General features: G+C 47.0%; 2 protein-coding genes across 2 annotated transcripts; both read left to right on the plus strand.

Moving 5' to 3' along the window:
- Positions 1–7,950: 7,950 nt before the first annotated feature.
- LOC148477700 (alpha/beta hydrolase domain-containing protein 17C-like) lies at positions 7,951–83,879 on the plus strand. Its single transcript, XM_088456354.1, has 4 exons — positions 7,951–8,077; positions 8,132–8,471; positions 10,148–10,327; positions 83,633–83,879. Exons 1-4 carry the CDS (start codon positions 7,951–7,953, stop codon positions 83,850–83,852), a joined length of 867 nt encoding a protein of 288 aa, XP_088312480.1. The 3' UTR covers positions 83,853–83,879.
- Positions 83,880–86,003: 2,124 nt separating this feature from the next.
- On the plus strand, positions 86,004–90,323 carry LOC148477701 (alpha/beta hydrolase domain-containing protein 17C-like). Its single transcript, XM_088456348.1, has 3 exons — positions 86,004–86,494; positions 88,600–88,779; positions 90,077–90,323. The coding sequence occupies exons 1-3, from the start codon at positions 86,004–86,006 to the stop codon at positions 90,294–90,296; spliced, it is 891 nt and encodes a 296-aa protein (XP_088312474.1). The 3' UTR covers positions 90,297–90,323.
- Positions 90,324–133,429: the final 43,106 nt, after the last annotated feature.

A 133,429-nucleotide genomic window follows, 5' to 3' on the forward strand; every position in this document is an offset into this window, starting at 1 on the left:
GCAGGAGTGACCTGAACTGTGGTATTGCAGGATATCAGGACAAGACAAGGACAGGCAAAGCATAGACTATGACAAGACAGACAAGAAGCGGACAAAGACTAGACGGACAAGATAAGAAACATAGACCAGACAGAAACAACAAAGGAGGACAGGACAGCGATTAACCACCAGGACGCTGGAGCATTTCCACAAAACTCCAGCCCGCTGTCCCAGGCAGTTTTGTGGAAGCGCAGGACTCAGTGCCTGGATCCACACGCTGTCAACCCCAGGGAGTCCCCAGCCCTGGAGGAAAAAGACTGTGAATCGGCACACACTACCGCTGTGCATGTCACTTACCTGCTGCCCCATAGTGTCCGGCTGCAGTCTAGGGATCCTCCGGGGTGTCTGTGAGCCATGAGAATCCACTGCTGGGGGAACTTCCCATTTAGTACAATCAGGAGCTGGAAGAGGGTAAAAGGAACTGAACCGTTTTGGAATTTGAAACCTTTTGCTGGGCATATTCCAAGCTTCACTCATGTGATCAGATAGCTGGTCAGAGTGAGGAAACTATGGTAAAACAACCTCTTGTCGCTTAAAAAAATTGGTGTTTTTTTCTTAGGGGCGAGTTCATCCTCTTCTGATTGTAGAATAGTTTTAATAGCTCTCACAAGAGCTATTTAGTTTAGAGGGTGGCTCATCTTCTCCTGAGACAGAGGGAGAGAGATCTGCGTCTTCTGCCTCCCCAGATGATATCTCAGAATCAGATAACTGTGTGGATTGGGAAGATATCATAGTACGTTTTGTAGGTAAAGGCTGTCGCGTTTGGCTTAGAGGAATCCCCTACTAAGGAGATGGAAGCTGAGGTCCCTGGATGAGAGAGGAGCCGTAGGCGTGGGGCCTGGATCTGTGATCTCCTCATCCACAAGTATCAAACGTTGACAAGGCCTGTCCAAAGGCGCAGAGTCTAACCAACTGGGAGCATAGTCCAGTGACCCCTCCAAGCGGAATATGGGTTTAAGCTGCACACAGCTGGCAGGTCGCGGCCCTTTGGATAGGTGTCTGATACTGTGGGAATAGAGATATATAACCGGTGGCCCTGGAGATATACTTCTACAAGTACTGAGAACTGGAACTCGTATGGGTAAGGAAGCAAGTGCTTGAGGCACAGGTGTGGCACTAGTAGCTTACACTGGAGAAATGGTATATGACGCACAGTTGTATGAGCAGGTGATAGTATAACGCTCACAGGCAAGGTGTTCAGACGCACTGTTGCAGAAGGAGTTGGCACTTGTATCGCACACAGGCAAGATGTTACGACGCACTGTTGCACAAGGAGTCGGCACTTGATCCTTGAGGAGATCGCGTAGGGAACCTGGAACGGGGTATCAGCAAATACACATGGTAGCGACAACGTTGCACAGGCAACTTCCTTCCATCTGGAGACTGGCTTTATACCCTAAGGTAGCAGGTTATTGGTGGACAGTATCAGCTGACCAACATCATGCTACCATTGGGTCAAGGGTAGTCAGGTGATGTGAACTGTCATGGCTGCGTCCATGACGGCAACTGTAGCAACCAAGGCACAGCGCAGCACATGGCTATCCACATGGCTCTAAGTATAATACTCAGCGCGTCACGCGCCTCCGCTCCTGGCGTCTGACCACCCGATGGATCAGGGGAAGCCAGCGCTGCGGTGAGTAACGGCCAATCCTAGGCCGCAACCTGACAAAGGCTTTTCTTTTTGCATCATTTGCTGAAAAACCATAGAGGTATTAGCAAAACTCCTTACTACCCATTTGGGAGGCAAAGGATTTATAGGGAGTACCTGCTTTGGCCATCCCATAGAGGGAGCTACCACGGAGACTGCTACTTGGTCTGCCAGTAATGCCAGCATTTGTGAAAAGGCAGCCCAGGGTGGGTCCTGAGGGAGAGACACAGCGGCTGATGGGCCTGGGGCTGTGTAACAAGTAATACAGAGACCATCCTGAATTAGGTCATCTGTGGCTAAGCCCGCAGAGCAGGGCTAACGACACCAGAGTAGGAGCAGCAGCATCAGGATGCTTGTTATTCTTTCCTTTCGTGAGTTTAATTTACTGATAAACGTTATATTTTAATGTTGTATACCGCTGCAGAGGTTCCCCTATAGAATACATTTCCTTTTTCTGTATGGTGCTGACATTCCCCATTATCTGGTCAGTTTAGCGCTGTATTATAGTATCTTTAAGATTGAAACATATAAGAGAGAATAAATATACTTAATAAATGCAGTTTAGGGTGACTGGCTATGGGGTTACTTAGTTACTGTACACATCATCTGATAATCACATACCGTATGTACTCGAGTATAAGCCGAGTTTTTCAGCACAAAAAATGTGCTGAAAAAGTACCCCCTCGGCTTATACTCGAGTCAAGTGTAGCGCTGACCGGACGGAGTTCGGTCAGCGCTACACACTGCCAAACACACAGCCGCCGGACCCGGCAGCTGCGTGTTTGGTGTAATCAGCAGCCACTGAGAGTCTGTCAGACTCTCAGCGGCTGCTGCTGCTCCCACTGCGGGAGCCATCCTCCGGCTCCCGCAGTGGGTGATGGGAGACACGTCGTCATGACGACGTCTCTCCCATGCAAAGCGGCCGGAGAAGCGGACAGCGGCCGGACCAGGAGCGGGAGTTACAGGTAAGTGATTTTTTTTTTTTAATCTTGTCACGTCTCTCTCTACTGGGGGGTGGGGACTACAGGGGGCACTATCAAGGGGCGATTACTGCAGGGGGCACTAAAAGGGGTATTACCACTGGGGGAACTACCAGGGGGGGATTACTACAGGGGGCACTACCAGGGGGGAATTACTACAGGGGGCACTAAAAGGGGGATTACCACTGGGGGAACTACCAGGGGGGATTACTACAGGGGGCACTACCAGGGGGGAATTACTACAGGGGGGGATTACTACAGGGGGCACTAAAAGGGGGATTACCACTGGGGGAACTACCAGGGGGGATTACTACAGGGGGCACTAAAAGGGGGGATTACCACTGGGGGAACTACCAGGGGGGATTACTACAGGGGGCACTACCAGTGGGGGATTACTACAGGGGGCACTGAAAGGGGGGATTACCACTGGGGGCACTTCCAGGAGGGATTACTACTGGGGGCACAACCAGGGGGAATTACTACTGGGGTCACTACCAGCTCCTGCCATTTCCCACACTAGGCTTATACTCGAGTCAACAAGTTTTCCCAGTTTTTTGGGGTAAAAGTAGGTACCTCGGCTTATATTCGGTTCGTCTTATACTCAAGTATATACGGTATATACAATCTAATCAGTCACTGTGTGACTCCTACAGATGGGCCCAGTAACAGAGATACCCCAGAGAGATGTCCATGTCCTCTGTATACACAGGATTGTACAAAGGAGAATCACAGAACCCCACATGAGGATCAGGTAGGTGGGATTTAGGGTCCCTGTATGATCTGTACAGGAGCTGTGTGTGTCTTATACACTGATATTCTACAGTTTAAAAATTTCTTATTTTATTACCTGAGCTCAAAGTGTTTTTGTGTTATTGGTTAGGGTTAGGCTAGGGGAAGGGCCTAACCCCCACTCTCCTGCAGCCTAAACCTAACCCCTCCCCCGGGAAGGTTAGGTTTAGGCTGCAGGGGAGTGGGGGTTAGGTTTAGATGAGACGCAATCTGAATAGGATTAAGACTATATAAGAGTCCTTAGTTTTTTGTAATTGTGTAGAATTTTGGTCAACTGTTGCTAGGTAGATTAGTTTGGGGTTTTTTATTTGGTTGGTTGGTTCTGACCATGTGTGATTTATTGGGAGTGGCTATATGTGGGCTTTATAAGGCTGGTGTACGCCCAGCAACTTCCTTTCTGGACGGTGTTTGTCCCTCCCTCCCTCCCCTATCTATTTCTTCTGCTCTTTATATGTTGTGTACTTACTAACACTATGTTATATTATAATGTTGGGCGGGAAGGTGCTACAAACCAGCGGCCACGTAAGGTGTAAGAAAACGCTGTGGAGCACATTTCCTTTGAAGGGTCATAGTATGGCCTACCTCTGCGGGAGGACTTTGGGCGTTCGTCTCTGCGGACACGCTCATATTGTGCACTATTATAGGGGTTGTGAGTCTTCACAGCTCAGCTTACAATGACCACAGGGGGGGCGTTTCAGTCGCTCCCTAATATTGGTTAATTAACGCTCAGCTTACAATGACCACAGGGGGGGCGTTTCAGTCGCTCCCTAATATTGGTTAAGTAACGCTTGGATTACAATGACCACAGGGGGGCGTTTCAGTCGCTCCCTAATATTGGTTATGTAACATATGGCTGGAGCTGAGTGTTTGTAGCATCCTTCTTTGCCTCCCAAAAGTAAATTAAAAGCTCAGGGTCATACCTTCAATAAAAGCAAGTTATGACCATTTAACCAAAGCAGTCTGTGTCCGTGTCTTTATTTTAGTATAAGTTAGTTGTAAGTTGTTATATTGTTTTTAATTGCAATAAATTTATGGACGCCTTAGGCAGTTACTGGGGTTTAGGGCTAGACACAAAGGGGGGGAGGTTAGGGTTAGGCACCCCTAATGGAGGGTTAGGGGGGGGAAAGAGTTGGTATTACTTACCTTAATTCCCTTTCAGAATCTTCACTGCTGCCGGTGTTCCGGCGTCGGGATTTCAACCACGGGACATACATAGGTCCGGCGGTCATTCATACCAATCACTAGTAATAGTCACTTATTACAGAACTGAGTCACATATTCTCCTTGTTTTGTCACTAGAGCAGTCTCTCATTCTACACCCTCCTCTGTCGGTACAAACTGAGGGAAATGTATCTGCCCAGTGGTGAAGTCAGGAACTATCAGCGACAGCCCGACAGCGCTGGAAATCCCGATCGTCCCCAGGTAAGTACTAACTAACCTAACCTACCCCCCTAACCCTAACCCTCCCTTAGGGGTGCCTAACCCTAACCACCTCCCCAAGTGCCTAGACCTAACCCCCCCCTTCCCCGCTGCCTAAACCTAAGTCCCCCGGGGGGGGTGCCTACCCTAACCCCCCCTTCCCCTAGCCTAGCCCTAACCCTCCCCGGGGGGTGCCTAACCCTAAGTCCCCCCCGGAGTCCTAAACATAACCCTCCCCCCCGCGGCTGTCCGCTCGCGGCGCCCGGCATCCCTTTGATCGGGTTGCCGGGTGCCTGTCTCCCGGCGTAGGGGTAATGATAGGCGTCTATATGTTAGACGCCTGTCATTTAACCCCAGCCGGGATTGAGGAGTCGGGAAGGCGGCAGTCGGTATTGCGGCCGCCGGCATCCTAAACGTATACCCTATGAGCCTCAATTAGACTGCTAGGGGTATATTTACTAAAGAGCGGGTTTTTAGAAGTGGCCATAGCAGCCAATCAGATTCTACTTAACATTTATCTAGCACCTTCTAAACGATAATAGCTAGAATCTGACTGGTTGTTATGGGCAACATGTACACTTCTAAAAACCTGCACTTCAATAAATATACCCCCTGCTCTCCTCCTCACATCATGACATTGTGTGTTACCAGCCCAGAGATCTGCTCAGTCTCCTCCCCACACTCTCTGGTGTATCTCAGCCCCTGTTAGACTCCTGTTCTCTCCCTCACATTGGGCTCTATTTACTACAATCTGCATATTGAATGCAGATTGTAGTGTGATATTCAGGCAATATCATAGGGATTTACTACAAATCCCTTGCAGGGACAGAGCATGCGAGAAAGCTTTGTCCCTGCGAATCTTCTCCGCACACTAGTAACGGTATGTTCGCAAAAAATACAGTGACAAAGTGCCCGCGCATGCGCCGACCGGCCGCTGCTACTACCCCCCCGGCGCTAAGCCCCGCCCCCATCATTAAGCCCCACTCTGCACGATCGCAGACCCCCCCCGTGACCCCCCCTCCCTTAATAGCACTTACCTGCAGTCATCGGTGCTCCGGTGATGTCTACCATGCCTTCGGTCAGCTGATATCCCATACTGCACTGGGACCTGATCACCTGATGACCGGCCCGCAGTGCACCATGGGAGACCAGCTGACCGGAGGGAGAACATCACCGGAGCCCTGACCACCGGTCTATGGAGTCAGGTAAGTACATTTTTTTTTTTAGTTTCAAGCAGAGATCAGCTTGTGGTCTATTTAGACCACACAGCTGATCACTGGGACTGCCTTTTAGAGCAGAGTAGGAGTCCGGTAACTGGGGGAGACCCTGGATAACGCCACCTACAGGTGGCGTTATTATCACAAGGCTTTCCCTGGTATTTTTTTACAATTTATTTTTTGTAACTTTGGTCGGATCGCATTTCCCATTACAATTATGGGAAATGTGATCTGCTTACTAAAAATTAGGGGTGAGCGGGTTCGGTTTTACTCGGTTTTACTCGGATCTTTTTATTGGCTATCGCCGAACACGTGTTTTGGATAGCGAATGAAATCGAGCTGAAATTGCGGTAAAGTGGCGATAAGAACCGAGTAAAACTGAGTAAAACCGAACCCGCTCACCCCTACTTAAAAATAAGTGATACTTAGGGGTTGGAGTAGAATTTCATGAATTCTACTCCAATTGCCCTGTAATAACTATAGGTAATACTAAAATAATGTGAAAAGGGTGTGAAAACACCCCCTTTCACTTTATTTTAGTAAAAATTATGTTAATAAATAGAGCCCATTATATCAAAGCCAAAGACCTGATCAGTTTTTTCTCCACACTCTGATGATTCTTATACATCAGTATGAGGGGCAAATCAAATGACAATTGACCATTTGCTCCCAAATGCTGGAATACGGGCAAAAAGGTAATTCAAACAAATTGGTTAAATTAAACGGATTTAACCAATTTGTCAAAAAGACCATTTTGTCTGTTTTCCAGTGTTCGGTAGCAAACAGTCCATTGTCATCTGCTCACATTACCATATTTTCATTCCAACCAGCCAGATTGGAGAGATAATCCTACAGTGTGTACCTAGATTAAGGCAGTGTTTCCCAGCCTCAGGGAATGATTCAGACCCGCTCGCAAGTGTTTGAGCGCTCGCGAGCGGGTTGATGGTGTGCTCTGCGCACGCGCAGCAGCCGCACTGCGCGTGCGCAAGCCCCAGAGCAAGAGAGAAATTCTCTCGCTCCGTGGCTCACTACAAAAGGGGCGGCCACCACTGACATCACCAGTGATGTCGGTGGGAGAGCTTCCGGCTCTATTAAAGCCAGAAGCTCTCTGGGGCTTAAGGGTCTCATCGCAAGTCGCGATGGTCTTGATCATTGATGGATGTGCGCCTTTAGGTGCAGTATGTGGCCGTGTACAACTCAGTGACACTATAAGGAAACCTGCAGACTTTGCACACCCGCCATTTAGGAAATCAGTAAAGTGCAGCAAAACGGATCTGGGAACCTATGTAAGTGTTGTCTGACTACTGTGCCAGGGACGCAGGGAAGCAGTCGTCTTTACATGTATGACCATAGTTACAGGGGTGACACTTATTACATAGTGTTACATTTATTCTACATATAAGCATTATGTACAGCAGTTATATATATGCCCAATACATATGTAATCTAGTAATATAACAATGATAGCTGGGTGCATGGGTTGAGGCAGCAGTCCTGGTCAGGGACACGTAGTGTCTGTGATGTCACCTCTACTGTGTCACAGGCTCATATCCACTTGGATGTTACTCAGAGAGAGTAGTGTCTTTGTGGTTGCAGTGTGATAGGCGTATTATTCCGTGGTGGTATTATTAGTTTTAGGATAGTTTTTGTTTTAAGTTAGTTTTTAGTATTAGTGTAGTTGTTACTTTTATCCTATTTAGTATTATTAGTATAGGTTTTGTTTTAAAGTTATTTATTATTATTAGTATTAGCATAGTTGTTCCTTTTATCGGATTTAGTATAGTATTTAGAAGTATTAGTATAGTTGTAAGTTTATTATTTAGGATTATTAGGCCCACTATCGTTGCCCTGTCTGAGAATGAGCGGATTCTCTCTCAGGGAGCTTTGCTCGCTCTTTTGTTGCCCACCGTGGCCGAGCAGCATTGTCTCCAAACTGGCCTTTCAGCCCCCGGAGCCTACATACACACTGCAGGACATTGAGGCCCATCCAACCAAGGACCTGGCTCAGGATGAGCAGGTGGATCCCACAGTCCACCTACCTCCCATATGCAGCCTGCACCTATCAGAGAGCACTAACTGGCTGTACTTCCAGCAGGAGCTGGATGCGGTGGAGATGTTCCGCTGCACTACCAAGCGGGGAAACAGCCTGGCCTGTATGTATGTCCGCTGCGCTCCTGGGAGCCGCTACACCCTGCTGTTCTCTCACGGCAGCGATGCTGATTTAGGCCAGATGTGCAGCTACTACACTATTCTGGGCTCCAAGATTCGATGCAACATCTTCTCCTACGATTACTCTGGCTTTGGGGTGAGCAGCGGCAAGCCAAGCGAGAAAAACCTGTATGCGGACATCGAGGCGGCCTGGCACTCCCTGAGGACCCGGTATGTATGGATGGGGTGTATGGGTCTCCTCTAGCCCTCACACAGTTGTATGTAATGGTGTGGGCATCCTGTACGTATGTGGGGGTATGCTACACTAGGCACATGTAGTAACTATACCATATGTGTTGTGCTTTGTGCTCTTATTAGTCTGTGTACCCCACTCAGCACATACACAGGTGATATAAATGTAATGGGTGTATTGGGGTCTGCTTAGAAGGAGACTGTGGGTATAGTATTGCTGGCATTATAGGGCCCGGTTCTGAGGTGGGAATAAAGCAAAAAACAGCAAGTAACTGTGTACCCAGACAGATGTGCACATTGTACATCTGCCCCACCTGCAGTGCAGCACGGTTGTACCCCGGGTGCACATTGTACATCTGCCCCACCTGCAGTGCAGCATGGTTGTACCCCGGGTGCAAATTTTACATCTGCCCCACCTGCAGTGCAGCATGGTTTTACCCCGGGTGCACATTGTACATCTGCCCCACCTGCAGTGCAGCATGGTTGTACCCCGGGTGCACATTGTACAGCTGCCCCACCTGCAGTGCAGCACGGTTGTACCCCGGGTGCACATTGTACATCTGCCCCACCTGCAGTGCAGCACGGTTGTACCCCGGGTGCACATTGTACATCTGCCCCACCTGCAGTGCAGCACGGTTGTACCCCGGGTGCACATTGTACATCTGCCCCACCTGCAGTGCAGCACGGTTGTACCCCGGGTGCACATTGTACATCTGCCCCACCTGCAGTGCAGCACGGTTGTACCCCGGGTGCAAATTTTACATCTGCCCCACCTGCAGTGCAGCACGGTTGTACCCCGGGTGCAAATTTTACATCTGCCCCACCTGCAGTGCAGCACGGTTGTACCCCGGGTGCAAATTTTACATCTGCCCCACCTGCAGTGCGCATGGTTGTACCCCGGGTGCACATTGTACATCTGCCCCACCTGCAGTGCAGCATGGTTGTACCCCGGGTGCACATTGTACATCTGCCCCACCTGCAGTGCAGCATGGTTGTACCCCGGGTGCACATTGTACATCTGCCCCACCTGCAGTGCAGCATGGTTGTACCCCGGGTGCACATTGTACATCTGCCCCACCTGCAGTGCAGCACGGTTGTACCCCGGGTGCACATTGTACATCTGCCCCACCTGCAGTGCAGCACGGTTGTACCCCGGGTGCACATTGTACATCTGCCCCACCTGCAGTGCAGCACGGTTGTACCCCGGGTGCACATTGTACATCTGCCCCACCTGCAGTGCAGCACGGTTGTACCCCGGGTGCACATTGTACATCTGCCCCACCTGCAGTGCAGCACGGTTGTACCCCGGGTGCAAATTTTACATCTGCCCCACCTGCAGTGCAGCATGGTTGTACCCCGGGTGCAAATTTTACATCTGCCCCACCTGCAGTGCAGCATGGTTGTACCCCGGGTGCACATTGTACATCTGCCCCACCTGCAGTGCAGCATGGTTGTACCCCGGGTGCACATTGTACATCTGCCCCACCTGCAGTGCAGCACGGTTGTACCCCGAGTGCAAATTATATATCTGCCCCACCTGCAGTGCAGCACGGTTGTCCCTTGGGTGCACATTGTACATCTGCCCCACCTGCAGTGAATTTTACATTAGAGGTAATTAGTTAGATTATCTTACTTTGCCTGCTTTATCCCTACAGATATGGAGTCCCTGCTGAGAACATCATCCTGTACGGTTACAGCATCGGCAGTGTCCCTACAATTCACCTTGCAGCCCACAACACCTGTGCTGGGGTCATCCTGCACTCCCCACTATCATCTGGGCTGCAGGTACCCTTTCCCCACATACGGAAAACCTTCTGCTGCAATCCCTTCCCCAAGTAAGACCATGCTATTATTTTATACTACGGTGTTGGTTTATCTGTGGAGCTTAGTATGTGCAGGAAACAAGCTCTGCTTTCTGTGACTGGTGAGAATTTAAGGGCCAATCTAATAATCAGGTTTCCAGCTGCTCCATGAGATATGTCTCTCAGAGCTCATTTCTGCTCACAGCCTATGGAAGTGCCAGCAACTACCAAAATGGCCTGATATAGGCACAGCCCCTAGGTATACAGTGTCAGGCAAACATCACCTGTGGTTGGCCTAATCTGTATGTATTCAAATGGGCCCCACACACTCTTAGAGGACAAGTAGTCGTCACGTAGTATAACAATGGGCTTTCCATTTTAGCCGAGTGGAGAATTTGTTTCATAATCATCTCATATTTTATAGTCACATAAATTATATTTATAGAAGACATCACTTTTTAGATAAATATTTATATGAAAATGCAACAAAAGTAATGAGAGTATTTGAAGGGTACTTCTACCTGTGTAATGTAATGGGGGAGACACCCTGGAATTAGTATAAGGCTATATGCAGGATGACTCCCCATCATATAGTGTGTGCTGTGTCCCTATAGTCCCTCTACCTGTGTAATGTAATGGGGGAGACACCCTGGAATTAGTATAAGGCTATGTGCAGGATGACTCCCCATCATATAGTGTGTGCTGTGTCCCTATAGTCCCTCTACCTGTGTAATGTAATGGGGGAGACACCCAGGAATTAGTATAAGGCTATGTGCAGGATGACTCCCCATCATATAGTGTGTGCTGTGTCCCTATAGTCCTTCTACCTGTGTAATGTAATGGGGGAGACACCCAGGAATTAGTATAAGGCTATGTGCAGGATGACTCCCCATCATATAGTGTGTGCTGTGTCCCTATAGTCCTTCTACCTGTGTAATGTAATGGGGGAGACACCCAGGAATTAGTATAAGGCTATGTGCAGGATGACTCCCCATCATATAGTGTGTGCTGTGTCCCTATAGTCCCTCTACCTGTGTAATGTAATGGGGGAGACACCCAGGAATTAGTATAAGGCTATGTGCAGGATGACTCCCCATCATATAGTGTGTGCTGTGTCCCTATAGTCCCTCTACCTGTGTAATGTAATGGGGGAGACACCCAGGAATTAGTATAAGGCTATGTGCAGGATGACTCCCCATCATATAGTGTGTGCTGTGTCCCTATAGTCCCTCTACCTGTGTAATGTAATGGGGGAGACACCTAGGAATTAGTATAAGGCTATGTGCAGGATGACTCCCCATCATATAGTGTGTGCTGTGTCCCTATAGTCCCTCTACCTGTGTAATGTAATGGGGGAGACACCTAGGAATTAGTATAAGGCTATGTGCAGGATGACTCCCCATCATATAGTGTGTGCTGTGTCCCTATAGTCCCTCTACCTGTGTAATGTATAGGGGGAGACACCCAGGAATTAGTATAAGGCTATGTGCAGGATGACTCCCCATCATATAGTGTGTGCTGTGTCCCTATAGTCCCTCTACCTGTGTAATGTAATGGGGGAGACACCCAGGAATTAGTATAAGGCTGTGCAGGATGACTCCCCATCATATAGTGTGTGCTGTGTCCCTATAGTCCCTCTACCTGTGTAATGTAATGGGGGAGACACCCAGGAATTAGTATAAGGCTATGTGCAGGATGACTCCCCATCATATAGTGTGTGCTGTGTCCCTATAGTCCCTCTACCTGTGTAATGTAATGGGGGAGACACCCAGGAATTAGTATAAGGCTATGTGCAGGATGACTCCCCATCATATAGTGTGTGCTGTGTCCCTATAGTCCCTCTACCTGTGTAATGTAATGGGGGAGACACCCAGGAATTAGTATAAGGCTATGTGCAGGATGACTCCCCATCATATAGTGTGTGCTGTGTCCCTATAGTCCCTCTACCTGTGTAATGTAATGGGGGAGACACCCAGGAATTAGTATAAGGCTATGTGCAGGATGACTCCCCATCATATAGTGTGTGCTGTGTCCCTATAGTCCCTCTACCTGTGTAATGTAATGTGGGAGACACCCAGGAATTAGTATAAGGCTATGTGCAGGATGACTCCCCATCATATAGTGTGTGCTGTGTCCCTATAGTCCCTCTACCTGTGTAATGTAATGTGGGAGACACCCAGGAATTAGTATAAGGCTATGTGCAGGATGACTCCCCATCATATAGTGTGTGCTGTGTCCCTATAGTCCCTCTACCTGTGTAATGTAATGGGGGAGACACAAAGGAATTAGTATAAGGCTATGTGCAGGATGACTTCCCATCATATAGTGTGTGCTGTGTCCCTATAGTCCCTCTACCTGTGTAATGTAATGGGGGAGACACCCAGGAATTAGTATAAGGCTATGTGCAGGATGACTCCCCATCATATAGTGTGTGCTGTGTCCCTATAGTCCCTCTACCTGTGTAATGTAATGGGGGAGATACCCAGGAATTAGTATAAGGCTATGTGCAGGATGACTCCCCATCATATAGTGTGTGCTGTGTCCCTATAGTCCCTCTACCTGTGTAATGTAATGGGGGAGATACCCAGGAATTAGTATAAGGCTATGTGCAGGATGACTCCCCATCATATAGTGTGTGCTGTGTCCCTATAGTCCCTCTACCTGTGTAATGTAATGGGGGAGACACCCAGGAATTAGTATAAGGCTATGTGCAGGATGACTCCCCATCATATAGTGTGTGCTGTGTCCCTATAGTCCCTCTACCTGTGTAATGTAATGTGGGAGACACCCAGGAATTAGTATAAGGCTATGTGCAGGATGACTCCCCATCATATAGTGTGTGCTGTGTCCCTATAGTCCCTCTACCTGTGTAATGTAATGGGGGAGACACAAAGGAATTAGCATAAGGCTATGTGCAGGATAACTTCCCAGGTGCTCTCATAAGGGGCTCTATTTACTACAGTCCGCATTTTGAATGCAGATTGTAGTGTGATATTACTGACTGAATTTGCATTGCGAATTCAGCCAATACGAAAAATCCCTTGCAGGGACAGAGCTTCCGATAAAGCTCTGTCCCTTCGAACCCTCTCCGCACGCTTATCATGGTATTTTCGCAAAAAATACCGTGACAAGTGCCGACCGCCCGCCGCTGCTATCCCCCCGCTGTTAAGCCCCGCGATCGCGACACCTTTCCCCCCCCGCAACCCCCCCTCCCTTAATTACACTTACCTCCAGTGATTGGTGCTCCGGTGATGTCCTCCGTGGCTCTGGTCAGCTGACATTCCATCCTGCACTGGGACCCGGTCAGGTGACGACCGGGCCCCAGTGCAGGATGGGAGACCAGCTGACTGGAAGGATGACATCATCGGAACACCAATCACTGGCCCTGGACTCTGGTAATTTTTTTTTTTTTTTTACTAGTGTTTTTTTTTTTTTTTACAGTATCAGCGTGTGGTCTGTTTAGACCACACAGCTGATCACTGGTTCTGGCTCCACGCTATGCTCTGCCCGTTAGAGCAGAGCAGGAGTCCGGTAACCGGTGGAAGACCCTCCAGGTGGCGTTATTAAGACACGGCTTTCCCCGGTATTTTTTCACAATTTATTTTTAGTAACTTTGGCCAGATCGCATTCCTTATTACAATTATGAGAAAAGCGATCTGCTTACTAAAAATAAGTGATAATTAGGGATTGGAGTAGAATTTTAAGAATTCTACTCCAATTGCCCTTTAGTAACTTTAGGTGATACTATGTGAAAAGGGTGTGAAAACACCCTTTTTCACTTTATTTTAGTAAAAATAATGTTAATAAATAGACCCCAAAGTGTCTGCTGTGTCTCTATAGTCCCTCTACCTGTGTAATGTAATGAGAGGAGACACCCAGGAATTAGCTTTTGATTTGTGATGACTCCATGTTGTTTCTATTGTAAAATGTCCTTTGTACCTTGTCCTTTGCAGCATCAAGAAAATCTGCCGCCCCTCTCACTCCCTCTCCGCCCCCCTCCTCCTCCCTGACCGCTTACCTTTCCTTCTGAGGGGAGGAGGCAGGGCAGGATCCTGCACCGACATTCACTGTGCGGCGCGCACCACTGCCAGAGGTCTCTTCCTGCAGACCTCCGGCGCAGAGAAGTGTGTGGCCGGTGCCGCTGGAGGATTCCGCCCTGTGCAGAGGCACTGGCCGCACCACCCTCCTTACGGCCCTGCCTAGGTCTGTACCAAACTACACACATCTCTAACTAAACAATGTGGGACAGTAATAATTTAGGTCAGGCCATATAGGCCTTATATATGTTACATACTAGCCAGTAACACCATGCTGTGGTAAAAGTAGAAAGGCGATCTGCTGCGGGCAGAGCCATCCCCTCCATGGTCATATACATGCCTGATTGGAGTAACCATTCTCTGACGGACGGAGGGGACGGTGATCTCCATGTGATTGGTAGAACCGCCTTGGCTGCACTGTTCATATGACTCAAGAGGGACTTTTTGTATTTAGAAACAGTTGCGAAATATTCCTCTGACTACACCTTATGGTGTGATATGCTGATTACTTATTATTTTTTGTTTAAATGTGAGTGTGTTTTTTTTTTTTTATAAAACTGAATTTCCTTGTGTTTTACAATATTACGCTATGTCTCTCTGGTCTCTTTATATTTTTTAGAGAAAAATCTTGGAAAAGAAGTTTTGAAAACACGCTTTCTTTGGAGGATTTTGATGTTTCCATTGGAATAATGAGAAGTCATCTTTAAAAAAAAACTGACAAAGTGTAAGAACTTTCTTGCCTTTTTGAAAATTCCCTACCTCTGACTGTGATTAGCACCATTGTGAATTATCACTGTCTTTTTGACTATTGACCTATTTAGAGGTCCTCATTGATGATTTACAGGCAGCAATCCAGGGTGTTTGCACAGTTTTTGAATCAAATCTTATTGTAATATTTAGAAATAGGCCAAGAAACAACATTCAGGATTCAAAATTCTGGGCCCTCAGGGGCCCCGTCTTCCATAATGTCATTTACAATTAGAATAATTTAGTTCCAGAAGGAAGTCAGAGAAGGGCAAAGCCACCAAATATGTGCAGCAGAGCCTGGGGGCCCATTGTATCTCCAGCAAATATTAGGTAGACTTGGATACATTTCACTAAAAAAACTGGGACACCTGTACCACCGTGTAACAACCTTATAGGGCATCTCAGTAACCAAAACACTTCCAGAGGAAACATGTAAGAAGTTAGAGGCCTAAGGCCATTGATGGTCAGTTAGTGACACACTCAGATCAGTACTCCAAGCGCTGGTACACTTGGGAAATGTAGTAAAGGTCCTATCTACCAATCGTCTATAAGGCACAGAAATGGAATGGCAATCTGTAATCACATTGTCTCAAAAAAGTTAGACCCCTAGGTAATATACCTTGTTTATTTGCCTTCCTCACGGAGGACACGAGCTGAAGGTACAACCAGTATTCTGACTGGGGAAGGCCCAACTCCATTCTCACATCTGAGAATGGAGTTTGGCCTTCCTCAGTCCCTCTGGGACAACCTAACTTGTTTAGCCTTAAAATCACAGGGAAGTTCCATAGTTGAAATGTATGTGTATCTAGGCCCGGGAGAGAATCAGGGTTACGTAAAGGAGGGGTCTATGGGAAGGAACAGAGGATATACCTCCAAATATTGATGGACTTTAAAAGAATCCAGAACGGGGGGCGTGGCCTAACTGAGCACCGGAGCAGACGTGCCTTTCTCTGGCTCCGTCTGACCGGCAATAAAAGCAGTATATTTTGGAGCCCCTGCTTACTGCTGACTCTCCCCAGAGGGCTCCTACACCTTACCGGCTCCCAGAGACCCTGCTGTGCCTGTCGCAGATCCGCAGACGCCCGACCGCCGCTTCGGCCTACTCTGAGGGTGAAGCCGCGGCCTCAATTTTGGCTCTGTCCCCGACGCGACTCTGCCAGCGGCATCGCGCCTGTTGGATACCGCTGCCGCTCCCCTCGGGTGATTGCTGCGACATCCCTACCCTCCTCTGGATCCTCACTGGCTGTGGCTGAAGAGGTATATACCCCCAGAGACCCCTAGAAATACCCGCGGCCGGAACCGCGAATCGCGGGAGGCCGCCATTTTGTGAGCCCCGGCTGCACTCCAGAAGTGCAGGGCCTCTGCTACCACCTCTGGCTGCCCCTCTTCTTCCGGACCTGGTCCTCTGCCACTGGCTGCCCCCTTCCTGTTGGACCTGATCTACTACTGCTGGCCTGTTCTATTATATACAGGCATCTGGAGACCTCTCTTCTCTTGCTGGGCCCTCCTTTCTCCTGCTACCCTCTCCCCTTGTGTGCTGGTCACCTTGGACTGTTGCAAAACACCGCCGGCTGGGGCCCCCTCCTGCAGTCTAAGGAACATCCACTGCTTCAATCCACAGCTCTCTCCCTCCTGCTGGATTGGGTCTCTCCATCTGCTGTGACTGGGACCTTGTTGCTGCCTACATAGAGATCTCCATAAATTACTAGCAATTGGGCCCCTTGACGCCCTTACGACTCTTACTACAGTGGCCGAGATTGATATACAGTTTACCCTCCCGACCTGCCAGCTACAGCTACAACATGTACTAACTGATTTCATCCCCTCCCACCCCTAATTAGTACACGTGGAGTTTCTTTTACATTTTTTTTTTTTATTTTTTTTTTGCTCCCTTTTATACATCGATATTCATAATGCCTAGAACGGCGAAGAAATCCCTCGCAGGAGACCTTACACCATATCTTTCAAAACCTAAATCCTTGCCTGATGCTAAAGATATTGCACCAGAATCAGCTCCTGACCACTCCAACTCCGAATCGGAAGAAGATGACCTCTCTCCCATTACTCGCAGGGACTTCCTTTTACTGTTCAAAGAACTCAAAGATGTGAAAAAATCTGTTCAGACTCTTCATGCCATGCAAGCGGAAATTTCTGCTATTGGTTCCAGAACAGACCAACTAGAACGTAGAGTTGAGGAGGTGGTTACATCCCAACAATCTTACGACGCCGACCTTACACAGTTACGCCAAGATGTTGCTCAGCTTCAAGACGGTCAAGAAGATCAAGATAACAGGGCCCGACGTAACAACATCCACATCAAAGGTATTCCCGAAGACGTCGAGCTCCCCCACCTTGAGCTCTATCTCAAAGACCTGTTCATGCAACTCTCTCCCTCTACTCAGGAAGATCACCTGCTCCTAGACCGAGCCCACCGTGCGCTAAAACCGCGCTCCCAATCTTCTCAACCCCGAGACGTCATCCTACGTATGCACTACTTTACAGCCAAAGAGACTATAATGAGAGAAGTTCGCAAGCTCTCTTCAGTCACTTTTAGAGATGCTACTCTCCAGATTTTTCAAGATGTTTCCCCTCTGACTCTTGCTAAACGTAGGGACTTTAAGCCTCCACCACCCTGCTACGTCGTCATAATATTAGATACCGTTGGGGTTACCCCTTTCGCATTCTAATATGGCACCAGAACCAATTACATATGGCTCGGTCTCTCCTCGAAGCTCAACCTCTTCTTTCAACACTGGGCATATATCCGAAGAACTTGGTCCTACACCTTCCGCCTCCCTCCCTCAAAGGTCTCGACAACCGACTCGACGCCCCCCTCCATCTGAATGGTCTACTGTTCCTAAGTCTTCCAAGTCCTCCACTCAGATCTCTGAATCCTAAGATCTTCTAATAGGTTCATTGTTGCATTATTTTTGTGATTTCGTGATGGGGTCCCTCCACTTGTGAGGATGTCCCCCATTGCGAATATTTTACATTACCGTCTCATTATATGTATCTGGAACTCATCTAGCCTATTTTTGATATTTTATAGAAGTTTATGTAATTAAGTTTTGATGAGGTTCCATCATAATGAATATAAGATACATCTATATATGTTCTTATCTTAGCTGTTCATTTATTATAATCTTACTGAGATTTTGTTGATTTATCTGTATATATATATATATATATATATATATATATATATATATAATCTATGAACATATATATACTCTGTATATTGGTTGGTATTTCAGTGTTTTTTGGGATGATTTATCCCTCGATTTACTCCTCGATTTATTCCCATCTCTTGTTTATTAATTTTTATATTTCTGTTTTTATTGTATTTTCTTTTCCCATTTATTTGTTCCCCCCCCCTTTTTTTTTTTTTTTTTTTTCATTCCAATCATATTGTTTTTTGATTTCTATTTTTAGGTTTATCTATGTTTTTTTTTTTCTCCTATACTCCATTTGTACGATGTTGTATTTTTCTTTCCATATATTTATTATATTTGGGGCTTGTGGGAGGGCTCTATATGTATATATTTTTTCCTCTCTATGATCTCTTTATGGATAAACGATCTACCTCTGCCGCGCCCCCCCCAGGGTCTTGTACCCATCTGCTGACCTATGTGCTTCATTAGTGCATAGTTCCCCTCCCCTTTGTCGGCACCCGTGGCCTTGGACCTCTGTACCATTTGGCCGACCTACCTTCCTTTTCCCTTACCGGTTTTCCTTCCTTCTCAAACAGGACGACTTCTTCCTTTTTACTTGTCTGATGATGTGTCACTTTTGCTTACCTCTCCACTTTCAATTGTTTTTTGTGTTTTTTTTTAGCTGTTTTCTCAACCATAGTGCATGGGTCTTAAGGTACTCTCCTTCAACGTGAAGGGCCTCAATAGCCCACAAAAGCGTAGCAAACTTTTTACCACTCTTAATTTATATAAAGGAGATTTAGTATTTCTCCAAGAAACTCATTTCCTGCGAAATCTCCATCCAGAACTTTGCTCTAAATCCTATCCCACCACATATCATGCCTGCGACTCTAAGCAGAAGAAACGAGGAGTTGCTATCCTATTTGCCCGCCACCTCACTTTTGATATGATCGATTCTTATGAAGATAAAGAGGGTCGCTTTTTTATTCTTGTGGGTACTCTTAATAATATTCTTTGCACCATTGTTAACATATATGCCCCTAACCAAGCCCAACTAGCTTTTTTCACTAGACTAGACACCCTCCTCTCTCGTAAACGGCAGGGCTCCCTTATTGTATCTGGTGACTTTAATGCAGTGAACCCTTCATTGGATAGATCTACCTCGGGAGCCACTAACTCCGGCAGGGCAGACCTCCGTAATTCCAAGGCGCTGCTTGATCTCATGAAATCCCAGCTTCTCTATGATTCCTGGCGGGTTCGAGAGCCCCTCACCCGAGACTATACTTTCTTCTCCTCTGTCCACAACTCCTATTCCCGTATAGACATGATCCTGCTCAGCCACGACCTAGCCCTGCAACTTGTGGATGTTCATGTCCATCCTTTGATATGGTCTGATCACGCTCCTGTTTCAGCCGACCTATCTTGTATTACTGAACGTCCTCGTCCAATGACATGGCGCTTAAATGACACCATTCTTCATTCTCGCGCTACGATCACCCGTCTCAAAACCCTACTTAGGGATTATTTTCAATTAAACGCTCTCCCAGACACCTCTCCCTCCACTCTCTGGTTGGCTCATAAAGCTGTTCTACGGGGACATTTGATTAGTATAGCTTCCAAAGCTAAAAAAGATTTTCAAACCCGTACTAACTCCCTTTCAATTCGTCTTCAACAACTAGAGTCACAACATAAACAGTTCCCTAGCCCTTCCCTCCAACAAGAGCTCCTTACTGTTCGACACTCCCTCGCTCTCCTTTTTTCCCAACACACAGCTAAACGTCTAAAATGGCTGCGTCAAACCTTTTACGAAAAAGGAGATAAAGCTGATAAGATTTTGGCATCTAGGCTTCGTACGGCACGAACCCATAGAAATATCCTTATGATTAAAAATTCCAATAATCATCTTCTTCACAACCCGGCAGCTATTCGATCTGAATTTCAAAATTTTTACAATAAATTGTATAACTTACATTCTTCTTCATACCCTACTTCTATCCCACCAACTGAGACGGCAATCCAAGAATTTCTTTCCACCGCCAATCTTCCTCAGCTATCTCAGGAGGCACTCCGGGGTTTGAGTGAGGAGATCTCAGAAGAGGAAATTATAACTTCTATTAAACAACAGAAGTCTGGCAAGTCCCCCGCACCTGACGGCTTTACAGCTGCATACTATAAAAAATTAATGGAGCATCTGGTTCCCCACCTGCACTCCCTCTTTAATACTGTTTTACAAGGGGGCTCCTTCCCTGCGGATATGTTAGAAGCCAGAATTGTCGTGATACCTAAGGAGGGTAAGGACCCGCACAATTGTGCTAGTTATAGGCCTATCTCCCTTCTCAATCTAGATATTAAAATATATGCTAAAATTTTAGCCAATAGACTCAACTAGGTCCTTCCCTCCTTGGTCCATTATGATCAGGTTGGCTTTGTGCCGGGTCGTCAAGCTCGGGATAATACCCGTAGAACCATAGATTTAATTCATACCATAAACTCCAGGAGATCTCCAGCTATTGTTCTTTCTCTCGATGCTGAAAAAGCATTCGATAGGATCTCTTGGACATTTATGTCTCAGACCCTACGATCATTTGGGATGTCGGGAGACTTCCTGAATGGTGTCATGGCCCTCTATTCCACTCCCTCTGCCACTGTTTCCATCAATGGAATCCCCTCCAACCGTTTCTTTATCTCAAATGGCACCAGGCAGGGATGCCCTTTGTCCCCTTTGATCTTCGCCCTAGTGATAGAGCCCCTGGCCGCCCTCGTCCGACTAAACCCTAGCATTCACGGAGTGCAGGTCGGGAATTCACCTTCCAAAATCGCCCTCTTCGCTGACGACATCCTACTTACCCTCACTCAGCCCCGGATATCTTTACCCAACCTTTACAAATTATTAGACCATTATGGTGTCCTCTCTGGATATAAAATTAATTTTTCAAAATCTGAAGCCATGCCCCTCCACATCCCCCACCAGGATGTTGAGACCCTTAAATCCTCCTACAGTTTTAAGTGGCAATATAAAAAAATTAAATACCTTGGGGTCTTCCTGACATCCCGTTATGATCTTTTATTTCAGGAAAATTTTCCCCTACTTTTTGCTAAATTACAAGCGGATCTGACTTCCTGGAAACGGCTTATACTCTCGTGGCTGGGCAGGATCATCGCAGTAAAAATGAATATCCTCCCCAAATGGCTCTACCTTTTCCAAACCCTCCCAGTGTCGGTACCCCTTACCTTCCTTCAAAACCTTCAGAAATCAGTCAACCGTTTCATCTGGAATGGTAAGCCACCTAGGTTATCTTCGTCCATCCTTAAAAAACCTATTTCCAAAGGGGGTAGAGGTCTGCCGGATTTTAAGCTCTACTATTTTGCCTCACATTTTTCCCAAATAGTGTCCTCCTACTCCCCCCATGGAACGTCCTCCTGGCTTGATATTGAATCTAGCTATATCAATTCCCCAGACCTTTCTTCCCTATGGGGCCTCCAAAAGAAACACCGTCCTCCTCCCTCTAACCTTCCTCCAACACTCAAATTCCTCCTCCACATATGGGTCTTATATTCACTTAAATTTAATATTACCACCCTTATATCTCCTCTTACCCCTATATGGTGTAACCCCAATTTCCCCCCAGGTTTACATGCGACTCACATGACGTCGTGGAAAACAGCATCCCTCAAATTTCCTGCTGATTTTTGTTCACAAGGGCTCTGGCTCTCTCTTTCAGACCTGCAACTGCAATGTCCAACTCAATCTTTAAATCCCTATGAATACCTACAAATACGACATTTTTTAGGCTCCCTACCACAGACCCCGCTTCTCCGTGACCTCACTCCCTTCGAACGGCTCTGTAAATATTACCCTATGTCCAAAGGGATGATCTCTCAAATATACGGTATCCTCATTGTTGCTGCTCTGCCTACTAATAATCCCCATGAATCCTCATGGGAGATAGATCTTGGCCCTCCACCTGATGAAGAGGCTTGGGACGACATGAGACTGGCAATTGCTAAAACCTCTATCTCTACTCGCCTTAAAGAAACTTCTAATAAATTGTATTACCGTTGGTACTATACTCCAGTACGGCTCTCCCATATGTTCCCTTCTGCTTCACCTCTCTGCTGGAGAAACTGTGGCCTCCGAGGTACTTTAATTCATATCTGGTGGACCTCCCCGGCTCTTGAACCTTTCTGGACCTCTGTTCATACTCTCCTAAATACGGTCCGATCCCAAAAGACCCATGGACTTTCCTTTTAAATTACCCCTCTCCTAATCTCAGCAACCGCTCTGTTAAGCTGTTGTCCCATATTCTAGTTGCTGCTAGAAGTCTGATTGCCCGTAATTGGAAAAACCCTCTTCCACCGACTCTCTCTGCCCTAAAATCACAAATACGGCATATAGCGGAAATGGAAAATATTACCTATTATCTTCATGATAGAGGCCATATATTTTCTCAAGTTTGGGCTCCATGGCTCTCATATGACAACACTTCACTACCTCTGCTCCCTGCGCTCACTACCCATATGTGACTCATGCGCGATGGTTGAGTTTGATTTCCCTACCCCGACTTCCCTATGCAAGCCTCCCTAACTGACTATTCTTTTCTCCTGTTTTCCAACTGGCATGTTTTTCTTTCTATCTTTATAACACTTTTTGTCTAGTATTTATTTATTATAAAGGAGAGAGGGAAGGGGGAAAAAAAAAAAAAAAGTAAAGACATATTTTGTTTCTCTTGATAGTCCTGTTCCCAATCCCCCCCCATTACCCTCCCACCCCTTCTGCTCACCCCCTCCCCCCATATGTTTATTGCTATTTACTTTATTGAAAAATGGCTCATGTATACTGTTTATTATATTTGTGGGTTTTTTTTATGTTATCTTTTTTATGAGCTTTCAAAATAAAGAATTTTAAAAAAATAAATAAAAGAATCCAGAACATAAGAACAAAATATATACACATATTTATGCAAATAGGACGCCACAGGAAACAAATAAAAAGGAAAATAAAAATTCAGGTGACATAGCCAGCAGCATCACTGGAGTGAGAAGGAGAATCACATTTCCTTCCCCGCATGGCTTGCCATTGTTTTTTTTGAATGCAATAAATTTTTATTGATTTTGAAAATAAATAAAACATAATACAATAATATAAAATGGCAAATATAGCACAGCAGATGTGAATAAACAGACACAATACACAGTATATATTAGCATAAGACATGTTACACAAGCGACTAACATTATATCAAAAACAGGATATACATCATAGTCTTCACCATATATGTAAATATGAAGAGCCCGCAGGCGCCTTTCGGGCTCATATATCTGAATATATACAGACAAAGAAATTAGCCACTTTTAGATATATTGATTGCATATGTAACATTATAGAGTGTCAAATATAAGAGAAAAAAAGGGGGGGAAAACTCCCAGACAGGGGCGGATTGGCCATTACCTTTAGAGGGGAAAATTCCGGTGGGCCGATTGGTCTGTGGGGCCGCTTCTCAAACTTGGCCCCGCCCCCCAATCGCGTCACCCGGCTAACATGCTTTTTGTTTTTTTAGGATCGCAGGCAGCCCTGAGCTGTCAGCTGCTGCGGCCCCAGGCCCGCCGACAGGGGGGCACAAGGGGTACACCCTCGCCTCCCACCCCCCAAGGTAACCCCGCGGGCCGTGGCCACGTCATCCCTACTTACTGAGTGTTGCCACGGCGCTAGTGTGTATCGCATCATAATGACGCTGCGCCAGCCCTCCTTACTGTATCCCTGGCCTGCCATGCCACTGCGACGCCTGGTCCATCTACCGAGGAGCAGGGAGGCCAGTAGGAAGTGGAGTCGTCTGCAGCCGAGCACTCAGACAGGCCAGCACACTACTTCAAGCCACTGTCTGTCCCAGCAGATGCTTGCGGAGGTAAATGACACCCATGACCAGGGCCGCAACTAGGGGGGGGGCTAGAGGTGCACGTGCACCGGGTGGGTATTGCGGGGGGGTGAAAAATCTGACTGGCCATCTGAAAATGGCCGCCGCCAAAGAGGAGACAAATGCTAGAGGTCCTTACTGGACCTCTAGTGTCTGTCTCCTCCTTGGTGGCGGCCATTTTTGAATAGCCGTTTTCAGCAGATTCCATGCGGACTAGCCGTCCGCATGGACTCTGCTGAAAACGGCCATCCAAAAATGGCCGCCGCCAAAGAAGAGACAGATGTTAGAGGTCCTACTGGACCTCTAGTGTCTGCTAGCAGAGCGCAATGCACACAGCGTTCCCGGAAGTGCCGGGAACGCTGGCGCTGCAGGGAGAGGATGCCGAGAGCTGCATCTTCTCCCTTCAAACCCCCCTGGAAACGAGCATAAACCCCATGGCAACGAGCATGTAACTCCTGGCAACGAGCATGAAACCCCTGGCAACGAGCATGGAACCCCTGGTAACAAGCATGAAATCCCCTGACAACAAGCATGAAACCCCATGGCAACGAGCATGTAACTCCTGGCAACGAGCATGAAACCCCATGGCAACGAGCATGTAACCCCTGGTAACAAGCATAAATACCCTGACAATAAGCATGTAACCCCTGGCAACGGGCATGAAACCCCATGGCAACGAGCATGTAACCCCTGGCAACGAGCATAAACCCCCTGGCAATGAGCAGGTAATTTTAAAGTAATTAGAAGCATTACTGTGGGGCATAAAATGGTGTCGGGCAAATATGTAAGTGGCACTTTGGTAATAGGCATTGCAGTGTGTGGCATAATGTGTAATGGGCATTATGATGTGTGGAATAATGTAAGTCACTATACCAGGGATGTCTGAGTAGTGCACTGCCTTATCGAGGAGCAAGGACAAAATCCAGGTACGGGAAGGGAGGGGGCGCAAAATTGCTGCCTTGCACTGGGTGACAGATATCCTAGTTTCGGCCCTGCCATGACAGACAGTGTTCTTTCTATTATTTTTGATTGATATTGACAAAGTGCCCTTTTCTTACTTTTACATATACCTGTAGCTCCGGTTTTCTTTTAATATATATATATATATATATATATATATATATATATATATATATATATATATTAAATTAGGGGTGTGCACCGGCCACTTTTCGTGTTTTGGATCTGGATCTTTCTAAGTGTTTTGGATCTGGATTGGTTTTGCCAAAACCACCCTTCCGTGTTTTGGGTTCTGGGTTTTGTGTTTTGGATCTGTATTTTTTTGAAAAAAAGCATAAAAACAGCTAAAATCACAGAATTTGTAGGTTTTTCTGCTCCTATGCTATTATTAACCTCAATAACCTTAATTTCCACTCATTTCCAGTCTATTCTGAACACCTCACACCTCACAATAGTGTTTTTATGTCCAAAAGGTTGCACCGAGGTAGCTGGATGACTATGCTAAGAGATACGAGTGGGCGGCACAAACACGTGGTCCATCTAGGAGTGGCACTGCAGTGGCAGACAGGATGGCAGTTTGAAAAACTAGGCCCCAAACTATAAATAATGCAAAGAAAAAAAAGAGGTGCAACATGGAATTGTCCTTGGGCCCTCCCACCCACCCTTATGTTGTATAAACAGGACATGCACACTTTAACAAACCAAACATTTCAGCGCCAGGGTCTGCCACACGACTGTGGCTGAAATAATTGGTTCATTTGGGCCCCCACAAAACAAGCTGGCAATTAATCTGTCCCTGCACAAGCTGGCTCTACGGAGGCAAGATGTCGTCCTCATCCTCATCATCCACCGATTCCTCACCCTCTTCAGTGTTGTGTACATCCTCATCCTCACAGAGTATTAATTCGTCCCCGCTGGAATCCACAACCACAGGTCCCTCTGTACGTTCTGGAGGCTGGTCTCCCTGGAAGAGTTGATAATTCATTTTATGAACATCATCTTCTCCACATTTTGTGGAAGCAACCTCCTACGCCTTTCGCTGACAAGGTTCCCGGCTGCACTAAACACTCTTTCGGAGTACACACTGGAGGGGGGGCAACTCAGGTAAAATAGAGCCAGTTTGTACAGGGACCTCCAAATTGCTTCTTTTTCCTGCCAGTACAGGTACGGACTGTCTGACATGCCTACTTGGATGCTGTCACCGATGTAATCCTTTAACAGACAGACGCACGCTTGTCGCTGCTGCTTTGAGGATGCAAGTGCGGCTACAGCCCACACAATTCACAAAGACAGAAAAAAAAGAACAATATTTTTATTGTTTGTGTAGCACACTTTGATGGTTTCACCACCCTTTAACAGACAGACGCACGCTTGTCGCTGCTGCTTTAAGGATGCAGGTGCGGCTACAGCCCACACATTTCACAAAGACAGAAAAAAAAGAACAATATTTTTATTGTTTGTGTAGCACACTTTGAGGGTGTCACCACCCTTTAACAGACAGACGCACGCTTGTCGCTGCTGCTTTAAGGATGCAGGTGCGGCTACAGCCCACACATTTCACAAAGACCGAAAAAAAAAGAACAATTTTTTTATTGTTTGTGTAGCACACTTTGAGGGTGTCACCACCCTTTAACAGACAGACGCACGCTTGTTGCTACTGCTTTGAGGATGCAGGTGGAATCTAGACGGGATTTGGAACTGGGGACACACTACCTCCATCAATTGTCTAAATCCCACTGCACTAATGGCGGATACCGGACACACGTCTAACACCAACATAGCAGTCAAGGCCTCAGTTATACGTTTTGCTTCAGGATGACTGCTGTCGTACTTCATCCTCATCGCTAGGGACTGTTGGAGGGTCAATTGTTTAGTAAAAGTAGTGATGTTCCTACTTCCTCTCTGGGATGATGAACAACTCCCAGCAGCAGCAACAGCACTAGGAGGAAGTGGTTCTTGATCTTTCCCTATTTTATTTTTATCGGATAAAGTTTGGTCCTCCATTTATGTTATATTGATATATACGTGCGGCTAAAGCGCACACAAACACAGAAAATATTTTTTTATTTTTGCTGGAGAGTAGTGCACTTTGTGGGTTACACCACCCTTTAAGAAATGAGCCAGCCGGCTCTTTACTTATGGGACACAGGCGCACGCTTGGCGCTGCTCCTTTGTTGATGCACGTGCAGCCACAGTGCACACAATTCACAAACACAGAAAAAATATATTTTTTTGGTTTGGAGTGTACTTTGGGGGTTACAGCACCCTTTAACGGTCAAGCCAGCCGGCCCTTTACTTATGACACAGGCGCACGCTTGGCACTACTGTGTTGATGCACATGCGGCTACTGCGCACACAATTCACAAACACAGAAAATATATATTTTTTTGGTTTGGACTGGAGTGTACTTTGGGGGTTACAGCACCCTTTAACGGTCAAGCCAGCCGGCCCTTTACTTATGACACAGGCGCACGCTTGGCACTACTTTGTTGATGCACGTGCGGCTACTGCGCACACAATTCACAAACACAGAAAATATATTATTTTTTTAGCACTTGGGGGGAGCACCCCTGATGGACAGAGCACCCCCTGGACAACACTACAGCACCCCTTTAGGACTGGGACACTGCACAGGACTTTGGATTGGACACAGCCCCTATGGAGAACTAACTGCACAACACAGTCCAGCCAGCCCCTATGGACTTTGAAGTAGTGGACACAGCCCCTATTAACAACAGCAGCACAGCACAACACAGCCAGCCCCTATGGACTTTGAAGTAGTGGACAACAGCAGCACAGCGCAGCACAGCACAGCACAACACTACTCTGCACTACACTACACTACACTACACAGCCCAGCCAGCCCTAACTCCCACCCTCCCTCTTCACTGTCCACAGCCGAGTGAGAAAATGGCGCCGACGCGGGTACCTTATATAGGTTCCAGAACCCGCGAGACTCGGAAGGCGGGATGATGACGTTTTGCCTCGATTTCAGATCCGAGTCAGGCGGGAAAAGTCGAGCCTGACTCGGATCTGCCTTGGATCAGGGTGCTCGGGGGGGGTTCGGATTTCAGAAATCCGAACCCGCTCACGCCTAATATATATGTGTGTTTGTGTATATATATATATATATATATATATATATATGTGTGTGTGTGTGTGTGTGTTTATATATATATATGTATAAATGTCTGTATATGTGTGTGTATATATATATGTGTGTGTGTGTGTATATGTATATATGTATAAATGTCTGTATATATGTGTGTGTGTATAATATATATATATTTTTTCTTATATATATATATATATATATATATATACACACATAAAAAATATATAAGAAAAAAAACAAAACATATATATATATATATATATATAATATATATATATATATATATATATATATATATATAAAGTAGTAAAAGTCCGGCACTCCAAATGATCTGAGAAAACAGCTGGCCCAGGTGCCCGTCCTGAGGAACACTCATAGATAGCAGGAAAAAGTTTGAACGGCACTCCAGGACTGGTTATAAATCACAGTACAGCTTTAAAGTAGTTGTCAACGTTTCAGAGCCTATGTGCTCTTTTATCAAGACAATATTGTCTTGATAAAGGGAGCACATAGTCTCTGAAACGTTGACTACTTTAAAGGTGTACTGTGATTTATAACCAGTCCCGGAGTGCCGTTCAAACTTTTTCCTGCTATATATATATATATATATATATATATATATATATATGTTGCAAATGTGTTAGGTGACCAGCGACTGACGTATAGTGAAAAGTGTGTGAACATAAACCAGTGAATATACAATACACAGTGAAAACTATATAATCACAATTTATTGTTATAAATTTTAAAAGAATATATATCTCTCTCTCTAAATCCTGTGCATACAAGCACGGATGATTCAAAATAACAGGTTACCACAATGTGCAAAAGAGTGCTAATAAATATTTAAGATGACGTTATAAAATACATTTCATACTCAAAAATACATCTTAAAAACAATAGGAGTATATAAATTTAAATATTTAAAAAGCCAAACAGCACAAAGAGATCAGTGGATAAAACCAAGTAAAGACAATATTTCTAAAAATTCTTTAAAAAGTATAAAAACTTTATGCTTATCTGTATAGTTCATTCAGTCATGAAGGCAGCTCCCCCAACGCGTTTCATCCATGGGACTTCATCAAGGGGATGATGAAGTCCCATGGATGAAACGCGTCCACTGATCTGATAACCTGTTATTTTGAATCATCCGTGCTTGTATGCACAGGATTTAGAGAGAGAGATATATATTCTTTTAAAATTTATAACAATAAATTGTGATTATATAGTTTTCACTGTGTATTGTATATTCACTGGTTTATGTTCACACACTTTTCACTATACGTCAGTCGCTGGTCACCTAACACATTTGCAAAATTTTTGAATAGGGCTCATCCAAAAGTCCTTTTATGTTTGGTTTTAGCTGGCACCTTTTACACTAAGGGAGTACGTATTTTATATGGTTCTTGTGTATTTGATCTTCTGAAAAACCTTAAGGTGGCGCCGACACATTTTTGGTATATTTATATATATATATATATATATATAAACACACACAAATATACAGTATATATACACACACACACACACATATATATATATATATATATATATATATATATATATATATATATACATACACACATAAAAAAAAAATATATCTATACCTCGATCTCTGAGTAGGTTGTGTGGAGCATGGGCTGAGAGGGGGAACCCAAAGGCATCTGTGTAACGGGCCCCAAGATTTCTGTTGCTGGCCCTGCGCGGCCCACTTCTATCGCGAGAAGAGGCTTTCTGAGAACAGCTACGTCAGTCAGACGCCGCAGTCGGCAGCAGCAAGTGGGGTAAGTTACAGGGCTGCCCAAGCAGCCAGCCCGATTGTCTCCTCCCCACTCTGTCCCCTCCCCAGGCTGTGAAATGCGATGTTAAGGTTAAACTTTACAGCCTGGGGATGGGGCAGAGTGGAGAGGAGACAATCAGGGCTGGCTGCCTGGGAGAATCAGGCAGACCTGGGTTTGGTTTAAAATCATGAGAGCCCCGGGGGAGCAGCAGTGCAATGGAGACAGATGGGGATGGGCTGGCTAGCTGGCTGCTTGGGAGACTTCCATCGGCACCTGCAGCATGCAGGAGTTGGGTGACATTTTTTTCTTTTAAAGTGGCTAATAGGGAGATGGAATCATGAAAAGATTTGTCTCAGGGGGGGATGTGTGTGTGTGAGGGGAGGGGGTTAATGATGATCTGAGAGGGGGGGGTTATTCTGTAATAATGGGAGATGATCTATCTGTGGGGGGAGAGAGCTATATTTTGCCAAAGGGAGATGATCTGTCTGTGGGGAGGGGTTATACTGTGCTAAGGGGAGATGATCTGTCTGAGGGGGGCTATTCTGTGCTAGGGGGAGATGATGATCTGTTTGTGGGGAGGGGGCTATTCTATGCTAAGGGAATATGATCTGTGTGTGGAGGAGGTGGGCTATTATGTGCTAGGGCAGGAGGAGATGCAGGATCTGGCGCTAGGGAGACGCAGGATGATGCCACTGAGGAGACGCAGGATGATGGCATTGGGGACACCCAAGGCGATGGTGCTGGAGACACACATAGAGGACGGTAGCATCACTGGTACTATTAGAAGGAAAGACTGGGAGACAATAATCTTCAGTAAGACAACAATTCTAATGAAACCATATCACTGATGCAAATGGGACCAAATGAGCAAATATATTTTATTAATATAAAATTGCTTGACATGGGAAACTCACATTTGTTCTGCTTCAAAACATCTGTTACTATGTGGTTGAACCTCTCTTGAATGATAATGACATTGGCTTTATTACAACACAGATGGCTTCCAGACCATGTAATCTCCTGCATGAATAGTACTGAAGACACTGCCTGTCCAGCAAGGATCGATTTCTTCAGAGGTTCCCTTGTTGCAGAGAAATCATAGGTAAGAAAATACTCATTCACATGCTTTATGTGCTTATTCACTGGAGAGAGGGACTGTGGGCATGGCTATCAGCTCTTGGAACGGTGGACATGCCCCCAGCATGATGAAAATGGGGGGAGTGGCTTGCGGGCATAACTTTTCATATTACGCCACACCCCTGCCACAAGGCCACACCCACTTTCCAGGTGTGCGCACATGGGGCCACTTTCTAAGTCAGTGTTGGCTAACCTTGACACTCCAGCTGTTGTGGAACTATATATCCCAGCATGCCCTGCCACAGTTTTAGCATGCCCTAATGGCAAAACTGTAGCAGTGCATGCTGGGTTATGTAGTTCCATAACAGCTGGAGTGTCAAGGTTAGCCAACACTGTTCTAAGTATTTTCCAGGGCCACTTTAAATTCCCAATCCGCCCCTGCTCCCAGATCTGCCCGGATATCAAAACTACACACATAAATAAAAGAAATTAAAAGAAGACGACCAAAACAACTCACCTCATAAGACCCCACCCTGTATAACCTAAACCCAACCTAGGTATACCTGGATCTCTAATTCCCTTCCACGTTCTACACTACCTACCTAAATACCTCTCCCTCTATCCACACAAATACAGGATAACAGTAACCCATGTATCTGATGAGAGCAATAGACTAATGACCCTAAGCTAGGTTCTGCCCAGCTCTCCCACATTTTAAAGGAATTGTGTTTCTTCCATATAAATATGTAACATTATATTTATATATATGAAAACCAAATAAGCAAAGTAATTAAGTAATTCAAACAACTGGATAAATTATAATAATAAACAAAAAGAAAATATCCAAAGACCTTGGAACAAAATAAAATATTAGGTTTCAAAATATATCTGACCAGGCCTCAGCCTCTTGTAAAATGATAGAAATAGTCCCGTCTCCATTTCCCAAAGGACACACTATGGAGAATGTAAGCAATACATTCTGTAAACTTTCTGCCATCGAAGTGTAAATAAGAAGGGTCATGAAGTCCTTTAAGGATAAGTCCCAGAACTTTAACTTGTATGTTGGAAGTGAGGAACAGATCTCTGGGCCTGATTCAGACCCGCTCGCGAGCACTATGCGCTCGCAAGCGGGTCGATGGTGGCCCAGTGCGCATACGCAATCCGTCGCTCCAGGTCTCTTATCAAAGGGGGTGTGCTGTCGATGTTGAGTGACAGCACCTCCCCTTTGGTGGGCGGGCCGGGGGAGTGGCTGCCCAAATGGAGGCGTTCTCATGTGAACGCCTCCGTTTGGGGGCGGCCCCACTGACATCACGAGTGATGTCAGTGGGAGAGATTTCTGCTCTGTGAGAGCCGAAATCTCTCTGGGGCTTGCGGCAACGAGACCCTACCACAAGGGTCTCATCGCAAGCCCGATGGTTGCGATGGTCTTGACCATCGCGACCATCTTCCTGGCCGCTCGCTATAGCTGTGGGTGGTCCCCCACAGCTATGCGAGCGGCCAGCAGGCCGCTCTAAAAAACAAGAAGGCCGGCCCTGATTCAGAGCGAGCGCTCTATCAGGGCGTCCAGCTCTGAATCAGGGCCTCTGTACGAACCTCATCAAATTTGAGACATCCATAAGCTGAGAGGGCATCAGAATCATGACCTCGGACAGGATACATCCAAATATTGCACTATTACAGGAGACATGTGAACAGCAGCTGCAGAACTCACAGACACGATCATCACATCCTCAAGCTTGGTAAGCAGCCCCAGAGTAAGGGCATTAATAGCCTGGATAATTTGCTGCATACAGCCAGCCATCTTTGAGGTGTGTAGCCACCGGTATAATAGTCACAGCAAGGCAGAATAACCTGAGCAGCAGCCAGGAGGGAAATCAGTGGCACAATGATGGCAGCTAGCACACCACCAGAGCTTACCAGCACACATCCACAAGGAGATCAACAGCTGGGAGGTAGCAGGAAGCAAGTATAAAGGAGAAATCCCAGGAGAAATCCTCAGATGACCGCTGAAGCCAGGAACAGGGCAGATCCGCCGCAGCAGCAGAGATGTTGGTGCGCAGGGAGACTCGCAGCCACCGCCCAGGGAGACAAGATGGCTGACGTCCGCTTCCAATACTCAACTGATACAAATAAGAACCGGCAGGAGACACACACCGGATCCCGCAGGACGCAGTCAGGCACCAGGATAGAGTCCACAGGTAAGTATAATAACAGGAGACAGCCCTGGGAGCCGAAGACAGGAAAAACAGTCCCCAGTGAGAGAGGACCTGGCCACTGCATACTCCTGGAAATAAACTGGGAGAGACTGCGTGTAAACTTCCACCTCAGAGCCCAGTTAGTCTGGAAAAGATAACGCACTGGAATATCCAATTTGGGGGAGAAACAACCAGGAAAAACAGAATAATTGAAGGATATATGCAGGAGAGCTGGAAAAATGCTTCCTTCTCCTAGCTACTCAAGGACACGCCCACAGCTTGCCATTGTTGATCTTTGGGTATACTAGGCATGGTTGGGGTATCCAATTGGGACATACCATTAGAAAAAGGAGGGGGGTTTAACCCCGTATTGTCCCCCCTCCTTTTTCTGCTTAGTATGACCCCTCCCTTTCATGCACCTGATTAGTGCTGCTAGATTGATTGAGCAGCTGCCATTTTTTGTTAATTTGGGTAGATTTAAGAAATTATTAGACCATCACACAAGGAGTGCAAGTCCTCTGGAGCTTTGAGGGAATGATGAGTACTATTATGATGAACTAAAATGCTCAATGGGAAGCCCCAACAGTATTTTAATTGGTGTTTCTTTAGTTTATCAGTTAATGTACCCAGCAAGCTCCTATGTTGCAGCGTGTTCCAGGAGAGGTCATGAAAGATTTGTACGGGAGAGCCATTGAAGTTGATGCCTTGTAAAGAATGAGTTTTCCATAGAGCCAGTTCCTTATCTGTAAAATAATGCAGATGATAAATTATGTTGCGTTGTTTCTCCCGCTGCACATTTCTAGGTTTAATTGCTCTATGGGCTCTAACAAAAACTATTGGAGTGTCTAGGGCTCGCTCAAGAACTTTGTGGAATAATTTGGTGAAAACGCCAATAATGTCCTGAGTTTGTATATCGTCAGGTATTCTGCGTATCCATAAGTTGTTTCGCCTAGTGCGGTTATCCATATCATCGAGCCTGCTCTGTATAAGCTGCAACTCAGAAGCATCAGTCATGGCTGTAGAGTAAAAAGAGCAGTGATATTCCCCCAGCTTTCCTTCCAAATCTTTTAACTCCAATAAGCGATCAGCGACTTAGGCAATGTCTGCCTGCAAGGCAGAGACATCTTTTTTGAAGGCGTCATGGAGCCGCTGTTCTTAGGCTAGTAATTATTGCTGGAGAGAGAATCAAAACATTGAAGAATGGTAGCCAGACCACCTCTGGTATCTGAGGGCTCATACATACTAGACGATGTGCTGAGCAATATTGGTGAAGGATATTGGGTGTACACACTGAAGGATATCGTTCAGTGACGTCATCCTACCACATCCCTGAGCAGGCACTTTCTGACGATCTCGTCAGATTGACCTGCATGTTTGCACGACAGCAAACGTCGGTGGTTTGGTGCATACACACTGGACGATATGAACGATATATCACTGAACAATATCGTTATCGTTCACTTTTATCGTCTAGTGTGCATGCCCCATGAGAAAGGAGAGTGGGGCGATGACGCCATGGAGTAGTCCGTATCAGACAAAGGAGCAGAGTTTCGGGCTGGGGAGATAGAAGCACCAAATGTTCCAATTTGGACTGGAGTAACAGGGGATCTTGAGTTTTGCTTTGACTTTGACGACATTCCATAAATTCCAGTGCAGGAGCAATAACATCATTACGGAGTATGTGACATAATCATTATTGTAGCAGGAGTGCGGCTTCGGCAGCCATACCACTCCCAAAAAAATGCTTATACGACTTTTACAGACATTGGCTTGTGGGGATGAGGGACATGGCAGCCCAAAGTGGATACATATTTATTTATGCTGCTTTGGTAGGAAAAGCAAAAATAGAAATTATAGTTGGTACATAAATACCATAGCACCCACAAGGTGGCGCTCAAAAAAAAATAATTCGGCTCTTATTGTCCCAAAAAAACAGATCAATGAAAATGATCAAGAAATATGTTTTATTGGAACATTTTTTTTTTTTTTTTTTTTTTTAAATATCTTTTTATTGAACAGCAATAAAACAGTTATACATTGCACAATCCAAGAATTAGAGAAAATAAAATTGTCTGATAAACGACTAGTCTGTTTCTTGGAACAAACAATATACAAACTACTGTTAATCTTTTCAAACTTTTTTTGGAAAATAGTACAAATATAGATTGAAATTATGTCAAAGTACAAAGAAACAAAGTACTTGAATATAATATAATGTAGAAAATTACAAAATTACAAATACTGTATAAAAAAATCAATATAGTACACCGTATAGAAATGCAAGTAAATATACAATCAATGTCACTCAAACTATGCAACTTATAGAGCCAGTGTAAGCAGCAATTGAATTTTGAGTTAACCAATTATCACATCAACTTCGGTATATCAGTCAATCGTTGCGTCAATATAATCTACATCAATGCAGAATTATATTAGAAAAAAGGGGGGGAGAGTTAGAATAAAATGATAAAAGAAACAGAAGAAGAAAGAAAGGTGAAATAGAAATAGAGGGGGGATCACTGACAGAAGGTGAGAGATACCTTGTCTGGGGGGATTCACAGAGAGCTACATATAAATAGCACAAATAGGGGCATTTTAAGTGATATTTCTTAGCATAAACCATTCCGTGTGATCAAAGACTTTCCATATGTTATTCTGAATCTGGACCGGTAAGCATTGTATGTATGGTTCCCATTTTTTGGAAAAAATCCGTACCCCTCTTTCGATGTTAAAGATAGCCATACGTCTCTCCGCATAAATTACCTCCAGCAGCGCAGTTTTCCATTCCATTAGTGTAGGTGCTGATTTTGAGATCCAGTAATTAAGGATAAGTTGTTTAGCTACTGTAACCATGACTCTCAGAGCAGGTTTCCATGGGCCCAAGGAGGACTCAGACTCCCATATTGAAAATTCTGCGAAAATAAGAGCTGACGCATTTTTGGACAATTTAAGATGTATCGTATTATTTAGATAACACAAAATTTTATTCCAAAATCTATGGATCTTTCTGCAGTACCAGAGGTTATGCGAGAGAGAGGCATTAGAGCAGTCACATTTCACACAATTTCCCTCCTCCAGTGGCACAAAATGTCTCCGTTGGGCCGGGGACATATATGTACGATTTAAAATTCTAAGATGAATTTCTTGAAGTCTCGCTGACTTAAGGCAGGGTAAAACACAATCCAGATTCGCAACAAATGGCTCCAAGTCACATAATTCGGGTATCTCTGTGTGCCAAGCTTCCGCAACTGGTGCCCAAGCATGTATAGGAATTTCAATCAGGTATTTATATAAATGAGCTATTCTGAATTTGGTTGAGCGACATAAGAGTAGAATGCGACCCATTGTATCTGTGTTAATTGAGATCCATAAAGGATTATCTAAGGATTGAATGAAATTACGTACTTGTAGAAACATAAAAAATTGTGTACGAGGGATGTCATATTTATCCTGTAATTGTACAAAGGAGAGCAAATTGCCACCCGGATCAAATACATCTTTGATGGACATGATTCCCTTTTGATTCCACATTTTAAAAAGAGGAATGTCAAGTGAAGGGGGAAAACAGGGATTACCCCATAAGGGGATGTACGGGGATGAAAAAGGATTTTTCCCCAAATGTGTATTAACCTTCAACCACGTAGTGTAAGTGTCCCAGAATAAAATATTAGAACGAAATATCTTAGGAATGTGTATTTTAGGGGTGTGTAACAAGGCTGCTGGGGCATATGGGTGAAATAATGCTTCCTCCAAGTCAGGATTAGTATAGTGATTGGTATGTAATAACCAATCAGTTATATATCGGAATATGGCAGCTTTTGCAAATGCAGAGATGCTTGGGATGCTCAGCCCTCCATTTTTTTTCAATAGGTAAGCTCGGGAACGCGGCATTCTGGGTTTCTTGTACTGCCAAATGAATTTAAAAAAGATCTGCGTAAACTTCAGTACATCCACTCTTGTTAAAGTAATGGGTAAAGTTTGTAAAAGATAGGCTAGTTTCGGGAACACCACACTCTTTATTACAGTTACTCGTCCGAGTAGAGAGAGTTTAAGATCTTTCCAATTCTGGAGTTGGGAGTTTAATCTATTTAGCAATGGAGAGAAATTAAAAGCATATAGAGAGGATAATTGAGCTGGTATAAATATACCTAAGTATTTTAATTTATGTGTTGCAATTGTGAAAAGAGAGGCTATGTGGGGATGTGTAGCTAAAAAAGTAGTTGCATCAATAGGGAGCAACTCAGATTTACTCACATTGATGCGATAACCTGCAAATGATCCAAATGTGGTAATTAGATCCAGAAGTGTAGGGATGGATCGTAGGGGGTCAGATATAAAAAGCATCATATCGTCTGCAAATAAAGACAATTTACATGTTTGGTTTCTGATAGTAATACCCTTTACCTCCGTTTCCTGTCTTATTGCTATTGCCAATGGTTCTAGCGCAATTGCAAACAAAAGTGGAGAAAGCGGGCAACCCTGTCTCGTCCCTCTCTGTGTACAGAATACAGGTGATAAATATCTATTAGTGAGAATCTGAGTAAGGGGAGAAGTATATAAGGATCGTATGATCTCAACAAAAAGGGCGGGCATACCAAACCGACGCAGAGATTCAAACAGGTGATCCCAGGTTACCAGATCAAACGCTTTTTCTGCGTCTAAAGACAACAAGAACCTGGGATCACCCGTCTCGCCCATATGCAGAGACTGCAGCACCGTAAGGACTTTCCTAATGTTTGTGACAGAATTTCTGCCACAAATAAACCCGGTTTGGTCCGGGTGTATGATAGACGGGAGAATCAACTTCAACCGCTCTGCTAAAATTTTTGTCAATAATTTATAGTCTACGTTAAGTAGAGAAATGGGTCTATATGATGAAGGCAAAAGGGGGTCTCTGCCTGACTTCGGCAGAACTTTTATAATGGCCGAATTAAAATAGTGAGGGATTATTTTACTATCCATTATGGAGTTAAATACATTAGTTAAAGTCTCTGTGATTTGGGGACGTAATATTTTGAAAAACTCCCCACTCAGACCATCTGGGCCTGGGGCCTTGAACGTCTTGAGAGATTTAACAGCCTGATCTACCTCTTCATGTGTAATTTTGCCAATCAATATATCAGCCTGTGCAGATGAAATCTGTGGCAGGGTGTGTGATTCCCAAAAAGCCTCCTTTTTAGTGATATCTATTGGGTCTTGGGAATAGAGGTTTTGGTAGTAACGGAAAAAGATATTCGCGATATCTTTGCCATTGAATTGTATGGCAGAGCTTTCATCTTTGAGAGCTGCAATATTATTATGTGGCTTGGTACCTCTCAGCATGTTTGATAGGAGTCGGCTAGGTTTGTTGCCGTATCGAAAGAAATGTAATTTACCTGAGTATACATATTTATCATCCATTTGAGTGAGGATTTGATCAAAGTGTAACCTGCACTCACCATATGCGGCTCTAGTCACCGGTGAGGATGAAGCTCTTAGAGCTTGAAATGCGGATGTTAAGGCCGTCTGTGCAGATCTATAAGTGGCGTCCTGTTCAGCCTTATATTTTGTCATAAAGGAGATAATTTCCCCCCTAATCACCGCCTTAGCAGTTTGCCAATATAAACCTGGGTTATCTTTATGTATTTGGTTGTTCATTTCGTAATTGGCCCAAGCAGACTCTAGCATTGACTTAAATTTAAGGGATGAGGCTAATTTTGCCGGAAATCGCCATTGGGAGTATGAACCCAAAAGGAATTTCCCCTGTACATCCACCCACACCGGCGCATGATCCGAAATAGCTATAGTTTCAATCGATGTATCGATAATCATTGGGGATATTGAGTTAGATAAGTAAAAATAATCAAGCCTAGAAAAGGCGTTATGAGTGGCTGAGTAGTACGTGTATTCCAGATCAGTGGGGTGTCTCATTCTCCACACATCTAATAAATTCAATTCTTTGGCTATATAATTTAAACCTATTTTTGGTTGTTTGGGGGAGGAATGAGAGAAAGTTTTCCTATCTAAGGTTGGGGAAGCGACCAGATTGAAATCACCCCTTAATATAATCTTAGAATCTGCAAAAGAATATAATTTGTTAATCAATCCTAAGAAAAAAGATTTATCATATATATTGGGACCATAGACATTACACAAACAATATCTAGTGCCGTCTAGCGTGACATCCATAAGAATGTATCGGCCCTCTTGGTCCACATCAGAGGAGTGAATATCGAATTGAATACCCTTGCGTATTAGGATTACCACTCCACGTGACTTAGAACCAAATGATGATGACGCCAGTACCTGGTGGTGCAGTGTGTTTAGCTTGGCGTGTTCTGTGGGAGTTAAATGAGTCTCCTGTAAATAAGTGATATCGGATTTAAGCTTATTAAGATATGTCAATATGCGCTTTCTTTTCACTGGTGAGTGAATCCCCCTGACATTCCAGGTGCAAAACCTAAGGTGGGAATGCATCACAAGGTGTGGAAATTAGGTAATGCAAATAGTAAAAAAGTGTAGTATAAATGTTAATATACTCCCCATAATACCGGTTGGTGTTAGGTAGGTTCATAATAATATGAATGTCGGCTCTAGTGTAAGTCATAAATAAGCTATGAAGGGCATGAGCTTCGTGATTCATACAGTATAAAGAAACAAATAAACAAATGGACATAGACATAAAAAGAAAATAAAGAAAGACGCTGATATGCATAGATTGCGAATCAAATGCAAACATATAACCAAAACTATAGTCATTGATCTCAGCCTATTGAAAAGGAAAAAAAAAAAGACAATAGTCTTAAATCAGACTATAAACATATTTTTGAAGAAAAGGGTAAAACCTGGTAAAGGCATCAAAATAGGTATGGGACATCTTCCCGTAATCAATCATTATGGTCCATCGTGGAGAGGTCCGAGGACTCTTTTACTTCGTTAAGGAAAGCCTGGGCGTCAGCAACTTCTGTGAAATCTTTAGGGCCTTGAGATGAGAAAATGCGAAGTCTAGCTGGGAATAAGAGCGCGAAGCGAGTCCCTGATTGGATGAGCTGAGAGCAGACAGGGGACATATTTCTGCGTGCTCTGGCAACCTCCGCGGAGTAGTCCTGGAACAAGAGGATACGTTGGCCATCCCACTGAAGAGGGCCCTTCTGTCGAGCAGTTGACCATATCAGATCCTTGTGACGAAAATTTAAGCACTTGAAGATAACAGCTCTAGGGCGTGAGATGTTAGAATCGCGAAAAGGACCTAATCTATGTGCTCGTTCTATCTCAAAATTATTCAGTTCAGCCGAGATGCCGAGTAGCTCAGGGAGATCGGTTTGAAGAAATTTAGTGAGATCGTTGCCTTTAATCGTTTCCTTAAGACCCAGAAGTCGCAGGTTGTTGCGTCTGGACCTATTTTCCAGATCGTCTACCTTGGATAGTAATTGTTGTTGTGTGGTCGACATGGTAGCAACTTGTTGTTTTAGTTCCGAAAGTTCATGAAAGTTGACTCCGATCCTGTTTTCATTTTCACGCACTTGTTGTGAGACAGAGGACATTTGCGTCTTAATATCCGCCAGTGCCCCCATGAATTTATCCGCTTGGTTTTGCAGTAGTGGTTCCACTGTTTCTTTAATGGCTCTAACTATCTCTGCATATGAGAGAGGAGCAGGAACCGGGCCCATTGTGTTATGGGTAGTAGAGGGTTCAGAACTATGTGTGTGTGGCATGTTTTCCACAGGGTCTGTAGGTTTATCTGTACGTTTGCTACTACTCCTGGCTCGATTTGCCTTGGGGGTGGGCTGTGGAGCCATGAACTTATCCATGTAGAGATTGGTCTTAATTTTCACCAGGTTATGATAATACTGAGGAGTGTGTTGCTTAGAAATGGCTGTGATCACAGACAGGAGATCCTTTACATTTCAAATAATTGTGAAGTAACTTGAAAAATAGGGCTGGAGCACCATCTGGTGGTAGAAGCTGGCACTGTAACTATTCCCCAGAGTAAAGGATATGTACATAAATATTGCCAAATTTATCATCAGCTATAGCTGGGGATTCAAAAGAAGTATAGAGTTGCAAGACTTCTGTTTATAAGCAGCTGTACGTTCTCCAGTATAGGGCTTTAACTGGTAACACACAGTACCTTGTCTCCTGTATATGCAGTGTCTGCAAAATGGCGCCGTCTGTAAAAGGACCTTGAAAGGAGCCAGCGTCTGCTTTCTGCAATTATGATATGCGGTCGCGGGGACCCGTCCAGCGGCGTCCCCGTGTGTTCCCCTTGCTGCTCGCACCCACCGGCTGACTGTCTGTGAGCCAGCGTCGCGGGGTTTGGCAGTGGACCAGGCGCGATGCAGGAGCCGGGAGGCGAGGGCCGGAGTCCAGCACCACGCACCGCGTCTGCAGTAGGCCGCGAGGTCCGGCAGCCCGAGTCCGGGAACCAGGATCCCGCTAGGCAATGGGAACACCCGCCTTGGGGGCAGAGATGGCTTGTGGCGGTAGGAGAGCCAAGAAGCACCGCGCACGGCCGGAGGGACTGGATCAGCAGGCTCAGTCGTAACGGAGCCCCGACTCCATGCAGCTTTCCTCCTCGGCTCTTATTGGAACATTTTGTAACCAGTGGGAGAACTTTAATAAAGTATTACAAAAATATTGCCACATTATGACTTCTGATAAAGATCTACAGAAAGGAATTGGTAACTGGATTGCCATCAGCTGGAGAAAATCTCCAAATATGTGTGATAAATTAGTACACAGTCACTATATAAATAGAAGGAAAACGTGGACTGTTTGTGGCTGCTACAAATGCGGGAGATACAGAGCGTGTAACTACATTCATCTCACAAATCAATATATTAATAAATTCAATCAAAGTATAACCATCAGAGATTTTATCAACTGTACCACACAAGGAGTCATCTTGATATATGGGAATGACTAAACCACCCTTTAAAAAACGCATACAAGAACATGCAGGTAATATTACAAATGCCCCAAATTACCAAATTAATATGAGACAAGTGTGGCTAGACATTTTCTTCATCAACATGGAGGTGACCACACTAAAATGAAGATTTTTGGTCTTGAAAAAGTGGAAATGTTTGTGGCATTAGATGAGGTAATATGAAATAAGACTTCTGTCTCACCTGGTTAAGTCTTTTCTTCTAACTCCATAGGGGACACAGGGAAACCAGAAAACAAGGAGAACCACACCAGCCAGGTGCGTCAGGGTGGGCGGCCTGTTTCCCCTATGGATTTAACCAGGTTAGACATGTCTCCTTTTCTTCCTCACATTCCATAGGGGACACAGGGACTATGCTGGGATGTCCCAAAGCAATCCCCCCCTAAGGGAGGGGATGCTCCCGAGCTGCACTGAGTATCTGCGCCCAAAGGCCGCATCTGCGGAGGCGAAGGTATCAAATGCATAAAAGTGGACACGTATGCATGGCGGATGGTTAAACGGAGCCATCTGGCCAAAATCTGCTTCGTTGATGGCCAGCCCCGCTTATGGAAACCGTAGATGACAAAAAAAGAATCTGACATACGGATATCCCTGGTACATTCCACATAGATGCGGAGGGCACATACTACATCTAAAGAGGCCTCCTCCGGTGATTCCTCTGGAGACTGAAAAGCCGGGACCACAATTTCTTGATTGAGGTGGTATCTGGAAACTAGGTAGTCTAGCTGAGTCTAAAGAACGGCCTAGTCAGAGTGAAAGACCAGAAAATGAGAGAGACACAACAGCGCGCTCAAGTCTGATACTTTCCGAGCCAAAGCAATAGCCAGAAGGAAGGAATAGTCTTGCACATGAGCCAGAGGCGTATTTAGGTGTCATAGGGCCTTAAGCAAGATACCAATTTGGGCCCCCCTTCTTCAAACAATTCCCCTCCCAGTCAGTCTGCATATGCCAAATCCCCCCACCCCACCAGTCAGTCAGTGTATACCTAATCCCCACCCCCCTTCCCAGGACTGGAACATTTTCAGATATGTGGATATTACTGATAGGAACTTATGTCTACAGTAACTTATGTGCCAGGTTTAACCCCCCCCCCCCATATCCCCTGACTGCACCCACACAAACCCAACTACCCAATTGTAGGTGAAAGCTGGAATCAGTGTTGCCGGCCCAAAGCACCCTGCCTTCCCCCCACACTGGCAGGCGCCACAAACCCCACACCTGCGCCACCTCCCCCTTCTCCCAGTAGAATCAAAGGCAGCAGGCGCGCCTCACTTTGTACTCTACTATCCATTTGGGCAGCAGCGCGCCTCACTTTGTACTATACTATCCACTTTGGGCGGCAGCGCACCTCACTTTGTACTATACTATCCACTTTGGGCGGCAGCGCGCCTCACTTTGTACTCTACTATCCACTTTGAGCGGCAGCGCACCTCACTTTGTACTCTACTATCCACTTTGGGCGGCAGCGCACCTCAACTTCTATCTTCTCGGCTTACTCCTCTCGCTGTCACATCACATGCAGGCAGACAACACAGTGGAGAGCAGTAGAGGAGGCAGAGCAGTACCCGGCACCTGACTAGAATGAATGAGCTGACAGTCTGCCGGGGCCCGGAAGTATAAAATGCACACGGACACTCCAATAAACAGCCCTGTCACCGTAGTGGCAGAACGGAATCAGTATGATTCTGTTCTGCGGCCGGCGGTTCAAATCCCGACAGCGGAAGCCCGGCCTGGGGGGGGAGATCCCGACTGCTAATTAAGGAAAGTACCGCTAACCTAATTCCCTACCTTGACCCTAACCCTCCTTTAGGGATGCCTAGCCATAACCTCCCCCCCAAGTGCCGAACCCTAACCCCCCTCTAAGTGCCTAAATCTACCCCCCCCTTCCCCGCAGCCTCAACCTAAGTATCCTGGGAGGTGCCTAACCTTAACCTTCCCCCGGGGGTGCCTAACCCTAACCCTCCCGAGGAGCGTCGGGCTCCCGGCATAGGTAAAATGACAGGCGTCGGGATTTCAACGCCTGTCATTAGACCCTTGCCGCTATTAGACGGTCGGCATTTAGACCATCGGCATCCCGACTGCATACCGGCAGATCTAGTGAGTGGTGGGACAATATGTGAGTGGGTGCAACAATATGCTTTGGGGAACCCACCCCTCTGCAAGCAAGGGACTATGTGCGCCAAACCAAAAAAGGTGTGGTCTTGTAGTGAAGTCTCATATAATGTAGAAAGCTTCACAGTGACAACCATGTAAATGCAGAGAACATCAAAAAGACTGCCTAGTACTACAGAGAGCGTTGCAGTAAGCGCCATATAATGCAGAAAGAATCGCAGTAAGCGGAATACAATGCAGAGAGCATTGCAGGGAGTGCAATATAATGCAGAGAGCATCAGTGAGCACCATATAATGCAGAGAGCGTCAGTGAGCACCATATACTGCAGAGAGCGTCAGTCAGCGCCATATAATGCAGACAGCGTCACAATCATCGCCATATAATGCGGAGAGCGTCACAGTCAGCGCTATATATTGCAGAGAGCGTCACAGTCATCATCATATAATGCAGAGCGCGTCACAGTGAGGGCCATATAATGCAGAGAGCATCACAGTCAGCACCATATAATGCAGAGAGCGTCACAGTGAGCACAATATAATGCAGAGAGCATCACAGTGAGCGCCATATAATGCAGAGAGCATCACAGTGAGCGCCATATAATGCAGAGAGCGTCACAGTGAGCGCCATATAATGCAGAGAGCGTCAGTCATCGCCATATAATGCAGAGCGTTAGTCATCATGTAATGCAGAGAGCGTCACAGTGAGCACCATGTAATGCAAAGAGTGCCACAGTCAGCACCATATAATGCAGAGAGCGTCAGTCAGCGCCATATAATGCAGAGTGCGTCACAGTCAGCGCCATAAAATGCAGAGAGCGTCACAGTCAGCGCCATATAATGCAGAGTGTGTCACATTCAGCGCCATATAATGCAGAGAGCGTCACGGTGAGCGCCATATAATGCAGAGAGCGTCACAGTGAGTGCCATATAATGCAGAGAGCATCACAGTCATCGCTATATAATGCAGAGAGCATCACAGTGAGCGTCATATAATGCAGAAAGCGTCACAGTCATCGCCATATAATGCAGAGGGCGTCACAGTGAGGGCCATATAATGCAGAGAGCATCACAATCATCGCCATATAATGCAGAGAGCGTCACAGTCTGCGCCATATAATGCAGAGAGCATAACTGTCATCGCCATATAATGCAGAGGGCGTCACAGTGAGGGCCATATAATGCAGAGAGCGTCACAGTCATCGCCATATAATGCAGAGAGCGTCACAGTCATCGCCATATAATGCAGAGAGCGTCACAGTGAGTACAATATAATGCAGAGAGCATCACAGTGAGCGCTATATAATGCAGAGAGCGTCACAGTCAGCGCCATATAATGCAGAGAGCATCATGGTCATCACCATATAATGCAGAGCGCGTCACAGTGAGGGCCATATAATGCAGAGAGCGTCACAGTTAGCACCATATAATGCAGAGAGCATCACAGTGAGCACAATATAATGCAGAGAGCATCACAGTCATCACTATATAATGCAGAGAGTGTCACAGTGAGCGTCATATAATGCAGAGCGTCACAGCGCCACATAATGCAGAGCGTCAGTCATCGCCATATAATGCAGAGAGCATCACAGTCATCACCATATAATGCAGAGCGCGTCACAGTGAGGGCCATATAATGCAGAGAGCGTCAGTCAGCACCATATAATGCAGAGAGCGTCACAGTTAGCACCATATAATGCAGAGAGCGTCACAGTGAGCACAATATAATGCAGAGAGCATCACAGTGAGCGCTATATAATGCAGAGAGCGTCAGTCAGCGCCATATAATGCAGAGAGCGTCACAGTCAGCGCCATATAATGCAGTGTGTGTCACATTCAGCGCCATATAATGCAGAGAGCGTCACGGTGAGCGCCATATAATGCAGAGAGCGTCACAGTCAGCAACATATAATGCAGAGAGCATCACAGTGAGTGCCATATAATGCAGAGAGCGTCAGTCATCGCTATATAATGCAGAGAGCATCACAGTGAGCGTCATATAATGCAGAGCGTCACAGCGCCATATAATGCAGAGAGCGTCAGTCATCGCCATATAATGCGGAGAGCATCACAATCATCGCCATATAATGCAGAGAGCATCACAGTCATCGCCATATAATGCAGAGGGTGTCACAGTGAGGGCCATATAATGCAGAGAGCATCACAGTCAGCACCATATAATGCAGAGAGCGTCACAGTGAGCACAATATAATGCAGAGAGCATCACAGTGAGCACTATATAATGCAGAGAGCATCAGTCAGCGCCATATAATGCAGGGAGCGTCACAGTGAGCGCCATATAATGCATAGCGTCACAGCGCCATATAATGCAGAGAGTGTCACAGTGAGCGCCATGTAATGCAGAGAGTGCCACAGTCAGCGCCATATAATGCAGAGAGCGTCAGTCAGCGCCATATAATGCAGAGAGCATCACAGCACCATATAATGCAGAGAGCGTCACAGTCAGCGCCATATAATGCAGAGAGCGTCACAGTCAGCGACATATAATGCAGAGTGTGTCACATTCAGCGCCATATAATGCAGAGAGCGTCACAGTCATCGCCATATAATGCGGAGAGCATCACAATCATCGCCATATAATGCGGAGAGCATCACAGTCATCGCCATATAATGCAGAGGGCGTCACAGTGAGGGCCATATAATGCAGAGAGCGTCACAGTCAGCGCCATATAATGCAGAGAGCGTTACAGTGAGCACAATATAATGCAGAGAGCATCATGGTCATCGCCATATAATGCAGAGCGCGTCACAGTGAGGGCCATATAATGCAGAGAGCGTCACAGTGAGCACAATATAATGCAGAGAGCGTGACAGTGAGCGATATATAATGCAGAGAGCGTCACAGTGAGCGCCATATAATGCAGAGAGCGTCACAGTGAGCGCCATATAATGCAGAGAGCATCACAGCGCCATTTAATGCAGAGTGTCAGTCATCGCCATATAATGCAGAGCATCAGTCATCGCCATATAATGCAGAGTGTCACAGTCATCGCCATATAATGCAGAGAGCATCACAGTGAGTGCCATGTAATGCAGAGAGTGCCACAGTCAGCACCATATAATGCAGAGAGCATCACAGTCAGCGCCATATAATGCAGAAAGCGTCACTCTCAGCGCCATTTAATGCAGAGAGCGTCACAGTGAGCGCCATATAATGCAGAGAGCATCTCAGTCAGCGCCATACAATGCAGAGAGCGTCACAGTGATGAATGCCATATAATGCAGAGAGCATCACAGTCATCGCCATATATAATGGAGAACGTCACAGTGAGCGCCATATAATGCAGAGCGTCACAGCGCCATATAATGCAGGGAGCGTCACAGTCATCACCATACAATGCGGAGAGCATCACAATTAGCGCCATATAATGCGGAGAGCGTCACAGTCAGCGCCATATAATGCGGAGAGCGTCACAGTCAGCGCCATATAATGCGGAGAGCATCACAGTCATCGCCATATAATGCAGACAGCATCACAGTCATCGCCATATAATGCAGAGAGCGTCACAGTGAGTGCAATATAATGCAGAGAGCGTCAGTGAGTGCAATATAATGCAGAAAGCATCACAGTCAGCGCCATATAATGCAGAGAGCGTCACAATCAGCGCCATATAATGCATAGCGTCACAGCGCCATATAATGCATAGCGTCACAGCGCCATTTAATGCAGAGAGCGTCACAGTGCCATATAATGCAGAGAGCGTCACAGTGCCATATAATGCAGAGAGCGTCACAGTAAGTGCCATATAATGCAGAGAGCATCACAGTCATCACCGTATAATGCAGAGGGTGTCACAGTCATCGCCATATAATGCAGAGTGCGTCACAGTGAGCACAATATAATGCAGAGAGCATCACAGTGAGCGCTATATAATGCAGAGAGCGTCACAGTCAGCGCCATATAATGCAGAAGAGTGTCACAGTGAGCGCTATATAATGCAGAGAGCGTCACAGTGAGCGCCATATAATGCAGAGATCATCACAGTCATCGCCATATAATGCAGAGAGCATCACAGTCATCGCCATATAATGCAGAGCGCGTCACAGTGAGGGCGATATAATGCAGAGAGCATCACAGTTAGCACCATATAATGCAGAGAGTATCACAGTGAGCACAATATAATCCAGAGAGCATCACAGTGAGCGCTATATAATTCAGAGAGCGTCACAGTGAGCACAATATAATCCAGAAGAGTGTCACAGTGAGCGCTATATAATGCAGAGAGCGTCACAGTGAGCGCCATATAATGCAGAGATCATCACAGTCATCGCCATATAATGCAGAGAGCATCACAGTCATCACCATATAATTCAGAGAGCATCACAGTCAGCGCTATATAATGCAGAGAGCGTCACAGTGAGGGCCATATAATGCAGAGAGTGTCACAGTCATCGCCATATAATGCAGAGTGTAACGGTGAACGCTATATAATTCAAAGAGCGTCACAGTGAGCGCAATATAATGCAGAGAGCGTCACAGGCCGCGCCATATAATGCAGAGAGCGTCACAGTCAACGCCATATAATGCAGAGAGCATCACAATGAGGGGTTAGTCACTACCATATAATGCAGAGAGCGTCACTGTCAGCGCCATATAATGCAGAGCGTCACAGTCATCACCATATAATGCAGAGAGCGTCACAGTCATCACCATATAATGCAGAGAGCGTCACAGTCATCGCCATATAATGCATAGAGCGTCACTTTCAGCACCATATAATGCAGAGAGCGTCACAGTCATCGCCATATAATGCAGAGAGCTTCACAGTGAGCGCCATATAATGCAGAGAGTGTCACAGTCAGCGCCATATAATGCAGATGTCACGACCAGAGTTTCTCAGCATGGTGGTCGATGCGTATTACCTGTGAGGTCACTATGGCGGAAATGGGTATGATATACCGCTGGCCGTATGGCCGGCGGTTCGATTCTTGTCAGCGGCAGCCCGACAGGAGCAGAGTGCGAAGCAGCTGAAGCCCGACAGCGCTGGAAATCCCGATCGTGGATAGGTAAGTATGTACTAACCTGACCCCCTAACCCTCCTTAGGGGTGCCTAACCCTAACTTCCCCCCAAGTGCCTAACCCTAATCCCCCCTCTAAGTACCTAACCCTAACTACCCCCTTCCTCGCTGCATAAACCTAAGTCCCCCGGGGGGGGGGCCTAACCCTAAGTCCCCCCCGGGGGTGCCTAACCCTCCTGGGGGGGTGCCTAACCCTAAGTCCCCCCTGGGAGCCCTAAATCTAACCCTTCCCCCCTGCGGCTGTCCGCTCGCGGTGCCCGGCATCACTACGATCGGGAGGCCGGTCTCCCGGCGTCTGGGAAATGCGGGTGTCTACATCTAGACGCCCGGCATTTCACCCATGCCGGGATAAGACAGTCGGGCTGCCGGTATTTAGGCAGTCGGCTTCCCGATTGCTTCCCCTATGGCGGAGGGCGTCTGGCGGTAGCGCTGGTGTTTGGTGAGGGGCATTGGCTGTGCGTGGTTCTGTGCGGGCATGTTGTCACTTTGGGCTGGTGAGGCCTGGTAGTGCTTCTGTTCCAGTCTGGCATGGGCGCTGCCATCTTGCCTTCGGTCATGTGACCTAATCGCCCAATCCTGGTTTGTCACATGCTCTCTCTGGCCAGTCACGGCACAGCACTTGGTATTTAGGGAGGTTCAGAGTCTCACTTCATTGCCAGTGCAACGTGTTTCTCAGCTTAGCTGAGAGAGAGGTCCCTGTGCTCACCGCCTGTTTCCCTGTGATATGCTACCTGCCTGCCTGCTTGTCTGCTCCAACCCTCTGGACTACCCTGCAACCTCCATTACCTTCCCCTTGCCTGAAGTACCTGTGTCAGCTGTACCCTGCACCCTGCCTCCTCTCACATTTCCTCTGGACAATTCATCTCAGCCTGCATTCACCTCTTCTACCTACAAATCACTTCAACCTGCAATTCATTGCAGCTTCACAAGACCCAGATCACTGGACTACTCCTATCTGCCAATACCTGGACTTTTATTCATTGCTTCACCTCAGTTCCCATTTGCACTTTAGTGCCATCCCTGGACTTTATTTTCTCCCATTGTTATGTCAGCCAAACAACGCATTAAAAGTTCCACGTTTTGTTTTAAATCTGCTTCTGTGTCTGCTCCTGTCACCACACTGGGCCCACAACAAAATCAGAACCTCACAGTTTGCACTGGCCACATGGATCCGGCCATGGAACAGGAGTCTGGAGTAGATTTATTTCAGTGCATTGCTGGCCGTCTGGAAAACCTGGAAACCATGCAACACCAAATGGCTCAGTTTTTGCAAGAAATGTCTAAACAACAGGATAATCTAAAAACCTCCTTATCCACTTCTGGGGTAACAGCAACTACACCCGCTTCAATGCCGGGTAATACAGGAAGCAGGGCATCCCCTCGCTTACACCTCCTTATGCCAAGCAAATTCAACGGCAACCCTAGACTCTGTCGCGGGTTCCTGAATCAGTGCGATATACATTTCACCTTACAGCCTGATAATTTACCCACTGCAAGAACTAAAGTGGCATACATCGTGTCCCTGTTGTCCGGCTCAGCCTTGGATTGGGCTTCCCCACTCTGTGAGCATTCAGATTCTCTGCTGGATAACTATACTGACTTTGTGACATCATTCAGGAGGATTTTTGATGAGCCTGGACGAACTGTATCAGCCTCAACTAGTATTATGACACTGAAACAAGGAACCCGTCCTGTCAGTCAATAAGCCGTACAGTTTCAGATTTTGGCATCAGAACTAAAGTGGAATGAGGAAGCCCTCACCTCAGCTTTTTGGCATGGGCTTTCTGATCGACTAAAGGATGATTTGGTCACACGTGACCTACCTGTTAACCTAAACGATATGATTTCTCTCTGTAATAAGGTTGACCTACGCTTCAGAGAATGTCAGGCTGAAAAGCATAGAACTGACCGGCAAAGGTCATCTACTCATCCCTCTACTACCCGTCCAACCCCTCCTTCTACAGATGAAGAGCCAATGCAGGTGAATCATACCCATCTCTCCAAAGAAGAATGTCAGAGAAGAATATTAAAAAACCTCTGCCTATATTGTGGAGAATCGGGTCACCTGGTGGCCTCCTATTCCCGAAAATCAGGAAACGCCCGCTCCTAACTGACCCTGGGGACATCAAGTTAGGAGTTATGAGCCCGTCCCCAAATTCTAAAGATTTCTTTAGCCATAGATCTCAAGTCAAAACCTGTCTTCGTCACTGCTCTACTAGATTCTGGAGCAGCCGGGAATTTTATGACCTCCAGCTTAGTTAACAAGCTACAGATTCCTTGTTCATCCCTTGATCACACGATTTCCCTGACCGCTGTAGATGGACATCCTCTGGATAATGGAGTTGTCACCAAGGAAACTCAACCGGTACTGGTCTGTATTGGGGCGCCCCATTCTGAGTCTCTAAAATTCTTAGTGATACCTGAGGCCTCCCAAGAAATCATTTTAGGGCTACCCTGGTTACGCCAGCACAATCCCAGGATTGACTGGTGCTCGATGCAAATCCTTTCATGGGGAGTTGACTATCAGAAATCCTGTCCTCCCAAGATACGACTTGTGAGGAAAACAGTCTCATTAGTATCTCCAGCAATTCCCAAGGAGTATCAAATGTTTACTGACGTCTTTTCTGAACAATCAAACATCTTACCTCCTCATAGAGAATGGGATTGCCCAATTGATCTGTTACCTAACAAGATGCCACCTCGTGGTCACACCTATCCTGTCCTTGCCTGAGACCAAAGTGATTGTCTGAATACATTCAGGAGAATTTGGAGACAGGATTTATTCGCCCTGCCACCTCTCCTGCCGGAGCTGGGTTCTTTTTCGTTGCCAAGAAGGATGGCGGCTTACGACCTTGTATAGACTACCGAGGCCTGAACGATATTACGGTCAAGAATCGATATCCGCTTCCACTATTCACAGAATTATTAGACAGAGTCAAAGAGTCCATCATATTTTCCAATTTAGATTTGAGAGGGGACTACAATCTTATTCGTTATCGCTCAGATGACGAGTGGAAAACCGCTTTTAATACCAGAGATGGACATTTTGAATACCTTGTAATGCCTTTTGGCCTGTGCAATTCCCCTGCTGTCTTTCAGGGCTTTGTTAACAAAATTTTCCGGGACTACTTATACATTTCAGTTGTTGTCTATCTGGACGATATATTGATTTTTTTTTCGTCTTCGCCAGAGGAACATCATAAACATGTCAAGGAAGTGCTGTCTCATCTGAGGAAGAATCACCTCTATTGCAAACTGGAGAAATGTCTTTAGTTTAGACATTTTATCAAGGGATTTTCATCACTGATGGCTCCCATTTTATGCCCCTATTTAAAAAAAAAAGGGGGGGCGCAATGTTCTCTCTGGCACAGGGCACCAAAAAGTCTAGTTATGGCTCTGGTGAGGAGAGTAAGCATGTGACTGGAAGGTACAGTATGGATAATGTAGGATTATATTGTAGGTAAAAGAAAGGGATGCGCTAATCTATAGAGATCTAAAAGGAGTGGTTGCTGCTAGGGGTACATGAGGGCACTGCCAAACCTCATATAGTTAGACGTAGTAGATATAGGGTAAGGAACACCCAGCACATACAACTCCTAAATTAAGCCCAAATATCAACAATAATATGTGGGTATTAATCTGCAAATGCTGAATGATGTCATGAAAGGGGTATCAGTATTATCTTCAATTAGTACGTAGTAACTGCGGTATTGCAATATGAAAATAGCGACACTTCAATAAAAATAATAATATATATAAATAAACACTCGAGAGTGATATCCTAAAAAATTCAATATTTATTGATAAAAATATAGATCAATAAACCACTAATTGTGGTATATAGAAACTCTACTATATGAAACTAATACCGGTATAAAACACAATCAGACAAACAAACATCACATATATACATAGACACATATGCACTTGGCACTGGATGTGCGCTCTGCAGAGTGATACACTGTGTGTAAGCGTTTTACTCACTCTGTAAACGTGATAGTTCCTGGGATAGATAAGCACACTGATAATGTAATTTCTCCCAAGCGAATAAAGAGTCAGTACTTCAGTGATCAAATGACTAATGTCCAGTGTTGACAGGTGATCGGATCTCGTGTGCTACAACGAGGTGGTGATTACCTTGGTCTTCCTGGTGCAGTCCGGATATATGGGGGTGCAATCTCTCTCCAACCGGAGTCCTTGTGAGTCACGTGGGGCTGGAGTGTCTGCCGGCAGACTTCCTTGATGTGCCGCACTGAGAGCGTGGCTTCTCTTGCGGCTTGTAAGGGGATCGACTTCTCTGTAATCGACGCATTTCGCCTAGATGGCTTCCTCAGGATAACAGATGTTCTGTTATCCTGAGGAAGCCATCTAGGCAAAACGCATCATTCAGCATTTGCAGATTAATACCCACATATTATTTTTGATATTTGGGCTTAATTTAGGAGTTGTATGCGCTGGGTGTTCCATACCCTATATCTACTCAGGATAATGTAGGATGCCTGCTCCACTTCCTTCTCTGTTTCTGTGTCTCTAGAGTGTGGCTGAGGCAGTCCCTGGTAGGAGAGAGCCAGGGACGCGCAGCAAGGGGAGGCAAAGCCTCACCTGTCTTACTCCACCAGAGTCTTTACTATAATAATTATTAGAATAATACAAATATATTTATAACTTGTAAGTATCTTCTTTGTATTATTATAATTTTTATTGTCAAAAGCAATGAGCTCAGCCTGCACTTCAATGGCCAGAAACTGCCTCGAGTGTGGGGCAGGTCCACGCCACGGCCAATAATACTGCAGAGACAAATGATCAGGGAAAGCCCTGGAGCGCATGTCAACTAGAGAGCTGGAGGGAGGCTCCACCTACTGTTCTTACAGCTTTCATTGACTGGCAGTTGAGACTGAAGAGTGCTGTGATTCTTCCAGCCCCATTTATGTGAGGTCCGCCCCTTTCGGAAAAGCTCTATCCACTTTTTAGGCCGCATCCTAAATCTGAAAAGTTTAGAGGTATGGTTTCCTCCCACCGAACTGGGCCGCACTGCACAAGACTCCCAAACCCCCCCCCCACACATACACACTACTCACGGCTCCTGGGGACTCCCCAGGCAGTGAACACTGGCAACCACCTCTTCCGGATCCACCAGAATCCAGTGGTGCATTGCTGTCTAACTGGGAGCAATGCAGCCACCACTAACCCTCTGCATCATTAGGGAAACTGGGGACACAGGATATGGCACAAGGAGAGAGGAGATGGCGCTGGGGTGATAAGATGGTGATAAGATGGATCTGGGGACACAGGAGTTGGATAAGTAAACAGGCAATTGCGCTAGAGAGAATCTTCAGTAAGCTACCAATTCTACAGAAACCATATCACTGATACAAATGGTTCATATTAGTAATTATATTTTATTAATATAATGTTTGATCAGGAAAATTCACATTTCTCCTTCCTCAAATTTTCTGCTACTATGTATTATGTGATTGAACCTCTGTTGTATGAGAATGACATTGGCTACATTCTACACAAACAGGCGGCTTCCAGACCATGTGATCTCCTACATAAATAGTGATCACCGACTCAAGACACTGCCTGGCCAGGGAGGATCAGTTTCTTCAGTGGTTCCCCGTTTCAGACAAAAGGTAAGAAAAGACTTATTCACATGTGTGTGGCTTCTATTCACTAGAGAGAGTGACTGGGGGCATGTCCAGCATCTCCCAGAGCTGGTGAGGATATGGTTGGGGGATTAGAAGTACGAGGTGGATGGAAAGGTTTGGGGATGAAGGAGGAACATGAGCAATTATTGATGAATGCTTAGCGCCCAGAGTCGGGTGAGATGGTGCCAGCAGCCACAAGATGTAGGAGGGCAGGAAAGTGGATTATTTATGCAGAAGTGGGGACTATACAGCTTACTCTATGATTCTGGTATGCGGTGACCACTATAAACTGGGTCTCAGGAAACACAAAGGAGACAAAGTTCTGTGCAGCACGAGCCTCCCCTCCCTGGTGGCGATCAGACAGCAGGATATGGAGCCTAGGCTGGTAGTGATGCATGGAGTTCAGAATTATCTACATGGTGACAGAATAAAAATACAGGGAACATATGGTGTATATATAACATGTACAGACAGGTATAGGACACCTCCAGTGACCAGTATGGCTGGCATAAGTTACTATACCATAGATCAGTGATTCCCAACCTCGGTCTTCAAGGCACACTAACAGTCCTAGTTTTAGTGATATCCACGCTTAAGCACAGATGGTTAAATCAAAATAACTAAGTTACTAATTAAGTCACCGGTGCTCAGCTATGGCTATCCTTAAAGGCCTGGACTGTGAGTGTGCCTTGAGGACCGTGGTTGGGAACCCCTGCCATAGATAGATGCAAGTGGAAAACAAATAAGTATATTTTCCTAATAGCTATTACTTTAGTGATGCAGGAGTCATACAGAACATGTTCTACAGTCTGCATAGTCCAAAATATTGATAAATCACACTTCACTCTGCAGTCACAGCCGGTTCTAGGCATAAGCATACCAGGCAAATGCCTAGGGCACCATAGGGGCATCCCACGGCTCGGCGTCAGGGGCCGCGGGACTATTAGTGGTGCAGCCGGCACTCTGCATCGGAGCCCGTAACAGTGAAGGGGACCTGCGGCTGGCCGCGGGCTGTACTGAAGGAGGCGGTCTCATATTGGAAGAGGAAGGGGACACTTCCCTTCTTATCCTCGCTCTACCACCTGAACAGGCTGACACTTAACTGCCTGAGACCTAGCCCCTCCTCCCAAGTCCCCACCCACTGCTCTCTATTTATTCTATATGCACACTCCTTTCCCTGCCCAAGACCCAGTAGGGGATTTACCGCTAGGCAACACAGGCGGCTGCTTAGGTTCCGGCGTGACCCATCACTCTCCTCTCCCCTGCACTGTGTGCTGCGTGTGACATCTCACGCACAGAGAGAGAGGAGCCAGGAAGAAGTTAGAAGAAGGCAAGGTGCACATCCAGAGAGGGTACATTGTAGAAATAGAAGGTAAGTAACGTAAGACGGAGTCCTGTGCCGCCCCCCATCCCCCCATGGCCGTGCCCCCCCCCCCCTCCTCTCTCACTTCGCACACTACTGTAGCACTGTAGTCCTGGCCGGCCTCCTCTGTCTTGGTACAGTACCTGAAAGGTTTCAACTTCCTGAAATTGTTCGATTCAGCTGGCTAATTACATTGTGGTCGGTGTGGTGAGTGTGTGTAATCTTGGGTCACTAATAAAAAGGGCAAATCTTAATGTAAGGGTGCTGCTACATATCTGTAAGTTACATGCCTGAAATGATGTCAGAATGTGCATATTACCATAAATACAGGTGTACTATGTCATGATTAACATGATTTCCTAACTATACTGCAGTTTAAGCATGCATAGCACTTCCAGGGAAACCTGGAATCAGAGTAATAAGTATTTTCAAGCATTGAATCCAATCTCCTTTTCTTCTAACAAACTGGTAATATACTGTATTGCATTGGTTTTTTTTAGGTTGTAAATTGTTTATTGTTATTGCCATGGGATACAGCACAAAGACTTTAAGTACAATTATATCATACAGGAGAACTGTGTCACAATATAAGAAAAACTCAAGACAAGCAATCCTATGTAATATCAAATGTAGAAGCCAAAATGTTTTTTGTATTTAATGCTTCCCTATTATTTTAGGCAGTCATTCTCTTTATTTAGCTTTTGTTTTATTATTATTAACCAGTGATGGGCAACAGGAGGCCCTAGGGCCACATACAGCCCTCCAAACCTTGCTTTACTGTCATATTTGTTTCTTATAGCTAGTAGGGGTGTGCACCGGCCACTTTTCGTGTTTTGGTTTTGGATCTGGATCTTTCTTCGTGTTTTGGATCTGGATTGGTTTTGCCAAAACCACCCTTCCGTGTTTTGGGTTCTGGGTTTTGTGTTTTGGATCTGTATTTTTTTTTTAAAAAGCATAAAAACAGCTAAAATCACAGAATTTGTTGGTTTCTCTGCTCCTATGCTATTATTAACCTCAATAACCTTAATTTCCACTCATTTCCAGTCTATTCTGAACACCTCACACCTCACAATAGTGTTTTCATGTCCAAAAGGTTGCACCGAGGTAGCTGGATGACTATGCTAAGCGACACGAGTGGGCGGCACAAACACGTGACCCATCTAGGAGTGACACTGCAGTGGCAGACAGGATGGCAGTTAGAAAAACTAGGCCCCAAACTGTACATAATGCAAAGAAAAAAAAGAAGTGCAAGATGGAATTGTCCTTGGGCCCTCCCACCCACCCTTATGTTGTATAAACAGGACATGCACACTTTAACAAATCAATCATTTCAGCGCCAGGGTCTGCCACACAACTGTGGCTGAAATGATTGGTTCGTTTGGGCCCCCACAAAACAAGCTGGCAATTAATGTGTCCCTGCACAAACTGGCTCTACGGAGGCAAGATGTCATCCTCATCCTCCTCATCCACCGATTCCTCACCCTCTTCAGTGTGTACATCCTCATCCTCACAAAGTATTAACTCGTCCCCACTTGAATCCACCACCACAGGTCCCTCTGTACCTTCTGGAGGCTGGTCTCCCTGGAAGAGCTGATAATTCATTTTGATGAACATCATCTTCTCCACATTCTGTGGAAGCAACCTCCTACGCCTTTCGCTGACAAGGTTCCCGGCTGCACTAAACACTCTTTCGGAGTACACACTGGAGGGGGGGCAACTCAGGTAAAATAGAGCCAGCTTGTACAGGGGCCTCCAAATTGCCTCTTTTTCCTGCCAGTACAGGTATGGACTGTCTGACATGCCTACTTGGATGCTGTCACCGATGTAATCCTCCACCATTCTGTCAATGGTGACAGTATCATATGCAGTGACAGTAGACATGTCAGAAATTGTTGCCAGGTCCTTCAGTCCGGACCAGATGTCCAAACTTGGTCCTGCCTGCCCTGCATCACCGCCAGCGGGTTGCTTAGGATACCTAAGTTTTTTCCTGGCAGCCCCAGTTGCGGGAGAAAATGAAGAAGGAGCCGTTGACGTGTCACGTTCCGCTTCAGCTGACAGTGTGTTCACCAGCAGGTCTTTGCACCTCTGCAGGCTTGTGTCGGCCGGAAAGAGAGACACCACATAGGCTTTAAACCTAGGATCAAGCACGGTGGCCAAAATGTAGTGGTCTGATTTCAACAGATTGACCACCCTGGAATCCTGGCAAAGCGAATGAAGGGCTTCATCCACAAGTCCCACATGCCGAGCGGAATCGCTCCGTCTTAGCTCCTCCTTCACTTTCTCCAGCTGCTTCTGCAAAAGCCTGATGAGGGGAATGACCTGACTCAAGCTGGCTGTGTCTGAACTGACTTCACGTGTGGCAAGTTCGAAGGGCTGGAGAACCTTGCACAACACGGAAATCATTCTCCACTGCACTTGAGTCAGGTGCATACCCCCTCCTTTGCCTATGTCATAGGTGGATGTATAGGCTTGTATGGCCTTTTGCTGCTCCTCCATCCTCTGAAGCATATAGAGGGTTGAGTTCCACCGCGTCACAACCTCTTGCTTCAGGTGATGGCGGGGCAGGTTCAAGAGTGTTTGCTGGCGCTCCAGTCTTCGGCACGCAGTCGCTGAATGGCGAAAGTGGCCAGAAATTTTTTCGGGCCACCCAAAGCGTCTCCTGCACGCCCCTGTCGCTTTTCAGAAAATTCTGCACCACCAAGTTTATTGTGTGAGCAAAACATGGGACGTGCTGGAATTTGCCCAGATGTAATGCCCGCACAATATTGGTGGCGTTGTCAGATATCACAAATCCCCAGGAGAGTCTAAGTGGGGTAAGCCACTGGGCGATGATTTCCCTCAGTTTCTCTAAGAGGTTGTCGGCGGTGTGCCTCTTACTGAAACCGGTGATACACAGCGTAGCCTGCCTTGTAACGAGCTGGCGTTTCTGAGATGCTGCTACTGGTGACGCTGCTGCTGTTGCTGCGTAAGGTGATACATCTACCCAGTGGGCTGTCACAGTCATATAGTCCTTAGTCTGCCCTGTTCCACTTGTCCACATGTCCGTGGTTAAGTGGACATTGTGTACAACGGCATTTTTCAGGACACTGAGGACACTTTTTCTGACGTTTCTGTACAGTCTCGGTATCGCCTGCCTAGTGAAGTGGAATCTAGACGGGATTTGGAACCGGGGACACACTACCTCCATCAATTGTCTAAATCCCACTGCACTAATGGCGGATACCGGACGCACGTCTAACACCAACATAGCAGTCAAGGCCTCAGTTATACGTTTTGCTTCAGGATGACTGCTGTCGTACTTCATCCTCCTCGCTAAGGACTGTTGGAGGGTCAATTGTTTAGTAAAAGTAGTGGTGTTCCTACTTCCTCTCTGGGATGATGAACGACTCCCAGCAGCAGCAACAGCAGCAGCGGCAGCAGTAGGCGTAGCAATGCAGGATCCTCCGGAGGAATCCCGGATAGGAGAGTCAGTCATGCCAGTGACATGGCCTGCAGGACTACTTCCGATCCTGACTAAGGAGGAAATTGACGAGGAGGGAGTTGACGGTGTGGTTTGCAGGCGCTTGGATACAACAGGACAACGGGATTTAGGTGTCCCTGGACTGCTTACGGTCTTAGCCAAAGTTTCTGAACTTGACAGTAACTTTTTATGAACGCGCTGCAGGTGCCGTATAAGGGAGGATGTTCCTAGGTGGTTGACGTCCCTACCCCTACTTATTTCACCTTTACATATGGTACATATGGCAAGACAGTTGTTGTCCGGATTTGGATAGAAATACTGCCAGACCAAAGAGGTGGAATGTTTGGTCTTCTGCCCAGGCATGACCGTGATGGGCTTTTTCATCCCACGGACAACAACTGTCTCCCCCGGAGCCTGATTTAAACAAACCACATCACCATCAGAATCCTCCTCGCCAACATCCTCCTCAGCGCCAGCTACACCAGTATCCTCATCCTGTTGTACTTCAACAGTGACATCTTCAATTTGCATATCAGCAAGTGGACTGTGGGTGCTCCTTTCAGCACTTGCAGGGGGCGTGCAAATGGTGGAAAGAGCCACCTCTTCCCGTCCAGTGCTGGGAAGGTCAGGCATCGCAACCACCACCACACTTGGACTCTCCTTGGGGATTTGTGATATCTTCTTAGAAAGCACAGTTCTTCGCTGTGCTTTTGCCAGCTTAACTCTTTTGATTTTTTTAGTGGGAGGAGGGCTTCCATCGTCATGTGAAGCTGAACCACTAGTCATGAACATACTAGGGATCGACCTTAGCCGTTCCTTGCCACTCCGTGTCGTAAATGGCATATTGGCAAGTTTACGTTTCTCTTCAGCTGATTTAAATGTCTTTTTCAAGGTAATTTTCCTGAACTTTGCCATTTGGGATTGTATGTGCCCTCTACTATGACATTGGGCATCGGCCTTGGCAGACGACGTTGATGGCATGTTATCGTCTATGTCATGACTAGTGGCAGCAGCTTCAGCACTAGGAGGAAGTGGTTCTTGATCTTTCTCTATTTTATTTTTATCGGAGAAAGTTTGGTCCTCCATTTATGTTATATCGATTTGATATATACGTGCGGCTAAACACAGAAAATATATATTTTTTTGGTTTGGACTGGAGTGTACTTTGGGGGTTACAGCACCCTTTAACGGTCAAGCCAGCCGGCCCTTATGACACAGGCGCACTCTTGGCACTACTTTGTTGATGCACGTGCGGCTACTGCGCACACAATTCACAAACACAGAAAATAATTTTTTTTTTGGTTTGGACTGGAGTGTACTCTCGGGGGTTACAGCACCCTTAACGGTCAAGCCAGCCGGCCCTTTACTTATGACACAGGCGCACGCTTGGCACTACTTTGTTGATGCACGTGCGGCTACTGCGCACACAATTCACAAACACAGAAAATAATTTTTTTTTTGGTTTGGACTGGAGTGTACTCTCGGGGGTTACAGCACCCTTAACGGTCAAGCCAGCCGGCCCTTTACTTATGACACAGGCGCACGCTTGGCACTACTTTGTTGATGCACGTGCGGCTACTGCGCACACAATTCACAAACACAGAAAATAATTTTTTTTTTGGTTTGGACTGGAGTGTACTCTCGGGGGTTACAGCACCCTTAACGGTCAAGCCAGCCGGCCCTTTACTTATGACACAGGCGCACGCTTGGCACTACTTTGTTGATGCACGTGCGGCTACTGCGCACACAATTCACAAACACAGAAAATAATTTTTTTTTTGGTTTGGACTGGAGTGTACTTTCGGGGGTTACAGCACCCTTAACGGTCAAGCCAGCCAGCCCTTTACTTATGACACAGGCGCACGCTTGGCACTACTTTGTTGATGCACGTGCGGCTACTGCGCACACAATTCACAAACACAGAAAATAATTTTTTTTTGGTTTGGACTGGAGTGTACTTTGGGGGTTACAGCACCCTTTAACGGTCAAGCCAGCCGGCCCTTTACTTATGACACAGGCGCACTCTTGGCACTACTTTGTTGATGCACGTGCGGCTACTGCGCACACAATTCACAAACACAGAAAATAATTTTTTTTTTGGTTTGGACTGGAGTGTACTTTCGGGGGTTACAGCACCCTTAACGGTCAAGCCAGCCGGCCCTTTACTTATGACACAGGCGCACGCTTGGCACTACTTTGTTGATGCACGTGCGGCTACTGCGCACACAATTCACAAACACAGAAAATAATTTTTTTTTTGGTTTGGACTGGAGTGTACTCTCGGGGGTTACAGCACCCTTAACGGTCAAGCCAGCCGGCCCTTTACTTATGACACAGGCGCACGCTTGTCACTACTTTGTTGATGCACGTGCGGCTACTGCGCACACAATTCACAAACACAGAAAATAATTTTTTTTTTGGTTTGGACTGGAGTGTACTTTCGGGGGTTACAGCACCCTTAACGGTCAAGCCAGCCGGCCCTTTACTTATGACACAGGCGCACGCTTGGCACTACTTTGTTGATGCACGTGCGGCTACTGCGCACACAATTCACAAACACAGAAAATAATTTTTTTTTGGTTTGGACTGGAGTGTACTTTCGGGGGTTACAGCACCCTTTAACGGTCAAGCCAGCCGGCCCTTTACTTATGACACAGGCGCACGCTTGGCACTACTTTGTTGATGCACGTGCGGCTACTGCGCACACAATTCACAAACACAGAAAATAATTTTTTTTTTGGTTTGGACTGGAGTGTACTTTGGGGGTTACAGCACCCTTTAACGGTCAAGCCAGCCGGCCCTTTACTTATGACACAGGCGCACTCTTGGCACTACTTTGTTGATGCACGTGCGGCTACTGCGCACACAATTCACAAACACAGAAAATAATTTTTTTTTTGTTTGGACTGGAGTGTACTTTCGGGGGTTACAGCACCCTTAACGGTCAAGCCAGCCGGCCCTTTACTTATGACACAGGCGCACGCTTGGCACTACTTTGTTGATGCACGTGCGGCTACTGCGCACACAATTCACAAACACAGAAAATAATTTTTTTTTTGGTTTGGACTGGAGTGTACTCTCGGGGGTTACAGCACCCTTAACGGTCAAGCCAGCCGGCCCTTTACTTATGACACAGGCGCACGCTTGGCACTACTTTGTTGATGCACGTGCGGCTACTGCGCACACAATTCACAAACACAGAAAATAATTTTTTTTTTGGTTTGGACTGGAGTGTACTTTCGGGGGTTACAGCACCCTTAACGGTCAAGCCAGCCGGCCCTTTACTTATGACACAGGCGCACGCTTGGCACTACTTTGTTGATGCACGTGCGGCTACTGCGCACACAATTCACAAACACAGAAAATAATTTTTTTTTGGTTTGGACTGGAGTGTACTTTCGGGGGTTACAGCACCCTTTAACGGTCAAGCCAGCCGGCCCTTTACTTATGACACAGGCGCACGCTTGGCACTACTTTGTTGATGCACGTGCGGCTACTGCGCACACAATTCACAAACACAGAAAATAATTTTTTTTTTGGTTTGGACTGGAGTGTACTTTGGGGGTTACAGCACCCTTTAACGGTCAAGCCAGCCGGCCCTTTACTTATGACACAGGCGCACGCTTGGCACTACTTTGTTGATGCACGTGCGGCTACTGCGCACACAATTCACAAACACAGAAAATAATTTTTTTTTTGGTTTGGACTGGAGTGTACTTTCGGGGGTTACAGCACCCTTAACGGTCAAGCCAGCCGGCCCTTTACTTATGACACAGGTGCACGCTTGGCACTACTTTGTTGATGCACGTGCGGCTACTGCGCACACAATTCACAAACACAGAAAATAATTTTTTTTTTGGTTTGGACTGGAGTGTACTTTCGGGGGTTACAGCACCCTTAACGGTCAAGCCAGCCGGCCCTTTACTTATGACACAGGCGCACGCTTGGCACTACTTTGTTGATGCACGTGCGGCTACTGCGCACACAATTCACAAACACAGAAAATAATTTTTTTTTTGTTTGGACTGGAGTGTACTTTCGGGGGTTACAGCACCCTTTAACGGTCAAGCCAGCCGGCCCTTTACTTGTGACACAGGCGCACGCTTGGCACTACTTTGTTGATGCACGTGCGGCTACTGTGCACACAATTCACAAACACAGAAAATATATTATTTTTTTAGCACTTGGGGGGAGCACCCCTGATGGACAGAGCACCCCCTGGACAACACTACAGCACTCCTTTAGGACTGGGACACTGCACAGGACTTTGGAGTGGACACAGCCCCTATGGAGAACTGACTGCACAACACAGTCCAGCCAGCCCCTATGGACTTTGAAGTAGTGGACACAGCCCCTATTAACAACAGCAGCACAGCACAACACAGCCAGCCCCTATGGACATTGAAGTAGTGGACAACAGCAGCACTACACTACACTACACTACACAGCCCTAACTCCCACCCTCCCTCTTCACTGTCCACAGCCGAGTGAGAAAATGGCGCCGACGCGGGTACCTTATATAGGATCCAAAACCCGCGAGACTCGGAAGGCGGGATGATGACGTTTTGCCTCGATTTCAGATCCGAGTCAGGCGGGAAAAGTCGAGCCTGACTCGGATCGGACTCGGATCGGGGGGGCTCGGGGGGGTTCGGATTTCAGAAATCCGAACCCGCTCACCCCTAATAGCTAGTAACACTTGTTTAGAATGCTTGCCGACATGTTCTTATGGATAGGTGTCTTTCTCTGATTAAATGTTTTATTTTAATTTCTCACTGAGATTAAGGGCCATTTAGAAGGTTGTAGGGGCCACACGTGCTACCCATAGACGTGTATCAGGTTGCCTGTCACTTGGGAGACATTTATTAAAGCTTGGAGAGAGATAAAGTACCAATTAATCAACTCCTGTCATGTTGTTGTGTTTGAAAAATTGTTTGGTACTTTATCTCTGTCCACTGTATCCCTCTCCAAGCCGTAGCAGTGCATGTGAAGACAGCAACGTGCTTGTCTAGAGAGGGTACATTGCAAAAATAGAAGGTAAGTCCCGCAAGACAGTCAAGGCTGTGTGTGGTGTAATGTGACTAAGATGTACTACTGCGTGGTGGAATATGACTAAGATGTACTACTGCGTGGTGTAATGTGACTAAGATGTACTACTGCGTGGTGTAATGTGACTAAGATGTATTACTGCGTGGTGTAATGTGACTAAGATGTGCTACTGCGTGGTGTAATGTGACTAAGATGTACTACTGAGTGGTGTAATGTGACTAAGATGTGCTACTGCGTGGTGTTATGTGACTAAGATGTACTACTGCGTGGTGTAATGTGACTAAGATGTATTACTGCGTGGTGTTATGTGACTAAGATGTACTACTGCGTGGTGGAATATAACTAAGATGTACTACTGCGTGGTGTTATGTGACTAAAATGTGCTACTGCGTGGTGTAATGTGACTAAGAAGTACTACTGTGTGGTGTACTGTGACTAAGATGTGCTACTGTGTGGTGTTATGTGACTAAGATGTACTACTGCGTGGTGTAATGTGACTAAGATGTACTACTGCGTGGTGTTATGTGAGACTAAGAGGTACTACTGCGTGGTGGAATATGACTAAGATGTGCTACTGCGTGGTGTTATGTGACTAAGATGTACTACTGCGTGGTGTAATGTGACTAAGATGTATTACTGTGCGGTGTAATGTGACTAAGATTACTACTGCGTGGTGTTATGTGACTAAGATGTACTACTGCGTGGTGGAATATGACTAAGATGTATTACTGCGTGGTGTAATGTGACTAAGATGTACTACTGCGTGGTGTAATGTGACTAAGATGTATTACTGCGTGGTGGAATACGACTAAGATGTAGTACTGCGTGGTGGAATATAACTAAGATGTACTACTGCGTGGTGTTATGTGACTAAAATGTGCTACTGCGTGGTGTAATGTGACTAAGATGTTTTACTGTGTGGTGTAATGTGACTAAGATGTATTACTGCGTGGTGTAATGTGACTAAGATGTACTACTGCGTGGTGTAATGTGACTAAGATGTATTACTGCGTGGTGTAATGTGACTAAGAAGTACTACTGTGTGGTGTAATGTGACTAAGATGTATTACTGCGTGGTGTAATTTGACTAAGATGTACTACTGCGTGATGTAATGTGACTAAGATGTGCTACTGCGTGGTGTTATGTGACTAAGATGTATTACTGCGTGGTGTAATGTGACTAAGATGTACTACTGCGTGATGTAATGTGACTAAGATGTGCTACTGCGTGGTGTTATGTGACTAAGATGTATTACTGCGTGGTGTAATGTGACTAAGATGTACTACTGCGTGATGTAATGTGACTAAGATGTATTACTGTGTGGTGTAATGTGACTAAGATGTACTACTGCGTGATGTAATGTGACTAAGATGTACTACTGTGTGGTGTAATGTGACTAAGATTTATTACTGCGTGGTGTAATGTGACTAAGATGTATTACTGCGTGGTGTAATGTGACTAAGATGTACTACTGTGTGGTGTAATGTGACTAAGATGTACTACTGCGTGGTGTAATGTGACTAAGATGTACTACTGTGTGGTGTAATGTGACTAAGATGTATAACTGCGTGGTGTTATGTGACTAAGATGTGCTACTGCGTGGTGTAATGTGACTAAGAGGCACTAATGTGTGGCATAATTTGAACTGGGGTACCATGGCTTTGGTGCACGCTCTTCCTGCTTCAATTGTGGATGGGGTCACCAATGCTCTTTATGTTTATGTACACAGGCACCAAAATGTGTAGTTACGGTTCTGCTTTGGTGTGCACAGATGTGTCCTCCTCTGTGTTCAGCACTCCCTGCCCTAAAAGAATCCTATAGTGAACACTATCTAATCCTCTACAACTGCATAACTAGGGCTTGGTCATTTGGGAATAATATAAAAAAAAACTGAGTTTAAGGAGGAAAGACGAAAAATAATGTAAAGGGAATAAATCAGGAACTAAATTATAGTGTTATGGATTGTTGGAGGAAGGGGGCCCCAAATCTGTGTCTTGCTTAGGGCCCCATAAGGTCTAAATCTGCCTCTGCCAAGACCCTACCCCTAACCCCAGGTCCCCGCTCCCTCCTCTCTGTTTATTCTATATGCACACCTTTCCCAGCCTGAGACCCTGCCCCCTAACTCTGGGTCCCCTCCCCCTCCTCTGTTTATTCTATATGCACACCTTTCCCAGCCCAAGACCCTGTCCCCTAACTCCGGGTTCCCGCCCCTTCCTCTCCAGTCTGTCACAGTCTCCTCTCCTTTCATGTGCCATGATGGAGCCTAGAACCAGCAGCGACCACACATCCTCTTCCAGGATAGGTAAGTGCCAGTGTCAATTAGGGGGGTGGCATCTGTATGCAATGGGGAGGGATGTATTTGTTTTTTTTCTGGGAGAGGGGGTTGGAGTGTATTTTACCCTCTGTGGTGGAGTAATGCAGTAACGTAGTGTGTGTGTGAGGGGGGTGTATTCATTCTGTGTGTGTGTGAGGGGTGTGTTCATATTATCTGTTATAAGTTATATGTGGGTCATTGATGTTCTCTGCATTATATGGCGCTCACTGCAGTGCTCTCTGCATTATATGGCGCTCACTGCAGTGCTCTCTGCATTATATGGCGCTCACTACGATGCACTCTGAATTACACTGCGCTCATTGCGACGCTCTTTGCATTATATGGTGCCTCTGCATCATATGGCGCTCACTGCGACGCTCTCTATATTATGGTGTTTCTTTATTATATGGTGCTCACTGTGATGCCCTCTGCTTTATATGGTGCCTCTGTATTTTATGGTGCTTACTATGATGCACTCTGAATTACATTCAGAGTGCTCATTGCTACGCTCTTTGCATATATGGTGCCTCTGCATTATATGGCGCTCACCGCGACACTCTCTATATTATATGGCGCTCACTGCGACGCTCTCTACATTATATGGCGCTCACTGTGACGCTCTGCATTATATGGTGTCACTGCGACGCTCTCTATATTATGGTGTCTCTTTATTATATGGTGCTTACTACGATGCACTCTGAATTACATGGCGCTCACTGCGATGCCCTCTGTATTATATGGAGCTGCTGATACCCTATGTGCTATGAGGCCATGCCTCATCCCCACATGGCCATTTTTGAGCGTCCCGCCTACTGTGCATGCATGCAGATAGTCCCTTTTAGGAATAAAGATGGAACTGCACCTGTGCGCAACAAATAAGGCAGCAAGCTATACTTATAGACAAGTCACCAAAATCCTGTCAAATCATAATGAAATACAAACATAAAGTATATGATTCTTGCGCCGAACTTGTTCCAACATGGAAAACGTCTGTGCATAAACGTCCTTGTACATAATTGATGTTCCCACTACTCACTAGGGATGTGCGCCGGACCATTTTTGCTGGATTTGGATTTGGTTCTAATTCGTCGTCCGGCTTTGGATTTGCCAAACTGCGGTGACTGGATTTGGATTTGGATTTGGATTTGGATTTTTTTACAAAAATTTACAAAAAAGCTAAAATCACATAAATTGGTCTTTTTTTTCTTCCTAGAGTATTATTAACCTCAATAACATTAATTTCCAGTCAATTTAGACCATATCACAGCTTATAATATTGTTTTCAAAATTATTGGCCAAACGTTGCAGTGAGCTGACTGGTTACTAAGCGACAAAGCAGCGGCACAACGACACAGACACCACAGTATAAAGCACATCTATGACACATTGCCACACAGCAGTGGCAGAAATGAAAAGTAGTGCACCCACCCAGTGGGGTACGGCCAGCAGAGTCACAGTACTTGTTTACAAAGTGGGCTACGGCCCTAGGAGTCACAGTGCACAATCTTATTAGCATTACACCGCACATAGGGCCTGATTCACATTACACCATAAAGTAGTGTCTCTTATTTATGTTACGACACACAGTAGTGCCCCTTTTACACAATGCCCACAGTAGTGACCCTTTTACACAATGCCCACAGTAGCGGTGTCCCTTACACTATGTCCCCCAGCAGTGGTGCCCCCTATGCAGTCCCCTTAGTAGTAGGGTCCACTATGCAGTGCCCCCAGTAGAATGCCCCCCAGTAGTATGCCCCCCATTAGCATGCCACCCAGTAGTATGCCCCCCATTAGCAGGCCCCCCCAGTAGTATGCCCCCCATTAGCATGCCACCCAGTAGTATGGCCCCCCCAGTAGTATGGCCCCCCCAGTAGTATGGCCCCCCCAGTAGTAGGCTGCCCCAGTAGCAGGCCCCCCCCCAGTAGTAGGCTGCCCCAGTAGTAGCCCCCCCTGTAGTATGGGCCCCCCCTGTAGTATGGCCCCCCCTGTAGTAGGCTGCCCCAGTAGCAGCCCCCCCCCAGTAGTAGTAAGCCCCCCCAGTAGTATGGCCCCCCCAAGTAGCAGGCCCCTCAGTAGTATGGCCCCCCCAGTAGCAGACCCCCCCCAGTAGTATAGCCCCCCCAGTAGCAGGCACCTCTGTAGTATAGCCCCCCCCAGTAGCAGACCCCCCCAGTAGTGCAGACCCCCCCAGTAGTATAGCCCCCCCAGTAGCAGGCCCCTCTGTAGTATGGCCCCCCCAGTAGTATAGCCCCCCCAGTAGCAGACCCCCCCAGTAGTGCAGACCCCCCCAGTAGTATGGCCCCCCCAGTAGCAGACCCCCCCCCAGTAGTATAGCCCCCCCAGTAGCAGGCCCCCCCCAGTAGTATAGCCCCCCCAGTAGCAGGCCCCTCTGTAGTATAGCCCCCCCCAGTAGCAGACCCCCCCAGTAGTGCAGACCCCCCCAGTAGTATAGCCCCCCCCAGTAGCAGGCCCCTCTGTAGTATGGCCCCCCCAGTAGTATAGCCCCCCCCAGTAGCAGACCCCCCCCCAGTAGTATAGCCCCCCCCAGTAGCAGGCCCCTCTGTAGTATGGCCCCCCCAGTAGTATGCCACCCCCCAGTAGTATAGCCCCCCCCAGTAGCAGACCCCCCCCCAGTAGTATAGCCCCCCCCAGAAGCAGGCCCCTCTGTAGTATGGCCCCCCCAGTAGTATAGCCCCCCCAGTAGCAGACCGCCCCCAGTAGTACAGACCCCCCCCCAAGTAGCGCCCCCGGCCCTTGCACAAATTAAAAAATAAAAACTTACCTGTATCCCCGCTCCCGAGCCGTCCGCTCTGTCACACGCTGAGGAGGGAGCTGGAAGACGGAGCTCATGTGTGAGCTCCAGCCAGCTCCCTCCGTGCAGCAGCCAATGAGAGTCTGTGTGACTCTCATTGGCTGCTGTAACAAACACACAGCTGCCGCTGGCGGCTGTGTGTTTGTGTCTGTGTAGGGCAGAGCGCTATCACTGCGCTCTGCCCTACACGCGAGGAGACCTGATGTCGGATTCTCTAGTGAGAATCCGACATCAGGCGGCCGCCGTTCGGCCCCAAACGGGGATCCGAGTCAAGCGGTGAACACCCGAACAGGGTTCGGGTGGACTCGGATCCCCAATGTTCGGAGCGGTTCGGATTCCACAGAATCCGAACCGCTCATCTCTACTACTCACTGCGGGATTCTCCTCAGTAGGTAATATGCAAATGAAAACAGAAAAAAATTATCTGTATCAGTGTCAACTGGTGGACACCACATATAATCTTAGGAAACCAAACCTAGCCAAACTCCATGGAAAATATGAAAGATGTCACAACGTGTCTTCCTAGTAGAAAACCACAAGGACCCAGTAACAGTTTGCTGTTTGTAAAATCGCAAAAGCACCACAGTGGTCACATAAATGGAAAAATGCTCACATGAATGCTTACGTTCAACAGCATAGTAACTTCATATCAAGGTATCTTTGTATAAACACCCGTGACAATGTATAGCATGCAACAACATACATAGAAGTGATGCTCACGTTTGCAGCTTACATGGGATAGTCTCATGCAGACATATCAAGGTATCTTTACATTCACAGGATAAGTCCCACATAGGATACTCCACTTCCCATAGTGTAGTATCTCAAGTAACTACAAATTTTAATCACAGCAACAATAAAAATGAATAAAAAACAGGATAACCAGAAGTTGGAAAAACAGGATCTGTTTGTACAGGATAAGTAATTAGATGGCACCAGGGTGTTTCTTATGCAGTTGATCATACCTCCCAACTGTCCCGCATTCATCGGGACAGTCCCGTTTTTATGGGACTGTCCCGCCCGCGGTGGGGGGGAAGTTGGGGAGAGCACAAACCGCTGCTCTGCAATGCAGAGCTGCTGGTGTGCAGGAGAACAGATACTATGCATCTGTTCTCGTGCGAACGGACTGCCTGGCGGCTGCCCAGCACCTCGGAGAGTGCTGGGCACGCCCCCAAAGTGCCGAAAACGGGGGAAGCCACGAGGCTCTGCCCCATTTTCAATAGACCCCATCCCCTTTTACTTAGGCCATAGCCCCTTTTCGGTCGCACGCGCCTTTGGCACGTGACCTGCACCTCCTTCCAACATTAAAATGTTGGGAGGTATGTGTTGATGTTTTTCCCGATCCTGCTACAACCTGGAGCTAGAAGGCTTTCCCCTGCCACTCCTCCAACATGTTTCGACATGTGGGTGTCTTTTTCAAGGATGGAGTGTAATGTGGACAGGAGGGGTTTATGTCCCCCGGGGACCGGAAGTGTTTTTTCTGATAAAGATCGTCTGAGTTGACCTCTAAAAATGACAGTGTTGTAAAAATAACTAATGAGTTCACGAACAGCACAATATAAGGCTGCTTGAATCCCGGGCACCTCGTGTTGTAACCTTATGTGTGTCCGTAGTCAATAAAGTTATGTTCAAACGTGATCAGACAGGCCAATCATAGGCCTATCTGCTAGTGACTATGCACAATCACATGTCCGGAACTGTTGCCACATTGCTAGGCAATGGGCACTGGTGGTATAATCATAATACTGAGGCACCTAAAAATCGAGGCCATCTCTAAACAGTACGCATGGGTGAAAAGCAACACTTCTAATAGGATAGATTGTAAGATGCGGTGATAGCGCTTTAGTTCTAAAAAAAATTATAATAATAATGAAACAGTCTAAATGCCCAAAATAAAATAACCTATATGAAATGAGTGTATAAAACATTTACCGTATATACTCGAGTATAAGCCGACTTTTTCAGCACATTTTTTGTGCTGAAAAAGTACCCCCTCGGCTTATACTCGAGTGAAGTGTAGCGCTGACCGGACGGAGTTCGGTCAGCGCTACACAGCACAAACACACAGCCGCCGGAGCCGGCAGCTGTGTGTTTGCTGTAATCAGCAGCCGCTGAGAGTCTGTCAGACTCTCAGCGGCTGCTGCTGCTCCCACTGCGGGATCCATCACTATTTAAAAAAATTTTTTTTTAAACTCAGTATACCATAAAAATAGCAATTTTTATGTTATACTGTAGTGATGGCCATTGACAGCTGTGCTATCGATGGTTCAATCATCGTTAGAAACCATCAATTGTTCAGCGATTGGTCGAGATCTGTGTAGGCCACAACTGCCGATGTTTCCTAAACATCGATTGAGGTTTGCCATCGATGGTGCAACATTGATGGTCACCAGCAATGGCAAACCTTGTTTTCAGTCAGACCATCGATGGTCGGTTGCCATTCCTAATCAGAGGTACTTCGATATATATATGTATATATATATATATATATATATATACACATATTCATTTTATCTTTGGTATAAACACAGTGATAAGGAACAATGGGGGAGAGGCGGAGCTGCTAAAGCTGCTGTCTGCTTCTTGTGCAGAGATGCCGGCCCGAAGGAGGGAGGGAGGTCCCGGGGGCAGGAAGCAGCGCTGGCATGGAAGCGCTTCTGGCAGGACATAATGCAGCAGCCGCGGCAGCTGCTAGGAGTCGAGGCTGCTGCTTCCATTGAACCTGCGCCGGGAGGGAGTGAAGCTGGCTGCCCGATCACTGCTGGCCACAGTGATCGGGACACAGCAGAGGCAGCAGCAGCGGCTACCAGGAGCCGCTGCTGCTGCTTCAACGGAAGTAACAGCTGCACTTGAGAAACCATGGGAGGGGGGTAGCGCTTGGTCCCGATCACTGTGGCCAGCAGTAATTGGGTCACAATGTAGAGGGAGCCGCGGGTGCGGAGGGCTGGCTGGCCACACTTCCCGAGCCTGCTTTATCGTGCAGGTGTCGGGTACTGACAGGGGGCGGGCGCTGGCTGGCCACACTTCCCCGACGGCTGCTTCACTGTGCAGCCGCCGGGTAATCGTAGGAGGCAGGCGCTGACTGCCCTTCATTTCTCCAGTGGCTGCTTCACTCCTACAGCCACCGGGTAATTGCGCGGGGAGGGGGGGGGGGGGGCGAGGCGAGCCGAGCGCTGGTTGGCCACAGTTCCCCAGTTGCTGTATCACTCCTACAGCCGCAGGGTAATCGGAGGGAGGACGCTGGATGGCCACATTTCTCTTGCGGCTGCTTCACTCTGAAGGGGACGGTGGGCTGACTGGCAGAGAGGAGCAGCCGCTGGTAGGGGGGAGCTGCTGGGATGCCGAATCAGTGATCGGCAGACACTGTTGGGATAATCAAGCATGCAGAGGGGCCGGGAGGTCCCTCTGAGAATGGCGGCTGCCATAAAATTGTCTTCTGGCAGCCGCCCACTGAGCACTCCCTGACTGGTCGTATCAGATACGACCATGTCAGGGAAAGCCCAGTCTGGTATGGTCGTATCTGATACGACCTTGCCAGGCAAGTGGTTAATGGCTACACATCGCTATTGCTGCTAACCCACTACATCATTTTGCATAATGATTGCTATAGCTTGGACATGATGAAAGGTTAATAACACTTTGCTACAATAATGTATACCCCCATGTATGCCTTGAGGCTGGATTATGGCCATTCATAGCTATTTGTAGCACAATCTGCCACTTTTGTCTAACAAGATATTCTCCCTCTACACTGCCTTTGTAATATGATGGCTACTTCATCTTGTTTCAACTTCAATGTTATCCATATATGTATACATACCTATGCCCATATAGATATATAATATATAATGCTAACACACTTATATATGTGTATGGCTGTGAGACAATGCTGCCATTCCTTATCTGACTCTCTCCTGTGCTCTGCAGCTACCACCTACCTATGAGACTCTGGGTGTTTCATTTCTGACTACTTTCCCTCAAACATCTCCCTCCATTCACCTTTGTAGAGGTATCAAGCTGTGATGGATGCTTGCGACTCAGAACACGTACTGTATGCTACACTTGCTCACACATACACACACAGCCCCAGCCTCAAAAACATTGGGCCTGTTTTAGCATTGTGTGCAAAGCTAAATGCAGATTCCCGATTATCAGGAATCTGCACATGTGCTGAACTCATTCTGCACATGTGCAGAACAGGTCCTACTTGATTGCCTCTACCTGATTGTAAATGCGGAGGCATTTACGGGGCGATGCAGGGGCAGGGATGGCCGGTGTTCCCGGAAACGGGCGTGGCATCCCCGTTTTCCGGGAGTTCCAGGGCCAGGATCTGCGTCCACAGATGCAGTTACCTGGCCTCACAAGCTGGCCAGTCTGAGTAAGCTAAAGTCTACTCAGCTGGCTGGTGCTGTCCACCATCACGAACGAAGATCACGATGGTTATCCCAGCCTGCGACCTCAGTTGCAGCTGGGATCGCAAATGCAGCAGGGGGTGTCCTTAATTGAATCACGCCATTGTTACTATCGCACACTTGCTGCATTTCTACAACATACTAACATCAGTTCCCCTCATTAGCCTGGCTGTACATATCTGCATGTGTATTCCCAAATTCCAATGTGGTTTGCTCTGTTCTGCCCCTGCTTATATAGGCACCCACTCTATGGGAAGGGGCAGCTACTGATTTACCCTTCCCCATATTCTCTTCCATACCCACCATTTGCCCGTATGTCTATTATGCTCCAATCTAATTCCGTCACCTATGAGCCTTCCTCCTTTCCTTAATGCTGCTCCAAGCTTAGAGAGCACATTAGTGTATTGCCCTCACCACTGTGTGTCGCTGTTTCCTTTCTTTTCATAGTCTGCTCCAACTGACCGTGGCTGCCTCTTATCTCTCCCTTCTCTGGACCAAAGCATTCCACTCTGTCTCTGTCTTTGGTCTCTTCTAAAGGTGGGTACACACTCTACAGATGTATCTGCAGATGATGGAAGTCATACACACTGAAAGGCCATCATCTGCTTTTGCCCACGGGTCCCTTGGGGCCAGCGGGGCTGGTCTGGGCGTGTCCCTCCCCGAGGCTGCCGCTGTGTGTGTACGGGTGGTCTGCAGGCTATTCTGAGCATTGGCTGTGCAGCACAGACAATGAGATATGTATGTGAACGACGTTGTTCAGACATATCGCGGGTACAAACTGGCCAACGGGCAGCAGATATATTGGCCAATCAATTGATCAGCCAATATATCTGTCAGTGTGTACCCAGCTTAAGGGGACTCTCTTTTCTCCCCTCTTCTCTCTGGATATCTCCCCAGGAGGAATCCATCACTCTGCCCCATCTCTCTAGGAACTGCCTGCACATCCCCCCATCTTGGTCTCTTTTTTTTGTCCCTGGCTGTTCCCTTTTCTCTCCTGTATTCTGGGTCTCCTGAAACTAGAGCACAGTCATGCAAAAGGGTTTGTGAATGAATATCTTCGGGTCTCCCCACCAATTCGCCATCTAACTGTAGTCATAAATGTCAGGCCAGCATGGGAGATGTCGTTTTTCTACACTTTCACTGTGTTGTGTCTCACATGCGCTGCCGGAGCAACATACAGATGTGTCCACATACATCTATCCTCTGTGCGCTACAAGTCACATTACACATAACGGGTGAGCACCGTGTGACTTCCTAGCGCCAAGCGTCTTTTGTGCTTAATGCACAAGGAGGCTAGATGAGGAAGCATCTGTATATATGGGTCACTGTCCTCAGAGGCGTAGGGAGGGTGGCTCCGGCGGAGCACGAGCTCCAGGTGCCGAAGACTTCAGATGGTGAAAGTCTGACTTAGTGTACTCAGGTCCCGACGGATTAGTTTACAACACATCTGAGGAGGACAGAACTTTAACGCACCTGCCGTGAAGCCATGCCCCCTTGGAGTGACGCTGTGCCTCTCCACCTATACAGCAGTCTCCCTGACTTCCCAGAGACTGACGGGTGACGTCGGTGGGAGGCAGGGCTTAAGTCCGGGGCCGTGGCTTAAGCTCATTGTCCTCGGGAGCTGCACAAGAACAGGGAGAAAATGTTTCGGTTCCCATAATAACAAAAAAAAAAAAGAAGAAAGGTGCGTGCTGGCTGCTCCTGCTATGTATAATTGTATATATATATTTATATTATTTAGATTTTTTTTATAGTTTAGTTTTTTTCATTATGACTACAACACCTCATTAACTTTATGTATTGTATTTACAAATTATTCAACAGAACAGGCTCTGTCATAAATGTAGGATTTTTTTTTTACCCTTTCAAATGCTCACATGTTGTTGGCCACACCCCCAATCAGGGCCTGATTAAGGCTTGTGGGGGCCCCAGGGCAACTAAATTGTGGGGGTACCCTTCATGCCACAAGCAGCTTACAAAGCCATCCCCTCCTCCTGCTCCTACCACACAGAGCCTAGATAGACACCCCCCCTGTTGGCTACTTGGAGTCTATCGCCACCCCCTTCCCCCTAGCAAAACGGAGCCTACCGTATACCTCAGCAGGCACAGGCAGCAGCTCACTCCTCCATGCCGTGTGTCCTGGATCCTCTCTGTGCGTGTGACATCATATGCACATGCGTTATGATGGGTCACACACAAAGGGCACAGAGGATATATACTTGCGCTGCCCTGGAGCTGGCACCCAGCAGCTGTCGTCACTGACAGTTTGCCACGCTTTAGCCAGCCCAGTGCTTAGACATTTTCGGCGGAGCTTAGGTTCCACTGGAAAATACTCTCTCAGTGCACCTGTCGGTGGGTCCCCTGGGACCAGCCAGACCCTAAGCAGTCGCCTGGGATTCTTAGCATGAATCCGCTACTGCAGTGAGACTATGTGGGGTCCCCCTGTGTGTGGGCCCAGGGACGACCGCCCCTGTCGGCCCCCCTTAATCCGGCCCTGCCCTCAATTCAGGACAGGTGAGGGGGGCGCCGCAATATACCATTGCTCCGGGCACCACGGCTCCTAGCTACACCGCTGACTGTGCTGCTATAAAGACATTTTAGAAGAGATGAGCTTATAGAGAGGGATTCTCCACTTTGACTCATCCTATAATCCATGGTTTATCCTCCTGAAAGTAGCAGTCTTATTAAACTATTACTCAGGGGAAAAACGTGTTGCTGCCTGTGAGACTGAGCTGCTGTATTCCTGAAAAGCAAATAAAAAACTCTCATGTACAGCTTCATGGGATTTTATTGTAGCCAGTAAGATGTAATGAAGGTGTTGCTGGCGTGTGGTACTGCTAGTAGCTGTGTGATGTTACTGATGACTGCTATACTCATTATAGCTATATATGGTCACTCTCCAGCCAGAGCGTGCCTTGGTTACAAGGGTCACCCTATTCCTCAGCCGAGGGGCCTGACTGCTGCCTGAGCTGTGCTGGTCCTGTCACTCAGCGTCTGGTGTTGGTCTCTCAGCTATGTGGCACAGCTGGTAGTGGGCACAGGAGTGGTGCATGTGATCCATCCTGTTTCACAACTAAATGGAATAAAACTTTTTTTAATAACCTTATAATATAATAATGCCAGATTTCTTTAACTATTCTTATAAAGATGATTCACAAAATGAAAAATAGCAGATTATAATAATCACATCTCAAAGGTCCTTCCTAAAGATCATCTACACTATTACTTTTAATGGGGCACTCTGAAAAATTAGGGAGATGTGGTGGCCTGACAGATGAGTTTTACTGCACGCACACAAGAAAACATTAACATATAGTTCACATTATGCCACAATGTGCCCCCAATAGACATTATATACCTCCCTGGGCCCTCATTACACATTATACCACCCTGAGCCCTCATTACACATTATACCTCCCTGGGCCCTCAGTACACATTATTCCAACCTGGGCACTCATTACACATTATACCACCCTGGGCCCTCACTAGACATTATACCTCCCTGAGCCCTCAGTACACATTATTCCAACCTGGGCCCTCACTAGACATTATACCTCCCTGGGCCCTCAGTACACATTATTCCAACCTGGGCACTCATTACACATTATACCACCCTGAGCCCTCACTAGACATTATACCTCCCTGAGCCCTCAGTACACATATTCCAACCTGGGCCCTCACTAGACATTATACCTCCCTGAGCCCTCACTAGATATTGTCTCCCTGGGCCCTCACTAGACATTATACCTCCCTGGGCCCTCAGTAGACCTTATACCACACTGGACCCTCACTAAACTCTATGCCTCCCTGGGCCCTCAGTAGACATTATGTCTCCCTGGGCCCTCAGTGCACATTATGTCTCCCTGGGCCCTCACTAAACATTATTCCACCCTGGGCACTCAGCAGACATTATGCCTCCCTGGGCCTTCAGTAAAAATGTTACCACCCTTGGCCCTCAGTTTTAGATTATGCCTCTCATTGCCATCAGTTGGCATTATACCACAGACTGCCCCTAGTTGGCATTATACCACAAAGAGCACTCAGTTTAGCACTATACTACACAGTGCCCTGAGTTTGCATTATGCCAACACAATGCCCTCTAGGTGAAGAAAGATATGAACATACTCACATCTAAAGCAGTGTGATGTGATGTCTGCTATTCACGGTAACTCTCCAGCTGGATCTTGCCTTGGGTCAGCCTAGTCCTTAGCCGAGGGGTCTGACTGCTGCCTCATCGTGTTACCCTGGTTCAGCATATTGGTGATGTTCTCGCCACTAGATGGCAGATGGTAGTTATAACAAGATTTCTAAACAGAATGGAATAAAAGGTTTTTATAACCGTTTAATATGCCATTGCCCAATTTCTCTTATACTTTTAGCAGATATCACTTAAAAAAAATAAAACATAAAGATGATTTATTAGCAAAGCAAAACCCAAGTGTAATTTTTTCTGTGAACCAATAACACCATGCACGTGGCCATAAAACACCACGTTGACATGTGTGTATCATCATTGTAAGTCACATAAGGAAAATAATGTAAATTTAGTTGGGCACCAATTGCAAAATGTATTTATCCAAATGCACATGGCCATAGGCTATAGACAGTATCTATTACCCACTGCATCCAATCCCTGGACGGCATCGCATTTCTAGGCTTGGTGCATATGACAAATGCGGTCAAAGCCGTATTTTTGGGGTTTGACCGCATTCTCCCATTGCTGCATCCTGCCCATAGTCATATATCACTTGTCCTCTCTCCTTAGACCACTACAGAGCCACAGGAGACCAGATGCACCCTCAGTATAAATGATGCTCTATTTCAGACAGGCAGCTCATAGAAGTTTGTGCTATTTTCTCTTATATCAACATGACACAGGGTAACGTCAGTGTTATGGGGACCATACATCTGCAATGTGTCACACCAATATCCCGTTCTGCCCAACGGCGGGGTCGGGAATTAGGGAAAATTTATCATGTTAGAAATACTCAATGCACTTATCCCGACTGAAAAGTTTTTGGGGTCGGGGATTTATCACATGCTGTGTTTGCCCAATCCAACGATGGATTGCGGATAGGAAGAACCAGGGAATTAGGGCTGTAGATGTGTCGTCTGCATTACTCTATAGCAGTGGTTCTGATCCTCAGTCCTCAAGTTTACCCAACAGGTGATATTTTAAGGATTTCTATGTGTGGAAGCAGGTTGGATAATTAATGACCCAGCAAAATAGATTAACTCACCTGTGCAAGATAAAAGAAATCCATAAAACATGACCTGTTGGTGGCACTTGATGGCTGGGGTGAGAAACCCTGGCTTACAGTAAGAGCCTTCAGTTGTGTATCAGTGAAATCACATGTACCTGTGATGCTGGATATTACTGGGGAAGGACGGAGGGATCTTCAGATATTGGGCAGCTCCTCAGAGATAAAATGCTGGAGTCCCTCTAGGTATTGTTCGTATTCCTCTAAGTCATTGTGCCCTCCTCCTACCACCCAGAGTGGCCGCACAGCCTGTGGGCAGCGTTCGTAGAGTGCCAGTCCATGGGAGAAGCCCACAATCTCGTCATCAGTGCCGTGTATGATGAGCACAGGACAGGTCACCTTGGCGATTTTGTCAATGCTGCAAAGGACATGGTACAAAGGAATTATACAACAGAAACAACATGTAATAGGACCTCTAAATATATAGACTGGAAAATTGCCAAAATACATCATATAACATTCAAAGCTGCTCATGTAGAAGATCACATACTATGGCAGAACTTATGTGGGACAATTAATGTACTGTTGGTAAAGAGGAAAGTGCTATCTATTGGCCTAATAAGCCAAAATCATGCACGATACCTTATTTTGCTTTCAGTATACAATATAAAAGTAGTGCAATATTTCCTATGTATAAATAGCCATGGTATATTGGGAATAAAACCCAGTCCCTGAGGTTACTTGTCTGGGATCCAGTGTATAAGTTGTGTAAAGTTGCCTCAATGCTTCCGTTGCTGCTATGCCAGCTCCCGCTGTCTGACAACGTGCTGCCTGACTGATAATACAATGGGGCAGCATCAGTGAGGCAAGTGCACAGATATCGATGGCTTCTCCTTGTTCCTGCCAACAGGTCTCTTCCTCAGACCTGTGGTCTAATTGGGGCCATTACACAAGTATATATATTTTTCTTGAACCTTATCCTTAGTGCAGAAGTGCTTCCCCAGCCCCCTACCCCTAGTTTCATACTCTTCCTCAGACAGACATACCTCCCAACTTTTAAGTCTATCTATTTGGGGCGCCGTAGGAGCGTGCATCCAAAAAGGGGCGGAGCTTTGTGTATTTTAGAATCACATCTTATTTGTGTGACATGTTGTTCTTTAGTACAGTATTGTTTGGAATAAGATGCCAACACTGGGCATATAATGTGTTGCATTATATGTATAAGTGCATTATTGTGAGGCAATTTGGGCGATGGACAAACACCTTTGTCCAAAATGCCACACCGTAATGCACTTATATGTATAATGCCACATATTATATGCCCAGCTTTGGAATCTTATTCCACACAATACTGCACTAAACAACAACATGTCACACAAAATAAGATGTGATTCTAAAATACCTTTAGCATCACCAGTTTATCTGACCTACTTGCGATTTATTTTAAATATATGAATGTGTTACCTATGAGACTACAAATTTTTTTTTTTACTTAAATCATGTGATTTTTTTTTTTTTTTTAGAGATGAAGCGGGTCCGGCACCCGAACTTCGGAGATCCGGGGCGATCAGAGGCGCCCCTCGGATCTCTCCTTCTGCCCTGGATCCCTAATCGAGTCAAAACCTCACGATCCTCTGTCCGATCTCGAGGTTTTGCCTCGAGCGCCCATTTTTAAAAATCCCTTTGCCTTCAATGGGCAAAGCGCTAATTGGCTGACAGAGCCATCTGTAACGGCTCTCAGCCAATCAGCATTAAGCCCGTTGAATGCAGGGAAAAAAGAAGATGGTGCTGGTCCTGCGGCCGGCACCCCCCACTGCCAACACACCAGCTGTTGGCAACCCCGTTGCTGACACCACTGGCTCCCCCATGCTGCCGACACCGCTGGCACCTTGCATTGAGAACACCCCTGCACAGCCGAGAGTCAGCAAACCTGCACTGAGGACGCCGCTGGCACCCCTGCTCTGCCGACACCACCTGTACCCTGCACTGAGGACACTGCCAGGACTCCCACACTGCCATTCCATGTACTGATGACAGCAACCCCGCACTGCCGACACCGCTGGCACCCACTCTCTGCTGACAACGCCGGTACAGTGCACTGAGGACAATGCCAGAACCGCAGCACTGCCATTCCATGTACTGAGGACACTGTCAGCAACCCCGCTCTGCCGACACTGCTGTCACAGTAAGTGCATTATTGGTGTATCCAACCCACACTGTATAACACACTGTATCCGTGTTGGAAATTGGAAGCTGAACTGCCACATGATAGTGCCATCCACTGTGTTGCTTAGCTTAGTCAGCTAGCTAGCTGGATGAAACCTTTTGGCCTTATCTAAAAAAAAAAAATAATAATATTGTGAGGTGGTCAAATTTGATTGGAAATGACTGGGAATAAATGTTATTGAGGTTAATAATAGGAACAAAAACAGGCCCATTTTATGTGATTTTTAGCAGTTTTTATGATATTTTAAGAGAAAATCCAGATCCAAAAGCGAAAAACAAAACACCAAGGAAAAGAAATCCAAAAACAGATTCAGAACCAAAACCAGGGGCGATCCAGACCCAAAACCAAAACACGAGGTCGGCGCACATCTCTCATTTTTTTACATTTGCAGTCTCATAGGTAACACATTCATATAAAATAAATATCAAGTAGGTCACATAAACTGGTGATGCAAAAGGTATTTTAGAATCACATCTTATTTTGTGTGACATGTTGTTTGGTGCAGTATTGTGTGGAATAAAATGCCAAAGTTGGGCATATAATGTGTGGCTTTATACATACAGTATAAGTGCATTATGGTGTGGCATTTTGTCAAAGGTGGTTGTCCTTTGCCCAAATGGCTCACAATACCTTTATACGTATAATGCCACACATTATATATGCCCAGCGTTGGCAGCTTATTCCGCACAATACTGCACTAAACAACATGTCACACAAAATAAGATGTGATTCTAAAATACCTTTTGCATCACAAGTTTATCTGACCTACTTGCTATTTATTTTTAAATATATGAATGTGTTACCTCTGAGACTGCCGATGTATAAAATCACATGATTTAAGTAAAAAACCACATTTGCAGTCTCATAGGTAACACATTCATATATTTAAAATAAATAGCAAGTAGGTCAGATAAACTGGTGATGCAAAAGGTATTTTAGAATCACATCTTATTTTGTGTGACATGTTGTTGTTTAGTGCAGTATTGTGTGGAATAATATGCCAACGCTGGTCATATAATATGTGGCATTATACATATAAGTGCATTACGGTGTGGCATTTTGGGCAAAGGTGGTTGTCCTTCGCCCAAAGTGCCTCACAATAATGCACTTATATGTATGATGCCACACATTATATGCCCAGCATTGGCATCTTATTCCACACAATACTGCACTAAACAAAAACATGTCACACAACTAAGATGTGATTCCAAAATACACAAAGCTCCGCCCCTTTTTGGATGCACGCTCCTACGGCGCCCCAAATAGATAGACTTAAAAGTTGGGAGGTATGGCTGTCTGAGGAAGAGACCTGTTGGCAGGAACAAGGAGAAGCCATCGATATCTGTGCACTTGCCTCACTGATGCTGCCCCATTGTATTATCAGTCAGGCAGCACGTTGTCAGACAGCGGGAGCTGGCATAGCAGCAACGGGAGCATTGAGGCAACTTTACACAACTTATACACTGGATCCCAGACAACTAACCTCAGGGACTGGGTTTTATTCCCAATATACCATGGCTATTTATACATAGGAAATATTGCACTACTTTTATATTGTATACTGAAAAAACAAAATAAGGTATCGTGCATGACTTTGGCTTATTAGGCCAATAGATAGCACTTTCCTCTTTACCAACAGTACATTAATTGTCACACATAAGTTCTGCCATAGTATGTGATCTTCTACATGAGCAGCTTTGAATGTTATATGATGTATTTTGGCAATTTTCCAGTCTATATATTTAGTGGCCCTATTACATGTTGTTTCTGTTGTATAATTCCTTTGTACCATGTCCTTTGCAGCATTGACAAAATCGCCAAGGTGACCTGTCCTGTGCTCATCATACACGGCACTGATGACGAGATTGTGGGCTTCTCCCATGGACTGGCACTCTACGAACGCTGCCCACAGGCTGTGCGGCCACTCTGGGTGGTAGGAGGAGGGCACAATGACTTAGAGGAATACGAACAATACCTAGAGAGACTCCAGCATTTTATCTCTGAGGAGCTGCCCAATATCTGAAGATCCCTCCGTCCTTCCCCAGTAATATCCAGCATCACAGGTACATGTGATTTCACTGATACACAACTGAAGGCTCTTACTGTAAGCCAGGGTTTCTCACCCCAGCCATCAAGTGCCACCAACAGGTCATGTTTTGTGTATTTCTTTAATCTTGCACAGGTGAGTTAATCAATTTTGCTGGGTCATTAATTATTCAGCCTTCTTCCACACATAGAAATCCTTAAAACATGACCTGTTGGGTAAACTTGAGGACTGAGGATCAGAACCACTGCTATAGAGTAATGCAGACGACGCATCTAAAGCCCTAATTCCCTGTTCTTCCTATCCGCAATCCATCGTTGGATTGGGGAAAAACAGCATGTGAAAAATCCCCGACCCCAATCATTTTTCAGTCGGGATCAGTGAATCGAGGATTTCTAACATGATAAATTTTCCCTAATTCCCCGACCCCACCGTTGGACAGAACGGGAAATTGGGGCGATACAGTGCAGATGTATGGACCCCATAACACTGACTTTTTCCTGTGTTATGTTGATATAAGAGAAAATAGCACCAACTTCTATGAGCTGCCTGTGTGAATAAGAGCATCATTTAATACGTCCCTGAGTGCAGCACTCGGCTCCTGTCACTGAGGGGAAGTTGGCACTCTTGGTGTCGCCCCTCGGCAGGCCCACCCTCCGCACCCCCCTTGTGTCGCCACTGTGTATAGTCAGTGACAGGATCGCAGCGTTTTCTTTAGAAACTACTGGATGTGAACATGCTGCTGTCTTTATGACGTTCTGGCATAAAGTACAGCAAAGTGGATCTGACAACCTGTGTATGCATTGTCTGACTAACGCGCCTATTACACTATATAGCTATAATAAAGGGTGATTGCTATAAGTGGGTGCTACTGCTATAGTTAATAAGCCATATAGATCATTCTAAGGCCCCCATTTACTAATGAGTTTTATCACCAAAACGAGTGATAAATTTCACTAACAGTTGACAGTTGGGAGCTGATTGGCTGGATCCCCATTTATCATACACAGTGAAATGTATCACTCGTTTTGGTGATAAAACTTTAGTAAATGGGGGCCTAAATTTGCTAAGGAGTAAAGTTGAATTGGTGTAATACAAATGACACTGACTCAGTGCTGCGCTAACAATTACATGGAACATTTAATTAGTATGCCATGTGCCACTATTAGCAACAGCATACCTCCCAACATGACCCTCTCCAGGAGGGACACAATGCTCTGGTCCTGGACTTCCCTGCTAATTTATGATTGGTGGAGGCTCCAGAGGTGGGGCTGCAGCACAGTCCAAAATTCAAATAGGGGAGTCACACCAACTGCCAGTGAGTCCCAGCCAGTGATGTTGGGCAGTGTGTGAAATCACAGTTGGTGAGGCTCCCCTATTTGAATTTTGAACTGTGCTGCAGACCCTCCTCTTACCAGGGAAGTCCAGGACCAGAGCATTGTCTCCCTCCTGGAGAGGGTCATGTTGGGAGGTATGCAACAGTGTATAATATTTGGAAGTGGGTGCAGGTGTGCGCCACCAGCGATTACCTGCAATTAGGGTTCCAAGCGCCGATGGGGAAATGAGGGGCGCAGGGAAGCCATAGTCTTTACATGTATGACAATAATTATAGGGGTGTCATTTATTACATGGTTGCTACATTTATTCTACATATAAACATTATGTACAACAGTTATAGAGGTGCCCAATACATATGTAATCTGGTAATATAACAATGATAGCTGTGTGCAGGGTGCTGAGGCAGCAGCCCTGTAGTGTCTGTGATGTCACCTCCATTGTAGTGTCTGTGATGTCACCTCCATTGACACATTACCTCATGTCTACTTGGATATCTCTCAGAGAGAGTAGTGGCTTTGCTGTGTGTGGAGTGGATTTTTTATTAGTGATCTTAGTATTAGTGTAGTTATTAGTGTTAAGTATTTTATTTTGACTTACATTTAGGATTAGTTGCTATAGTTTTAGTGTAGTTATTAGTGTTAAGTATTTTATTTTGACTTATATTTAGGATTAGTATTATAGTTAGGATTAGGGTTATATTATCATTAGGAATAGTAGTATTAGATTAGTATTATATTATTATTAGGATTAGTATATTAGGACAGGGACCCACCACCACTGCTCTGCCAGAGGATGAGGAGGATATTCTCAGCCCTTTGCGGCAGCATAACCGCCAGATTGGCCTTTCATCCCCCGAAGCCTACGTACACTCTGCGGGAGATTGAGGCCCCTCCATCCCAAGACCTGGCACAGGATGAGCAGGTGGACCCCACAGTTTGCCTACCTCCCCTATGCAGCCTGCACCTGTCAGAGAAGGCTAACTGGCAGTACTCTCAGCGGGAGCTGGATATGATCGATGTGTTCCGCTGCACCACCAAGCGGGGAAACAGCCTGGGCTGCATGTATGTCCGCTGTGCCCCTGGGAGCCGGTACACGCTACTCTTTTCTCACGTCAATGCCGCTGACCTAGGCCAGATGTGCAGCCGCTACATTGCCCTGGGCTCCAGCATAAAATGCAACATTTTCTCGTATGACTATTCTGGCTATGGTGTAAGCAGTGGCAAGCCGAGTGAGAAGAACATGTATGCGGACATAGAGGCTGCCTGGCACGCCCTGAGGACCCGGTATGTATAGATGGGGTATATGGGTCTCCTCCAGCCCTCACACTGCCTCTGCCTGATGCACTGCGAGTGTTGTATGGGTGAGCAGTATGTATGCGGGGGATATGCTACACTAGAGGCACATGTGTATACTACATGGAGTGAGTGTATATGCTGTGTATTGTGCATTTATACATTTCACTTACACATAAAATACTTATATAAATGTAATTGGTGTATTGGGGGTTGCTTATATAGACAGTGGGTATATTATTGATGGCATTATAGTGTCTTAGCCAAAGGGTGTAACTACTATAGAAGCAGAGGGTGACATTTTCCTCTGCTCTTCTGCCTAATGTGAAGCGCTATATGTATTGTATTGTAAGAAAATGTTCCATCATTGGGCTCCCCCCTTCTATCTAGCATAGGCAATAAGCAGCCTCACAGCTTATGTAGAACTACACATCCCAGCATGCCCTGCCACAGTTTTGCTATTTGGCCATGCTAAAACTGTTGCAAGGCATGATGGGATTTGTAGTTCAACAACAACTGGAGGGCCGCTTATTGCCCACCCCTAATCTAGCAGCATGAAGGGGTTATGGCTCAAATCTCCAAGATGCCTGTATTTGGTCTGTGAGTGGGTTTTGTGCAGCCCTGGTACAAGGTAAATACAGTCACAATAGGAAATCTATTGCCAGTAACACAATGTGTACAGGCCTGGAACTATACCACAAAAAGTACTTTGCTACTTTTCCTGACTATTGTGATAAGATGTTGAGTTCACTTAGGGTTTGACACCATTTATAGGGTCTTCAGACAAATACACAGTACTGGTTTCCTCAGTGAGCAGACATTTATCATTATGTGAAAAATATGCCCAAAAGTAGCTGTGGCCGGGTTGTGGCTTCTGCCAAGCCCTGTATTACTGGGATGTTTTCCTCTCCTTGTCATATTATTTCACTAGTCATCAGTCTCACAATAATACTATAACTTCTTCCCACCTAATCCCAAGCAGACCCTGCCCCATTCTGTTTTCTGCCTCTGTATGTAAAACATGCTGCTGGCACCCAACGTTTGGGAGTTTTCCTCCCTATGTGAATGGACACACGCTGCCCCCAGCTCCTTAGATGTCCTTGCTGGCTGTAACTAGGTACATGTGTATTAAACTCCCCATCGCCTGATGAGTTTTCTCTCCTAACAGTGCAGGGTAAATCATCAATCATAATCATAATGAAATAATGAAAGAGACTTGTATAAGGGGAGAGGAAGGTCAGCTTTATTTGATTTTAAACTAATGAAACTATTTAAATGTATAACTGAATTAACTAATAAAAGAAGAAAGACAGACAAAGCATGGTGGCGCAGAAAGAACGGCCCCACAATGCAACATCACCAACTGCATACTCACATCCATCTTCTAAATGGGAGGCGGGCAGCCAGCCCATTACCACGCCCAATGTATCCACCTCCCACCCCAATGACACGACGTGAGGCCCACCTGGTTGGGTGGTTGCCGCTGACCCCAGTAGGGTAAAATCAGCCTAAGCCATGTATTGGAATGGAGAGCACCTCAAGCTCCAAAGACAGATGGTGACTGCTACCGTTCTTTCCCGCCAACAGTGGTTCCCAGCTAAGAACCGCACCGCCACCCTAACCTACAGCACCTTGACTTCTTCCAACTAACTCCTCAATAACTCCATTCCAATGCACCATCCATCCTTTAAAAGAAGACATCACAGCCGACCAGAGAAATTTCTATAAAATGGCTGCCAAGCAGCTACTCTGAAATAGCACTGACCCATCCTCTGCCAATCCTATAGGCTAACCAAACCTAACCCCACCCCACAACACTACCTCACTAAACAACTAGACCCTTCTTGTCCAGAGGCCGACACCCACAGGCTTGGGTGTGTAATGAACTCCTTGCATATGAAATGCACTTCGTCCTACAACCTATGTAGTCTTGTATTGTTCCACACATATACGGTGTATCACTGGCAGGTTCTTATTAGTGACCCATTCACTTATCTAGTTCATATATAAAGCCTTTATATAGTAGTATCTTGTAAGGAACTACATTAGAAGTGATGCAATTAGATTGTCCTACATTATCTGCTTTATCTGTATAGATACGGAGCCCCTGCAGAAAATATCATCCTATATGGGCAGAGTATTGGGACTGTAGCTGCAGTTGACCTGGCCACCCGCTACAAATGTGCAGCAGTAATATTACACTCCCCGCTCATGTCAGGGGTGCGAGTTGCCTTTCCCAACATACGGAGGACCTACTGTTGGGATCCCTTCCCCAGGTAAGACAATGCTGTGTGTTTATCCTAAGCTGTGGGTTACCTCTGGAGTATAGTATGTGCTGGAAACAAGCACTGCAGGGGGCAGCTCACGTATAACTGAATCAGCCATGAAGTATGCTTTGTCAGACAGATACCAGCTGTGTAGGCCCAATCTGTTTGTATGCACTGAAATATTTCTAGCCACTATCCAAGGATAAGTGTGACATCACATAGTATTAATCAGAATTTCCATTCTTGGCCAGTGAGAAATTTGTTTTCCATTTACAGGATAATTCTCTAGCTAAAACCTCATCCCCAGAGCTTACTTTCTGGGGGCTGTCACCCTGTTTCTCCTGCCAGTCACATAACACCCTGCATCTACCCCTCTCGCTGCTGCATGCTTTTATTGGTGAGAAATGAGCTGCCTGTCTGTATCTCCCAACTGTCCCGCATCCATGGGACAGTCCCATTTTTCTGGGACTATTTTGCTTTCCTACCTGTGGGCTGCAGTGGGAGGGAAGTTGGGGGGAGCAGAAATTGCTGCTCCAGGCAAGATGAGGTAGAATAGATGCTGTGCGTATGCACATGGCATCTATGCACTAGTGTAGGGAGATCCTGGGGGTTGCCAAGCATCTCGGAGAGTGCTGGGCACCCCCCCCCATAGTGACACCAGTGGGGGTGCAGCGAGGCTCTGCCCCATTTCATTGCAGTTCTTCCCCTTTACACAAAGTTCCGCCCCTTTTTGGATGCACGCTCCTACGGCGCCCCAAATATCCTAAATAGATGGACTTAAAAGTTGGGAGGTATGTCTGTCTGAGGAAGAGACCTGTTGGCAGGAACAAGGAAAAGCCATCGATATCTGTGCACTTGCCTCACTGATGCTGCCCCATTGTATTATCAGACAGGCAGCACGTTGTCAGACAGCGGGAGCTGGCATAGCAGCAACAGGAGCATTGAGGCAACTTTACACAACTTATACACTGGATCCCAGACAAGTAACCTCAGGGACTGGGTTTTATTCCCAATATACCATGGCTATTTATACATAGGAAATATTGCACTACTTTTATATTGTATACTGAAAGCAAAATAAGGTATCGTGCATGACTTTGGCTTATTAGGCCAATAGATAGCACTTTCCTCTTTACCAACAGTATATTAATTGTCCCACATAAGTTCTGCCATAGTATGTGATCTTCTTCATGAGCAGCTTTGAATGTTATATGATGTATTTTGGCAATTTTCCAGTCTATATATTTAGTGGCCCTATTACATGTTGTTTCTGTTGTATAATTCCTTTGTACCATGTCCTTTGCAGCATTGACAAAATCGCCAAGGTGACCTGTCCTGTGCTCATCATACACGGCACTGATGACGAGATTGTGGGCTTCTCCCATGGACTGGCACTCTACGAACGCTGCCCACAGGCTGTGCGGCCACTCTGGGTGGTAGGAGGAGGGCACAATGACTTAGAGGAATACGAACAATACCTAGAGAGACTCCAGCATTTTATCTCTGAGGAGCTGCCCAATATCTGAAGATCCCTCCGTCCTTCCCCAGTAATATCCAGCATCACAGGTACATGTGATTTCACTGATACACAACTGAAGGCTCTTACTGTAAGCCAGGGTTTCTCACCCCAGCCATCAAGTGCCACCAACAGGTCATGTTTTGTGTATTTCTTTAATCTTGCACAGGTGAGTTAATCAATTTTGCTGGGTCATTAATTATTCAGCCTTCTTCCACACATAGAAATCCTTAAAACATGACCTGTTGGGTAAACTTGAGGACTGAGGATCAGAACCACTGCTATAGAGTAATGCAGACGACGCATCTAAAGCCCTAATTCCCCGTTCTTCCTATCCGCAATCCATCGTTGGATTGGGGAAAAACAGCATGTGAAAAATCCCCGACCCCAATCATTTTTCAGTCGGGATCAGTGAATCGAGGATTTCTAACATGATAAATTTTCCCTAATTCCCCGACCCCACCGTTGGACAGAACGGGAAATTGGGGCGATACATTGCAGATGTATGGACCCCATAACACTGACTTTTTCCTGTGTTATGTTGATATAAGAGAAAATAGCACCAACTTCTATGAACTGCCTGCCTGTGGCTCCGTAGTGGCCTAAGGAGAGAGGACAAGTGACATAGGACTATGGGCAGGATGCAGCAATGGGAGAAATGCGAAAATACGGGTTTGACCGCATTTGTCATATGCACCAAGCCTAGAAATGCGATACCGTCCAGGGCTTGGATGCAGTGGGTAATAGATACTCTCTGTAGCCTATGGCCATGTGCATTTGGATAAATCAATCTTGCAATTGGTGCCCAACTAGATTTACATTATTTTCCTTATGTGACTTACAATGGTGATACACTCATGTCAACGTGGTGTTTTATGGCCACGTGCATAGTGTTATTGGTTCACAGAAAAGATTACACTTGGGTTTTGCTTTGCTAATAAATCATCTTTGTTTTATTTTTTGTTAAGTGATATCTGCTAAAAGTATAAGAGAAATTGGGTAATGGCATATTAAACGGTTCTAAAAACCTTTTATTCCATTCTGTTCAGAAATCTTGTTACAACCACCATCTAGTGGCGAGAACATCACCAACTAAGGGCAGTCTGTGGTATAATGCCTACTGATGGCAATGAGAGGGATAATCTAAAACTGAGGGCCAAGTGTGGTAAAGTTTTACTGAAGGCCCAGGGAGGCATAATGTCTGCTGAGTGCCCAGGGAGGCATAATGTGTACTGAGGGCCCAGGGAGGTATAGAGTTTAGTGAGGGTCCAGTGTGGTATAATGTCTAGTGAGGACCCAGGGAGGTATAATGTCTAGTGAGGTCCCAGGGTCGTATAATGTGTAATGAGGGCCCAGGGAGACATAATGTCTACTGAGGGCACAGGGAGGTATAGAGTTTAGTGAGGGTCCAGTTAGGTATAATGTCTAGTGAGGGCCCAGGGAGGTATAATGTCTAGTGGGGGTCCAGGGTGGTATAATGTGTACTGTGGGCCCAGGGAGACATAATGTCTACTGAGGGCCCAGGGAGGTATAGAGTTTAGTGAGGGTAGAGTGTGGTATAATGTCTACTGAGGGCCCAGTTAGGTATAATGTCTAGTGAGGGCCCAGGGAGGTATAATGTCCAGTGAGGGTCCAGGGTGGTATAGTGTGTAATGAGTGCCCAGAGTGGAATAATGTGTACTGAGGGTCCAGGGAGACATAGGACCTCATTCAGAGTCGGTCGTTACGGCCGCACGGTCGTACGCCACCAATGTTCGCTGAACTGCGCATGCGTAAAGTTCGCAATGCGCGTGCGCAAACTTGCTGCTACGATCTGAAATTTTTCTCTCCTTGAACACAGCCAGGTCGGTAGTTTGAGTGACAGATTGAGGCGTTTGTGGGTGGTAACAGGGGAAGGTGCTTGAAAACGGGGGAGTGGAGATCCGAACGCAGGCGTGCCTAATTATGCGAACGGCGGTTTATGGGAGTGCATAATTAACAAAGTAGCGTCATGGCACATGTGACATGATCGTAGAGCTTAAGAGAGGGTATGGTCAACCTTAAGCTTTACGACCAGTTCCGATGGTTCTCGATGGTCTCGATTAATCCTTATATGCCCGGAGATGACGTGTGTTGCATACGAGAAGGGGGCGTATTTTTTGTCTTCCGGCCGCTTCCTCCCCTTGGTCGGCCAGCTAACGATCCGGGGGACGCAACTTGCGAGGGAATCATTTGCATATCCGGCCCCTTTTCCCGTACGACCGTGCAGCCGCAATGACCAACTCTGAATGAGGTCCATAATGTCTACTGAGGGCCCAGGGAGGTATAGAGTTTAGTGAGGGTCCAGTGTGGTATAATGTCTAGTGAGGGCCCAGTTAGGTATAATGTCTAGTGAGGGCCCAGTTAGGTATAATGTCTAGTGAGGGCCCAGGGAGGTATAATGTCTAGTGAGGGTCCAGGGTGGTATAATGTGTAATGAGTGCCCAGAGTGGAATAATGTGTACTGAGGGCCCAGGGAGACATAATGTCTACTGAGGGCCCAGGTAGGTATCTAGCAGGGGCGTATCTACCCATTGGCCAGGATGGCACTCGCCAGGGGTGCTGACCAAAGGGGGGGCGCCGTCCGGCAGTGCCACCAGCAGCCAAGGGGTGGACAAGTCCCCTGGCCCCACAAGTGTAGGGCAGACCGTATTGATAGCGATCTGCCCTACACAGTTTGCAAACACACGGCTGTGTGTTTGTAATAGCAGCCAGCTAATGAGAGTCAGACAGACTCTCATTTGCTGCTGCGTCGTCCGCGGAGGGAGCCGGCTGGAGCTCACTAATGAGCTCCGTGTGCCGGCTCCCCCCTGCAGCATGTTATGGGAGGGACGTCATGACGTATGACATCTCTCCCATGCTGGAGAAGAGCGGGCGGGACTCTGACTGGACAGCGGCGGTCGCGTCAGGAGCGGGGATCAGGTAAGTTGTATTTTTTTTCTTTGTGTGTGTAGGAGGGGCACTGAAATAGGGGATGGCGCTACTGGGGGCAATTTATGGGGGGGTGCCCGCTCCTGGGGGCTCTGTATAGGGGTGGCCACTACTGGGGGCACTCTATAGGGGTGGCCACTACTGGGGACACTGATATAGGGGGTGACCGCTACTGGGGGCACTTTATGGGGGGTGCCTGCTACTGGGGGCTCTGTATAGGGGTGACCACTCCTGGGGGCAATTTAGGGGGGGCTGTCACTACTGGTGCCACTGTATAGGGGGGGACTACTACTGGGGGCGCTGTATAGGGGGGACTACTACTGGGGTCAATGCAGCATAGGGGGGACTACAACTCGGGTATACTACTGGGGGCACTGTATAGGGGGGACTACTGGGGACAATGCAGCATAGGGGGATTGCTACTGGAAGGTTACTACTACATTGCCAGGGGCGCTTGGATCCCTAAATACACCCCTGATGTCTAGTGAGGGCCCAGCTTGGAATAATGTGTACTGAGGGCCCAGGGAGGTATATAATGTCTATTGGGGGCACATTGTGGCATAATGTGAACTATATGTTAATGTTTTCTTGTGTGCGTGCAGTAAAACTCATCTGTCAGGCCACCACATCTCCCTAATTTTTCAGAGTGCCCCATTAAAAGTAATAGTGTAGATGATCTTTAGGAAGGACCTTTGAGATGTGATTATTATAATCTGCTATTTGTCATTTTGTGAATCATCTTTATAAGAATAGTTTAAGAAATCTGGCATTATTATATTATAAGGTTATTAAAAAAAGTTTTATTCCATTTAGTTGTGAAACAGGATGGATCACATGCACCACTCCTGTGCCCACTACCAGCTGTGCCACGTAGCTGAGACCAACACCGGACGCTGAGTGACAGGACCAGCACAGCTCAGGCAGCAGTCAGGCCCCTCGGCTGAGGAATAGGGTGACCCTTGTAACCAAGGCACGCTCTGGCTGGAGAGTGACCATATATAGCTATAATGAGTATAGCAGTCATCAGTAACATCACACTGCTACTAGCAGTACCACACGCCAGCAACACCTTCATTACATCTTACTGGCTACAATAAAATCCCATGAAGCTGTAAGTGAGAGTTTTTTATTTGCTTTTCAGGAATACAGCAGCCCAGTCTCACAGGCAGCAACACGTTTTTTCCCCTCACACAACAACATTTATCAGCCAACCTGGTGCAGGTGGAAATTACACATTCCTCTGGCATCTAATCTTTACCATATATATCGCGTAGTCTAATACACACTCTGAGCCTCATTCTAATCGCACACATCCGTGGCCACCTTTCTGTATGGCCGTGGCAGCCTGCTACTGCAAGTGTCAACCCGTCTATGCTGATTATCTGTCAGCATATTCTGCTAATTGTACCATTCTGCAATGGATGCTGAGTAATAGTTTAATAAGACTCTGCTACTTTCAGGAGGATAAACCATGGATTAAAGGATGAGTCAAAGTGGAGAATCCCTCTCTATAAGCTCATCCCTTCTAAAATGTCTTTATAGTAGGACAGTGACCCATATATACAGATGTTTCCTCATACATCTAGCCTCCTTGTGCATTAAGCACAAAAGACGCTTGGCACTAGGAAGTCACACGGCGCTCACCCGTTATGTGTAACGTGACTTGTAGCGCACAGAGGATAAATGTATGTGGACACATCTGTATGTTGCTCCGGCAGCGCATGTGAGACAGAACACAGTGAAAGTGTAGAAAAATGACATCTCCCATGCTGGCCTGACATTTATGGCTACAGTTAGATGGCGAATTGGCGGGGAGACCCGAAGATATTCATTCACAAACCCTTTTGCATGACTGTGCTCTAGTTTCAGGAGACCCAGAATACAGGAGAGAAAAGGGAACAGCCAGGGACAAAAAAAAGAGACCAAGATGGGGGATGTGCAGGCAGTTCCTAGAGAGATGGGGCAGAGTGATGGATTCCTCCTGGGGAGATCTCCAGAGAGAAGAGGGGAGAAAAGAGAGTCCCCTTAAGCTGGGTACACACTGAGATATATTGGCTGATCAATTGATCGGCCAATATATCTGCTGCCCTTCGGCCAATTTGTACCTGCGATATGTCTGAACAACGTCGTTCACATACATATCTCATTGGCTGTGCTGCACAGCCGATGCTCAGAATTGCCTGCAGACCACCCGTACACACACAGCAGCAGCCTCGGGGAGGGACACGCCCAGACCAGCCCCGCTGGCCCACGGGACCCGTGGGCAAAAGCAGATGATGGCCTTTCAGTGTGTATGAACGACCATCATCTGCAGATACATCTGTAGAGTGTGTACCCACCTTTAGAAGAGACCAAAGACAGAGACAGAGTGGAATGCTTTGGTCCAGAGAAGGGAGAGATAAGAGGCAGCCTCGGTCAGCTGGAGCAGACTATGAAAAGAAAGGAAACGGCGACACATAGTGTTGAGGGCAATACACTAATGTGCTCTCTAAGCTTGGAGCAGCATTAAGGAAAGGAGGAAGGCTCATAGGTGACGGAATTAGATTGGAGCATAATAGACATACGGGCAAATGGTGGGTATGGAAGAGAATATGGGGAAGGGTAAATCAGTAGCTGCCCCTCCCCATAGAGTGGGTGCCTATATAAGCAGGGGCAGAACAGAGCAAACCACATTGGAATTTGGGAATACACATGCAGATAGGTACAGCCAGGCTAATGAGGGGAACTGATGTTAGTATGTTGTAGAAATGCAGCAAGTGTGTGATAGTAACAATTGCGGTGATTCAATTAAGGATGGAATTACAAAGCTGCATGCAAGCAACTCTGCAATTCCTTCCTTGCTAATATGCAAATGCAACAGGAGGTGTCTGACACCCTCTGCTGCATTTGCGATCCCAGCTGCAACTGAGGTCGCAGGCTGGGATAACCATCGTGATCATCGGTCGTGATGGTGGACAGCACCAGCCAGCTGAGTAGACTTTAGCTTACTCAGACTGGCCAGCTTGTGAGGCCAGGTAACTGCATCTGTGGACGCAGATCCTGGCCCTGGAACTCCCGGAAAACGGGGATGCCGCGCCCCTGTTTCCGGGAACACCGGCCATCCCCGCCCCTGCATCGCCCCGTAAATGCCTCCGCATTTACAATCAGGTAGAGGCAATCACGTAGGACCTGTTCTGCACATGTGCAGAATGAGTTCAGCACACGTGCAGATTCCTGATAATCGGGAATCTGCGTTTAGCTTTGCACACAATGCTAAATCAGGCCCAATGTTTTTGAGGCTGGGGCTGTGTGTGTATGTGTGAGCAAGTGTAGCATACAGTACGTGTTGTGAGTCGCAAGCATCCATCACAGCTTGATACCTCTACAAAGGTGAATGGAGAATGATTTATCACTGGTATAACTTGGAGATGTTTGAGGGAAAGTAGTCAGAAATGAAACACCCAGAGTCTCATAGGTAGGTGGTAGCTGTAGAGCACAGGAGAGAGTCAGATAAGGAATGACAGCATTGTCTCACAGCCATACGCAGATATAAGTGTGTGCATTATATATTATATATGTATATGGGCATAGGTATGTATACATATATGTATAACAGCCAGAGTCCCAGAGGTAGGTTGTAGCTGCAAAGCACAGAAGAGATCACATAAGGAATGGCAGCATTGTCTCACAGCCATACACATATATAAGTGTGTTAGCATTATATATTATATTAGGGGTGTGCACCGGCCACTTTTCGTGTTTTGGTTTTGGATCTGGATCTTTCTTCGTGTTTTGGATCTGGATTGGTTTTGCCAAAACCACCCTTCCGTGTTTTGGGTTCTGGGTTTTGTGTTTTGGATCTGTATTTTTTTGAAAAAAGCATAAAAACAGCTAAAATCACAGAATTTGTAGGTTTTTCTGCTCCTATGCTATTATTAACCTCAATAACCTTAATTTCCACTCATTTCCAGTCTATTCTGAACACCTCACACCTCACAATAGTGTTTTTATGTCCAAAAGGTTGCACCGAGGTAGCTGGATGACTATGCTAAGCGACACGAGTGGGCGGCACAAACACGTGACCCATCTAGGAGTGACACTGCAGTGGCAGACAGGATGGCAGTTAGAAAAACTAGGCCCCAAACTGTACATAATGCAAAGAAAAAAAAGAGGTGCAAGATGGAATTGTCCTTGGGCCCTCCCACCCACCCTTATGTTGTATAAACAGGACATGCACACTTTAACAAACCAATCATTTCAGCGCCAGGGTCTGCCACACAACTGTGGCTGAAATGATTGGTTCGTTTGGGCCCCCACAAAACAAGCTGGCAATTAATGTGTCCCTGCACAAACTGGCTCTACGGAGGCAAGATGTCATCCTCATCCACCGATTCCTCACCCTCTTCAGTGTGTACATCCTCATCCTCACAAAGTATTAACTCGTCCCCACTTGAATCCACCACCACAGGTCCCTCTGTACCTTCTGGAGGCTGGTCTCCCTGGAAGAGCTGATAATTCATTTTGATGAACATCATCTTCTCCACATTCTGTGGAAGCAACCTCATACACCTTTCGCTGACAAGGTTCCCGGCTGCACTAAACACTCTTTCGGAGTACACACTGGAGGGGGGGCAACTCAGGTAAAATAGAGCCAGTTTGTACAGGGGCCTCCAAATTGCCTCTTTTTCCTGCCAGTACAGGTATGGACTGTCTGACATGCCTACTTGGATGCTGTCACCGATGTAATCCTCCACCATTCTGTCAATGGTGACAGTATCATATGCAGTGACAGTAGACATGTCAGAAATTGTTGCCAGGTGTTTCAGTCCGGACCAGATGTCCAAACTTGGTCCTGCCTGCCCTGCATCACCGCCAGCGGGTTGCTTAGGATACCTAAGTTTTTTCCTGGCAGCCCCAGTTGCGGGAGAAAATGAAGAAGGAGCCGTTGACGTGTCACGTTCCGCTTCAGCTGACAGTGTGTTCACCAGCAGGTCTTTGCACCTCTGCAGGCTTGTGTCGGCCGGAAAGAGAGACACCACATAGGCTTTAAACCTAGGATCGAGCATGGTGGCCAAAATGTAGTGGTCTGATTTCAACAGATTGACCACCCTGGAATCCTGGCAAAGCGAATGAAGGGCTTCATCCACAAGTCCCACATGCCGAGCGGAATCGCTCCGTCTTAGCTCCTCCTTCACTTTCTCCAGCTGCTTCTGCAAAAGCCTGATGAGGGGAATGACCTGACTCAAGCTGGCAGTGTCTGAACTGACTTCACGTGTGGCAAGTTCGAAGGGCTGGAGAACCTTGCACAACACGGAAATCATTCTCCACTGCGCTTGAGTCAGGTGCATACCCCCTCCTTTGCCTATGTCATAGGTGGATGTATAGGCTTGTATGGCCTTTTGCTGCTCCTCCATCCTCTGAAGCATATAGAAGGTTGAGTTCCACCGCGTCACAACCTATTGCTTCAGGTGATGGCGGGGCAGGTTCAAGAGTGTTTGCTGGCGCTCCAGTCTTCGGCACGCAGTCACTGAATGGCGAAAGTGGCCAGAAATTTTTCGGGCCACCCAAAGCGTCTCCTGCACGCCCCTGTCGCTTTTCAGAAAATTCTGCACCACCAAGTTTATTGTGTGAGCAAAACATGGGACGTGCTGGAATTTGCCCAGATGTAATGCCCGCACAATATTGGTGGCGTTGTCAGATATCACAAATCCCCAGGAGAGTCTAAGTGGGGTAAGCCACTGGGCGATGATTTCCCTCAGTTTCTCTAAGAGGTTGTCGGCGGTGTGCCTCTTACTGAAACCGGTGATACACAGCGTAGCCTGCCTTGTAACGAGCTGGCGTTTCTGAGATGCTGCTACTGGTGACGCTGCTGCTGTTGCTGCGTAAGGTAATACATCTACCCAGTGGGCTGTCACAGTCATATAGTCCTTAGTCTGCCCTGTTCCACTTGTCCACATGTCCGTGGTTAAGTGGACATTGTGTACAACGGCATTTTTCAGGACACTGAGGACACTTTTTCTGACGTTTCTGTACAGTCTCGGTATCGCCTGCCTAGTGAAGTAGAATCTAGACGGGATTTGGAACCGGGGACACACTACCTCCATCAATTGTCTAAATCCCACTGCACTAATGGCGGATACCGGACGCACGTCTAACACCAACATAGCAGTCAAGGCCTCAGTTATACGTTTTGCTTCAGGATGACTGCTGTTGTACTTCATCCTCCTCGCTAAGGACTGTTGGAGGGTCAATTGTTTAGTAAAAGTAGTGGTGTTCCTACTTCCTCTCTGGGATGATGAACGACTCCCAGCAACAGCAGCAGCGGCAGCAGTAGGCGTAGCAATGCAGGATCCTCCGGAGGAATCCCGGATAGGAGAGTCAGTCATGCCAGTGACATGGCCTGCAGGACTACTTCCGATCCTGACTAAGGAGGAAATTGACGAGGAGGGAGTTGACGGTGTGGTTTGCAGGCGCTTGGATACAACAGGACAACGGGATTTAGGTGTCCCTGGACTGCTTACGGTCTTAGCCAAAGTTTCTGAACTTGACAGTAACTTTTTATGAACGCGCTGCAGGTGCCGTATAAGGGAGGATGTTCCTAGGTGGTTGACGTCCCTACCCCTACTTATTTCACCTTTACATATGGTACATATGGCAAGACAGTTGTTGTCCGGATTTGGATAGAAATATTGCCAGACCAAAGAGGTGGAATGTTTGGTCTTCTGCCCAGGCTTGACCGTGATGGGCTTTTTCATCCCACGGACAACAACTGTCTCCCCCGGAGCCTGATTTAAACAAACCACATCACCATCAGAATCCTCCTCGCCAACTTCCTCCTCAGCGCCAGCTATACCAGTATCCTCATCCTGTTGTACCTCAACAGTGACATCTTCAATTTGCATATCAGCAAGTGGACTGTGGGTGCTCCTTTCAGCACTTGCAGGGGGCGTGCAAATGGTGGAAAGAGCCACCTCTTCCCGTCCAGTGCTGGGAAGGTCAGGCATCGCAACCACCACCACACTTGGACTCTCCTTGGGGATTTGTGATATCTTCTTAGAAAGCACAGTTCTTCGCTGTGCTTTTGCCAGCTTAACTCTTTTGATTTTTTAGTGGGAGGAGGGCTTCCATCGTCATGTGAAGCTGAACCACTAGTCATGAACATACAAGGGATCGACCTTAGCCGTTCCTTGCCACTCCGTGTCGTAAATGGCATATTGGCAAGTTTACGTTTCTCTTCAGCTGATTTAAATGTTTTTTTCAAGGTCATTTTCCTGAACTTTGTCATTTGGGATTGTATGTGCCCTCTACTATGACATTGGGCATCGGCCTTGGCAGACGACGTTGATGGCATGTTATCGTCTATGTCATGACTAGTGGCAGTAGCTTCAGCACTAGGAGGAAGTGGTTCTTGATCTTTCTCTATTTTATTTTTATCGGAGAAAGTTTGGTCCTCCATTTATGTTATATCGATTTGATATATACGTGCGGCTAAACACAGAAAATTATTTTTTTTTTGGTTTGGACTGGAGTGTACTTTGGGGGTTACAGCACCCTTTAACGGTCAAGCTAGCCGGCCCTTTACTTATGACACAGGCGCACGCTTGGCACTACTTTGTTGATGCACGTGCGGCTACTGCGCACACAATTCACAAACACAGAAAATAATTTTTTTTTTGGTTTGGACTGGAGTGTACTTTGGGGGTTACAGCACCCTTTAACGGTCAAGCCAGCCGGCCCTTTACTTATGACACAGGCGCACGCTTGGCACTACTTTGTTGATGCACGTGCGACTACTGCGCACACAATTCACAAACACAGAAAATATATTATTTTTTTAGCACTTGGGGGGAGCACCCCCTGGACAACACTACAGCATCCCTTTAGGACTGGGACACTGCACAGGACTTTGGAGTGGACACAGCCCCTATTAACAACAGCAGCACAGCACAACACAGCCAGCCCCTATGGACTTTGAAGTAGTGGACAACAGCAGCACTACACTACACTACACAGCCCTAACTCCCACCCTCCCTCTTCACTGTCCACAGCCGAGTGAGAAAATGGCGCCGACGCGGGTACCTTATATAGGATCCAAAACCCGCGAGACTCGGAAGGCGGGATGATGACGTTTTGCCTCGATTTCAGATCCGATTCAGGCGGGAAAAGTTGAGCCTGACTCGGATCGGGGGGGCTCGGGGGGGTTCGGATTTCAGAAATCCGAACCCGCTCACTCCTATATTATATATGTATATGGGCATAAGGTATGTATACATATTTCTACTTCAGGGTCCATAGGGTATCCACAGGATACCTTGGGGTATAGGTGTGACGTCAGTCATCGGGCACCAAAGAGTTAAGCTTTTCAGCCTCCCAGGATACACTAGGTCCCCCTCCTATACCCCGCCCCCGAGCCAAGGTACCTCAGTTTAGTTTGGTGCCCGGCCGGAGTCAGGTGCACCTGTCGGAGTGGGGGCTAGAAGAGCCCCTGAAGCTTTCTTCTATGCAGCTGTGGCTGCACATCTGGATGTACAGCATGGACAGTCAGGCCTGACGTCCATGCTATCTTCCCTACACCCCCGCCGGTACCTGAACGCCGGTACCGATCCGGGGATGCTGGTGAGCATCTGGGGTCACAGCTAGCGGTGACCCCAGATGTTCTGGACCATGGCCTGATTTAAGGGGGACAAAGGTAAGCAGCGGGGTCCCGCGGTGGGTCCCCGCTGGTCACATGGTCCTAAGTCCCCAGGCAGGGGGCTCCCTGGGGACTGGCTGCAGCGTGGAGCCAGGCGACCAACCTGCGCTTCCACTACCCCCTGGGACAGCGGACCGCAGCAGAGCGGTAGCGCTGCGGCGTCCCAGGGGTTAAATGCATGCCAGGGGAGCGCGCCTTCCCTCTCTCACAGCCGGCGCCTGCTCCGCTGCACACAGCCCTCTCTGCACGCTGCCGACTGGTCCTGTGGAAGCGCTCCTCCCCCAGGCCAGCCTCCTCTCTGCTCCTCGGCGGCCATCTTCTCTGAACGCATGGTGAACGCTGCTGGAAGCCTGGACGGAAGCATCGTGGTCTGGGTCCCCCCGCATACCTCTCCTCCGATTTGGGTCAGGTCTGTGTATGCTGCGCTGTGTCCTACCAGGCCCTGTGTCTGTGTTGTTGAGTGATCAGCGCTGTTAGTGCAGGAATTGATATTTCTTTGCATTGTATGTGACTGTCAGCTTTATTACTGTCCCTGTTCTTTCTGCTAAGCCCTTGCGGTGCGGTGTTGCAGGGTGGTCTCTTGCCTATTTAATATATAATTGGTGAGAGGGGTCACATACGTGGTGCCATTATGTCTGAAAGTGATTTTCCCCTCCGGCTACAGTGTACTACGTGTAAAGTACCGTTAGCGGAGGGGGAGGGTAGCGCGGAGGGCCTCTGCCGGCAGTGTTTGTCCATGGCGCGGCCTCTTATGGTTACAGCACCGGTACAGGAGGCGCCCTGGGCTTGTTTCGCTCAGGCGCTACAGCCTTAGTGGGCCAGTTAGCTCCGCAGCCCGCGTTTACACCGATGGGTTTGTCCCAGCAGTCAGTGGTGTCGTCACCCATGCAGGGTTTCCCACGACAATTGGTGGTACCCCACAGTCTCCCTATTTCCCCGCTCCCGGTTTCTCAGGAGCCAGCGTGGGTTAACTCCCTGACGAGTTCTGTACAGCACTTGTCGGATGTGTTGCAAGGGGAGTCTGTGATGCGGCCTCATAAACGGCCGGTGGCGTCTCTGTCAGCTCCTTATGAGGATGACGAGCGGACGTCTGATGATGGGGAGATTGTGGATCCTTACGATCAGGAACCCCTCCATACAAAGGACGCTGATGCTAAGTCCAAAGTATATATTCCTGGACTTATCAGCCTTGGTGATTGAGGACGAAGTTCCCCCAGCGGCTAAATCTAAGTATGCCTTTTTCAAGGATGTGAAGGGCGATGCCACAGTCTTTCCTCTTTCGGGTCAGTTAGTGGACCATTTAGAGGAGGCGTGGAAACACCCTGGCAAAAGATACCAGCCGCAGAGGCGCCTGGCGGTGGCTTATCCGTTCGCGGATAATTATTTTGCGAAGTGGGAATCCCCTCCACAGGTGGATTCTCACGTGACCCATCTTGTCCGTAGTGCCACATTGCTGATGCCATCCATGTCCTCCCTTAAGGATGCTACGGACCGCAAGGTGGAGATCTGCCTGAAGTCCGCTTATTCCCTTGCGGGGGGGGGGGCAGCACGGCCGGCTATGGCCATTTGCTGGGTTGCCAGAGCGATGGAGCGCTGGGCGGATTCATTAGAGGCATCTTTTGATTCCGACTGTCCGGCCGAACAGGCGGAGTTGATTGGTAATCTCCGTGATTCGGCCACTTATATCAACGAGGCGGCCTTAGACATTAGTACTCTGGTGTCTAGAATTTCCTCAGAAGCGGTAGCTGCTCGTCGCACCTTGTGGCTGCGATCCTGGAAGGCGGACGCAGATTCCAAAAAGGGTCTGGAGGCGTTGCCATTTACCGGAGAAGTTCTCTTCGGTCCGGATCTGGATAAGATTGTGGCCACGCTGGCGGCAGCCAAATCGGCTTGTCTCCCGTCGGCCGCTGCTCCTTCTGGTTCTGGACCATCGTCCTTTCGGTCATCTAGGGCCCAGGGCAGGCCCAAACCACAGTCGTTTCCTCGACAGGCTGGCCCTAAGAAATCGGCCAAGCCCCGGAAGCAGGCATGGAGTACCAGACGTCCGGCCCCCAAGCCAGATGACAAGCCTGCGGCCTGACTGTCCGGGCCTCCCTTTGGGGGATCCCAAGGTGGGAGGCCGCCTGCTGCAGTTCGCCCAGTGTTGGTCGGCCACTACGACAGACACTTGGGTTCTCGAGGTGGTCTCCCACGGGTACGCCCTCTCCTTCCGGCGCAGACCCCCGGCTCGATTCTTCACCACGGGTCTACCATCCAACCGGAACAAGGCTACGGAGCTGCGGAAGGTATTGCACACTATGTTCCAGGCTGGAGTTATAGTGCCTGTTCCATTCTCCCAGAGGGGCCAGGGTTTCTTTTCAAATCTTTTTTTGGTACAGAAACCCAATGGGTCATATCGTCCGATTCTCAACCTCAAAGCTCTCAACAGGTCTTTGCGGGTTCCGAAGTTTCGGATGGAGACCCTACGGTCCATCATTCTGGCACTGGAACCTGGGGACTACATGGTGTCATTGGACATACAGGACGCTTACCTGCATGTCCCTATTCTTTTGCGCCATCAACAGTTCCTCAGGTTTGCAATCCGCAGTGACCACTTCCAGTTTCGGGCGTTACCTTTTGGCCTGGCGACAGCACCACATGTTTTAACCAAGGTGATGGCGGTCATGGCGGCTTCTCTGCGGCTGCAGGGAGTCCGCATGTTGCCGTACTTGGACGACCTTTTATTGGTGGCAGGATCTCCAGAGCTCCTTCTACGCCACTTGGACCTGACCATTGCGCTACTGCAACGGCACGGCTGGATAATCAACTGGCAGAAGTCCACTCTAATCCCGTCTCGGAGGATTCTGCACCTCGGAGCCTTATTGGACTCGGAACAGCAGAGGATCTTCGTGACGGAGGAAAAGATCTCTGCTTTACAGTCGAGGGTGCGCAGTTGTCTGCTCAGCCGTCGGGTGTCTCTACACTCGGCGATGAGGTTACTGGGCTCCATGGTGTCGGTGTTCGACATGGTGGAATATGCCCAGTTTCACTCCAGACCTCTGCAGCACCTGATTCTGTCCAAGTGGAACGTGCTGCCTCAGTCTCTGAAGTCCCAGACGATTGTGCTCACCTCGGAGGTTCGCCTGTCCCTTGCCTGGTGGTTACAGACGACCCATCTCAGCGGGGGACGTCTGTTCTGGGTTCCAAATTGGGTCCTGTTGACAACGGACGCCAGTCTTCGGGGCTGGGGAGCAGTTTCGGGTCCACACTTGTTCCAGGGCAGGTGGACGCCGACAGAAGCGGAGCTTCCAATCAATGTCTTGGAACTCCGTGCGGTCTTCAATGCTCTCCAGCAGGCACATCGGGTTCTCCAGGGTCGTCCGGTACAGGTCCAGTCGGACAACGCTACCACCGTGGCCTACATAAACAGGCAAGGAGGAACCCGAAGTCGGGCGGCTCTCATGGAGGTCTCTCGGATCCTGGTATGGGCGGAGCGCAATCTTCCGGCCATATCAGCGGTCTTCATCCCGGGAATGCTAAATTGGGAGGCGGACTTTCTAAGTCGCCAGGACGTTCATCCGGGGGAATGGTCCCTGCACCCGGACGTTTTTCAACTGCTGGTGGACAGATGGGGTCTTCCAGAGATCGACCTCATGGCGTCCCGGCACAACAACAAGTTGCCGGTGTACGGGTCTCGCACAAGAGACGAAGGGGCGTCTCTGGTGGATGCTCTGTCCGTCCGGTGGACTTTCCGGTTCGCATACCTGTTCCCTCCGGTCTCCCTTCTTCCACGGGTAATCCGGAAAGTCAAACAGGAAGGAGGGACGCTCCTGTTGATAGCTCCCGCGTGGCCCAGACGGCACTGGTTCTCAGACCTTCAGGGTCTGTCCGTGGACAGTCCTCTGCTGTTGCCGTTACGACCGGACCTTCTGTCTCAGGGTCCTTGTCTTCACCCGGACCTGACTCGGTTGTCTTTGATGGCGTGGCTGTTGAGACGGCCATGCTGAGGTCCCGGGGGTTTTCCAGCTCTGTGGTGCGTACCATGTTGCGAGCTCGGAAACCGGCTTCCGCGAGGATATACCATCGCGTGTGGCATACGTTCTTCCAGTGGTGTCGACCGAGAGGTTATGCACCGCGGGAGTTTCGTCTGTCTCGGATTCTCGCCTTCCTGCAAGCGGGACTAGATCATGGGCTTCGCCTTGCTTCTTTGAAGGTACAGGTTTCGGCCCTGTCTGTATGGTTTCACCGTAGGATTGCTACAATCCTGGATGTGCGCACCTTTATGCAAGGTGTTGTCCGCATTCAGCCGCCCTTTGTTCCACCTGTGGCGCCTTGGGATTTGGCTGTGGTCCTGAGGGCTCTCCAAGGACCGCCGTTTGAACCACTGGGATCAGTGGATCTTAAATGGCTAACAGCTAAGACTGTTTTCCTTCTGGCTATTGCTTCGGCCAGACGTGTTTCTGAGTTAGGGGCTCTTTCTTGTAGACCCCCTTTCTTGGTTTTTCATGGGAACAGGGCAGTACTCCGCACTCGGCCCGAGTTTCTTCCCAAAGTTGTTTCCCAGTTTCATGTTAACGAGGAAATCGTTGTTCCGGCCTTTAACTCACCGGGTCTTTCCGTGGGTGAGGCCTCTTTGGATGTTGTGCGAGCTTTAAGGACTTATGTTGACCGCACTTCTTCGTTTATGAAGTCGGACGCTTTGTTTGTCCTCTATGGCTTCCGTAAAAAGGGTTGGCCTGCCTCAAAGCAAACTTTGGCAGCCTGGATCCGTATGGCTATTTCTGAAGCTTATCTTCATGAAGGCCTACCGGTTCCTCCTTCTCTGAAGGAGCATTCCACTAGGTCTGTGGGTCCTTCGTGGGCAGCTCGACGTGGTGCCTCTGCAGTTCAGATCTGCAAGGCTGCTACGTGGTCCTCTGTCCATACCTTCGTGAGGTATTACAGGTTTGACACCTTCGCCTCTCAGGATGCTTCCTTCGGGCGGCGGATTCTCCTTTCAGCACAGGAGCGTCCCCACCCTTAAAGGATACTGCTTTGGGACATCCCCAAGGTATCCTGTGGATACCCTATGGACCCTGAAGTAGAAAATATGAGATATGGTAAGAACTTACCCTTGTTATCTCTATTTCTACGAAGTCCATAGGGTTCCACAGGACTCCCGCCCTGTCGCACCTGTGCTGCAGATGGGCTTTGCTCTGGTCACCGGTTTTTCCGTCTCCCTCTGGTGAGAATGTGATTCTTGTGTGTGTCCAGAGCTTTTTTCTCTCTCTTCCTTCTCCTCCTCCGGCCTATGGCTTGGTAACTAAGTGAGGTGCCTTGGCTCTGGGGCGGGGTATATGAGGGGGACCTAGTGCATCCTGGGAGGCTGAAAAGCTTAACTCTTTGGTGCCCGATGACTGACGTCACACCTATACCCCAAGGTATCCTGTGGAACCCTATGGACTTCGTAGAAATAGAGATAACAAGGGTAAGTTCTTACCATATCTCATATTATGTATAACAGCCAGAGCCACAGAGGTAGGTTGCAGCTGCAGAGGATAGGAGAGGTCAGATAAGGAATGGCAACATTGTCTCACAGCCATACACATATATAAGTGTGTTAGCATTATATATTATATATGTATATGGGCATAGGTATGTATACATATATGTATAACAGCCAGAGTCACAGAGGTAGGTTGTAGCTGCAGAGCACAGAAGAGATCACATAAGGAATGGCAGCATTGTCTCACAGCTATACACAGATATAAGTGTGTGTGCATTATTTATTATATATGTATGGGCATAGGTATGTATACATATATGTATAATAGCCAGAGTCACAGAGGTAGGTTGTAGCTGCAGAGCACAGAAGAGATCACATAAGGAATGACAGCATTGTCTCACAGCTATACGCAGATATAAGTGTGTGTGCATTATCTATTATATAAAAGTGAAAATTTGTCCATCTGTCTTTCTATACAAATCCACAGTTTACAAGTTAAGATTGTGAAATTTTACATATGAGCGTACTAAAACACGGCGGAGGCAACTAAAAAAATTGTGAATCGAAATGAATTGCTGTTAATTTTTTAATTAATTAAAAAACACAATTTTGGCTGTATGCTCATTGAGGGGAATTCAGTTAGAGGCGAAAAGCCTTTTTCACTTGTTTTATTTTAGCGAAAATCTCGCCTAAATTCTTTTCTCCTAATTCAATTCCAGGACAATTTTGCCTAAGCAGAAACTCGATGCACTAAATTCAGCAAAATAGATTCTCCAATCAATAGCAGGTGAAAAGATGTGCAAAATCTTTATTTTGGGGTGCAAACGTGGGGAAACTGCTCAGAACCCTTGGGACAGCCCCCCAAAGGACAAATCTGAAAAAAAAACAAAAAAAAGAGTACCCCAAAAAAGAAATGTCATTTTTGGGGTGAAAATTTAAAAAGTGGGGGGTTAAACATAAAAAGTATCGAAATAGACTTCTTGGGGGTCCCCTAGTATGGGTCAGGTGTTTTTGGGATTGCAGGTGCATGCAGCAGGTGGATTTTTCATGTTTTTAAAAAGTTCACTTTAGAGACATAAAAATATGCTAGCACCCATTTTCAAGTACCCCAAATTTGACTGGACTACTTATTTTCACCAAAAAAATACTTATTTATGCCATTCTTCACCACTTGTACAAAGACACTAATAGCAAGCAACTTACACAACTTAAGTACCCAAAATAGTCTTATTAGGGCTATTAGTACACATCTACATTGATTCCCTATGTTAGTGTATCTTTTTCTGGGGTACAGACTGATTTCCCCAATTCTTTCAGTACTTTTCGCCTGATCCGCATTCGCCTATTTCAGTTTTCGCCTGTTTTGCAATTGAATTAGGCGAAAAGCGGGGACGCTCACGGAATGAATTTGCCTCTGAAACAGGCAAATGAGGCGAAAATTTCCCGACATATGACCTCTAATTGAATACTCTTCATTGTGGGGCCTCACAGCATTTGGGTAGGGCCTCGAAGCGAGCATTTTGTGTTGTCATGATCTTAATGTTTATTATGGAAGATAGCTTTAGCAGGCTTACCCAGCATTCTCAGCTCTCTGACTATACCAAATACGCTTTGCGATCGGAGGTTGTATGTAAACAAACTTCCTTATACCATTTTGCATGCTTTTTTATACTATGTTATTTATACTGTGTGTTTAATATTTCAATTGATTTTTGTAAACAAATATTCTTAAAATCCCGGGCAACGCCAGGTACTCCAGCTAGTAATCAATAATTATGCATAATTTCCAACGGCTCTCTATGGGCTCTATTTACTACAATCCGCATATTGAATGCGGATTGTAGTGTGATATTACCGAGTGAATTCGCATTGCGAATTCAGGCAATATCACAGGGATTTATTATAAATCCCTTGCAGGGACAGAGCTTGCGATAAAGCTCTGTCCCTGCGGATCCCATCCGCACTCTAGTCGCGGTATTTTTGGAAAAAATACCGCGACTAAGAGCCCGCGCATGCGCCGACCCACCGTTGCTGCTACCCCCCACTGATGCTAAGCCCCGCCCCCCGCGTTCGCGGACCCCCCATCCCTTCATTACACTTACCTGCATCCTCCTGGCCTCCGGTGATCTTCTCCGGGCTTCCCGATCAGGTGACCTCCCATAGTGCACTGGGGCCCAATCACCTGATGACCGGGCCGCAGTGCACTGTGGGAGACCAGCTGACCGGAGAGGAGCCATCACCGGAGGCCCGATCACCGGTCCCTGGATTCAGGTAAGTGAAAAAGAAATGTTCACATTTTTTTTTTCTTTTTTTACAGCAATCAGCTTGCGGTCTGTTTAGACCACACAGCTGATTACTGGTACCGGCTCCCGTCTCTGCTCTCCCCATGAGTGGGAGCCCGGTAACCGGGGGAGACCCTGGATAACGCCTCCTCCAGGTGGCGTTATTATCACAGGGCTTCCCCCGGTATTTTTTTACAATTTATTTTTAGTAACTATGGTCGGATCACATTTCCCATTAAAATTATGGGAAATTCGATCTGCTTTACTAAAAATAAGTGATACTAGGGGTTGTAGTAGAATTTGGGGAAGATGGGACTACAGCTCCAGTCCTCCACATAAAAATAGGCCCATCACCATGACAGCATGATAATGACCAGTCGCCCAGCTGGCCAAATTGTTGACAACAAAGTAATACAATTGTATTTCTAGTATCCTCACAAAATTATACAAGGTTTCTACTTCTACATATTTAGGTGAACTTTGGGGCTGATAGTGTAGGGGCTGTACACGCCCACATGCCACTGGTCACACCCACACAGCACTGCTCATAGGTGCTCTGCCTCTAACAATAGGCCTTTGATCATTTTCAGGTTCAGGCCCATGTGACCCTTAATCCGGCCCCACCTGTACCCATCAGGAGAGTAGTGACGGCTTCTACTCCAGCATCAGCTCCACTTTCAGAGCTTGCTTGGAGCCTTGGACAGCCAATGGTGGATGCAGGGCTGGCTCTAGCAGGAGCTGCGTCCTGTACAGAACGGAACTGGGACATCCGTTAACCCTTCGAAGTGTGCTCGCGAAAAAGGGTGTGTGGCATAATTACAATAGGCAAAGCCCCCTGAATGACATAATTTGGTTCATGCCCATAAGGTATGCCTCCCATTTAACGTCAGGCTGGGGGCGAGCCCAGCACTCCGTCAGTAGCTTCGGCTTGTGGATAGAACAGCGGACAGTGTCCGAAAAACAGGACTGTACCACTGAAATCTGGATGGCTGAGAGGGGTGTGCCCTCTATTGGGTGGTGCCCTAGTACGACCGCGCTGGTCAGTGCCCCAAGATCCGGCCATGGGTGAATGCAGTGCAGCTGGTAGCATCCCCCAAGTATAGCCCCGAACACTGTCCGGCAGTGTTTTCCATTATGAGGGTTTATCCAGCCACAGACATTTAGAACACAGGTATACATCCACAGATGTGGATTGTGAACTAAAATACCATTGCTTAACCTGACTTTGTTCCTAATATGCAAGCTATCAACTAGGCACATTTGTGCATTTGTTCACCATTGCTATTATTCGTATGCACTTCAATTTTTTTTTTCATCTGGGTTCATAAAAACAATCGACTTCCCATATTGTCTTATAATTCTGAGTGAGATCACTTGCTGCTGCTATTGATTAATATACTGAGCCAACTATTGGATTTAATCTGACAATTTTTTCACCAAGTGTGGCCACAGCGTTTCTCATTTATTCTCTGGGATTTCCCTTATTGGACTGAATTTAGTTCTATTTTTCACTTATATATGTTAAGGATATCTAGTATATGCTGTTTTTAGATGTTCTAGTACATGCCCCAAAGGGTTTGTTATATGTTTATTGGTTATAACATTATTTTTCAATTATTATCTTAATGAGATATTAAACTACATTTTGGTTATTTTAGCACTCCTAGCCTCCTTTGTCCTTTTGTTAATGTATGTTGGTTAAAAACATATCTGCCGCTGTCCCTCCATTTTCATTCGCAAATGCAGCCTCCATAGGCTATAGGGGCTGCTGTGCTGCCAGATTTACCCTTGTCCTTGATAAGTAGGCCATCTTCAGATAGGTTTATGGGTTATTATTTTGCTACTTTTTTAAAGAGGCGCAGTGTGCGCCGGGGACCACAACCAGGAAACAGTGAGATAGCTGTACACTATCACACTACTCCCAGCTCTTCTCCAGGATGGCTCTTATCGGAGCCCGTATCCTGGCAAGAGAAACATAGTAAATATTTTCATATAATGAATGTATGCAAAAAATATTTATCTCATCCACATTAAAAATGAGGATTGTGATACATATGCCACGTTACACGGCAGCAGGACACCTATGTGCCCTCGTCACATGGTGACTTCCGGGTACTGGATCTTGTGATACTGTGTGGTGCTAGTCAGCGCGATCATACTGCCTGTTCTCTGCTGTGGGAGAAGGATGTTGTATTGGTGAAGCAGGTATATGTAGGGGTCAGGGCCGGCGCTACCACTAGGCTGCCTAGAGCGCCAGCCTCTTGAGGGCGGCGCCTAACAAAAAAAAAAAATGAAGGATGTCTTTCAAAGAGACCTCCTTCTTTTACCTGGAGCTGGCAGCAGTCGCGGCCCGCGGGACTTAGCAGATCCAGGTCACCCAGCGGCGCTATTCCTGTTACCCAGCGGTGCAATCTCATTGCAGGTGTGCATTCTTCTGTATGGCTGCTGGTGATGTGATATTGAAGGTTTGTTGTGCACAGGACAGGTGAGCATATATCTGTTTGGAATGGTAAATCCTGTGTTATCTGGGGGATGAGGGTTGGGAATAGCTGAAATGCCTAAGCCATCACGTCAGGACCCTATTGCGGTAAGACTACAGGAGGACAGAGACGCAGGACGCAACTCTTTGCTTCTAACGATACTGAATTAGAACCTCTATATACCCCTGCCTATACCTTCTAATATCCTACCTATAAACCTCTAAGGATGACGCTATTTTGCGTACACATGTTCTTGGAAACGTCACCTGTAAAATAAGTCCCCCTATCATTTTTTTAAATAATTCTAGGGATATAGTATCTGCATACAGGTTCCTGCATTTAAATCTTGTTATTAATAGCTACTGCTCTAAATAATGCCTGGGCCACTGGGTTGGATAGTATTCCGAGTACTCGTCCTTAGCCTGGCATGGCTGCCGTTTATCCTTAGCAACCTTATGTCCTGTGAGTGAGAGATAAAGCACAACAGTTTAATATCATTTAAACATGACCTAAATACAACAATAAATCGTCCACATTTTACATTATAACAGATCCATTGGCCGGTTGAAAAGATTGTAAACAGTCATATAAGGCCTGGGAGAAGATACTGGGGTTGCCTATGAACCCATGGGAAACTCGTGTTCATGTGTGGTGTTTTTCACTTTGCAGTACTTATGTGTCCCACTTGGTGACAGTTAAAACATCTTTTTGAACGGGGTGGATGAAAGGATTGTTGTGGGAGTTGAGCAAGAGGAAAAGATGGTGGGTATGGGTAAGGATATGGAGGATAAGGGTATAGTGGGAGGTATGAAGTTTGTGGGTAGCATGAGACCTGTGGTTGTGTATGATATGTAGGGTAAGGATGTGTTTGCTGTGGTGTGGGATTGGTAAGGACGTGTAACTGTTCAGGTGCAAGTGTGTGTATAGGTGCAGGTGTTTCTACTGGCTGTGATGTTACCGTCATTCCTTCCAGAGCTTGGATACTGACAGCCATTAGTTTTTCGCTCTGGGTCTCTCTCTTCTTTCAGATGTTTTTATCATGTTCTATGGCAGATTCTATGAGTGTATCTATTGTGACTCCCCTCCAGTCAGGTTGTGAGGTCTGAACCCGAGTCTTTAAGTCGTCTTTCAGACCGTCCATGAGTACCGTGACTATCATTCCCCTGTGGTGAGTGCTATCTTTAATATCTTCTATCCCAGTGTACTGGGTGATAGCGTGCAGTGCCCGGTCGATCTTCTGCAGATTCACTCTCCTTTTGCTTAATGGTGAAAATTTTGTTCCAGTTAACTACTACTGGAAAATATATATACCCAATTGAGTTATGATGCGGGAAATATATTCTTGGTTTACTTGGTCTGTTAAGGGAACATCACCATCCAATACACAATCCGTGATACATTTTGTCACGTCGGTATTGCGTGGTAGACAGGCCCTTAACACCACACGTCAATCTTTATTAGTTGGCTCATGAGAACTACCCAAATTCCTCCAAAATCTTTGACATTTGGCTAGTTCCTTTTTGGGATCGGGGATATCATTTATGATGGAATTTAGTTCTGCTCTTGTCCAAGGACAATGCATTACTACTTCCCTCGTGGGCACTACACCGTTTGCATCTACGTTTCCATTCGGAACAGTTATCGTCCGAATGGGATGCAGACCGGTAGCGCTGCTACCTTTGACCTGGTCACCTGGCTGGGGGTTTAATCTGCTGCTGCTACGTATGGTATTAACAACTTCCTTTACGGGTGCAGAGTGTATTAGCACTTCCCTTGCTGTTACCGATGAAGATGGCGGCACCACTCGTGATTGTGGTGATGCAGCATCTATCATTTGCACATCATGGGAAATGGCAGACATTACAATAGGCTCATCATCCACATCATAAACATTTTCCTTATGGTTGCTTAAGAGAGGTTACAAATTACTTGTTACATTTTTATGGGTATTTTTGGTAACTGTACTTGCACCTCCATCCACATAAGGTGGGGGAGGTGAGTTTGAACTGCTGGCAATACTCTCCACAACGCTACCTTGCTGCACGTTCACGCCATTTTGCGGCTCGCCCGTATTGCAATTCAGCGTTGCGGATGCATTCTCTGGCAATGCGCTCACAACGCTAGTTTGCGTCGCTTGCACATTTTTAAGCCACGCATTCCCTTCATGCTGCCACAATTTTAAACATGCATAATATTTTCCCTTTTTCTCTCGGAAGCGTATCAAACTGATGTGATCCCGGACATTATCTAATACATCCTTATCAAAACTACCAATTCTGGGAAACGGTCTAACACTCTTCGTCATTTTAAACCATACATCACAATACCTTATTGCATAAGTACCGTACTTAGTATGCATAATACGACGAGCCGATCCGATCGGCGCCTCCATTAGCAGCACATCATTGTCTAACATCTCTATTGTTTGCGCGGCTCCCATTTTGAGACAAATCCTACACTTTTCAATAAAGATTTAAACTGGTGAAAGACAATCAAGATACTTTCACTTACCTGTGGACGATATTAACAGGATGCGCCCACACACCTGGATAAGATTTGAAAAAGGCAACTTCCACACCCGGATAAGATTTAGAAAGGCAACTTCCACACCTGGATAAGATTTAAATAGGCAACTTCCACACCTTCTCTGCAACTAAGACAACATGTACACCTGCTACTGTGTATAGAACGGTAAGCTGCTTACCGAGCGACTAGCACTTAGCCCTTAAAGGTCATATGGTACCTCTAACTGTAGGGAACAAGTTACCCCTACCAACAAATACTCACTGTTACACACTTTTTCCTGCGCAGAAAAATACACGTTAACCCAGATATTGATAACAATTGAAAAATTTAAACCTCAGCGGCTTTGTTTAAACACCGTGGAAGCACAACCGGAAGTACGTATACGATATGGTGCGACCAGTCGCATACACAATAATGCAACTATCACACAACCGTATGACAACTTTTTAGCTGCATACGCAAAAGTGCATCTTTACTGTGCGCAAAACTACGACTCAGCTGTGTGTTCAATACTGCGGCACCCCTTTAAACGTTAGGTTCTATCAACAAAGGAAAACAAACTTTTTCCTCTCTTGTCCCTGGATTCAAGTCAGCTTCCTTGGCTCACACGAAAATGGATAGCGATCTTTCCGCACAAAGCGGTTGCAGGTAAACCCTGCATGTGGCCACTCCAACCTTTGCTGAGATATCGATAACAGTATGTGCCGTGTGAGTAGGTAAGTGACTTCACTATGAGCCCCCAACTAACGATACTGAATTAGAACCTCTATATACCCCTGCCTATACCTTCTAATATCCTACCTATAAACCTCTAAGGATGACGCTATTTTGCGTACGCAGTCATACAGTAAATAAGGACTTCAGACCTAGAATCTGTGGTTCCAAAGCACAAAGTATTATTCAAGTAAAAGTACAGCAGTTACACGCTATGATCCTCATATAATCTAAGCGCAAAGAGATTATACAGACCCAAGTACAATTATACATACGCAGCGCTCTCTGGTCCAGATGTTAGGCATCAGCAAGAAACCCCTCATCTGTCAGCATTCAGCAAGAAGACTAAGACCCAGTGTTGGAGCACACATATTTATACCCCCCAGAAATAGACAACACAATAGAGAAGTTTGTTGCTGATACCATTGGTCCTCAAGGGGGATGCATCTGTTACAGAGCATTTAACAGGCTGATTCAAATAGACACAACCCAGCCTCCAACAACTGAGGGTCTCTGGTTTCCCGCCCCATGCAACATCCTACCAGTTGTTCATATAATATACATTTTGTTGCTTGAAGTCTCTGCGGTCCATAAGTTGGGAATGCATGATGCGATCTCCACACCGATAATACCGGAATTCTGTTGAAAGAGTACGCATCAGCACAATACCAAAAACTGCTTACTTATCATGTATAAAACCTTAATTACCAAATAATCTTTATTTCACAGCAGTTATACTAACTGAACAAACTTAAATCTTATACCTTAAAGCTTATTAAACCTCTTATGTGAATATGTAATGTGTAAGTATGCGGGGTGTGATGTAAAGACGCTAGTTAACTTGGGGCAGATGCGTGCGCATGAAGCTAACAAACAGCGTTTTCATACAGGATCTTATGCATTCGCTAATATGCGATTAGTTACCAGCGCAATTGTGCGTATTAATGTGTGTATGAGAAATGGTGCACTTAAATCTCACTTAAACTAAGTGAACACCTAGCAGTGTGGAATGCTGAGCCTTATAGTTCCACACGCCCCCCTCTCTCAGCAGCCGCCACCCTTCCCAGGCTCAAAAGTAAAGTCCTTTGTTCTCCGAGGCTCTTGTGTAAATGCAAATTAGCACAGCTACAAGACCCAAACCTAAGATAACACTCTTGGCTTTGAAGGTATTTTATTGCAGGAAGCCTTCTAATGTAAGGTGTGTATTCGAGCAGGACCACCTGGAGTGAGAGCACACTTTATATCCAGGAAGCTTGTCTACACAGGCTAGTTGTCACGTGGCCATTTGCTCTGTTGTTGCTAATGCAATCCAATTTTGACATACTGTAAAGCCATTTCTGAAATATATCCTTTAGGGGAATTATAATAATATACACTTTATCCAGAGCACCCAAACTACGTAAAGTCATGAAATGGGCTTTTGGTGAATCGCCGTAAGTTATGGCGATGGTCACAGATGCAATCGCATGATGCTAATAGTAGTATCGCCACATGTACTAAAGTGTGAGTTTATCTAAAATGGCGTCTTGCGGGCAGTCGCAAGATGGTGTCGCTGCGATTCAATTTTAAACTGATCTGGTCTCAGCCAATAATCCAGCTTCTACACTTCACCACCAACAGAGCTGGATTATGGGGGGGGGCAAAGGGGGCAAGTAGCCCCGGGCCCCCCTCTCACAAGGGGCCTCCTGGACCTGTAGAAAACTTTGTGGTCGGGTCCAGCACTGCTGCTGCTCTGTGTTGAGCAGTACTCTATCCCCTGTATGCAGTAAACTATGCAGTGTGCACTGCAGGGCTGTGAGTGCGCTGAAGTAAGTAAGCCTCTTTCTCCTCTGAGGCCTCCCGGCTGAGACTCCGCCCCTTTGCCTCCGTTAAGCCCCGCCCTTTTCCCCCACTCTACCCTGTGTTTAGCCTTCGTCTCCACCCACCACCCAGTCCTCTTCTCTCCCTCGAGTCTCCTGTCTGTGTAGGGCAGCCTGTCTCTCTCCTCCTCCGAGCTCTGCAGTGACAGTCTGCTGAGACCAGGACACATGATCTTCTTGCTGAGGTAAGTACAGTGGATGAGAAGTTGTATCATGTATGTTAATACAGTCTTGGGGTTGGGTGCATTAATGTTATCTGTGGGGGTACTGTTAAGGGGATGGGGGGTGTATTAATATTATGGGGAGTATATTACTACCATCTGGGTGGTGGGGTGGGAGTGCAGATATATTATGGGGGGTATATTACTGGCATCTGGGTGGTGGTGCAGTAATATTATGGGGGGATATTGCTGCCTTCTGGGTGGTGGGGGTGCAGTAATATTATTTATGGTATATTATTGCCATCTGGGTGATGGGGTGGGGGTGTAGCAATACTTGGCCTGATTCAGAGGTGGATGGATCTACAGTAGCAGCTGCGACAAAGTCGCAGCCACTACAGCATCTTGATGCTAATGCCGCGGTCAGTAGGCATCTTATTGAGACACCCACCGGCCACAAAACAAATCCGCCGATGCGCACATGAAGACGCACCATCAATCGAACATCAACTGCACCATCAGACATTAGAGCAACCTTATGGTTGCTCAGAATGTCTGCGGCGGTGCCAGTGGAACTGCGTTCGACACCAACACGCCCATCGCCATTTAAGTCCCTGTCCAGGAACACCTATTGAAATTGCATAGATCTCCGTGCAATTCCAATATGCGTCCCCTGTCGGTAACCATAGCTGCACCCACCTCAGAATCAGGCTCACTATGTGGGGTGAGGGGTATAGTAATACCATCTGGGAGCATCTGCGGCAGAACATACACACACACACACACATTATATGGTAACAAAATACATATTTTATATAGGGAGAGAGTAGGCCATTGCGAATGCTGCATGTATGTTGTATGCATGTATGTACACACTGCAGCATTTGTCTTGTCGAGTGCCTCTGTTTTCAGTAAAAGATTGATATACTGATTTTCTTCCAGTATTATTTTTGTCTCACACCCAACCAACCGAAGGGTTTCAGCACGATACCCTGTTATATATAACACATTACATGACAGCAGACTCTGCTGTACCTGTGATATAACAGGGCACTGTAACTCTTGCCACCATTATTTATATAACAGGACAGCATGATAATATGGCACATCAGTCTGCTCCTCCTGTAGCACAACAATAATATCATTAGCTGCTGCTGCCACATAGCATTGTCTCCTCTGCTTCTTCCTCGCAAGAGACTCAGGCCCCCATTTACTAACGAGTTTTATCACCAAAACGAGTGATACATTTCACTGTGTATGATAAATGGGGCTCCAGCCAATCAGCTCCCAACTGTCATTTTTCTAACAGTTGACAGTTGGGAGCTGTTTGGCTGGAGCCCCATTTATCATACACAGTGACATTTATCACTCGTTTTGGTGATAAAACTCGTTAGTAAATGAGGCCCTCAGGATGGCCATTTCTTGAAGCTAATCTACCTGATAGGAGCACATAGCTCAGTAACCATGCCTGCTGACTTCACTTACTAGGTCAGGTGACTGCTGCAGTTAAATGTTGCTGTGCAGGAGGGGTAGGGATGGCCATCGGTGTGGTTCCCATCGATTGCAAAATATCAAGTAGTCATCGATGGTTACCAACAATGCAATAGATGACCAACGATAGTTTCACCAACCAATGGTTATCCCTGTTTTTTGACTGACTGGCTCATGGGCTAATCAGAACCTGGGAGCGGGGCTTTGCAGGTGTCGGGGGTGGAGCAATGCTCCATATCCCAGCACTTTGTAAATAATAAAACCCAGAAACCATTTGGTTATGCTTAGATGTCGATGGAGGGAAACAATCTGGTTCTCCCTTATCGATGGCAAAAGCATTTGACATCTGCCATAAATTATCGATCGCCATCCCTAAGGAGGGGAATGGGTATGTGACAGCTGTTGTGCAGGGGGGTTTGTGAGAGGTTTATAATATACAGGGCTGGACATGTGTAACAGCTGCTCTGCATGGGGGATGTGTGTGACAGGCTGATGTGCATGGCAGGATGTGTGACAGCTGTTGAGCATTGGGGGATGTGAATTACAGGCTGATGTGCATGGGGGGATGTGTGTGACGGGATGGGTACGAAATGCCAGTGCTAGTGATCCTAACGGTCAAAATCCCGATGCAGACATCCTGACAGGGTTAGGATATAGACACCTTTTGCTCAGTATCCTAACCCACCCCCTCTCCCTACCCTAATCCTCCCCTCTGCCTAACCCTTATCTTCCCCCAGTGCCTAACCCTAACCTCTCCTCACCCTAACACTCCCCCCCCAGTGCCTAACCCTCCGCCTAGTGCCTAATCCTAACCCTCTCCCCAACACCGCTACTTACCTTCTGTATCCTGGCGGTTGGGATTCCGTCGCTGGGATTCTGAAAGGTGGTAGGGTACATACAGTATCCAGTGTGTGAAAGGCTGATGGCGGGGATGTGTGTGACAGGCTGATATGCAGGGGAGTGGGATTTGTGTGACAGGCTGTTGCGCATGGGGGGATATTTGTAACAGGCTGATATGTGGGGGGCCATGTGTGTGACAGGCTGATGTGCAGAGCCGCTGACAGCCGCTGTGAGGGTGTAGGTGACAGCTGATATGCAGGGAGTGGGATGACAGGTAATTTATTACATCTCTTAAGCTGCGTACACACTAGGGGTGTGCATCGGCCACTTTTCGTGTTTTGGATCTGGATCTTTCTTCGTGTTTTGGATCTGGATTGGTTTTGCCAAAACCACCCTTCCGTGTTTTGGGTTCTGGGTTTTGTGTTTTGGATCTGTATTTTTTTGAAAAAAAGCATAAAAACAGCTAAAATCACAGAATTTGTGGGTTTTTCTGCTCCTATGCTATTATTAACCTCAATAACATTAATTTCCACTCATTTCCAGTCTATTCTGAACACCTTACAATATTGTTTTTAGTCCAAAAGGTTGCACCGAGGTAGCTGGATGACTATGCTAAGCGGCACAAACACGTGGCCCATCTAGGAGTGATACTGCAGTGGCAGACAGGATGGCAGTTTGAAAAACTAGGCCCCAAACAGTACATAATGCAAAGAAAAAAAAGAGGTGCAAGATGGAATTGTCAATGGGCCCTCCCAAACAGGACATGAACACTTTAACAAACCAATCATTTCAGCACCAGGGTCTGCCACACCTGAATGATTGGTTCGTTTGGGCCCCCACAAAAACAAACTGGCAATTAATCTGGCCCTGCACAAACTGGCTCTACGGAGGCAAGATGTCGTCCTCATCCTCCTCATTCACCGATTCCTCACCCTCTTCAGTGTTGTGTACATCCTCATCCTCACAGAGTATTAATTCATCCCCGCTGGAATCCACCACCACAGGTCCCTCTGTACGTTCTGGAGGCTGGTCTCCCTGGAAGAGTTGATAATTCATTTTGATGAACATCATCTTCTCCACATTTTGTGGAAGCAACCTCCTACGCCTTTTGCTGACAAGGTTCCCGGCTGCACTAAACACTCTTTCGGAGTGCACACTGGAGGGGGGGCAACTCAGGTAAAATAGAGCCAGTTTGTACAGGGGCCTCCAAATTGCCTCTTTTTCCTGCCAGTACAGGTACGGACTGTCTGACATCCCTACTTGGATGCTGTCACCAATGTAATCCTCCACCATTCTGTCAGTGGTGACAGTATCATATGCAGTGACAGTAGACATGTCAGAAATTGTTGGCACGTCCTTCAGTCCGGACCGGATGTCCAAACCGGCCCTTGACTTATGACATGGGCGCACGCTTGGCGCTGCTACTTTGTTGATGCACGTGTGGCTACAGCGCACACAAGTCACAAACACAGAAAAAAAATAGTTTTTGATTTTTTGGAGCACTTATTGGACACAGGGGCATGCTTGGCGCTGCTCCTTTGTTGATGCACGTGCAGCCACAGTGCACACAATTCACAAACACAGAAAATATTTTTTTATTTTGTTTGGAGTGCACTTTGGGGGTTACAGCACCCTTTAACGGTCAAGCCAGCCAGCCCTTTACTTATGACACAGGCGCACGCTTGGCGCTACTTTGTTGATGCACGTGCGGCTACTGCGCACACAATTCGCAAACACAGAAAAAATATTTATTTTTTTGCACTTGGGGGGAGCACCTCTGATGGACAGAGCACCCCCTGGACAACACTGCAGCACCCCTTTAGGATTGGGACACTGCACAGGACTTTGGAGTGGACACAGCCCATATGGACACCTGACTGCACAACACAGTCCAGCCAGCCCTTGTGGACTTTGGAGGAGTGGACACAGCCCCTATGGACAACAGCAGCACAGCACAACACAGCCAGCCCCTATGGACTTTGGAGGAGTGGACACAGCCCCTATGGACAACAGCAGCGCAGCACAGCACTACACTACACAGCCCAGCCAGCCCTAACTCCCACCCTCCCTCTTCACTGTCCACAGCCGAGTGAGAAAATGGCGCCGACGCAGGTACCTTTTATAGAATCCAAAACCCGCGAGACCCTGAAGGCGGGAAAAGTCGAGCCTGACTCGGATCGGCCTCGGATCGGGGGGGTTCGGATTTCAGAAATCCGAACCCGCTCACCCCTAATATATATATATATATACAGTATATCTATATTATACACATACACATACAATTACATTTGTTTTAACAAAGAGATAGCTCTTCTGCACATTTAATTTGGACTCCTAATAAAATAAATTTTTAGGACAGTCATTTGTTAGACATAAATTTAAAGAGAAAATTTTCAATTTTTTTTTTTTATAACGATTATTTTCAAAGAAATTGCTTTGTAATACTGTTCAATTAAAAAAAAAAAATAAAAGATTTTATGTAAGGTGTATATCTTTCTGTGGTTCTAACTTTTCTACATACAAGTATGAAAACATTAATTCACTAATCCACCAGATAGATACCAACAGCTCTATGGAGGTGTGCTACGCAAAATTTTATGATGCTCCCCTCCCCAAGAGGTAAATTGATAATCAGTCAGAGCTGGCTAGCTCTACAGTGGGTAATGTAATTTGTAAGTGGGTCATGCTTCCTATTTTTAAAATAATTTTTCTTATTGACAGCACTGATCCTGTGTCAAAGAGAATAGTGGTGCTTCTACATCAACGTCCTTCTATTGATGTAGGTCACAGTTTCTCAAACTTGGTCCTCAGGACCCCAAACAGTGCATGTTTTCCAGGTATCCTCACAGAATCAAAAGTGAAATAATTAGCTCCACCTGTGGATCTTTTAAAATGTGTTAGTGAGTAATGAATACACCTGTGCAACTGCTGCCTGACCTGGAAAACATGACCTGTGTGGGGTCCGTGTTTGAGAACCACTGATGTAGGTAATAGAAGAGCACAGAGCCGGATTATGGGGGGGGCAAAGGGGGCAAGTAACCCCGGGCCCCCCTCTCAGAAGTGGCCTCCTGGACCTGTAGAAAATTTTGTGGTTGGGTCCAGCACTGCTGCTGCTCTGTGTTGAGCAGTACTCTATGCCCTGTATGCAGTAAACTATGCAGTGTGCACTGCAGGGCTGTGAGTGCGCTGCAGTAAGCAAGCCTCTTTCTTCTCTGAGGCCTCCCTGCTGAAACTCTGCCCCTTTGCCTCCGGTAAGCCCTGCCCTTTTTCCCCACTCTACCCTGTGTTTAGCCTTCGTCTCAACCCACCACCCAGTCCTCTTCTCTCCCTCGAGTCCCCTGTCTGTGTAGGGCAGCCTGTCTCTCTCCTCCTCCGTGCTCTGCAGTACCAGTCTGCTGAGACCAGGACACATGATCTTTTTGCTGAGGTAAGTACAGTGGATGAGAAGTTGTATCATGTATGTTAATACAGTCTGGGGGTTGGGTGCATTAAGTCACCCATAGTTTTATTATTTTACCGTACTTAAATTAAACTTATCACTAAAATAAAGACACTGACAACGATATAGATTGCAAAAAAGAGGTCGCAGCCAAATTTATTGAAATCAGATTATGAAATAAGATTGTAATGATCGAGCATGGTGGCGAAAAAGCAGTGCTACCTCGGCTACAGCCCATCTAAGAGTATTACTAAAATGGGGGTGGATAATCCACCACCCGATGTGAGCTGCCTTGAGTAGTACCATCCCCCCTTAATCTAGCACAGTGCTGATCCCTCCATAAGATGGAGACCTGGTCCTCCCCTAAGGCAGCAACCGACTCGCCTCTCTCAAAGGGGGGATGCTAGCCAAGTTCAGCTGCACTAAATTGAGCCGCCGAGGAGCACTGCTTTCCGCCAAACGGTGTCCCTAGACAACGAACCACCACCAGCTAACAGGACCACTAACTTCTAGCAATGCCTGACAAAAGAGCCGAAACAAACAATGTCAAACCTTCCCCTGCCAAATGCACTCCGTCTTCTCTGTAAAAATCAACCTCCTCGAAACGTATACGGGGGTGCTTAATGACACGCCCCCCCAAACCCTCTACATGACGAGACACTGCGGCATTCAATTTCCTCCTCACCCTATCCAAAGCCGCGCCACCCTGCTCCCCTCGCCAAAACCTACGAGGAATAACTTCCGACCACACCAAATGCACCTGGGGCCAACGCTCGGCCATTATTTGGAAATCCTTTTTAATGGCTAGGATAACCTCAACGCCCTTACAAGTGCCCAAATCATTGCCTCCTAGATGTATAACCAAGCAATCCGGGGCACCCCATTTCCTCTCTGAGTCCCAAAGAAGAGACAAAAGACCACTCCAACGAAATCCTCGCACCCCTATCCAGCGCACATTACCGTGGCCAACACGAGCAAGGGGGTGCCTGCAAGCCCAAAAAACATACGAATGGCCTACGATCCACACCCTATCAAACACCCTACCACCACCTGTAATGGGAAATTATTAAAAGAGAACATTAGTATTTAAGACGTATCTCAAATAACCAACAACAGGTCGGGGAACCTGAGTTATTTGAGTGACCCAGATAGAGGTGAACAACACCAAAACCTCAATGGAGGGTAAAAGGTGAAAAGAACTCCAATCCCCCCTAGCGGCAGGTAGCTTAAGGCACTGGGTTTCCCAAAAAACAAACTCGCCAGAAGCGCTGTCTAATTTGGCAGCATGTCGCCTCTCACATAACCTTTATAAGCGGAAGACCTCCAACAACCCAACCGTTTGATTGCGTCGCTGGAAGAGCCCGCTGCTGCCGCACAAGTAGCCGCGCCAATCCTGAATGAGTGTGTGCCGTAAAGTTCAACCGGCAGATCCAGCGCCACCAAAAATCGCTTAAAAATTGCAGCAAACTGAAAACGCGTCAGTGGCGAAAGGTCCTTATGAACAAGCCATTGCAAACCGCCTTGCGGCTGCTGCAAGTTGTAGCGCCTAGCTATGCTTACTGGACATATGCTCGGGTCCGGATGCGCAGGGATCGACAGCCAATGCCCCCTACCTAATTGGTCGGTCTTTGATCTTTGAATTTTTAGCAAGATCAAATCCGACTTAACCATCACATTCTTAAACAGAATCCCCGAGCCTGTTGCCCTCTTGCTAGCGGCCGTTAACTCACCTACCCGCAGCGCTCCGAAGAAAGCCAAAACAAAAGCTAATTGAAACAAGAATGCCTCATACTGTCCTAAGGCTACTCCCGCTACTGCCACCAGTAGATTTCCCAACAAACCGGTGTCAACCGGCCTTCGAGAATCACCGGGCCCTGCCTGTTCTCTAGCCCATCTTTTCAAAGCCTTGGTCAAAAGGAACGACTTAGTTGGATCTACCAGACCCCGCAAGCGCGAAAAATATGAGATGCCGGCTAAGGCTCCGGACATTGAGGCCCTAGACCGGCCCCTCTCATGCCACATCCAAACAAATTGCAACATGCTATCGTCAATATTCTTACCCCGATCTACTTCGGCCAAGAAAGCCAGCCACGAATCCCACGCTGCCGTATACGATTTTAAGGTGCTTGGTGCCAAAGCTCTCAATGCGAGTCCATCGATGCCGGCCCGATGATCTGCCTACATGAGCGGGACAAGGTAAGCCATTAACGCTAGCTGCAGGTGCCAATAACCTAAACCTAGTCCATTGAAGACGAGATAAGGCATCCGCTATCTCGTTGTCAACTCCCGGGACGTGCCGCGCCCTGAAATCGATGTTCCCCTAGAGACTCAAAAGTATCAGATGCCTCAATAAACTGAGAGCCTGAGGGCAGACTGACCTCTGATTGTTAATGGCCTGGAGTACCCCCAAGTTATCGCACCAAAAACTTATGCTCCGATTGCTAAGCTGCGCAGCCCAAATTTCCACTGCCACCACGATCGGGAAAAGCATATTAGATGTCCAACCGGCATCCTGCCAGCTTTTTGGCCATGGCTCAGCGCACCACTGCCCCTCGAAAAAGGCCCCAAAACCGCAAGCTCCGGACGCATTAGTATAAAGCTGGAGCTCGGAGTTGGCCACCAATTTGGGTAACCAAATCCTTACACCATTGAAATCCCTTAAAAAGGCACACCACAAACGTACGTCCTCCTTAAGCTCCCTGGTCAAACAAATTAAATGGTGTGCCTTTTTAACGCCCGCCGTGGCCCTCTCCAACCGACGGCAGAATATCCTACCCATAGGGATCACTCGGCAAGAGAAATTAAGGAGGCCGAGCAATGACTGCAACTGCCTCAATGAAATTTTCTTTGCAGAGAGGCAGAGCCCTAAGTACTCGCGCGTCCTAATGACTTTATCCTGGGGCAACCGACATAAACCCAACGCGGTATCAATCTCGATACCTAAGTAGGACAAAACTGTGGTAGGCCCCTCTGTCTTTTTCGACGCAATGGGTACGCCCATGACGCGAAAAAGAGCCTGCACCGATGAAATCAGCTCTCCGCAGACAACGCTATCAGCTGGCCCAACTAACAAAAAATCATCTAAGTAATGGGCTATCCCAGTTTTTCCCGAACCCGCCTGAGTGCACCATTGCAGGAATGAACTAAAGCATTCGAAAAAGGCACAGGACATGGAACAACCCATCGGCAAACATTTGTCCACGAAATATGAACCCTCGAACTTAAAACCCATGAATCTAAAAGAGTCGGGGTGCAATGGAAGTAACCTGAAAGCCGACTCTATATCTATTTTTGCCAATAGCGCTCCCCTACCAAACCCCTGCACCATCTGGAGGGCGTCCTCAAAAGACTGGTAAACGACGCTGCAGTCCTTTGGGTCCAAAGCGTCGTTAACTGATCCTCCCTCCGGGTAGGACAGGTGCTGAATCAACCGAAATTTACCTACCTCCTTCTTGGGAACAACTCCCAAGGGAGCAATGCACAAATCCACCAAAGGAGGAGATGAGAAAGGGCCGGCCATGCGGCCCAAGTCCACCTCCGCCATTACTTTGGCCCTCACGATATCAGGATAGTCCCTAGCCGATTTAAGGTTCCTTTTTGCTAACGCCGCAACTGACCTAACTATTGGTAAACGAAAACCCTCCCGAAAACCTTGCGACAAAAAGGCTGCTTCCGTCCTAAACGGATAGCGGCACAACCAACGTTCCAACACATCTAACTGTATCGGTGAAAGGGCTCTATTTAGCATTTCGCTGCTCACCCTGTCCAGCTGTCTGTCCGCCCGTGCGCTTGCATTCTTTAACTGCGTGATTGCTTCCACACGACAGACAGATGTGCTTAAAACGGCAGCTGGCTCCTCTGTTACATTGCCCGTTATTAAATGCAAAGCACTTTCCCTTTCCTGCCGTGTTAAAACCTGGACGGGCAACAAAGGGCTGCTTACGGCCCACTGGTGCTTCCGTGGTGGGTTTGTTCTGCTGAGTGACCTCAAGCCAGACCTCCACGTCCTTAAAGCCGAAGCAAAGAATTTTCTGGCCATCCTGCTTTTTACGGAAAGCCTCGTCATACTGACGCCACACGTTGTGCCTAGCGGACAACTGAATGCTGTGCACGAGGTGTAAATACTTCATGATGTTCAGAAACTCGGCAGGCCTAGTTTCGGTATAGCAAGCCGCAAAAATATACATCCCGCAAAGCCAATTGGCGTAGCTGTGCTGTGCTTCCTCCGCTGCCGCCCCCCCCTGATTTAGCTGTATCCAACGCTTTTTTGGCGTCATGCGTAATGGCAAACATGTCTACGTATTTGCCCTTTCTAATACGCTCCCTCACTTTGGACCTAACTCCTCTTAAAATGGCCGTGTTAGAGCAGTGTACTGCGTCACCCGTCGCATCTGGAACCGAGCTGCTTGCAGAACTACGCGTCCCATTCGGGCTTTTACGCTTCCCTTTCAACTGCTGAATGAAACAGCGCATTAGCTTACGTGGTTTATCAGCTGAACTGGAGGAGTCTGAGGAATCCTCCGAGTGTGACAACTCAATGTGGCTGTGGTGCAATGGTATCTCACCTGCTCCTGAAGTCGACGGGGTAGCTGACACCACGGCGGAAACCGCCTCCTGACTTGCGTTGCCCGTTTGGTCCAACACGTTCGGGGTTGACGACGGCTGGGCATCCTCTGTAGGCACAGCATCACCAGCAATTACGGCCGAGGTAGATGAACCCTGTGGACTTGGGACGAGAGCGTTAGACACGATGTTGTGCGCCACAGCGGCCGCTGCAGGGGCTTGAGTTGGGACCACTGCTAACGGGGAAGCCCACGCCTGCGCGTGGTTTGCGCAAGGGGGGGTGGGTGGCCTACCCGGAGGGGGGGCCGCCGGCAGAGGGGGCTGTTGAATTGGCTCCCGCCTTACAACATAGTCCGGCGCCTGGTGTGAAACCGGATGCTGCAAGTGGAACCATGAAGGGGCAGAATAAAAATGCTGCCCCGCATAGGGCGGCATCACCTGATGCGTCAACTGACCCGCGGCCTGGGACTGCCGCGGGTCGAAACCTTGCTGCGTAAACGCTGGCGGGATGGTTGGAAGCACCTGCTGCGCTAGGCCCTGAGCAAAATAAGGGGACCACTGCACCCCCAATGCCGGGCTGTGCAAAGTCAAGTTATGCCGCGCCGGGCCATAAAACGCGACGCTGGGAGCCTGCGGCAAAGGCGCAGCGAGAGGTAACCCATACTGCTGATTTATGGGGGTGCTGCGAGCGGAGACACCCCCGCGTCCATCCGCCGCAGCACCACGCCTAATAGAAGACGCCTGCAGCCCAGCCGGGCTGGAAAAAAGCACCATACCCGAGGGGGTTAGCGCTCTGCTAGTGGTGTAGCGCTCTGTCCTCCCTGCCCCTAAAGCAGTGGAGGTCGCGGAAAAAGGGCTGCGCAAATAATGTGGCTCCGCAGGCGCTTGTGGACTAAAGCCTGCGGGGCCGGGTAGTGGGGTCAGCGATCCCGCCCCCCCCACATCCCGACAGCCGGCGGCCATTATCTCTGGGCTCTGCTGTCCCTGCCTATCTAAAATGGCCGCCGCTGTAATGTGGGCGGGGCCAACGACGGGAGCCTCGGCCACCGCGATTGAGCTCCCGCCGAAAGCCCCCGCTGTGTGGAGAACATGGGGGGGTACAGCCCGGCGGTACAGCCAGTCGTGTGGGCCCGGCGGTGAGGGCACAAATCCCCCCATTCCGGCGCCGCCAGCCGGGTCCTGTCGGCCGGCGGCCATTAACGCAGGGCTCTGTGAGCCCTGCGCACCTAAAATGGCCGCCGCCGCCATCAGAGCAGGGCCAGCGACGCTTCCGCCGCCAGCCCCTGATGCCTGGGATGGGCACGGGGAAGGCCCCCCACCGCCAGCCAGCCATGCCTGAAGGCCCGACGGTGAGGGTGCAAAGACACCGCTGCTCGTGCTGATAGCGGGCGCCGCCAGCGCCCGCGATGACACACGCGTGGGCGCAGTGCGCGCGGCGCGTGTGTAAGGGGAGGCAGCAGCTAGTGAAAGCGGCCTGGCTGCATCTGCCAGCCGCTGGGGGGGGGGCATTGCGACGCGGGCGCGGCATGGCGGATGGGGCACAGCAGGGGTAGGTTTTACAGACAGCTGAGGAACAAACGTAGGGGAGTGAGGAGCTTGACAGAGAGAAGGTACACAAGTAGGCAGGAATCCAAAGAAAAGAGACAGTATGGTTAGGAGGAAAATAAGCTGAATAATGTGATAACAGACAGTGGCAAGAGGAATTAACAAGCCTTATGACACTGGGTACTTATCCAGAGGAGATAACAACTGGAAAAGAGAAAGCTGACTCCTCCCAGCGCCCTAATATTCATAAACAGAGCCCGCCCCAACAGGTCTCTGATAGGCTGACACAACTGATTGACCCACTAACCTAACCTATAACGAGACTGCAACCCCCCCAAACCAGTTTTAACCAGTATTAGCACAATAAAAAACAGGGTGCTTATGTCCTCTCATGCTTATTCTAGCATTCGCGTGCTTTAATGTTATCTGTGGGGGTACTGTTAAGGGGATGGGGGGTGTATTAATATTATGGGGAGTATATTACCATCTGGGTGGTGGGGTGGGAGTGCAGATATATTATGGGGGGTATATTACTGGCATCTGGGTGGTGGTGCAGTAATATTATGGGGGGATATTGCTGCCTTCTGGGTGGTGGGGGTGCAGTAATATTATTTATGGTATATTATTGTCATCTGGGTGATGGGGTGGGGGTGTAGCAATACTTGGCCTGATTCAGAGGTGGATGGATCTGCAGTAGCAGCTGCGACGAAGTCGCAGCCACTACAGCATCTTGATGCTAATGCCGCGGTCGGTAGGCATCTTATTGAGACACCCACCGGCCACAAAACAAATCCGCCGATGCGCACATGAAGACGCACCATCAATCGAACATCAACTGCACCATCAGACATTAGAGCAACCTTATGGTTGCTCAGAATGTCTGCGGCGGTGCCAGTGGAACTGCGTCCGACACCAACACGCCCATCGCCATTTAAGTCCCCGTCCAGGAACACCTATTAAAATTGCATAGATCTCCGTGCAATTCCAATATGCGTCCCCGTCGGTAACCATAGCTGCACCCACCTCAGAATCAGGCTCACTATGTGGGGTGAGGGGTATAGTAATACCATCTGGGAGCATCTGCGGCAGAACATACACACACACACAAACACACACACATTATATGGTAACAAAATATATTTTATATAGGGAGAGAGGGGCCTATTCATCAACACTAAAATAAAGTTTTTAAGGACATTTTCCTTAAATAACGTTATTTTGGTATTCATGAACAGACTTAGCACAGGAGATATCACAGATATCTCCTTGCTAAGTTCCCCTGCGTTAATTTCCACACAAATTGTGGTATTCATCAAATTCCGAAAATTATGAATTTTCGCAATTTGATGCAGTTACTATTCGCCACTGTGAGGTGGTGAATAGCAGAATCGACTTACCTGTATCCGCGTGTGCAGGTCCCCCGACGAGTCCCTCCGGCGCTCTGCTCCGTCCTCAGGCTCTGGAGGATTTTTTTTTTTTCTAATCTGTCATGTGGTCTGCTGGGAAACCACATGACAGACCAGCAGGACGGAGGCTGCTGCGCGGAAAGGTAAGTCGGGGTGGGGGGGGTGGGGTCGGGGGGTACACAAACTTAACACATCTGTAGGCAGTGCTGCGCATGCGCTGGTTTTACAGATGTAACAGCGCATGCGCAGCACTGTTTCCAGATGCGATAAGGTAGTGTAGGCAGGGAAAAGTATCTATTTCCCGAAAAGCTGTCATCGCAAAAATGACAGCTTTTCGGAATAGATACTTATGGAGAGGTGGAATGATGAATTCCACCTATAATTTGGTAGAACTCCATGCGAGTTCTAAACCTAATTATCTCTAGAGAATTTTTAGGTTTAATGAATAGGCCCCAGAGTGAGAGAGAGAGAATTCATCTGCCTACCTCTGTAATAGGGCCCCCTGTCTGATGTGCCCCGGGCCCCCCATAGCCTTAATCCGGCCCTGGAAGAGCATAGTTGCTGACTTTCTGGTAGGTAGGCGATGCAAGGGGCGTAGCGTGGCCAAGTAGGTCTTGGTTGGGGCAGCCTTCAAATCTATCTAGATTAAAGGTTGGTGTTGCTGTAGTTGAACAGACATTGAAAACTGTGTGGCCTAATGTGTAAGGGGCATTACTACTGTGTGTGGCCTAATGTGTAAGGGGCATTACTACTGTGTGTGACCTAATGTGAAAGAGGCATTACTACTGTGTGTGCCCTAATGTGAAAGAGGCATTACTACTGTGTGTGGCCTAATGTGAAAGAGGCATTACTACTGTGTGTGGTCTAATGTGTAAGAGGCATTACTACTGTGTGTGCCCTAATGTGAAAGAGGCATTACTACTGTGTGTGGCCTAATGTGTAAGAGGCATTACTACTGTGTGTGCCCTAATGTGAAAGAGGCATTACTACTGTGTGTGGCCTAATGTGAAAGAGGCATTACTACTGTGTGTGGCCTAATGTGTAAGGGGCATTACTACTGTGTGTGGCTAATGTGAAAGAGGCATTACTACTGTGTGTGGCCTAATGTGAAAGAGGCATTACTACTGTGTGTGGCCTAATGTGTAAGGGGCATTACTACTGTGTGTGGCTAATGTGAAAGAGGCATTACTACTGTGTGTGGCCTAATGTGAAAGAGGCATTACTACTGTGTGTGGCCTAATGTGTAAGAGGCATTACTACTGTGTGTGGTCTAATGTGTAAGGGGCATTACTACTGTGCGTGGCCTAATGTGTAAGGGGCATTACTACTGTGTGTGGCCTAATGGGAAAGAGGCATTACTACTGTGTGTGCCCTAATGTGAAAGAGGCATTACTACTGTGTGTGTCCTAATGTGAAAGAGGCATTACTACTGTGCGTGGCCTAATGTGAAAGAGGCATTACTACTGTGCGTGGCCTAATGTGAAAGAGGCATTACTACTGTGTGTGGCCTAATGTGAAAGCGGCATTACTACTGTGTGTGCCCTAATGTGTAAGGGGCATTACTACTGTGTGTGGCCTAATGTGAAAGAGGCATTACTACTGTGTGTGGCCTAATGTGAAAGCGGCATACTGTGTGTGGCCTAATGTGTAAGCGGCATACTGTGTGTGGCCTAATGTGTAAGAGGCATTACTACTGTGTGTGGCATAATGTCTAAGGGGCATTACTACTGTGTGTGTCATAATGTGTAAGGGGCATTACTACTGTGTGTGGCATAATGTGTAAGGGGCATTACTACTGTGTGTGGCCTAATGTGAAAAAGGCATTACTACTGTGTGTGGCATAATGTGTAAGGGGCGTTACTACTGTGTGTGGCATAATGAGTGTGCAGCATAATGAGTAAGGGGCATTATTGTTTGTGGCAAAATGTTTTATAATGCACTACTACTGCGTGGCATAATGGGGTCTATTCACTAAGCCTTGGTGAGAGACAATATAAAGAGAAGTCCCAGACAATCAACTCCTGTCATTTTTTAAACATAGCCTGTAAACTGACAGGAGCTAATTGGCTGGGACTTATCTTTCTCCATTTTATCTCTCTCCAAGGCTTTGTGAATAGACTCTAATGTGTGATAAGGAACTACTACTGTGTGGTGTAATGTGAATAAGGGGCACTACTTTGCTATGTAATGTGACTGAGGTTGAACTGGCGGTACTATTGAGTGGTCACGTCCCTACGTCTCTTTGGCACGTACTCTCTACTTTACAATGTGTAGGGGAACACCAATGCTCATTATATACACAGGGGACCAAAATGGTGATTAAGGCTCTGCTTTAGTGTGCGCAGATGTGTCCTCCTCTTGGTTGGGCACCCCTGTCCTAAAAATTCCTACAGTGAACACTAACTACTCCTCTACAACTGCTAAGCTAAGGCTTGGTCAATAGAGGAAATGCCTTCCGTTTTCTTGGTGTGTGACCTAAATCAATGTAGTGCCAACTTTACATAACAGAACACACCAAATACCAAATTTCTGATTATGGCACATGTTTGAATCCCCTGCAGGATGAGCTCTATTGTGTGTATTTTAATACAGAAAATGAAGTACACTTGTATGTTGTTAATTATTAATGATATTATTACTTACAGAATACCAGCTGCCTGCTTCTTCCCTAATTAGTTCTTGAATAATTTGGAGGTGTCATTTGGGTCATTGTCCTGTTGGAGGAGGAAATTGGCTCCAATCAAGCGCTGTCCACA

Source organism: Taudactylus pleione, unplaced genomic scaffold, assembly GCF_031769625.1.
Source record: "Taudactylus pleione unplaced genomic scaffold, aTauple2 ptg000699l, whole genome shotgun sequence".
NCBI lineage: Eukaryota > Metazoa > Chordata > Amphibia > Anura > Myobatrachidae > Taudactylus > Taudactylus pleione.

Bases quoted from the DNA above. Each gene is read 5' to 3' on its own strand.
- LOC148477700 (XM_088456354.1), top strand. From the start codon at position 7,951: ATGAGCGGATTCTCTCTCAGGGAGCTTTGCTCGCTCTTTTGTTGCCCA. The intron at 8,078-8,131 runs ATCCAACCAAGG...CAGTCCACCTAC, and splicing joins ACTGCAGGACATTGAGGCCC to CTCCCATATGCAGCCTGCAC. The intron at 8,472-10,147 runs GTATGTATGGAT...TTATCCCTACAG, and splicing joins TGGCACTCCCTGAGGACCCG to ATATGGAGTCCCTGCTGAGA.
- LOC148477701 (XM_088456348.1), top strand. From the start codon at position 86,004: ATGAGGAGGATATTCTCAGCCCTTTGCGGCAGCATAACCGCCAGATTG. The intron at 86,495-88,599 runs GTATGTATAGAT...TTATCTGTATAG, and splicing joins TGGCACGCCCTGAGGACCCG to ATACGGAGCCCCTGCAGAAA. The intron at 88,780-90,076 runs GTAAGACAATGC...TGTCCTTTGCAG, and splicing joins TGTTGGGATCCCTTCCCCAG to CATTGACAAAATCGCCAAGG.